Source organism: Myotis nattereri (genome assembly GCF_964212035.1).
Source record: "Myotis nattereri genome assembly, chromosome: 5".
In the NCBI taxonomy this organism is placed as follows: domain Eukaryota; kingdom Metazoa; phylum Chordata; class Mammalia; order Chiroptera; family Vespertilionidae; genus Myotis; species Myotis nattereri.
In genome coordinates this window covers 90,490,425-90,634,603 of record NC_138080.1, presented here as the reverse complement: position 1 = coordinate 90,634,603, position 144,179 = coordinate 90,490,425, and the positions used below count along the sequence as shown (strand labels likewise).

Here is a 144,179-nt window from a genome sequence, read left to right as displayed (position 1 = left end):
GGATGCCAAGCTGAACTCCAGGTCTAAGGGCAGAAGCAGGGGCTGAATGTCAGAGAACCTGGGTTCTTGCCAAGTTCTGCCAACGAGTCCCACTGGACAGGGGTGTAGGCTCTGAAGTCAGCCACCTGGGTTTTAAATCTCGGGGAAGTTTTAGCTGTGTGACCCTGGGCAAGATCCCTTCCATGAGCCCCAGTTTTCTCATTTGTCACAAGAGACCAATAATTGCCTCTACCACATGTTGAATAGTAAAGTGCTTAGCACAGTGGCTGGCACATAGTAAGTGATCAATTAGCATGATTATCTGTGACCTTGGTAAGTCCCTTGCTTTCTCTGAATCTCAACTCCCTTTCAGAAAAAGAGGGATGATGCTAAAGTCAATGAAAATGTAGTTTCTTTGGACGCTCTTAGTCTAGGATGAGGGCTGAGGGAGACACCGCTCAGTGCCCCGAAAGCCCCATGGAGAGAGCACAGCAAGCACACTGGGCCTCCTAGCACCAGCCCTCTGCCCCTGCTGATGGTTCAGACCTGACCTGCAGATCCCCGCCAAAGGGCTTGGAGAGGAAAATGGCTCTCAGAGAACCATACTCCCTCCCACCCCAGGGCCTTTGCACAAGCTGGCCCCATCGCTGGGAACACTTGTCTTTCACTTCTCACCAGTTAACTGCCACTTACGCTTCAGATCTTAGATCAAATATCACTTCCTCAGGAAAGCTCAGATCCTCAGTTACAGGTTCTCATCGTTCCTTGTGTCTGTTCCCATGTATAATATACATCTGTGTAGGTGAGCATTGGATGCTGCTTCCTTCAAGAGGGCTTCCCTTAAGCTTCCACCCCCAACCCCCAACATTGATTTTCAGAGAGAGTGGAAGGGAGAGGGACAGGGAGAGACAGAGAGAGAAACATCGTTGTGTCACATTGATTCCCACAGTGCCCTCAACCAGGGCCTGGGACTGAGCCTGCAACCGAGGTGCGTGCCTTTACTGGAATCAAATCCAGGACCTTTCAATCTGAGCCCAACCAGCGAGGGCAAGAGGGCTTCCCTTTAACCCCATCGAAGCTTAGTGCCCAACTGGTGCACTCCCAAAGTGCCCTGCACTTTACAGTTCACATTTCATCTCTGAAATGTTTGCATTGCATCTTTGAGGGATGGATGAAATGTCATCTCATCCTGGAGAACCAGATATAGGTTCCCTGCTGCATGTTCCCTCAGTGCTCCTTCCTCTCCTTTCATAAAAGGCCCTGCACTTGTCAAACTTGTCACGACTTATTCAATATCTGTCTTTCTCACCAGAACAGGAACTTCCTGAGGCAGGAACACACTTGCCGTTTCCACAGTCGGTTGTAGCCCCAGCATTTAGAACAGTACTTAGCACACGGAAAGAATTCATAGCTAAGTGCCTACTCTTTCCCCTCTGCAAACACGCACACTCACGCTCACACTCGCTCTCTCTCACAAACCTGCTTTTATCCTCGGCGCCTAAGACAGTGCCTGGCACAAGGTAACATTCCCAGCACTTGTTAGCTGTGTGAGTGAGTAAGTGAGTCTCCTCTACTAGAGCTGAAGCTCTGGGAGGCCAGGGGTCATGTCTTCCACCATGGTGTGTTCTCCCTCCTTGTGAAAATGGGATCGAGTGAGTCCCCAGAGAAATGTCCCCGTCCCAGGACCAGGCCTTCTGACTTCCCCTCCAGGCAGATACAGCAGGGCCTCCACATCCTCACGTATCAGCTGATTACAAGCCGTCCTGTTCTGCCATCCAGCCCCCATCTTTCTTTCTTTCTTTTTTTTGTTTTGTTAATCCTCACACGAGGATATTTTTCCATTGATTTTTAGGAAGAGTGGAAGAGAGAGGGAAGGACAGAGAGAAACATCGATGTGAGAGAAACACATCGATTGGTTGCCTCCTTCATTTGCCCCAACCCGGCCTGGGAGGAGCCTGCAACCAAGGCCTGTGCCCTTGACTCGAATCGAACCCGGGACCCTTTGGTCCACAGGCTGACACCCTATCCACTGAGACAAACCGGCTAGGGCCAGCCTCCATCTTTCTTGCGAATCATTTTCCATAACTTCCTTTCAACCTTGGGTATCAGCCACAGAGGTGCCCGCATGGTTCCCTGAAGCCACCTGGTTCTCTCCATTGTCCCATAGCCAGCACGGAGGGCCTCATGCAATAGGAATAAGGGCAGGAGGAGGTGCGCAGGTTCGGTGTGAGAGCAGGAAACTTCACTGAAACAGTGACGTTGAGCCTGGCCTTGAAGGTGGGTGTTATCCAGCCAGGCTGAGAAGTAGGGCAGAGCAAGGGAGGGAAGGCAAGTCAGGCAGAGAGAACGGTCAGCAAACGCTCAAAGCAGAACCAGCGGAAATTCCTGGCGTAGTGATAACTTCCTAAAAACACGGGGGCCTGGCATTTCGGGGGCACAGAAAGACGGCCAGGGCTGGAAAAGAGCCCGGGCCTGGTATCGTTTCAGTGAAAGGAAGCAGTGGTATCACCAGCAACAGGAAAACCAAGATGTGGCCTTTCCTTGTAAAGAGCCCATCGTCCGGCCACGCCCGGGCCTTGCCTTTCCTGGGCCTCAGTTTCCTGATCTACAAAGTGAAGGGTTTGGACGAGGTGATCCCGCCAACTCCTTCCAGCTGAAGTCCTGTGACTGAAACTGAAATCTCCCCTTGGCTTCTCGGTCCAGGCTTGGGCCGGCCCCAGGACTTGTGACCAGATATGAGGTCAGTCTTGCAGATTTCAAGACAAATGAGGGCTCTGTCTGTGCAGCTGGTGCCCATTTCCTGTGCCCGGGGTTCTGCCCTCGTGCTTGGTGTGGCTGGCTGTCACCATGTCCATGGCGTCACCGGCCCCTACCAGCCTGTGGTCCACCAGGCTCCTGGAACTCCCCCGCAGCTTGGCCAGGGGGAAGGTGGGACAGCAGGTCAGGGAGGACAGGTGGGCAAAAGGGAGCCTTTGGAGCCTGGCAGGGTACTGTGGGCATCCTGGCGATCCCTGGCTCGGTGGCCCAGGCTTCTGTCTTCCTTTTCTATACCCACATATGTTTCATGCAGCCAATAATTTGGGAATGAGTCAGACCTGGCTTTGAATTCCCTCCTTGACACTAGCTGTAGGCATCTGACCTAGTTAGTTTCACTTAGTTGTTTACTAGTTATTTCATTTGTTCATTAGCTCAATTTGCTCATCGATTCATCCATTCATGCATTATTCAATATGTGTTTATTGAATACCTACTATCTGCCCACACAGTTCAAGGGGTTTTGTGGTAAACGAGCCGACTTCGTCACTGCCTTCATGATATAGGAGGTAACAGGAGTGTTGGCCTGCGTGTCCAATGAGATAGTCACTAACCACCCACGGCTACCAAGCATTTAAAATCTGGTTACTATGACTGAGGATCTGAATTTCAAATTTTATTTAATTTTTACTAATTTAAATTTAAAAACAGATACTTGGTTCACTTTTAGGTATTTTTTTTTTTTTTTAAATCAAACCCTGGAATGGGAAGCTACTTTTTCAACTTGTGAAATCTATATACAGGTCAAATATTGATGATGAAAATTTAGCATTTAAGTCAAGATATGCTGAACATGTATAAAAACACATTGGATTTTAAAATGTTAGTAAGAAAAAAGAATGAAAAATATCCCACTAATAAATGTTTAAATATTGATTACATGTTGAAAATGATAATATTTTGAATATATTGAGTTAAATAAAAACATATTACCAGCATGAATCTCACCTGTTTCTTCTTACATTTTTTATTTGGCTCCTGGAAATTTAAAATCACATGTGTGACTCACATGATATTTCTATTCAACAGTGCTGTGTTAGGCAATTAAACAAGCGACTACAATGTGAACTCAAGACTGTGGTGAACTCAAGACTGAGTTACCATAAATGAGACGCTGCATGTAAAGTGCTTAGTTCAAGGTAAGTGCTCAGTCAGTATTAGCTACATCTGAACATCGGACATGGGCCCGGGTGGGCTCCTCCATCCCTCCTTGATGCCATCGTCTTCTTCCATCTTCCCCTCCTCCTCAGCAGTGCACACTCTATCCTACCTCAAAATCAGGCCCATTCTCCAGGACTTTCTAAGTCACTTTTGGATTTCATAGACTGGCAAAATTCCCCACAATTTTTGGGGCCCAATATAAGATTATTTTCTTTGTCAAATAAGGTAATTTAGTTATTGTGTTCTATTGCCTCTTTCATAAGTGAAAGAACTCTCTTAAAAGTGGGACCTAAATGCCGAAACCGGTTTGGCTCAGTGTATAGAGCGTCGGCCTGTGGACTGAAAGGTCCCAGGTTCGATTCCGGTCAAGGGCATGTACCTGGGTTGCGGGCACATTCCCAGTGGGAGATGTGCAGGAGGCAGCTGATCGATGTTTCTCGCTCATCGATGTTTCTAACTCTCTATCTCTCTCCCTTCCTCTCTGTAAAAAATCAATAAAATGTATTAAAAAAAAAAGTGGGACCTAAATATTTTTTTTTTGCAGGATTTAATAAGCTAATTCTAAAATTCATATGGAAATGCAAAGGACCCAGAAAAGCCAAAAACAATCGTGAAAAAAAAAAAGGAAAAAAATTAAAGGGCTCATACCTCCTCAATTCAAAACTTTCTACAAAGCTGTAGTAATCAGGATGGGCATATGAGTCACTGGGAGATAATGGAGAGTCCACAAATAGATCCTTACATTTATGGTCAGTTGATTTTGACAAGGGTACCAAGAAAATTCAATGTGGAAAGAAGAGTCTTTTCAACAAATGGTGCTGGGACAATTGACTATGCAATGCAAAAGGTGAATTTGGACCCCTGTATCTCATTATATACAAAACTTAGCTCAATATGGACCATAGACCTAAATTAAAGAACTATTAAATACTTAGAAAATGTAGGGATGAATCTTTACAAATGTGGATTAGACAGTGATATCCTAGATACAACACCTAAAGAATAAGCAATTTTAAAAATTGATATATTGGACATCGTCAAAATTAAAAACTTTTGTATTTGTAATGACATCATCGAGCAAATGAAATGACAACCCACAAAATGGAAAAAATATATCTGCAAATTATTTATATGATAAAGTTGTACCAGAATTATATATATGATAGTAAAGTTGTATCAGCATAAAAACTTTTATAACCTAATTTTAAAATGGGCAAAAGATTTGAATAGACATTTCTCCAAAGAAGATTCAGGAATGGTCAATAAACAAATGAAAAGATGTTCAATAGCCTCAGTCATTAGGGAAATGCAAATCAAAACCACAGTGAGGTACCATTTCACACCTACTAGGATGGCTATAATCAAGAAGACAGGTAATGACAAGTGTGGCAATGATGTAGAGAAATTGGATCTCTCATACACTGCTAGTGGGATTGCAAAATGGCTGCTTTGGAAAACAGTTTGGCAATCCTTCAAAACATTAAGGATAGAGTTACCAGATGACCCAGCCACTCTACTCCTCCATATCTACCCAGGAAAAATGAAAACACACGTTCTCAAATCCCCCTCCAAACAAACAAAGAAACAAACAAAACCCGCATACACAAATTTCATGGCAACATTATTCCTAGTGGCTAAAAAATGGAAAAAGCCCAAATGACCATCAACTGATGATTGGATAAACAAAGCAGGGTATACCCATACAGTGGAATTTATTTAGCCATAGAAAGGAATGAAATACTAATACATGCTACTGCATGAATGAACTTCAGAAAACATTATGCCCAGTGAAAGAAGCCAGTAACAAAAGAACACATACAGTATATGTAATTCCATTCATTAGAAATGTCCGGAATAGGCTAATCTATAGAGACAGAAAGTAGATTAGTGGTTGGCAGGAGCTGGAGGTAGAGGGATGGGGACTGGGCAATGACTGGTAATGGGTATGAGGATTCTTTTTGGCATGATGAAAATGTTGTACAGTTAGATTATGGTGGTCATTGGATAACTCTGAAAATAAACTGAAAGTCATTGACTCGCACACTTCAAATGGGTTGACTTTATGTTATGTAAATTATCCTATATAATAAAAGACTAATATGCTAAGTGTCTGGTAGTCCGGTCGGCCATTCAACCAATCAAAGAGTAATATGCTAATGATATGCTAAGACCGCTTAACCGCTCGCTATCATGTGCACTGACCACCAGGGGGTAGACAGTTGACTGGTAAATTAGCCTGCTGCTGGGGTCCGGTGGATTGGGACTGAGCGAGATGGGCTGCATACTCCCTGGAGCCCTCCTGCAATCCCTCCCCGGCTGGCCAACCTCCCACATCCCTCCCCGACCCCAATCCTGCACCAGGTCCCTCGGCCTGGCCTGCGACCTCCCCCGCACGAATTTTGTGTACCAGGCCTCTAGTATCTCAATAAAGCTGTTAGGACAGATAGCATATTGGTTAAGAGCGCAGAGCTCTGGTGTCCCAACGTCTGCAGTGTGAGTTCTAGCTGTGGACCTGAGACAATTAGGTGACAGTGCTGTGCCTCAGTTTCCTCAATGATATGGAGATGTTGTGGAGGTTAAACGAGAACATTGTGTAAGGTGTACGGGACATAGCGAGTGTTCAAAAATCATCAAGCATTTTTACTGTTAGATGGGTTGTCATCTCTGATTCAAGGACAATCCTTTAAATGAAATAAAATGAACTTGATGAAATCTCACTGGCTTGTCCTTTTCCTCATTTTGTAAAAACTGGCAGAAATGTCTTTACTGGCCAGCATCTCCCGGGAAGCGGGGTGCTGCCGCCCACAGCACCATCCCTCCCTTTGAGAAGGTGACACTAGGGCTGGAAGGTCTTTAGGAATCAGCTACTCCAGTTCTTCCCGAACACATTTTAGAAGTGGAATCAGTCTTCACATGAAGTGAAAATGCTAATAATCATAATAATGGCTAATGACTATTGAGCCTTTACCATCAGCCACGTACTATGTTAAGCATCTCATGTGCATTATCTCCTTCAATAACCCCTGAGGCACTCGAGGGCACAGTGTTAGTACAAAGTAGAGCCCCCATGAGCCTGTCAGTTTAATACAAAGCATCTGTACGATTAATCAAAGGAGGGTTAAAAGTGAAGATTCAGGGGCCTCACTACAAGCATTTGTATCACAGATCAGACTCTAAATAAGTTACTTAATGGCTCAGCACCTCAGTTTCCTCATCTGTAAAATTGAGATACAAGTACTTGACAGGGTTATTGCGCTAAGCATTTCATATGAATTATCACATATAATCTGCCCAGCAACGTGTGAGGGCTCAGTATTTATTTTCATTATCATTGTGCATATCACCTGCTTATGAAGAAACCCAGAGTGTGAAACAGATTCCAGTAGGGCCATTCTGGCTGAAAAGAGTGGGGTGTCACTTCTATCTATCCCATCTACCTTCTACTGCCCCTTCCCCCAAAGCAGCCCCTAAGAACCCCTCTTTGGAACTCTAAGGCTTCATCAAGCATAGTTTGAAACCACTCTTTAGCCCACCTCGTTCATTGCACAGATGAGAGAAGAGAAGTGGGGCCCAGAGTGGGGAGGAAACCTGTCCGAGGTCACACGGTCTCTCAGGAGCAGGGACAGGACTAGAACCTGGCCTCCAGGCCTCCCTGCCTCCCCGACCTGACTGTTTTCCACAGTTGGGGTCTCCCTGTTGTCTTGGAGGAGGTTGTGCTGCTGCCAGAACTCCCAGGTTGGCCTCCACCCTCCCACCCCCATCTTGGGATAATCCTTTAATGAATTAAGTGGAGCAATTATGGCAGGTAAGAGGGAGGCTTTGTTACTTTTTGGTAACCAACTGGCATCTTGCAGAGTCTCATTTACTGTCAGTTGAGTACTTAGAGGTAAACACTCTTACTTTCCACATCTTCACCAGAATTCCCTCCCCTACCATTTTCCCCCTCAATTCACATCAGCGCATGCCCAGTTGGGCAATGGGGTGGCGTGGTGAGCAAGACCCCACAGCGCCTCCTCTCTCAGAGCTTCCATCTAGTACAGCCCACGGACACCAACCGAGCGAAAACCAGAACAAAAACCAAAAAGGTAAATACCTCAAGCTCTCTTCCAGGCTGTGGTTCCCCAGGTTCAGAGTGGAGGAAGGGGTTGGGTCTTGGACGTAGCACGAAACATGGCCTGGCTGCTGCTCTTCCTTCCACCTGGACTGCTTCCTCTCTGACCGGTGTGGCCGGCTCCCTGCCACTCTGGGTGCCCTCCCGGGTCACCTCTCCGAGTGGCCTTCCCTGACCACCCTGCTGGAGCAGTTCTGAGCTGCTGCGGCCCTTTCTCTGCTCTTTTCTCTAGAGAACACAGCTTGCTCAAATCATGCAGATTGATTAGCTGGTGTGTTTGTTTTCTGTTTCCTCCCAGTGGAAGGTCAGGAAGGCAGGACGTCTGTCTGTCTTACTCACTCCTGCCTGCACCCAGGGCAGAGTTTGGCCTCTGCAAGGGGCTCCATAATATTTGCTGAGTGAGTGAGTGAAGGAAGGGATGGAAGAGTAAAGTGCAAAGAAGTGTAAGCTGGGAAAGGATTCTACTTCTATTTTTGTCACTAGCTTGCAGTGTGGGGGTCTTGTTTACCACTCCAACCCCATTGCCCAACAGGGTGTGTTGACGTGAATTGAGGGGCGAGTTTCTTACTCTCTCTGGTTAACCACATATTCTTCATTTGCAAAATTAAAAAACTAGAGCAGTGGTTCTCAACCTTGGCTGCACATTAGAATCACCTGGGAATCTTTTTTAAATCCTGATTTCTGGGCCTCATCCTCCGGAAATTCTATTTCTTTGTGATGGGGTGGACCCACAACATTAGTAACAAAGAAACAGAATTTCCGGAGGATGAGGCCCAGAAATCAGGATTTTAAAAAGATTCCCCGGTGATTCTAATGTGCAGCCAAGGTTGAGAACCACTGAAACTAGAGTCTCACCCCAAAGCTGCAAAGCTCCACAGGTGATTCCAATGAGCTGCTAGGCCCGAGCAAGCTGCTCTCAACCGGGTTCCTGTGGGCACTGAGCAGCTCGACTCCTCCTGCCTGGCCCCCAGGGCTCCACGCCTGGCACTTCAGTGTAGGCATCAGTGTGGCCTCCATCTGGGCAGCAGCCAGATGGGAGGAGGAACAAGAACCACTTATCTCCATTAGGCCTCCCTCATCCCCTGGTTTTCAACGATCCCAGCAGCAGCCCGGTGAAAGCTGGAGGGCTTAGCTCGAAATCCTCAGGCAACTGGAGTGGCTTGTGTCTGGGAGCTGCTGAGGAGTCTGAAATCCCTGAGCCTAAGGCCATGGAGAGGTCATTTGGGCCATTTCTTTGCCTCTGGGCAGGAGGCCCTGGAATAGGCAGGCAGCAGGAGAGCCAGGTTCAAGTCTCGACCCTGCCAGACTCCAACCAGTGAACCTGGGCAAGCAGCAGCAGCAGCAAAATGAGCAGGTAGTTCATGAACAATCACCGTGGGCTGTGGTCTCATCCACCTGGGCATGTCAGAGTACTCTGATTTAGGGGACAGAGGTGGGACCCCTGGACCGCATTTGTCAGGCTCTGAATACTGACCTTGAGGCTGGGATAGCACCGTGATTTTGAGGAGGGAAGCAGAGCTGAGCATTCCAGCAGAAGGTGCTCTGTTCAGGGAGGAGGGGTGTGGTTTGGATGATGAGATAAAAGTAAGCCAGACCCTGGCCTCAAACAACCCCAAACATCAGGCCCTCGGTTTGCTCACCCGTTACTCCATGGAGTAGGAGCTACTGTTGTGTAATATAAATTCCAGCTCCTACGCCTATTCCTCTGTCAGTCACTTTACACACCAGTTGTGAATCTCCTGCATTGTGCTACTGATGTGTATCTAGGGCTGAGAAGTCCTTTAGATTTGCTCCCTCTCATCTGCTAATCACTCTCATAATTTTCTGGTCATCCCTTGTTTTCAGCACAAAATCCTTATGGTCACGTGGCCAGTACGAGTCAGTAAGCAGAAGGGCCCCAAACCAAACTTGGACATCTGGCCCTAAATCCAACGATTCTGGACCAAGATTATCTGTCTGTCTCTCTGCTTGCCAATCCATTTGTCCATTATCTTCATCCATCTATCCATCCATGTGTCCATCCATCAATGTATTGCTAGCTTACTTTCATCAGCTAATTTCTATCTGTCATCTGTTTAACACACTCATCTATTTCTTTTTGTTGTTGATGTTAATTCTCACCCAAGGATATTTTTCCACTGATTTTTAGAGAGAGTGGAAGGGAGAGAGAGAGACAGAGATACATTGATCGGTTGCCTCCCACACATGCCCTGACCAGGGCCAGGGATTGAGCCTGCAACCAAGGTACGTGCCCTTGACTGGAATTGAGTCCCGGACCCTTTAGTCTATGGGTGGACACTCTATCCACTGAGGAAAACAGGCTAGGGCTCTATTTCTTGTATCCACTTATCATGATTTGGTCCCTATAATAATCTGTTTATTCACTTTAGCAAACATTTATGCAGAGCCTGCCTGTGGCACATGCTCTTCCCTGCTTCCACTCTCCACATACCCCATCTTCCCACTGACGCTTTCTCCTCTGATCTCTTTGCAGGACCCTTAATCTGTGTGACCATGACCTCCACTTGCCTCTCTCCTGATTCACACTCTTCCCTGATCACTTGTGAGTGGACCCCTTGTCTTTCTTTACGGCCTTGACCTGGCTCCGCTCCTGTCCCATGCTGAACTGCAGGGAAATATTCATCGACTGGATGACTAGACTGTTTGCAAGGAGCATGTCTTTCCCAGGGTTCTAACCCCCTCAGTTCCCAGTCTAGGGCTACGCACATGGTATGCATTTTGTTCCACTGGTTGGCCTGAATGCACAGTCCTTAGGAATTGGAAGACTTTTTAACTGTTATTCATTCTACAAATCTTGCATAGATTTGTTCACTAGATGCTCTTTCCAGGCATAGAAATGAAGGAGTGCCATCTTATTTTACAGACAGGGAGAGGAACACCCCGAGAAGGATGGGGGCTTGTCGAGGTCCCACAGCTGTGGCAGAACCTTGAGGACAGTGAAGAGCATGTCACTACTCAGGACCCAGACAGCTCCTGGGTTCCTCACAGAGCCAGAGGGTTTGTGCTTGAAGGTCCCCAGAGAGGAGGTATTAGGAAACCAGGGGCAGCATCCCCCCTCCCCCCCCAAGCCAAACCAGTCAGGCCCAGTCCAAAACCAGGGCAGCTGCCCTCGAGGTGGCAGAGAGAGCCTGAGTCAGCCTCACCTGCAGAGATGACATCAGGGTGATCAAGGGCTGGCAAGGGAGGAAGGGAGTGGCCCTGAGGGTTCTAAGGAAGGGAAGTAGGAGGCCCTAGCAGCTAGGCTGTATCCCAGGGGACCACACCCTTGATAGGGACTATCTGAGCAGTGGAGTCCAGCTTCAAGCGCCAAGGACACTCCATTTAGGTAGGACATCCTCTCATCCCTGAGAGATATCCCACTGCCCCTCCACTATCCTGTGTCAAAATCAGACTCATAAGATGTGATGTGAGAATTTATCTAGCTCAGAGGTTCTCAAACCAAACCCAGGTGAGCCCCAGAATAACCCTGGGGCTAGAAGCGTAAAGTGGATGTACGTGTACTCCATGAAAACGCTCTTGTCCAACCCTGTTGAGATACTGTTGAGAGAAAAGTTGCAGAATGACACACAAGATACTGTCTTAACAACCACCTCCCCAAAACAAACAAACCCCCAAATGCTATATACAGGGTGGGGCAAAAGTGGGTTTGCAGTTGTGAGGATGCAAAACATAGAGTTTATTCTTGTATATTGTTTATTGATTATTGCATTATTTTCTATATGAACAACTGTAGACCTATTTTTGCCCCACCCTGTATTTCATACTGGTGGTACATTTGTGTATGAAAACGATTACAGTGGTTGCCTTTGGAGAAGGCAATTGGTGGCACCGGCAAAGAGAGCTTTAGCCTTTAATGTAATGTTTTATTATTTTATAAGGAAACTATATCATGTATTACTTGTCTAAATGCAAAATTTAAATAAGAAGATTTCTCCAAAATTTTCCACCCCTCTTATCTGATTGGAAGTCTGAGAATCTGCATTTTAGCAAAGTTTCTGGGGGCTTCTGTGGAGCTGATCCATGAACTGCGCTTTGAGAAAAGCTGCTCTAGTCCACCATTGTGCAGATGAGTAACTTGAGCTCAGAGAGGGTAAGGAACTGGCCTAAGACCACCCAGCACGGCAGTGACTCAGTTGTCACTTGAGCCCAGGGTGTTTTGCTCCAAGTAGTGCTCTCTCTTGTACACAGTGATAGGAAAAGGAAAGCCGCTAGAAGAGAAGAGATGGAGGAGGGATGGATGTCCAGAGGTTGTACACAGTTGCAAGATGGTAGAGCTGTATTTGAATCCAGCTGCCGAACTTCAAGAACAACCCTCACCCCATGCTCCACACCCCTGATGAGTGCAGTCGGGGGTGGGGGGTCGGGGGAGGGAGGACCACACAGTGATATTCAGAGCCAGAGTGCGAGAGGCTGGGGCTCCATGCCCCCTGAGTTAGGCCAGTTAGCAGCCTCCGTGGGGGCGGAGGCACGGTCGGGGGAGGGGGGGTGTAGACGGGGGGGGGGGGGGGGGGAGAAGGGGCAAATACTCCCATCTTTCTAACTTTGAGCTGCTCTGCTCTCAGCCCTCCTCCCTTCCTGGATTCCTCTGCCCTTGTGCAGTTTGCCTCTGAGCCCCTCCTGTTTCCAGCAGGGCAGTGGCTCCTCGTTGCTGGGTAACTGCGGGCAATCCCTTCCCTCTCTTGACCTTAGCTTCCTCATCTATCATTTACACAGTGGACTGAATCAGCCTCTTGGAGGCTCATTTAGAAATGCAGAGTCCTGGGCCCCTCCATGGTCGGGGGGCCTAGGATGAGCATTTAGCCCCTGACCTCCACTCCCACCAGATGATTTCTACAAAGTCCGCAGTTAGGCAGCTACTGGGCTACTAGTCTATTTTCCCTGCACAACCCTCCCAGAATCTTGGGCCTTGGGTGGGCCTGAGGCCGGCCCAGTGAGGAGGGCTTGAAATGCCATGGCATCGGAGTGACCAGCAATCCCGGCTCAGCTCCTGGGCGACAAAGGCCTCTCTCCCGGGCTAGGCCAAGGTTCCGGGGTTCCCTCCCTCAGGGCCAGCCTCTTTCTAGCCTGGGCAGAATGTCTGGAATGTGCTGCCGAGGAGACAGGGCTGGTGGGGCTGCCAGAGCTGCCTCCGGAATTGGAATTCAGGCAGCAGAGAGCAGACCCTGCTCCCCAGGGCCTCTGCCCTGCTGGCCTTGAACAGACCCAGCAGGACCCAAGCACCCAGTGAGGGGGGAGAGGGAGGTCTGCGGGGCCTCAACAGGCCAGCAAATCTCACTGGGCTTCAGTTTCTTCAACTGTAAAACTAGGTCCTGTTTCTCCACACGCGTGACACTGTGGCACTTCCAAAGGAATTTCACATCTATCCATCCTCTGCACCGATCACATTTCATTAGCAGGATACAAAGAGCTGTAGGAAATTCATGGATAAATTAGGTACTAAACTGATCCAGGAAACTGCCATTTTGCCCCAGGCACTGTGTTTAGTGTTTTACTGATTCATCACCTATTTAATCCTGAGGACACCCCCACCCCTGCAAGATAAGAACCGTTCCCATCTCCATTTGGCAGATGAGAAAACTGCTTCCCAGAGGGGTTAAGTAACTGAGCCAAGGCCACATAGCTGCAAGATGGCAGAGCTGGGTTTGAATCCAGCTGCCTAACTTTAAGAACAGCCCTCACCCTGTGCTCCACACCCCCGATGAGTGCAGCCCATGGGGTGAAGAGCACACGGTGACAGCCTGTCCTGACCTCACTGTGAGACCAGAACAGAGCAACCTGTGCTCTACAAGGGCACAGACTCCCCACAGTCCCTACACTCATGGTGGGGAGATGAGGAGATGCTAACTGAGCAGTGCCAGGTAAGTGTGGGGGGACGGCGATCTGGGTAGACACCTCGCATGAGCAGATGGAGGGTTCTGGGCTGAGGCTAGGGAGCAGTAAACTGGCTGATCTGCAGTTTGACAATGTGAGAACCGTATTTAAAATTGAGATTTGCAAGGTAGAGACAACAGAGCATTGAATCAAGTGCAGGGCCTTCCAGATGCCCGTGGCCTGCTCATGGATCCCACTCCTGTGATCTGGTTGGGGCATAACACTAGGTGGAGGCTCAGAGCTCAGGTTTGGGAGCCAGAAAACCTAGTCCACATCCTGGTGCCGTTTAAGGGGAGGATGACTGTGGACCGGTCAGTGAAGTCTCGGACCCTCAGTTTCTTCCTCTGCAAAAATGAGAATGATGATAACAACAGTACTTCATTAGGACAATCTACTTGAGGATTAAATGAAATGATGTACCTAAATTATAACAAATATTAGTTATTAGCACCACAGTTGTTATTGTTGTTGCTACCATACAATAGGGAGAAATGGGAGATGATGCTGGAATGTAGCTCATGGTTGTGGAGAAGAGGAACAGGGAGGGTACTGGTTCCCTGGGCCAGGGCCACATCAAAGGCCCAAGTCTGGGGCAGGTTCAGGGTGGGGATAACATCAGAGATTCTGTTTCAAGTCCACCTTCCAGGCTTCCTGTTGGGATGGCCTAACCAAGGCCATTGAGAAGGCCTGCCTGGCTCCATTAGCTCCCACCACAGAGCCCCGCCCACCAGCACCAGCTTGGGGCAGGCTGAGGAGGGCGGGATTGGTGGCAGATGAGCTCATGCTCACCAGCCTGGCCAACAAGGCCGGACGCTTCTCCTGGCAGGAGCCTGTCAGAACTGCCAGCTGGGGGTCGGGATGAGCTGGAGGGCCCGGTGGTATCCAGATGCCCATGGCCAGCGGGTCTGCTGGGTGTTTGATTACATTCCCGGGCACCCCAGGCAACGCCAGGGCTGGCCGTTCCCACTCCTGCTGGGTCCCGTCTGTCAGCGCAGAGCTGACATCCCAGGCTCGGCCCCCACGTCCCACCTGCCTTCCACCTTCTGCCTCTCCCTCTCGGCTGCAGCCTGCAGCCCTCAAGCAGCCAGGTGGCCTCAGCCTCGATGACTTCATCCTCCTTAAAGGCATCATGTCCCTTTGACACCCAGGCCTCTGAGCCTTTTCTGTCCGCAGAGCAGACTCCAGGGTCTCTGTTCTGGACCTGTCTCCCAGCCTCACTCCCATCCTGCGGTGTGACCCTCCCCGGGGAGAACGCAGTCTGTCGGAGGAACCCCGGCCCTGGAAATGACAGTGTGCATTTCATGTTCACTGAACGCACCGTCTCAGTGTCACCAGTCCATCAGCCCACTGTTCCCAGTGAGCTGCATCTTCTCTCAAGGCCGGTCTTCCAAGATGGACCACACCCACTTGGCACCTCCGCTGGGTGTGCAACAGGTGTGGGTAATGCAGTAAGGCAGCAGGTCCTGCCTCTAGGGTCACCGACTAGTCCCTTTCCCCTGGGACCCTCCCAGTTATAGCACTGAAAGTCCCACATCCTGGGAGCCCCCTCAGTCCTGGGCCAACCAGGCCATTGGCCAACCAACTCTGCACATGCATCTGTGATGTGCTGTTTCTGATGATGGGTGTCTGAATTTCACCAAAGAAACCTGAGCCTTTTGCCTGGCCCAGAAGGACTCAAAGGGGTTCAGTCTGTTAAAAATGAAAATAATACTATCGGTGCTTGCAGACTCTATGGGCACCTCAAATTTGCCACCTGCTTAGAGTTTTCATTGCTGCTCAGGCCCCTGTGTATACTCTCCACCCCACAATGAGAGTAGGAAAACCTAGGAGGCAGGGAGGGACAGCTCGGCCAGTCCACGGGAGAGCGCGGCTTTCCTAGGCAAGCAGGGCAGTGGACGGCGACTATTTGCTAGGTCTTTCGTTAGAAGCCTACAGTATCCTTGCAGGGAACAGCGGAACTGTGGAACCTCAGAGCTAGATGTTAAAGACCAGAGTTCAATACCTGCTTCACTGAGCTCAGGAAACAGGTCCGGATGGGGCATTCAGAATCAGATGTAATTCTTTAGTGCCTGCAACATGCCTGCCCCTGCGTAGCAACCCTGATGTGGGGCCCACCCCAGAGAGTTCCATGTAATTGGTGGGGCATCAGGATTTGTTGAAGCCCCCACCCCCACCCCCACTCCCTGACTCCCAGGGGTACAGCCTTGGCTGAGAACCACGGAGTTGGACAGAGATACATTCCTGAGGAGGTGAAAATAAAGTGGGGCTGGGCTTGAAGGGAAGAGAGGAGCACACAGACATGAGACACAAAGCAGAGGGTCAAACAGGAAGTGCGGCCAGAGGGTTGCAGGTTGAAAGGAGAGACCCAGGAAGTGCAGCTCAGTGGTTAGATTCAGACAGACTAGGGTTTGAAACTCAGCTTAGTTTAGACCAGCAATGTCGGGTCAGTGGTTAAAACTTTTGTGAGCTTCAGATTCTTCATGTGAAAAATAGAGACTGATAACAGCACCTAATCCATTGTGGTGGTGTTCAGAGAAAGTAGATAATCCCCACAAAGTGCTGAGTTGAGTGCCTGACATAAAGATGGGCAATTATTAATATTACTAGAGGCCCAGTGCACAACATTCGTGCACTGGGGGAGAGGGGTTGTCCCTCAGCCCGGCCTGTACCCTCTCGCAGTCCGGGACCCCTCGGGGATGTCCGCCTGCCAGTTTAGGCCCGATTCCCCCGTCCCCCCCACCCCGAGATCAGGCCTAAGCTGGCAGTAAGACATCCCCTCTTGCAGTCTGGGGCTCTCACAGTCTGGAACCCCTCACTCCTTACTGCCTGCCTGCAGCAGAGGTGGGAGAGGTTTCTGCCACTGCCACTGCGCTCACCAGCTGTGAGCCTGGCTTCTGGCTGAACAGCACTCCCCTGTGGGAGCACACTGACCACCAGGGGGCACCTCCTGCATTGAGCATCTGCCCCCTGGTGGTCAGTGCGCATCATAGAGACCGGTCATTCCGCTGTTTGGTCGATTTGCATATTATGTGTTTATTATATAGGATTATTACTAATCAATCAGATCTGGGGCATGGTCAGGGGAGCTCACAGAGGGGAGGTGGCGTATGATTGTACCGAGACCGATAGGTACAATTTCGGATACCCAGGAGTCTGTGAGCAGGGGCCTGGGAATGAGAGGCTTCCAAGCATGATGCGGGGGGAGGGGCACTAAGGAGTCCATCTCCTGGTGCATGAGGGACTAGGGGCCAGCAGCTCCCCGAGCTGGGTCCTGGGGCCAGTAGGGAGGAGAGGGATTAGGGCCTGGGTCAGGAGAGGAGAGGAGAGGAGAGGATGAATGTCGGTAGCATTATGGGATTCTGCAACCCATCCCAACACTCACCTCCCCCTTTCCCCTGCCCCCCAGGGGGACAGTCCCTGCCCTGGGCAGGCTGGAGGCCACCCTTGGCCCAGATGGGGGCCCGAAGGAAGACAGTCGCCTGCCACTCCACACATGACTAGTCAGAGGGCTCGAGGGGCCGCTCAGCCACCCTCCCTCGGGTTAATGCCTAACCGGCCCAGACTCGGGGACTTGGGCGGCAATCAGCCAAGTGGATAATTACCCAGGGTGGCCTTCCCGCCGGAGTGCAGAGTGGATCGCAGTAGCCCCCCTCACACTGCAAACCCCTAGGATTCTCATGCAGGGCTGAGGCAGCTTGGGGGAGGGGACCTGGGAGAGTCTTCCTCGAAGGGAGCTCCTCTGGGCACCTCGGGCAGCACACCGCAGCAGCCTGCTTGACACCTGTGGTCATCCCTGCTGCTAGTGACAGGTCGGCGGGGCACAGCCCACAGAGCCGCAGCAGCTCGTGAACGAACATATTCCAAGAGCTGGGATGCAGCCAAGAGCCTCATGAACCTTAATGGTTCCACTTATCCATAGGGTCCGGCTTGAACTTCTAGGAAACCAGTCTGAGACCACAGACCCAGCTTCAGTTTCTGTCACATGGTAGAGGAAGTAGATCTGTTCTGAGTGGCCCCGGCAGTTGTGAGTCCATTTAACAAATAAGGAAACAGAGACTTTGCAAATGTAAGTCATTTGCCTTGGAACACATAGTTTATACTAACAGTAATAACATGTAGAATTCTTGAGTATTAACCGGGTTCAAGAATGGCTGCTCGCAGACATCAAGCAGAATTACTAACAATCAGAACTGACCTCTGGGAGAGGTAATGAGCTCCCTGTAATTAGAGGTGTGCAAGCAAAGACTCACTTATTTGCCAGGAAAGCGGCAGAGGGGCTGCAAGTCCGGGGGGAAGAGAGGGAATTAGACAGGATGGTTGCAGAGCCGATTTCAGCTCTGTGGGGCAGGAACTATTTCATTTCCCTCTAAGTCCCCAGTTCCTGGCCCAGTGCCTGGAAAAGGGGAGGTGTAGGGCCTTACCTGTGTGTGCACAAGAAACAAGCAAATGAATACATCTATAACAAAAAGAGTGGCAATGAGAGAGAGAGAGAGAGAGAGAGAGAGAGAGAGAGAGAGAGCGCTATTTTCTGTCTAATTCTTCTTCCCTTCCCTTAAAACATTGGTTCTCAACATGGGGAGCACATTGGAATATTTGGGAAGCCAGAGCAGAGAGGCAGCCTGTAAAATATGGCAAAACTAAGATGTCTTCGTTCCCAGCGAGATGCCAGGCTTTGTGCTTTGCCCTTTATGACCGTAGGAAGTAGAGATTCTTGTTCCCCCATTTCAGAGACAGACGGGAAGCCAGCGCTCAGAGAGGCTGTTGTTTATGGAGGGAGTCACAGCCAATAACAGGATAAGAAGAATTACCTTTTATGAGGGACTTTCTCTGCTACATGCTTTCCACCAACTTTATCTCGTCCAACCCCCACAACAACCTCGTGAGGTAGGAGTTACTGCCTCCATCTTTTCCAAAAAAGGAAACTGAGGCTCTGATAAAGTCACTCACCCAAGGTTACTGAGACAGGACATGGCAGTGCCAGGGTTTGGAACCAGGTGCTGGGCGGAGGGGTGACTGGTTGTCTCTCAGATCTGTAGCGTGGGGGAGGGCAGGGCCGGAGAGCTAGCAGCCTGGGTCCTCTCCCAGTCCTGCCATGGTCTCTGTGTGTCCTGGGGCAAGCACTACCTGTCTGGGGGCTCCCTTGATCCCTATAAAACTGAGAAGGGAGGTGGAGATGGGCCTGATTTCTCAGCAGCTTTCCAGCCGTCATTTTCCATGACTCGATTCCCCACCGTGAGTTCTGGGCCACAACCCAGTTGGCTCCCTCCCTCCCTCTCGGTGAGACAGAGAGCTGGCAGGAGGGGATGATCCGCCTCAATTCTCCCACCTCCTTTTCCCTCCTCCTCCTGGGCTGGGACACACCTACTCCAACTTTCTCAGCAGCCTCTTCAGAGTGCAGTGTGCGCCTTCCTGCTCCCTCTCCGCACCTCTCTCCGGAGCCTGTCAGCCCCTGCTGCTAGTGAATTGCTAGCAAAAGGGGCTCCAGCCCAGCAGCCCAGCCGGGCACCCTCCCCTACCTGAAGGGCACAGGTAAGAACTGCTGGCGGATGGCAAGTTGGGGGAGGGGGTGCAAAGCAAATCCGTTCTTGTGCCTTGTCCCAGAGAAGGCGGGTATTAGGGACTCTTGGCAAGTGGGGACAGAACCAGGACGTGACCGAGGCCACATGGAGGGGTAGGACAGGGACACCTGGGCCTTAGATCGCCCAGGTACACTGAATGAAGCCAGAGATGTAGAGTCTGGGGCCAGGGGATTGGGGCTCAGGAATGGACAAGGCTAGGACTTTGATCTCATGGAGGAACAAGGTCATATTTGCATGAATGGAAAGTTGGACTCCTGTCCCGGGAAGAATGGAATCCCCTGTTTGGGCTTTCTGGGGATGAGCCTTCAGGGAGATTTGAGGGCCATGTTCTCCATGGTTTTAGGAGAAATGCTGGGGCCAGGGAAAGGAGAGGTGCTGGCTGCTGTGTGTGTCCAGGGCGCACAGGGGCCCTATGACAGATAAAGCCACCTGGTAAGGCAGAGGGGGGGAGGGGGCGCGGAGGGACAGTTGAATAACCTGCCAGCCCTGGCTCTCCTGTGACTCTTTAGCTCACCCGGATTAGAACCTCAGCTTTCCTGGCTGTGAAATGGGGTGCTCACAGGGCTGTGAAAGGCTGTGAGTCTTCAAGGCACCAGAGGCGACACTGGGGTTGGGTGGGGGGAGTGGGGGCAGCTCTGTTCTCCCGTCTTGGGGGAAGCAGGAATCCGATGCATATCTTTGGAGGCAGGAGAGCTGGAGTGGAACGCTGAGCAGAGCCACCAGGCCAGAGTTCAGCCCTCTACTGGGGAGCAGGGTCGGGGGGGGGGGGGGTGCTACCGCCCCACCGTGGGGAACAGTGGGCTGTGCAAAGGTGTGTTGAGGGCTCAGAAGCCTGCCTCCGCCCCCAGCCACACTCTGGAGTTGGTGCCTGGGCTCAGGACTCCAGTGTTTCTGTGCCTCAGCTGGTTGCACAGGTGGGAAGCTGAGCCCGGGCAGGTTGGCAGTGCCCTCCACGCAGGACAGTTCTAACAGCTATTATTACAGCTGACATGCGCTGGATGCTTTCTGTGCTGGGGGCCTGGGCTGAGTATGCACAGTCATTTGAAAAATTTTGAGTTTTCAAAGCAGGCAAGGTGAAAAGAGAATTTCATTATTTGTGTCTCTGTGACTCACAGGCTCTGTGGCCTCGGACTATTTCTTTGGGCCTTTTTCCTTACTTGTAAAATAAAGGTGGTTGGATTATTAAGAGCCGGAATTAATCGATTCACCCTGACAAGCCTGTTAGGTAGGCAGAGCAGGAATGATTGCATTTTGCGGGCGAGGAACCCAAGGGGCTTAACGTCCCTAGTCAGTAGCGGCAGCTTGGGTCCCCCAGGAGCCCAGGTTACTCTCTGGCAGGAAGGAGCTGAGCGTACAATGTTGGCTAGCCCGAAGAGAGGGGCCCCTATTCCGTGAGCTCCGGGGCCTCAGTTTCCTCATCTGAAAAATGGGGGAATACCTAGAGGGAGTGAAGGCCTCTCTTGGGCTCCCCACTGATTCCATGACTCTTAGCGGCCTCCTTAGGGACGCAGGGAACCAGACCCAGAAGGACACTGATGTTCCCAGTGTGACACGCCAGCCGGGCCTGTGCTTCCTATGGGAGGGGCTGCCGGGCTGCCTCTGTTCCTGAGCTGCCTCTACACCCATCCCCTGCTCCCCTCTCTGCACACTCTGCTCTGAACTCACCTCCGCCTGGAAAGTCTCCTTCCGGCTGCCGCACGACAGGCCATGGCACCGGCATTGCTGCTGGCCACGTGGGGTCAGGCGAGAGAGAATGTGGGGCAGCTTGAGAGAAAAGCAGTGTGTGCTGGGGCAACAAGGTAGGTACACTCAGGGGTCTTCCTGAGCTCCGGACGGGCCCTGCCTTTTGGATTTCTTCAGGATCGGACGGGCAGAGCCTCTGGGAGCTCCCCTGCTTCGTGGGTCCCAGCACAAGCTCAGCTAGCCCAGAACCCCAGTGCTACTATTTCTATGACTCTTGGTATGAATGCTTCATGCATAATGGGGTTCTAGACAGGCATACAAAGAAAAGTGTGGGTCCAAATCCTGGAAAGTATTCGTGTGTGACCCGGGCCACAGCTTCTCTAATGCTCAGCCTCCTCACCTGAAAAATGAGGATAATAATAGTCCTTTTCTCAGAGAACTGGTGTGAGAATTAAATGTAGTTCTCAGGGCCTTATTCACTATGTTCGCAGTCATCGGTGAAGTCATCACGAGGCTTCCCCTGCTCCCCCAGGGGTGGAGATCACCCACAGCACCCTAAAGTTCTCCCTCAGACACATCACAGTTGGAATTTCAGTTATTTGTATATTCTTTGTTTGATATATTCTCTTCTACTAGGTGTTGCTCAGGCATGCACGTGTGTCTAGCATGCCTGGCACATACAAGAAGCTCATTGCATATCTGTTGAGAGAATGAGTGAATCTTCATTTCTAAGTCATAGATGAGAACTGTCACTTACAAGGACTAAGCATTAGTCCAACCCAATCATAGATAAGAGCTGGGAGTGGAAGGGGCCCTAGAGACAATGAAATCAGACAGATGGAGACACTGAAGTCTCACCAGAGAAGGCTGGTAATTTGACTGAAGTCACACAGCAAATGAGTGGGAGAGGCAGGCCCATTAGCCAGATCTTTTCACTTTCCTCTGCCTAATCCAGGTAATGAGATGATGCTGTTTTCTATAGGGGTGGTCAGTCTTGGAGGCCAGTCAATTGTCCCCATATACTCTGGAGACAATTAGGGATTAGCAACAAGCTTAAGCTGCCCTTCAGAGGATAGGGGACATCAATCAGTCCATTCCCCCAACACCCACCAACACCCCCTCACACATACACACACACGTGTGTGCACACACCACTCCATACCTATTGCCAGCAAGTCTGCAGGAATCTGTAACTGTACAACTGCAAGGTCCTCAGGAGTTCCCTGAAATCTGCCTTCAAGAATAACTGGCCCCATTTTACAGATGAAACATGGATTTTGAATTTTTGCCTAAAGTCACTAGGCAGTTAGTGCTGGTGTCCTGGGTGGGTGTGTCATTTCTGGGAGCCATTTCTAAGCATACGATTTAAATGTTGGAAAGAAAACCTGATTTACTCAGCCCCTCTATGCACCTGTCACCAGGTTAGACTCACAGATAGCTGCAGCCATCTGTCACTGTCCACTGCCTTTTCTTTTTGTTGTTGCTATTGTTTTCAGTGTAGAGACGAATAGACTCAGAAAAGCTAACCCACTTTCTTTCAGTCACACAGCTTCTGTTTCCTCAACAAGCAATTCGTTCAATAGACACTGAGTAAGCACTTCTGAAGTGTCAGGCTCCCAAAGATGCACATTTGGTGGAGGCAGGCCCGTAGTAGGTGGTTAAAATACCTTGAGGTAGGGGGTAAAATAGAGGCAAACTCAGGCTGGCATGGGGGCCCAGAGGAGTGAGTTAGCCCAGTTATAGAATCAAGGGAGGCTTCTGGGAGGAGCTGTCACTGACCACCCGTTTTGAAAGCTGAATAAGGCTTAAATACGGAAAAGGCAATTCAGAAAGAGAAAGTAGCATGTGCAAAGGCACAGTGGTTCAAAGGTAGCGGCAGGTGTGTGCAGGAACTATCAGCCAAGCAGGGCCAGGTCGTCATAGGCCTTGTGTGCCGGGCCAAGAAGTGTGGTTTAAAAAAAAAGTGATTTATATGTAATTCTTTATTAATGGGAAATTTTAGAAATATACAAACGTAAGCAGGATAGTATTTAAAAAAACAAACCCATCAACCAGTGTCAACAATTATGCTTTCTCTCTCTCCCCACTGATCCTTGCCTCACCAGATTATTTTGAAGCATGTCCCAGATATCTCATTGCATCTGGAAATATTTCCATGTATAGCTCTAAAACATAAGGATTTCATAAAATCATCATAGGAGCATGGCTTTTATTTTGTAAATATTGGAGGACCGTGTTGAAGGAGTTACGGCAAAGAGTACCTTGGCTGGGTGTACATGGCTATGAGTGGAGCATGCATTTAAAGAGAGGGGTTGGAATAGAAGTTTAAGATGTCCTGTCTCCCCTTGGCCAGTTACAGAGCCTGATATTCTACCATTACCCATTGATTATCAAATTATTTCCTAAAATCCATCTCGTTTTGAAAGAGGTGATGCCTTCCAGTTTGGAGCCTGCAGGAGAGAGTAACCCCTCTCTGCCCCCTCCCTGCCCCCTCCCTGCCCCCTCCCTGCTGAGTCTTCTTCCATTCCTGAGACTGGTGTGGCCCCTGCAAGGAGGAGGTGGGGACAGTGAGGTGGCAGGGCAGCTGTCTATCCCATGGCTGGGAGCCCACACTGGAGAGTTCTCCAGTTCCCAGTTCCCGTTCAGCTCCAGTGCCCACAGTAGTTGGCCTCAGAGTAAGCTGAGCAGGACTATACATGCCAGTTGTGGGGTAACGCCAGCGTGTGTGTGCGTGTTGGCCTGTGTGTGCTCACATGTCCCAGGTCAGAGCTGCTCGCTGTCTACCCCTGCAGCATCCCCTTCCCTCTGGGGTCCTCCCAGCAAATGCAAGGCTAGATGGCACAGAATGCGTCCTTTAGACATTTAGAAGTTCAGCTCTGGGAAGGGGCAGAGCTAATATTAGTATGGCTCCATGGTTGGGTTCATGAGCTCTGGAGCCAGGGGTCAGCAGTCCTGTCCTGACTGTGACCTTGGGCACATCCTTCCACCTCCCTGAGGGGTAGGGGTGCAGCATGCTCTTCACCTCACAGTGCATGTAAAGCCGATAGTCACCACGCTTTAAGAGCTCACTAAATGTTAGCTACTTTACAGATTTGGGCGCTCCTGAAATCTTGGGATTGACTCAGAAATCATAGGCTCTTGGGAAATTTAAATCCCAGAATCTCAAACTCTTGGAAGGGGACAATGAGAAGGCCCCTACTGGATTCCTAGTACAGCTCTCTACTCTGTGCAAGGACTCTGTACAGTGTCTCAGACAAGTGGTCAACCTTGATTTTTTTTCTTTTTGTAAATATTCCAAACCAGAGTGCATCCGTTTAAGTTACAGCTTGATGGATGTTTACCAGGTGAACACAAACAATGGCCCCGCCAGCCCCCTAGAGCCCTCCTGGGATCCCTGGTCAGTCACCACCCCACCCCAAGTGTAGCTATTGCCCAGCCAGCCGGGCTGTTCCCCAAAACCTTCCTGTGGGGCGTGTCCCCTCGCTAGGAGAACTCTGATGACTACAGAGGCTCAGTGAGTTAGTTAATTTGGAAGTTGCTACATTAAACTTCACCTTTAAATTGTTTTGTTTTCACTGTCATATTTCAGGGGTAGCCTCGTTAAGAACTGAGCCTCCCAATGCCTAGGACTGTTATAAAAAATACTGGTTTCTCAGACCTATCCTAAGTCTACAAAATTGAAATGTAAGGGCTGGGGTAGGGTCAGGGAACCTGTATTTCTGCAAGTTCCACGGGAACTCCAGGTGAGGTCCAACTGGGTTTGGGAGCCACTGGGCTAGTGGTTCAGGGCTCAGACTCAATTCAGACAGACTGTTCCAATCCACGCCCAACTCCCACCGGCCATCGATCTGGGACAAGGCATTGGGACTTTCTGACTCTCAGTTTTGTTGTTATTTTCATTTGTGAAACGGGGATGAGATAATAGTACCTATTTCCTTGGGTCCATCCACAGACAAGGTGCTCTCTAAGCGGCAGGTGCTACAACCAGCATGGCTATTGCTGGGAACAGCACATATGGAAGGGTGGGATCTGGAAGTTGAGCCTGGTGTTTGAGTCCTGACAGGGCGACTTGCTTAGCAGTATGACCTTGGACAAGTCTTCTGACCCCTGCCTCTGGGTCTCAGCTTCCCCACCTATAAGATGAGAATACTCCTTGCTCCCCTTATAGGGTCTCTGAGGGGATCAAACAAGAAAATGGACCAGAAAACTGCTCTTAGGACAGAAAAATGCTGCATGCAGTGAACCCCAATGACCGGGAACTCAGCGGAACCTGGGAACCTAGTGGAAGTGGGCCTGCCACGGTGCTTGCGGTTCTGCAGAGGGCGGGCCCGGTGGGGGTGGGGACAGGGAACTGCTGAGGCTTCGGTTTTCCACAGCCCTGGTGTGCCCTGGCACGCCTCCACGCTTCTTGGTTTTTGAGAACTGTCTCCTTCCTGGTTCCTGGGGCAGAAAGAGTCCAAGATCCCATAGCTATGAAATCCTGTGCAATCTGCCTGTCAGATGCTTTTATTATTTCAATGTCTTCCCTCTTTTTACAAGTCTTCTTTGAAGTCCTCTACTAGCACTTTTAGGAAACTTTCTAATCAAGTATAATATGCATACAGGAAAGTGCGCAAACCCTAAGTGTCCTTACTTGCTCAATGAACTTTCCAGAAACTAACCAGCTTCCAGATAAAGAATCAGAACATTACCACCATTCCCTACACCTCCTTTGTGCAACCCCCTTCCAGTCACCACCTGCCCCACCAAGGGTAACTTTATTCTAACGTAATCCATAGCTTTTGCCTGTATTTTAACTGTATATAGTTGGGATAGCACAGTATGTATTCTTTGTATATGTGGCTGCTTTCACCCACATTATGTGAGTGTGATGCATCTATATTGCTGCCCAGAGCAATGCCTGGTTTTCTTTGCTGTATAGCATTCCACTATATGACGACCACAGTTCGCTTATCCATGCTGCCCTGGATGACATTTGGGTTGTTTCCAATGTGGGCCATTATAAGGAGTGCTGCTCTGAACGTTCTCGTGCAAATCTTTTGGTGAATGTAGTAGGTACACACTTCCGTTGTGTGTTTAACTAGGAGTGGAATTGCTGGGTCACAAGGTATGTGGATGTGGACCGATCCCTTTTATTTTCTGGTTCAGTTCTATTCACTGCAAGTAGAACATGGTTCCTGGGGCTGGTGTCTATCTGGGAAGAGAAACAGTTGCCTCTGGGGTTTGAGATGCTGATGAACAGGGAGATTTTCAGACTCAGGGATTTCCAGGTGAAAGTCAAGTGCAAGAATCAGATCTACTTCTTTCCCTCTCCTGCATTCTTCTATTTGACCTAGAGATAACCTTGAGTCTGCTTTGCCTGAGGGCCAATGTTCCCCTAGGAGTGGTTAGTGGACCACCTACAGGGAAGCGTGCACCTGAACCCACAGTGGCCCTACGAAATCATACATCAGACTTCTCCAAGATGACGCTGTGATTTTTAACACACTGACTTTTGAGAAACACTTCTCTAGCCTATAAACGCCATGAAAATTGTGTGTTTTTTCTTAACTTCCCACCCCCTCTCCACCGGGGCCTAGGAGAGTACCACATATGGGTCTGAAGTAGGCATGGTAGAAGGTAAGATCACAGAGAAAGAGATTCCCTTTTTCAGCGGATCCCAAACACCAGACGCACCAGGAACTTGTTAAACATCTATTCCTGAGCCCCGCCCCCGAGGATTTTAATTCAGTAGATCTGGGGTGGGGCTGGGAATATGTCTTTTGAAGCCCCACCCCCACGCCCTAGGGGATTCCCAATGGTGGGAACCGCTGGTTCAGGTCAATGGCCAGCCCTGTGGGTGAGAACATAGCTTGGCTGAATTCTGTGTCTGCCTGGGGTTGGTGGAGCAGTTACCCTGGGTAAGAGGAATCGTGAGGACAGAGCCCAGGGGGCTTAAACGTGGACTTGGGTCTGGGCCTGGAGCTCACCATTCAAGGTTTGTTTGCATCTCATTAGTATGCACCTTGATGCTCCCAAATCAGCCCTAACCCCTCTAGTGCCTCTGGCCCTCAGTCAGGTTGGGCCTGCAAAACTGCAAGCCCGGGTGCCTCAGACAGTCGAATTGCCTGCCTTGCCCCACAGATACTAGCCGCTCCCACCTGCCCGGGCCTGCCCGCCTGCCGGCTTTGTGCCCCTAAACTGTTCTGCTCAGAGGGGATTGGCCTTGGATTGACAGCCAGGGAGCTGGGCTAGGCCAGACCAGAGGGAACGGGATCCAGAGGGAGGACTAGAGATGAAGTCTTTGCTGAAATGCTGTGTTTGCTGATGTTCGAGGACCCATCATTACAGGATCCTGTTGTGGGGGAGGGATCATATACCCCTCCCTCCTCCCAAGCCCTCTCTCTAACCTGAGGACACAGGAGGCGGGTGAGGAACTGTTAGACACACAGGTGATCTGAGTTTTAATCCTTGCTGGGCCACATGTTAGCTGTGTGAACTTGAAGGTTAGGTAACCTCTCTGAGACTCATTTATCCCCAAAATGAGCATAATTATAGGGTTGCTGTAAGCTAGCTTACAAGTGATAATGTGTGCCAAGCGCTTACCGCAGGCCCTGGCACATAGTAAATGTTCAATAAAGGCCAGCTGTGACCAGTGCCTGTGCCTCTGTGAGCCCTTCATAGTCCCCAGACCTCGCCTTCTTCAGGGCACCATTGACAATAGCTCCATGGCGGGTTACTCAGTAAGACAGGAGAGCAGGGACTGGTCCCAGTGCCCAGGGGTCTCCCAGTTGGTCCCCTGATGGGCCCTCTGATATGTTACTGAGGCCTCCTGGCACCAAAGGAGTAGGGCCTCCAATCCCTGCCCCTTCCTCAGCACAGCAGTTACCACTGAGGGCTCACAGGCTGGACCTTGTGCCAACTGTCATCTTAACTGATCCTCACAGCAGCCTGATGACTACCTTCCTCAGTTTATATGTCAGAAGACGGAGGCTCAGGCAGGGTCAATGATTTGCTCAAGGTCAAGCCCAGCAATGGGCCAAGACAGGACTCAAATACAGGCGGCCTTCCTCCAGAGTGTGAGCAGGTGGCCACCGTGTTATGTGGCCCTTGTCGTCTTGCACGGCTCTTATCTGGCTCTTATCGTAACCTCCCCACCCCCGGGGTGACTGAGTTACAGGCTGGCCTGGCTGGGGTGGCCGTGGGTGGCTGATGGTCTCATGCACAAGGAACTAGCAGAGGCTTTGGTCCCAGCAGCTTCTCAGCTAAGAGGAGCAGGTTCACCTCACGGGTGGCCACAGGGCCAGCGAGCTCCCTGGGAAGGAAGTGTGTTTTGTCCTGGATAGAGAGGGGACTATGCTCAATGGCTTCCTTTTACAAATCACGTTAAGATGAGGCCCAGAGCGGTCACCCCGGCGGCAGAATAAAAAGACCAGGAAACCCATGTTGTTGCAGGGTGTGCACGCCATTCTCTACCTCCTGTTTTTTCACTGCCCACCCTCCTCTCCCCTCTTCATGCCTATGACCTGCCCCCTCAGACTCGGGATGAGGTCACGTCTGTGACCTCTCTGCACCCACAGTGTGACAGGAATAGCAATTATTTTACTGCTACATAAGCTGTGGCTTGAGCTTTATTACAAATTGTTTCAAGGAGAGAAGGAATGTCACAAAACCCCACAGGTAGGGGTGTGTGTGTGTGTGTGTGTGTGTGTGTGTGTGTGTGTAGAAGGGTGCTCCTGCAAGGGGCATGGGGTGGGGGTATCAGTACACATATAGACATACAGAGAATAGTTCCCTCAGTCCACACATTTTGTGGAAACCTATTGTAATAGTTAATAACATTACTATAATTATTACAATAGCAATAGTAGTAACTAATAACAGTAATAACATTAACGATGTTTTGTGTTCCCGGCACAATGCTAAATGCTTTCCATGCATACACTCACTAACTCCTCCAGTGAGGTAAGCATTGCTAGCCTCACTTCACACATGGGGAAACTGAGGCCAAGACAGTGGAAGCAAGGCCCTTAGGTAAAAGCAGAGACAAGATGGAGGGCAGGTCTGACCCCGCAGCCTGGCTCCTTCCCATCCACCCTGGCTAATGAGTAGAAGGACCATGGAATTGTGGGCTCCCAAGGAGCCCCCAGGTTGGGAGAGGAGCTGGGTAGGGGGAAGCGGGCCCGTGCAGAGCCATGAGGATGGGAAGCCTGGGTTCCCATTCCAGTGATCCTGGGAGTCCATCTCTACCGGCACATCCCTCTCTCCTCTGTTCCTCACTAATCATCATGTAAATCCTGCAATGGGCCCCACCTCACTGCGAGTCTTTTCTTTACCTGAAAGGACCTGGGCCGCCTCCCTGATTTCCCTCCTTGCTCCTTTCTAGTCTGTCGGCATGACCTCCTTTTCCTGCCTCAGGGCCTCTGCGCTGCCTGTTTCTTCTCCCTGGAATTCTTTCTCAAGAGGGCTTTGTGGCTCTTTCCCTGCTCAGATGTCACCTTGTCAGGTGGGACTCCCCGACCACCCTTTCCAAAACAGTATTTCCCACACAGCACTCTTCAACCTTGCCCTGCATAATTTTTCTTCATCTCACTTTTCACACCTGATATAGTGATACAGTGTATACTTTTTATTCTCTCTCTCTCTCTCTCTCTCTCTCTCTCTCTCTCTCTGTCTGTCTCTCTCTCCCCCCACCCCCCCTCCCCCGCCCCCCAGAATACAATCCCTACAGGAGCAGGGACCTCATCTGTCTTGCTCTCTGTTCTAGAATGCCTGTCACAGGGCAAGCCCTCCATTAAAAAAGTACTGAATAAATGAACAAATGACTTTGGTATCGGAGGCCCAGTAACAAAATGCTTCTCATCATCTCCCTCCTACTTTATCCCTTTTCTTCCCCAAAGCTCAGGCCCCTGGAAGCTCTCTGTTTCCTTCAAATGTCCATCTCCCAGGGTCACATTGTGGCTTTCGAGGGTCCTAGGCATTTTAGCCTTTGCAGGTCCCTTCCTCCATGAAAAACAATATTAGAAATGTTTCCTGATGACATTAGTATAAAGGTGAATATATTATTATATATAAAAACATTTTCTTCAACCAAATTTTTTGTTTTCTTTCTTCTGAATTTAAGAGACATTTTCATGGACCCTCAAAGCACTGTGGGCCCTGGGGGTGCCTGCGGGATAGGGGGCCTGACTCCGCCACCGCGCCTGTGCAAGCTCGGCTCCTATGCCGGGCTCGCTAGAGCCGTGCTGGCCATGTGGTAGCCACTAGTCACATCTGGCTATAGCGTGAGTCCAAATGCAATGCGATTACAAACTCACTTCCTCAGGTGTACCAGCCATGCTTCAAATTTTGGACAGCCCTCCGTGGCCAGTGCCTCCCACCTGGACAGCCGAGCGCTAGAACACGGCCATCACTGCCAAGGGCTGTTGGAGACGCTGCTCTAGGGGTTCGCTCCAGCCCCTCCCGCCTCCTGAGTCTCTCTTCTGGGAACATGGGTTCAGTGACAATGAGTGTTGGTACAGTAACACTTGTACTGAGTGTATTCCAGCCCTGGGGGAACCTGGGCAGAACCTTCAAATGATCAGAGCCTCAGTTTCTCACTTACAAAACAAGAGCAACGATAAGCGTCATAATAGGATGACGTTGGTCCAGGAACACGTGTGCTGAGTGTACCCCAGTCCTGGGAATTTGCCATGCGCTGACTCATTCAGCCTTCTCAACCACTCCATGAGATTAGGTGCTGTTATCCTGTCCCTTTTTCTGGGACCAGAAATGTTAAACCACTGCCCACGGTCACACAGCTGGTGCGTGGTAGAGCTGGGATTTGAAATGAGGTCTATCTGACCCCAGAGTCCACTTTCTTCCTATTCATTCTATCCAGGACTGTGCCTTCTATTCAAAGGCCAAGTGAGATAATCCATGAAGACTTTTTTTGAAAACGTATAGACTACCATACTGATATAGGACAGTATAACTTTTTTTGTCACCAATAATGATAATTGGAATGCTGATAAAGAAGGGGACCCCCAGTCCCAGCTCTCTTTCGCCCATGCGTAGGCGAGGACTTCCTTTTCTTTTCCCTCTAATTCCAGGCTGTGCAGGCCTGGCTCTTACAGACACGCTCCTAAGGCAGCCTCTCCGGCTGCTGGTGGTGTGGCTGCCATGTATCAAGCCATTATTGGGCTTGATAAAGTGTATTCTGTGTCTTTCCTCCCTGTGCTCTCACCTATCATATGCCTTCCCTGCAGCCCCGGGAAGTAGGTAGGAGTAGCTATTATCTCCACTTTACAGACAGGGAAACTGAGGCTCAGAAGAGGCTCTGTGGCCTTCCTGAGGTCACATGACCCATCACAGACTCAAGGCATGGCTCTTTTCCAGTTCATATCCAGCTCTTTGACTTGTTTTGTTACATGAGAACCTAGCAGTGGCTGCTGCCTACAAACCAACAAATGACCCCAGTGTCCACCCAAGTTTCTTGGAGGGAAATCGAGCCCTCCCGTTCACAGTGAAGTCCAGTCGGCCTAAACCAGTAAAGCTGGTGTTCAAACCCGGTCCACAGCAGACTGGGAGTCTTCAGTGGGAGACTTTCCCTTTTGATCTGATGTCAGATTACTCTTCCCAGCATGTGGTTCTGTTCTGATCCTGCTTCTTCTCAAAAACCACCAATGGCTCCCTACTTCTAATGGGGAAATTTCATTTCAGTAGCTAAAGACTTCTATCTAGCAGGTACCTGGAATGTCACCATTCTATCACTTACGATTTAAATTCTGGTTCAATGGCACAATCCTTCCTAATCCCTCACCATCACTACCACCATTGCTACTTTTAAGCTTTTCTAACAAACTGAATATGTTTAGGATTCTTTCTTGACAGTCACAAAGCCAGCCCTAACACTGGATGCCTGAGGCAGATGCAGTGGTGGGAGGAGAGTAGGGTCAGAAAATATATACCGAGGTACCCAAGTCCACGGTCATTTTACCTTTAGATTTGGGGAAGGTAGAGTGTGAACATTCTCCAATCCAGAGGAATGAATCCAGTGACTCTTTATTTCATGAAAAGCTCTCCAAACTTTAAAAAATACCTTATCGCCCTGGCCGGTTTGGATCAGTGGTTACAGCGTCGACCCGCATACTGAAGGGTCCGAGTTTGATTCTGGTCAAGGGCACCCGCCTCGGTTGGAGGCTCCTCCCCAGGCCCGGGCCCTGGTTGAGGCCACCAATCCATGTGCCTCCCTCACACTGATGTTTCTCTTTGTCTCTACCCTTCCCTTCCATTCTCTCTAAAAATCAATGGAAAAAACATTCTCAGGTAAGGATTAACAAAAAATAAAAATAAAATAAAAAATCTTATCTCATGCTTCTCCCCAGAGCACCCAGGTTTAGGAAATGTGTCTGTCTTTTCAGTTCAGCCACCGCCTGCCTGGGTGGCCTTGGGTGTGCCATGCAAATCTCAGTTTCCCTTATCTTAGATATGGGAGTACAAGGGCAGAGGTGTTTCCCAGGAGTAATGTGTGGGTTATTAATTATCGTCTGTGTCATGGCTAAGAAAAGGTACGGTGTTTGGCCACGAGAGAGAATGCCGTCGCCGAGCTGTGCCTGGGTACTTCTGGGAGTGACAGGGAGGAATTTCATCCTCAGACACTAAGCCTGTTGTTTTGAACAAATCCGGAAGAAGCTTCTTTAATTCAGTTTGGTTGGGTTTCGAATTCCTCCAAGTACATGTGGTTCCTCGTGGAGGAATAGAATTAGCCGGAGTCGTAGACTTCTAGAACCAAAATGCCTGAGCGACTGCACGGGGACCAACCCTTACGAACACCGGCCATAGAGCATTAGAATCGCAGCATATCCAACCGCACGTCTTAGAACCCTCCATGACGGGACACGGAATGTTAGACTAGCAGGGCCCCAGCTTCTCAGATGGAGGGGGCTCTCACAGGTCTTTACTCCAGGTTTTTAACCTGTGCTTCCCAGGGGGTGCGCACCAGGGGGCTGAAGGTCTAGCCTGGGGGCAGAGGCCTCCAGCCCTGCTTCTAATAGTGCAGCTCTGCTTTGATCTCTTTATAGATTGTGTACGATTTCATGAGGGAAAAAAGACTCTGCCTCTGAAAGCAATAGGAGGGTTTCAAGACACTGATCCATCCCAGCCACTCCCTAACACACACATGTCATCACAGATGAGGAAAGAGGGCCTTGGTGATGAACTTGACCAAGGCTACACAGGGAAGAGTGACCTTAGATCTAGGTCTCCCCACAGCCAGGTCAGCTTGCTGGCCTGATTGAACAACCCTGATCCACAGCCACGGGAAATCCCTTCTCTGCCTTTGAGAACCCAGTTAGGGTCTAACAGAGACCGTAGGCTCGCACAGGCCAAAGAGCTATACCTGCATAAGATCGAAGGCGCTTTGGAGCTCTTCTCATCTTCCCCAAGGGCCACCTAGACTCTGCTTGGATGACCCCAGGCAAGGGGAGCTCTCCACATTCTGAGAGGACTCGTTCCAAGATTGCACCTGAGATCACTAACCAGAAAAACAGGGAAGGTCTCAGAGCCCTGCTCCTCGGAGCTCTGCTCAGATTCTCATCAATGACTTGGGTTAAGACATGGATGTTACAACCGCCAAGTTTCTGAATATCAGAATCGAGATTCTGAGGAGCGGGAGCAGTGGGCTGAAACACAGAGTGAAATTAATCAGGGTCTCACTAAAGCCCTACAGCAGTCACCTGCAAAAACCAGCCTGCACAGGAACAGAGAGGGGGTGACATGATAATACGCCTGACAGCTTTCATTACCCACAAACTCAACAGCCAATAGTATGAGCCAGCTGGCTAGAAAGTAACAGTACTTTGTATTTGTTGAAAACCATGTTGCATACTATGTTTAGCTTTTGTGTACATTAACTAATGTCCTTATCAAAATGGTATTATGAAGAAGGGAAATTTAGGATCTGAGAAGGTAAGCCATTTGCCCAAGGTCACACAGCCAGAACCTGTGTGTTGTGAACCACCTTCTGCTGTCTTCCCATCTTTGAAATGGGGTTGGAAGTGACAAGGAGGCAGAGTTTGAGTCACGCATATCCTAAAAGGGTCCATTCATAAACCCCCACCTGCACTTGCTCACACCTGTGCACACACAAGCCCCACCCTATCAATTTATTTACTCACATCATACTCATTCTGTCAAGTAGGCATGTACAACTAATGAACCCACAAAAATTATTCAAAATTTGCCTCCTAAGTGTGTGTGCCTCTTGCAAACGTGCACATTCACCCACATGCAGATCTCTCTCCGGGCCTGGGGAGCCAAAAGCGTGAGGCCCCACCCCAGACAAGCGCCTGCTCGTAGCTTCCCAGAACAGCCTGTGGCAGGGCCAGCAAGCTCAGACTCGACCAGCGACCAGCGGCTTCCTGCTCTGCCAGGGTGCAGGCTGGTCCTTCCCAGAGGGTTCAGGGGCCCCCACCATCACCCCAAACTTAGGCTTTGATTCTGCCTTGGCTTTGAAAACTAATAATAACGAAGATTTACTGAGTGCTTTCCTATGGGCCAGGCACTGTGCTAAGCACATTCAAGTGCATGGGGTCTTCCTAGCACCCCATGAATAGTCCCATCTTACAGCTGAGGAAACCAAGGGTCAGAGATGTTGAGCAACTCACCCGATGTGACGCCGTTAGCAAGAGCCCAGACAGTTACATTCATGTGACTACAGCTTCTCTTTCTGGCAGCGTGGTTGGGAGGAAAGAACCTGGCTTTAGTTCTCACCATGTGACCTTGGGCAAGTCCCTTTCTTTTAAAAAAAAAAAATTTTATTGATTTCAGAGAGGAAGGGAGAAGGCGAGGGAGATAGAAATATCAATGATGAGAGAGAATCATTGCTCGGCTGTCTCCTGCATGCCCTCCACTGGGGTCTGAGCCCACAACCTGGGCATGTGCCCTGACCAGGAATCAAATTGTGACCTCCTGGCTCATAGGTTGACGCCCAACCTCTGAGCCACACCAGCCGGACTTTCTTTCTTTCTTTCTTTCTTTCTTTCTTTCTTTCTTTCTTTCTTTCTTTCTTTCTTCCTTCCTTTCTTTCTTTTTAAAAATATATTTCTTTATTGATTTCAGAGAGGAAGGAAGAGGGAGAGAGAGATAGAAACATCAATGATGAGAGAGAATCACTGATCAGCTGCCTCCTGCACGCCCCCTACTGGGGATCGAGCCCGCAATCCAGGTATGTGCCCTTGGCCGGAATCGAACCTGGGACCCCTCAGTCCGCAGGCTGACGCTCTATCCACTGAGCCAAACAGGCCAGGGCCGGACCCTTTCTTTCTTTAGGACTATTTTCCAGCTTCAAAAAGTAAGAGATGCTTGTTAAAGGTTCTTTCCGCTTTCATTCTGTCATTGCTTTTCCTAAGTCCAAATAGTTCAATTTTTCAACTAGTTATTTTACACCAGGCACTGAGCTAGGCACTGGGAATTCATTCATGAGTAAGATACACAAAGCTCCTGTCTTCGTGGAGCCCCAATGTCTAGTGCAAGAGACAGTCATTAAACAAATAAGCAAGAACATACTGTGTGGTGATAACTGCCCTGGAGAAAAAGGAGTTATGTGATAAAGAAGGGAAGGACACTGCATCAAACGGAGGGTTAGGAGGTGACATCTGAGCTGAGAACTGGATAACAAGAAGGAGCCAGCCATGTGAGAATCTCAAGGAGAGGGGCACAGCAAGTGCAAAGGCCCTGAGGCAGATCCCAGTTTGGTATGCCTGTGGAGGAGAAAGGGCCCGTGTGGAGGCAGCGTGGTGAGCAATCACTGGAGAAGAAGGTAAGGCCCAGATAGTATGAGGCCATCCTGGATATAGTAAGGAGTTTGGATTTTAATACTATGGGAAGCTACTGGAAAATTTTAAGCAGGAAGGTGATACAAATTGACTTATGTTTTCACAAGGTGTTTCAAAACAGCGGTGCTAGGTGGTGTGGGCCAAAAGGGTGCCTCAGGGAGCCCAACGGGCCTTGCACCCTGCAAACCTGTCCACTCGCCTGGACCTGGTGCCAGGAAACTCATATCCAGACACAGGTCCTTTCCTCAGCAAACCAGTCGCCAGGTCTGCAGGTCCCACAGCTGGAATACAGCCATGGGCACCCCACCCCCACCCAAGGGTGCATTCTCTTTGCATCTCATCCCCCTCCAGGGAGACTCCGCCCCTGCTCCCTTCCCGACAGTTCACCCTAACGCCTCCCCCACTCGGCAAGCCGCCTGTGCAGCTGCTGAGCGGGGCGTCTTGTTGGGGCCTGTCTGACACGGGTGCTGACCTGGTGAACAGGAAGCTTTCCGCAAAGCAGGGCAGGTGGAGCTGGAGGCTGCGTGCACCTTGGGCTCGCTGGGCCGCGCATGGAGTGAGTGGACCTGGGAGTGGGGTAAGCACTCATTTCCCCCTGGGCTTCAACCTCCAAAGCAATGCCATCCCTGGGGAGGGGCGGGGGGGGGGGAAGCCAGGTGTCCAAATAACTCAGGGGACCCTCCTGCTTGCAGGGGACTGTATCGGGTGAAGTGAGCATGGCTTTGGCCTCAGCAGGCTCCAGGAGGGTGCAGTGGGAAGTAAGGAGCGTAGGGGCAGGAGTGGTGGAGAACAGACAATGCTTTTTTCTGTAACTGGCCTTAGGACTCCAAGTGTAGAACCTGCCTCCGTCCTGCCCTCCCTTTCCTGGGGTGCCCGGGCTTAGGGCACCACCAACAGGGTCTGAAGTGAGGAATGGTAGTGGGGAGGCCAGAGAACGGGCATATTCACATCCTTTTCTGTCACGGTTTTCAGATCCCGCATTAGGCCCTTTTTCCATTCCTGCCTCCATCCTGCCTCCCATCCTGGGATGGACCTGCAAGGTCTGAAAGAACCTGCACCGAGTTCCCTCCCTCAAAAATCTGGAAAGAGAAGGATGCAAGACTTTCCCTTTCCCCCTTGCCCTGGAAGTTTAACTCTTCCTCGCCTTTGAAGAGCAGGCAGCTGGAAAAACAAGTCGTGCCTGTTTCATCCAGGAATGCAGGGCCCATCTGTCGGCAGCCACAGCGCTCAGCTCCCATGAGCGGCAGGCACCAGCTTCTAGGAGGCCCCGTTTGGCAACCAACTCTGCCCTCCTCCCTGCCTTGTCCTGTCCTTGCCCCATGAGCCTCACATTTTGACCCAGGCTTGAGTTCAGGGACAAGCCCTGTGGGGAATGGAAGGGAGAGAATGGGGACAGCAGCAAGTGTTTGAGGGGCAGAGCATTAGGCCAGTTCCGTCTCACCTGGCCACCCGCCATGACATGGGGCAAGACCTTACCCTGTCCAGGACTCTATTTCCCCAGCCGTGCATGAGGAGCAGGATCAGAACTCCATCATCCCTAGGGTCCATGTCAGCTCTGACATCCCAGGCATTGAGGAGTTTTCTATGTTCAAGGTTATAAGGTGAGTCGGAGTCAGGTCCTCCTGTCCAGAGGGACCCATGCTGGGACAGGGACATGTGAGCTTGGGATAGGGCAAGCAGCCCTGGCCTGTGCTGCAAGGAGTTCCAGATCTGACTCTTGCTTTGCTTCTATCTTGCTGCAAGGCACTGAGCAGTTCCTCTCCCTGGGAAACTTAGTTTCCTGTTACTGATCACAACTAGTAAGTGAAAACCTACTATGTGTCAGGCACCCAATGAGGTAGATAATAATCTTATGCCCATTCTACAGAAGAGGAGATGGAGATTCACAGAGATTAAGCAACCTGCCCAGGAAGGCTCCCAGCTAGTAAGCAGCGGAGCCAGGGCTGGTGGCCAGGCAGCCTGATGCCAGGCCCGTGACCCTGGCCGCTTGGCTTTCCTGCAGCCCTACACATGCCGACGGAGTTCCGTTTGACTGGAGCTTAGCCTCTGGAAGAGACAGATTGCTGAGCTGGTTGGAACTATTTTACCATCACTGGGGAGCCACTGAAGGTTGGGGGGAAAAGCAGAGAAGGGGTCAGGACTGTTGTATCTGCCAGGTGCCCTCGAGATTTAAACTAGTCCATTATTGTTATTTCTCAAATACAGGGTTTCTCTACCTCAGCACTATTGACATTTGGGGCTGGATCATTCCTTGTTGTGTGTGTGCGTGTGTGTGTGTGGGGAGGAGGGGGGGATGTCTATGCACTGTAGGACGTTGAGCAGCAGCATACCTGGCCTCTACCCACTGAATGCCATCAGCACCCCCAACCCCAAGCTGGGATAACTGAGAATATCTTTGGACAATGTCCCCTGAGGGCCAAAATCACCCCCAGTTAGGAACTACAGCAATGGAAACCATTTTCTTCCTAATGTGCACTTTTTTTTTTTTGCTTAGGGCTTTGGGAGTTTCCACCATGATTATTGCCTCGCTGGGTTTTGTCGTCTTCTTGCTCCATTGCACAGCCTGTGACAAGCCCCTGGAAGGGATCATCTCCTCCTCCTCCTTGCGCTTCACACACACCCTTTATAATGCGACCATCTATGAGAACTCAGCTCCCAAGACCTACGTGGAGAGCTTCGTGAAAATGGGCATTTACATCGCCGAGCCCCAGTGGGCAGTGAGGTACCGGATCATCTCCGGGGACGTGGCCAGTGTGTTTAAAACAGAAGAGTATGTGGTGGGCAACTTCTGCTTTCTGAGGATCAGGACGAAGAGCAGCAATACCGCCCTTCTGAACAGGGAGGTGCGAGACAGCTACACCCTCATCGTCCAAGCCACGGAGAAGACCTTGGAGTTCGAAGCTTTGACCCGTGTGGTGGTCCACATCCTGGACCAGAATGACCTGAAGCCCCTCTTCTCCCCACCTTCATACCGAGTCACCATCTCCGAGGATATGGCCCTCAAGAGCCCCATCTGCAAGGTGACCGCCACGGATGCTGACCTGGGCCAGAACGCCGAGTTCTATTATGCCTTTAACACAAGGTCGGAGATATTTGCCATCCATCCCACCAGCGGTGTGGTCACGTTGGCTGGGAAGCTCAACGTCACCTGGCGAGGGAAGTATGACCTCCAGGTGCTGGCTGTGGACCGCATGCGGAAAATCTCAGAGGGCAATGGGTTTGGCAATTTGGCTGCACTCGTCATCCATGTAGAACCTGCCCTCAGGAAGCCCCCGGCCATCACCTCTGTGGTGGTGGCCCCACCAGACAGCAGTGAGGGTGCCACCTATGCCACTGTAGCGGTAGATGCGAACAGCTCAGGGGAAGTGGACTCACTGGAAATTGTTGATGGTGACCCCGGGAAGTACTTCAAAGCCATCAAGTCTTACGCCCGGAGCAGTGAGTTCAGCCTGGTGTCGGTCAGAGACATCGACTGGTTGGAGCACCTCCATGGCTTCAACCTCAGCCTGCGGGCCAGGAGTGGGGGCAGTCCTTCTTTCTATTCCCAGATCAGGGGCTTTCACCTACCCCCTTCCAAACTGGCTTCCCTCAAATTTGAGAAGCCCATTTACAGAGTACAGCTTAGTGAGTTCTCCCCGCCTGGCAGCCGCGTAGTGATGGTGAAAGTAACCAGGGCCTTCCCCAACCTGCAGTATGTTCTAAAGCCATCCTCAGAGGGCACAGGGTTTAAACTCGATGCTCGCACTGGGCTCATCACCACCACGAAGCTCATGGACTTCCATGACCAAGCCCACTACCAGCTACACATCAAAACCTCCCCGGGTCTGGCCTCCACCACTGTGGTCATCGACATTGTGGACTGTAACAACCATGCCCCCGTCTTCCACAGGTTGTCTTATGCTGGCACCTTTGATGAGAACGTCCCTCCGGGCACCAGTGTTTTGACTGTGACTGCCACAGACCGGGATCATGGAGAGAATGGCTATGTCACCTATTCCATTGCTCGTCCAAAAGATGTGCCCTTCTCTATCGACCCTTATCTGGGGATCATCTCCACCACCAAACCCATGGACTATGAGCTCATGAAAAGAATTTATACCTTCCAGATACGGGCATCAGATTGGGGGTCCCCATTTCGCCAAGAAAAGGAAGTATCTGTTTCTCTTATGCTCAATAACTTGAATGACAACAAGCCTATGTTTGAGGAAGTCAACTGCACTGGGTCTCTCCGGGAAGACTGGCCAGTAGGGAGACCAGTGACGGCTGTGTCAGCTATAGATGTGGATGAGCTTCAGAACCTCAAATATGAGTTTGTGTCAGGCAACGAGCTGGAGTATTTTTATCTAAATCATTCTTCTGGAGTGATATCCCTCAAACGCTCTTTTATGTATCACGCTTCTAGTCAACCCATCAGTTATTCCCTGAAAATTACAGCCTCAGATGGGAAATACTATGCCTCGCCCACAACTTTGAATCTTACTATAGTGAGGGACCCCCGTCTCGAGGTTCCTATAACATGTGAGAAAACAGGGGTACTGACACGATTCACAAAGACCATCCTCCACTCTGTTGGGCTCCCGAACCAGGACTCCGATGATGAGGACTTTACTTCCTTAAGTGCATATCAGATCAACCATCATACCCCACAGTTTGAGGACCACTTCCCGCAGTCCATTGACGTCCTTGAGCGTGTTCCTCTCAACACCACCCTGGCCCGCCTGGCAGCCACTGACCCTGATACTGGTTTTAACGGCAAACTGGTCTATGTGATTGCAGATGGCAATGAAGAGGGCTGCTTTGACATTGAGCTAGAGACAGGGCTGCTTACTGTAGCTGCCCCCTTGGACTATGAAGCCACCAGTTTCTACATCCTCAATGTCACCGTGTATGACCTGGGCACGCCCCGGAAGTCCTCCTGGAAGCTGCTGACAGTGCATGTGAAAGACTGCAATGACAATGCACCCCAATTTCCTCCTGGTGGGTACCAGATAACCATCTCAGAGGACACAGGAGTTGGAACCACAGTTGCAGAGCTGAAAGCAAAAGACGCTGACTCCGATGACAATGGGAGGGTTCGCTACACCCTGCTAAGCCCCACAGAGAAGTTCTCCCTCCATCCCCTCACTGGGGAACTGGTTGTCACAGGGCACCTGGACAGGGAATCAGAACCTCAGTATATTCTCAAGGTGGAGGCCAGGGATCAGCCCAGGAAGGGCCACCAGCTCTTCTCTGTCACTGACCTTACCATCACATTGGAAGATGTCAATGACAACTCCCCCCAGTGCGTCACAGAACTCAGCAGCCTGAAGGTCCCGGAGGACCTGCCCCCAGGAACTATCCTAACATTTCTGGATGCCTTTGACCCTGACCTGGGCCCAGCGGGAGAAGTGCGACATGTCCTGTTAAATGATGCCCATGGGACCTTCCACGTGGACCTGATGACGGGTGCCCTCACTCTGGAGAAAGAGCTGGACTTTGAGAGGAGGGCTGGGTATAACCTGAGCCTGTGGGCCAGTGACAACGGGAGGCCCCTGGCTCGCAGGACCCTTTGCCACGTGGAGGTGATAGTCCTGGATGTAAATGAGAATCTCCACCCTCCCCGCTTTGACTCCTTTGTGCACCAGGGCCAGGTACAGGAGAACAGCCCCCCGGGAACCCAGGTGATCGTAGTGACTGCCCACGATGATGACAGTGGCTTGGATGGGGAGCTCCAGTACTTCCTGCGGGACGGCACCAGTCTTACAGCCTTTAGCATCAACCAAGACACAGGTACCGGGAGTGGGGCAGGATGGGAGTGCCAGGTGCTGGGAGAGGATGGGGCTAAGGTAAACCAGGATCTGTCCTGATCCATCCAGTCAGACTGCAGGTGAAAAAGAAAAGCTATAAATAGGAACTCTCCTTCCTGTCCCTTTCATTTGATGTTTAATCTATTTTTATCATAGTGGGGCTACATATATACATGCATTTGTGTGTGCATCCATTTAAGTTGAATTAACCATATCACTAGCATCTGTATATGTAAGTATATATATACACACACATACATACAAACATACATTACATATATTTGCTTATAAAAGGAATATATCATGATTACACATCTTATATATAATTTAAAAATGAATGTTTCTCTGTGACCCACCTCCCCAGATAGAATATTTATTAACAATTTGGTCTATAATCTTCTAAAGTTTTGTTCTTTGTATCTGGGATATTATCACTATTCATGTCATTATTATGAAAACATAATAGACACTAATTCTGGAACTTATTTTTTTTTTCACGTAACATAACTCCAGGATATCTTATATGTCAGTACATATAAATCTTGTCATTCCTTTGGAATGGCTGCATTTTATCCTATCATATAGGTGTTACATCCTTGTTCATATACTTTTACTCATATGCATTAGTGTCTATAGGAAAATCCACTAAAAATGCAGTTGTTGGGGCAAAAGATAATGCATATTTTCAATGTGAATAGATATTTCCAAATTGCCCTCCACAAAATGTGGAACCAACTTATTTATCCCTTTCAAGCTTCATAGAAAATAAGTGCTATTCAGCAAACATTTACTGAGCACCCTCAACTTGTGAGGCCCTGCATAGACACTTTTGGGAGAGATCCCTGGTGAATAAAGGTAGGTCACTGCCCTCAAGGACTTTACAATCTGATGGGTGATGTATCTCCAGGGTAAAGGGCAGGGTGATGTGGTGGAAAGAGCATTAGACTGAGAGTCAGTTCAAACCCAGCTCTCCCACCTATTGCTACATAATCTTGGTCAAGTCATGTTCCTTCTTTGGGCCTTAGTTTCCCCATCCGTCAAAGGAATAGGTTCCTTTATCTCTGACATGCTATGACTGTGAACAGGGATGGGGAGCTCCCTCATACTGGCCCTTCCAGCTGAGTGTGAGCCATGAGAACTTAGGGTGCAAGCCTCTTTTGCTCACTAGTGGACTCCCAACTCCTAGAACAGTGCAGGCCCAGAGCAAGCAATTTGTGGAGCTAAGTCTTTAAAATCATGAAGATACTGCAAAGGGGAACAGCATTTATTTATCAACGTCCTAACCCTTAAATTGTATCTATAATACTTGAAGCTTGAAGGAACCAGTTTGAGGACAACTGTAAGGAAATCCCTTCGAGAATGAGAAATAAAGCAAACAATAGGCCTTGGGTTGAAGTGGCCAGGAGAAAGTAGGTCAACTACCACCGTTTTCTGGAAACCTGCAGATGCCCATGTGCCAGAGTCTTGGGCTATTTTAGCAGAGAAAGGCCCTGAGAGGTTCAACAGTAAGGATATGGATTTCCCCGTGTTTAACTCAGCAGCTCCTACACCATATTGCCAACAGTTTCCTTTTCTCATGGAATATCTCTCAGTTTCCTTTCCAGAGAACTGTTTGGGGAGTGTCAGGTAAGATGATTTCTCAAGCTACTTTGAGCTCTAAAATATTTTGGGGTTTGGCAATCGACTGTCCCTAGGAATGATTCAGACCCTGGCAACCCTGGACCGAGAATTCGTGCCCTGCTACTGGCTGGCGGTGCTGGCAGTGGATCGGGGTTCCGTGCCCCTCTCTGCTGTAACTGAAGTCTACATCGAGGTTACGGATGTCAACGACAACCCACCCCGGATGTCCAGACCCGTGTTCTACCCCTCCGTCCAGGAGGATGCGCCCTTGCACACTTCTGTGCTTCAGCTGGATGCCTGGGACCCCGACTCCAGCTCCAAAGGGAAGCTGACCTTCAACATCACCAGTGGGAACCACATGGGATTCTTTGCTATTCACCCTCTTACAGGTAAGGACCTCAGAAATCTGGTGAATGGGATTCCTTAACACAGTGCTTCCCAAAGTGTGGTCCCGGACCAGCATAGTCAGCATCAACTATGAACTTGTTAGAAATTCACATTCTCAGGTCCCATCTTAGACTTACTGAATCAGAACTCAGGGTGGGGCCCAGGAATCTGTATTGTAACAAGATATCCAGGGGATTCCGATGGGTGGTAAAATTGAGAACCACTGCTCTACAAAGTCCGTCTCTATGGGAAAATAAGATATGAAAGCTTTCTTTCTTTGGGGCCTAGGAATGTTAGCAGGTTGCCTGGTGACTCCAGACTTCCAAGTCCTCCCAACTGACCACTCCTCTGAGTCACAAGCCACAGGTTGAATTTCCTAACCCTAGTTCCAAACCGATCTCGAGCCTGCCCACAGAGTGGTGGCAATAGAGACCCACTTCAGCAGAGTCAACCATCTCACAAATACCTATCCTAAGCCCAAGGCCCTCTGGGGCAAGGATGGTGTGAGGTTTAGGGGATGCAGAGGTCACCAGCTTGCAGCAGGGAGCCAGATGGAGCCCACGCAGGGGTTTTGTGTGGCTTGCACAAGCTTTAAACAATGATTTTTCAAATTGTTTCGAAAATTGGGAAATTCCACAAAACATTCCAGGTTTCTGGTTGTCACTAAAAGATCTGGTAACACTGTCCCCCCTTGTCCCCCATTGCTCAGGACCACAGTTGCCTAGAGGTGTCAGTAGCTCCCTAGGTAGAGCAGGTGCATGTCCTCTGGTCCCCACAGTCCCTTCATTCCCCATTGCGTTATTGCCAGCCTGCTTCCCACATTTCTGCTACCTGCCTGGCTCCAGTTGGAATCTGAGAGCCAGCCCCCACTGCAGATACTTCTCCAGGGCCACATCTTCCTCTTGGAGGATGAACAACAACCTGATTGCAGAGAAGGCTGACATTCCCTCCTCTGAACCGAGGATTCTATTCTCCAGCGCTAACAACTCACCCTGGCAAGACTGGAGGAGGGGGAAAGAGAGAAAGTTAGCAGACAGCCTCCCCATCCTTAAGACACGGAAACCAGGAAAAGCATGAACCTGGGGGTCCTGGGGCAGACAGTGGGTGGGGGATACACGTGTCTACTTGCACAGTGGCATTTGCTGGAACCTTTCCTGTTAACCTTTGACCTCGGGGAATGGATTCGTCTTCGTAGAAAGATGCTTTCAGCCTAGAAAACAGGCCTAGCTGGCTCTCTACCTGGTTCTACCCTTCCCTCCCTTTTCAGAAGAGGGAAGAGATCTCTCACCTAAGGCATTAGCTTCTCAGTGTCTCCAAATCCCTATTCTGTTTACTGTCAATAGTTCCCTGGCATGGGGTCTGGCAAAATGCCTCCGAGGGCAGAGAGGTTCTTAGTCTTCCTGCAGTTGAGGAAGACATTATTACCAGAATAAACATCTAGAAATAAAATAATCAGCAATGAGCTCCCAACCCAGCTTTCTTACCACCACCATGTATTGTTCTGCTTCCCTGCTTGGATCCCATGGATGGTGTCCCTATGCCCTTAAGTTAAAGCCAGATCCTGCTGTGTCCCACAAACTGGTGCCTGACATGGCCCCTGCACACCTTTCTGGCTCTGTCTGGCCTCTCTCACCCTGCCACTCTCTGAATCGAGCCACATGGCCAGCTTCAGTCCATACCCTTTCCTGGCACCCAGCCTTTGCCCATGCTGTTCCAAGCCACGAGTCTCTTCCTCTCCTTTTTGTTTTGTTTTTTTTTAAATATATTTTTATTGAGTTTATTTATTTTAGAGAGGAAGGGAGAGGGAGAGAGAGATAGAAACATCAATGATGAGAGAGAATCATTGATCAGCTGCCTCCTGCATGCCTCACACTGAGGATCGAGCCTGCAACCCAGGCATGTGCCCTGACCGGGAATTGAACCCGTGACCTCCAGGTTCATAGTTCAATGCTCAACCACTGAGCCACGCTGGCAGGGCTCTTCCTCTCCTTTTGTCTGGCTAACTCCTGCTCTTCTTTCAGGTCCCAGCCCAGCTGTGCCTTCCTTAGAGAAGTTTTTCCTGACACTATAATATACCTCTCAGCACCATCTACTTGCCTCCTTTTTAAAAGCATTTATCACATAGAACATTATATTCATTTGTGTGATTATTCCATTAATTTATTCATGTCTTTTACTAGACTTCAAAGGCTTTCTAGAAAAGGAATGTTGATTGTTTTTGCCCACTATACCATCTTCAGTGCCTGGCACACAGTAAAACCTCAATAAATAACTGAGAAGTGAATGAATGAACGTCTGCCAGTATCCACAATCTTTTGTTAAGCCCAAGATTCATTCATTTATTTGGCAAAGGTTAAAGATGTTTGCCCTCACAAGGCATTTAAACCATGTGCTGTGGCGAGATGTGAAGAAAAACACAACATAATTTTAGGCCTTGAGAAATTCAGTCCATCAGAAGTCTGAAGATCACATATAAAAAACTATAGAGCCAGTGCAAATGAGCACATGCTAGTGTATGTGTAGGCATGATGCTTTGACTGCTCGGAGGAGAGGGTCATGGGAAGAGCTGAATAATATAATAGGAACAGAGGAGTAAAAAGCTACCACTTTGAATAGCTGGTAAGGGAGGTCTCTTTTAAATCAAAGCAGACCTACTTGTTGGAGTCAGTGGATCAGCCGAAAACGTTCAGGAGATCCTTGTAACTCCCGACAAGCTGCCTTTTTTACGCAACAAAATATTGTGCACAGCAGCCTCCTCATGGTGAAAGGGGGATGTCGGTGTATTCTCCCGCTTCCTCCCTTGCCCTTCTCTTCCTCTAGAGTTCTATTTCCTCTTAAAGTTCTCATTCTCCAAATATCAGAATTCTGATCAAGGATTTGAATGTAACCCTCCAACTTACCCCCAGTGAAGTGGCCCTAGGAGCCCTGGGAGCTCAGGTCTCCCTCCTACCATCTCTCCCCCAGGTCTGCTGTCCACGGCCCGGCAGCTGGACCGAGAGACCAAGGATGAATACATCCTGGAGGTGAGTAATGGTGGTGAACCCACTCGCTGGATTTGAAACCTCCTGAAGGATGCCAGGCTGGAGCCCAGCCAGGCCTTGGGGCATGTGCAGATCTCCAAGCACTGTGGCTGAGAAGGGTGCTAGGCTCAGGGAGGAGTTGCTACTCAAGCTGGATCTTGCTGTGGTTGGTGGTGAAGACTCTGAGAGTCTCTGCTGGTTCGTTAGCACTGTAAAGGGAAAGAACCTGAAACCATGTCCAGGCTGGACAGGAAGCACTGATTGATTAGTAATGCCTGTCGTGAGTGCAGGAAGAGGGAGCAGTTGCACATGTGCTATGCACATTAGTCTGGTTTCCAGCGGGTCCCTATGATCCAGAGAGAGGGTCACCCAAGGTTAAACACCAGGTCAGTAACAGGGCCAGGATAAAAACCAGACCTTTCTAAAATCCCATGAATGTCACTGCCTGGTGCCCATTTCAACTAGAGAGGTCGATCTTGACCTAGTCAGAATTCAATCAAAGGACTCCAGCTATGCCCCTCCTGAGCTATCCATACCAATGAACAGGCACCTCTCTGCTAGTTTTAAAGACATCAGTTGTGAGGGACACATACTCCTCAACAAAACCAAAATAAACTTGCCTCTGTGCTCCCAGGCTCTGCACATACGTTTGTAAGAAACAGGTGTTAGCAGCAGCTAACTGGCCTTCTAGAGACTGGAGCACTCTCCAGAGTCCAGAAAAGGCATTTATCTTTAAACAGCAATGTATTTTTAAAAATGGGAACCATTTAGAGTAGAAATGTCCTGTCTCATACCCTCGGGGTCACTGATACAAGGGACCATCTGCCCCTTCAGGAAATACTCCCTGGTTCTAAAATTGCCTGTCTTTTCTCTAATTCTGGATTTCATTTCATGCATCGAGCTGCCTGTCTGACTCAAAAGGTACCACCCCCTCCTTCATAAACATCTTCTCATTTGTTTCTTCTATCCTCTAGTAGCTTGAAGACACTGGAGAACAAAGCTTATGAGAATTATGAGCAAATAAAAAGTCAGTGGACTCTGAGAAATGGCCCACAGGCCTCCTGAGAAAGGGCACCGTCTATTTTTTTAGAGCCTCTGTGACTTTGTCTTCTTCCAGTTCTTTCTGGTTCTTTCTCGGTTCCTGCTGGCTTCCCTGTGGGTGAGGTTGCCAGAGAGCTGGGTTCCAAGTAGGTGAGGTTGGGATAATAAAAGTCACATGCATACTCCGAAGAACAGACTGATGTTTCCAGGCTGTTGAAAGCAGGGGTAGTGGTTGCAGTGGGTGGCAACACATATTTCCTGCTTTGTATTTGGCAACTCATGCTGGATTCTGTCCCCAGGTGACTGTGTTGGACAACGGGGAGCCCTCCCTAAGGTCCACCTCCAGGGTGGTGGTATGCATCTCGGACGTCAATGACAACGCCCCTGTGTTCTCCCATAAGCTCTTCAATGTCCGCCTTCCAGAGAGGCTGAGCCCGGTGACCCCTGGGCCTGTGTACAGGCTCGTGGCTTCAGACCTGGATGAGGGTCTCAATGGCAGGGTCACCTACAGTATTGAGGAGAGTGACAAGGAGGGCTTCAGCATCCACCCGGTCACGGGCATGGTGTCATCCAGCAACACCTTCGCTGCCGGAGAATACAACATCCTAACGGTGAGGGGGCACGGAGGCCTTGGAGGGGTGTGACATAGCCCAGCCGTGGGCAAACTACGGCCCACGGGCCGGATCCGGCCCGTTTGAAATGAATAAAACTAAAAAAAAAAAAAGACCATACCCTTTTATGTAATGATGTTTACTTTGAATTTATATTAGTTCACACAAACACTCCATCCATGCTTTTGTTCCGGCCCTCCGGTCCAGTTTAAGAACCCATTGTGGCCCTCGAGTCAAAAAGTTTGCCCACCCCTGGACATAGTCGGTTAGGGATTTTCTCGGATATAGGAGGAGGGAGGCAGCCACCAGGCCTGATGAAGGTGTTACTCCCAGAGAGACTGGGAACCCCAACATCAGCCAAAGGGTCAGAATTCTGGGCCTTTCTCTTCGAGGGCAATAAGGTCCTATTCTTAGAGATAGAGATTTTGGTGAGAGTAGCAGGGGCTTTAGAATCAAGATAAGCCTGAGTTCTAATCCTAGCTCTTCCATTTTACACCTCTGTGGCCTTGTACAAGTCATTTAACCCCTTTGAGCTTTTGTTTTATCATCTGTAAAATGGGCCTTGTAGGAAGCCAATATAGCAAGTAGTTAGGGCATGGGATCTCATGTCAGACAGCCTAAATCCACCCCAGCCTCATTGCCGGCCAGGCAGAAAACCCCAGGCTATAATATTCACCATGCTGAACCCGTTTCCTCCTGCAAAAGTGAGGTGATAATGGTGCCTCTCTCAGGGCTGTCGTGTGTATTAAATTAGATATGGCACATATGGCTGTTAGAGCAGGGCCTGACAATCGTGAAAGCTCATAAATTCTAGTTCATTATGTTTACAGTTGATGGGAGGGTAAAGGGTCCATGTGCGGAAAGTCTGGTTTGGAACCAGCACATAGTAAGTGTTATTTTGTCACTACTCATGAGGTTCTTGAACACAGGTTCTATGTTCTGTTCACCACTGTGCCTGCAACCACTAGCATGTACCTGCTTACAGTAAGCCCTCCACTGTGTGTTGAATGAGTAGACGAGAGGCCAGCTCAGCCAGTCACAGGGCACCCTGTGTCTTGGATGGTCACCTGGATCTTCTTGTTTCTTGGATCTTCTGGCCCTACAGACAAAGCCTCACTCTCATTTGTGGCCTCTTTTCAGATCCAGGCAACAGACAGTGGGCAGCCACCACTCTCGGCCAGTGTCCGGCTACACATCGAGTGGATCCCCCAGCCCCGGCCCTCCTCCATCCCACTGGCCTTTGACGAGCCCCACTACAGCTTTACAGTCATGGAGACAGACCCCGTGAATCACATGGTGGGGGTCATCAGTGTCGAGGGCCGGCCGGGCCTCTTCTGGTTCAACATCTCAGGTGAGGCCCCCCCTTCCTTATAGACTATCCCTAGTTCTCAAAGTATGATCCTTCTGAGTCCTCTCAAGGTCATGCTCCGTGGAAGCCCCTTTTGGGGCCACAGGTGGTTCTCTGAGGCAGTGAGTAGTAGGGGCACCACTTGTGCCAAACTTCCACACCAGGTAGTTCTCAGGTAGAACCTCCTAGTCTCACTGGTAAACACAGCCAGAGTTGGACAGTGCCTCAGCTACCCCAAGTGCCTGGGAGATCTACAAGGGTGGTCCAGAGAGACCCAGCGGAGAAAGCACAAGTTTTATGTTTCTTCTTCTGCCTCCATGTGAAAAGCAGCGCTAACTTCATTGACCATGAGCCTGAGGCCAGCTATATGTTCTGGTCCCAGCTATAAGTTCTATCCTCAAGATCAGGGCAAAGTGTCCATTCTTTTTTTTTTTTTTTTTTTTAAATATATATATTTTATTGATTTTTTACAGAGAGTAAGGGAGAGAGATAGAGAGTTAGAAACATCGATGAGAGAGAAACATCGATCAGCTGCCTCCTGCACATCTCCCACTGGGGATGTGCCCGCAACCCAGGTACATGCCCTTGACCGGAATCGAACCTGGGACCTTTCAGTCCGCAAGCCGACGCTCTATCCACTGAGCCAAACCGGTTTTGGCCAAAGTGTCCATTCTTATTGTAGGAGGTACTTGGGTCCAAGCTCTGATGGCCTGCTCTGAAACTCCTTTCTATCCTTAATCCAAGATTTTAAAAAAACATCAGTGGTAGACACTAGGGGGTAGGGGAAGCTGGGAGAATGTCAAGGGGGGAAAAAAAGGAGACATATGTAATACTCTTTGTAATACTTTAAGCAATAAAACAAAATTAAAAAGACACACACACACACAAAAAAACATCAGTGGGGCGGGGGCGGGGGGCACAGACCCCTTTGGGCACCTGATGAATGCTTGGGACCCTCTTCCCAGAAAGTTGCACACACAAACATAGATTTACATACAAATTTCGTGGTTTCATAGATTCTCTGAAACCCAGCTGGGGATTCCAGGTTAAGAACCTTTAACCTAAGAGTTTCAGCACAGCACAAACCATGGATTCCTATTACAGTTTCCCGGCCTGGTTCAGAGGTTGGATGTGCACTTGTCTTAAGCTTTTGGCCTCCTGCAATTACTTCCAGTTCTGATTCACTGCTCTTTTTCATTGTTTGGTTTTCTTTCTTTTATACAAAATGAATACATGTACTCTAAAGACCACTGAGAAAATACAAATGAATGCAGAGCAGAGAATAAAAATCACCTAAACCCTTACCAATCAGAAGCTAATCCACTGTTACAATTTTGATGTGTTTTGTTCTGGTCATTTTTCTACACACACACACACACACACACACACACACACACACACATGCACACACACTCAGGGTTATATTAAAATACTGCTTTCTAAGTTTAAAAAATGTAGGATGAACATATTTCCGTGTCACTAAACAGATCTCTATTTAGTAGACATTTAAATAGCCGCATGCTAATTCTATAGATTCTTAGAATTAATTGAATCAGTTTCCTCCTGATGACTAGAGTTATTTTCATTTTTTCCTGGGCATAGGCATCTTTAGGCCATGCAAACTGCCTGGAAGCCACGAAATAGAGCTCCATTACTCTTGCATGTGTCAATCCTAGTTGCAGAATATGTTCTGTGAATAATTTTGGTCTTCCTCTGGGACTCTTCAGTTCACATAATTTTACCTTTTTCCATATCATTACTTGGATCTTAATAAAAATTTGACAATAATTTAACAAGATAAATGACAGCTTTTTGGACTCCTGGGGAATAAACTCCAGCCTGTCACCCAGATATAGCACTGTTTCTGAACAGTCTTACACCTCTGGTACAGTTTCTTCCTTGAATACCTACAGTCCCTCCAGCCAAGGTTGGCACCTACTCCCAACTCCTCTAAATCTGCCAGTCAAATCCCATGTTGTGCTTCTGCTGCCTAAGTCACTGAGGTTGTGTGCTTCCCACCCACTCGCACTCCAGGTGGGGACAGAGACATGGACTTTGACATTGAGAAGACCACAGGCAGCATCATCATCGCCAAGCCTCTCGACACAAGGAAGAGGTCGAGCTATAATTTGACTGTGGAGGTGACCGATGGGTTCCACACCATTGCCACCCAGGTTAGAAGCTTCAGTTGGGAACTCTCAAGTTGAGAGGAGATAGGAGTCCTTCTTAGTTGGGATGAAACTACAAATGGCTTTACCTCAAAGAATGCTAAATTGGAGTCAAGGTTCTGCATCCCAGTCTTATCTGACACACATCCTACTTCTCTGTGTGAAGGATCTTGAAAGGATCCTTCTTCCCACTGTGGATCTCTGTATGTTAAGGGGTTTGTCTAAATTAGTAGTTTTTGTTGTTATTGTTGTTTCTTTAATATATACTTTTTTTAAAAAAAATTTTATTTCAGAAAGGAAGGGAGAGGGAGAGATAGAAACATCAGTGATGAGAGAGAATCACTGATTGGCTGCCTCCTGCACACTGCCTACTAGGGATCAAGCCCACAACCCAGGCATGTGCCCTGACCCAGAATTGAATCGTGACCTCCTGGTTCATAGGTAGATGCTCAACCACAGAGCCACACCGCCGGGCTAAATTAGTAGTTTTTAATTAAAGATAGAGGGCCATGGGGCTACCATGGGCATGAGGAATGATAGCCAAGTAAGTGGGGCTCTGGATTTCTACTTTGGCTTCAGCCAGAATTTTATCTGTTTCATATATTGAGATTGCACACGAAATTTCATTTAAAGAAAAGACCCTGTAAAAAAAAATTTGTTTTTGAAAAACCACTAGATTGCATGTTACCTGAAAGATTTATGACTTTGAAATGTTATCATTCATTCAACACATTCTTAAGTACTGTGTACCAGACATGGTGCTGGGCACAGATGATATGGTGGGGAACCAGGCAGATAAGGCCCCTGACTTTAGGGATCTTACAGTCTATCTTCTGTCTCACTCTCCTCCCTAGGTCTACATTGTCATGATTGCCAACATTAACCACCACAGGCCCCAGTTTCTGGAAGCTCATTATGAGGTCAGAGTTCCCCAAGACACACTGCCTGGGGTTGAGCTCCTCCGAGTCCAGGCCACAGATCAAGACAAAGGCAAGGGCCTCATCTACACCATTCATGGCAGCCAAGACCCAGAGAGTGCCAGCCTCTTCCAGCTGGACCCAAGCAGTGGTGTCCTGGTAACTGTGGGGAAATTGGACCTGAGCTCAGGGCCCTCCCAGCACATGCTGACAGTTATGGTGAGTTAACTGAAAAATCAGGTAAAAAATCTACTTGCATAAAGATGTGTGGGGGTGGAGGCTTGGGGGCATGCTGAAAGTTCCCTTTCCCCCTGATGGGCCAGGTGTACTGATGCTCATAATGATAATCCATGAGATGAGTTGTGACATTTCACAGCCTGCCAGAAGTACCTTCCATAAAGGATGCCTGGGAGTGAAGAAAGAGATGGGACAACTGCCAAGAAAACTCCTGCAATCTTAGACTTGCTCCAAATATCCCCTGACAGTTCTCTCCCTGTTCCATGAACTACATGACCGCAATGTGGATTTATATAGTGTCAGAGCTGGGAGGGACCCAGAGACCCTCTCACCCAGAGCAAACACTAGGGTGAGGTGATCCAGTTATACAGGGCACAAAACTTAAGGAGGACTCACTCTCAGGGTCTTTTGTCCGCCCTTTTATGACCCTGAGAGTCAGTGTCTCCTTATATTTATGCCCTACTTGTCTCACTTGCCTCACTCTGGTCCAAACCCTGATCCTACCATTTCTCTTATATCTGAGGTCCACAGAGGAAGAGAGATGTGCTCACCATCATATAGTTCTTTCTGATGGAACCAAAACTAGATTCCAACCTTCCTGATTTGAGGTTCAGGGTTCTTATATGTTAGTATATCATTCTCTGGGCATATTAATATATATTAAAGGCTCTGAGAAGTCCTGCAGTAAAGAAAACTTTAACTTCATTTAATTTAGTGCTCCCTAAATTTACTTAACCATAGATTTTTTTTCACCCCTGCACAACATGTTAACAACTTGAAAAACTAATATTATCTGAAACCTAATTTGGCAAATACTGTTTCTCTGTTAATTTCTGCCTTTCTCCTAAAGTAAGATTATCCATTAAAATGTCTAAGCCTAATAATCAATAATCAATAACTAATAAACTTATTTTAAAAGAAAAAAGAGCATAAATAGGAACAAATTGAAAGGAACAGAGCTACAATTGGATGTATTTTTCATTGGCATTCTACTTTATTGACCTTAATCTAACCAAGCCTCTTCCCATTCCATTTGCTACTCACCCCATTACCTCCTCGGGCCCATAGGTCCGAGACCAGGAGATGCCAATCAGGAGGAACTTTGTGTGGGTGTCTATTCACGTGGAAGATGGAAACCGCCACCCACCCCGCTTCACCCAGCTCCACTATGAGGCAAGTGTTCCTGACACCACAGTCCCAGGCACAGAGCTGCTCCAAGTCCGAGCCATGGATGGTGACAGGGGAGCCAACGCTGAGGTCCACTACACCCTTCTGAAAGGTGAGAGGCCTGGCTGTAAGTCCAGAAGGGGGCAGGGTTTTGGTAATAAGGAGAAGCACCACAGGCATGAATTTGGAATTTACTCAAGGGCCAAGCTCTCTAAATTTTGGCAAGCTATCACTCTAGAGCAGGGGTGGGAATATCCGGCCTGCAGGCCATATAAAGCCTGCAAGATGATTTGTTCTGGCCCTGTGAAGGCAACCCAGGCAAGATGTGAAATTCAATAAATCTAGGAGCTTTTTTCATAGCAACATAAATTTATGTTAAGTGAATTATATTAAGTGAATGATGTCATAAATATCCAAATGGCCCTTGGCAGAAAATAAGTTCCCCACCCCTGCTCTAGAGCAGCAGTCACCAACTGGTGGTCTGCAGACCACTGGTGGTCCATGAGGTCGAAAAGGTTGGCGACCGCTGCTCTAGAGCATTCCCTAGAACTATAGTGACCTAAGATAATGTACTTTCAAAAATGGTAAGAACAACAACTAAGGGACTACTGGTGTTACAAGAGAATTTGCACATCCTATATATGCAAATTGACCGAATGGCAGAACCACCAGTCGCTATGATGCGCACTGACCACCAGGGGGCAGACGCTCAATGCGGGAGCTGCCCCTTGGTGGTCAGTGCACTCCCACAGGGGGAGCTCCACTCACCCAGAAGCCGGGCTCACGGCTGACGAGCATAGCGGTGGTGGTGAGAGCCTCTCCTGCCTCCTTAGCAGCCCTAAGGACCCCTCAGGGGATGTCCGCCTGCCGGCTTAGGCCCGCTCCCCATCTCAGGGAGCGGGCCTAAGCCGGCAGGCGGACATCCCCTGAGGGATCCTGGACTGCAAGTGGGCACAGGCCGGGCTGAGGGACCCTTCCCCCACCCCCCACACAAATGTCATGCACTGGGCCTCTAGTATGTTATATAAACATACCAATGACTATAGAGGATGCTTATAAGTGTATGCAACATTTAAAAATAGAATATCTTTGTGCCTATATAATAGAAGGGACCTATAATACTTTATAGGGTGTATGGCATAGTTTTAGGAGTGATTTTCATTTCCTGCTAAGGCCACATCATGATTTTGTATCTGTATCTCTTAGGTAGTTTTCTTCATCTCAAAAATTGGATAATATTACCTATGCCAGAAGGCCTTTGTAAAGATTGAAAGAGAAAATGTATGTTAATATATATTGTAAATTGTAGAATACTCTACAAATGCCAGTGATTATTGCTATCACTGATAAGTGTTAATTATAGGTAATTAATGTAACAAAAATGATAACATCTAGTATCTAATTGTAATGATAATTTGTAATGTTTAATAATTCATAATTAATGATATTTAATAATAATTACCTTTCATAATAATTAATACTTTAGCGAGCTGGATGCTGTGGAGGAACAGAGATGACATGACTTGCTGTCTTCCCTCATAGAGCATAATGTTCATTTATTATTATATATGTATATGTTTACACATATATAATAAAATTCACACATATATTATATATATATATACCCCCTATACATTATATCATAACTAAATCCAGGTGACACGGGATGTGAATTTTGCCCTGTCCAAGTTTTGTGTGATAGTCTCTTTACCAATGTAGAAAGCTTAGTTTGTACGTCTTGAGGGCATAATTAACTTCAATTTGTCTTATCTTTTGTTTTAGGGAACAGCGAGGGTTTCTTCAACATCAATGCCCTCCTAGGCATCATCACTCTAGCCCAGAAACTTAATCAGACAAATCATGCCCGCTATACTCTGACAGTGAAGGCAGAAGACCAAGGCTCCCCACGGTGGCATGACCTGGCTACGGTGATCATTCATGTCCACCCTTCAGAAAGCAGCGCCCCCATCTTTTCAAAAGCCGAGTACTTTGTAGAGATTCCTGAATCAATCCCTGTTGGTTCCCCAATCCTCCTTGTCTCAGCTACAAGCTCCTCAGAAGTTACCTATGAGTTAAGAGAGGGCAACAAGGATGGTGTATTCTCCCTGAACTCATATTCCGGCCTCATTTCCACCCAGAAGAACTTGGATCATGAGAAAATTTCATCTTACCAGCTGAAAATCCGAGGCTGCAATATGGCGGGAGCATTTACTGACATCCTGGTTGTTGTTTACATCATTGATGAAAATGACAATGCTCCCATGTTCTTAAGGCCGACTTTTGTGGGCCAAATTAGTGAAGCAGCTCCATTGTACAGCATGATCATGGATGAAGACAATAGCCCCTTTGTAATTCGTGCCTCCGACAGTGACAAAGAAGCTAATTCCTTGTTGGTCTATGAAATTTTGGAGCAAGAGGCCTTGAAGTTTGTCAAAATTGATCCCAGCATGGGAACGCTAACCATCATTTCAGAGATGGATTATGAGAGCATGCCCTCTTTGCAATTCAGCATCTATGTCCATGACCAAGGAAGCCCTATCTTATTTGCACCCAGGCCTGCTCAGGTCATCATCTATATCAGAGATGTAAATGACTCTCCTCCCAGGTTCTCAGACCAGATATATGAGGTAACAACAGTGATGCCTGTCCATCGAGGTATGGAGCTCCTCACAGTGTGGGCCAGCGATGATGACTCAGAAGTCAGTTATAGCATCAAAACTGGCAATGCCGATGAAGCTATTGCTATCCATCCTATCGATGGTCGAATATCTGTGTTGAATCCTGTTCTCCTGGGACACTCCCGGGAGCTCACCATTGGGGCTTCTGATGGCCTGTATCAGGATACTGCACTGGTAAAAATTTCTTTGACACACGCTCTTAACACAAGCTTACAGTTTGATCGGAATGTCTACAGGGCAACAGTCAAGGAGAATTTGCAAGACAGAAAGGCACTGGTGATTCTTGGCGTCCAGGGCAATCATTTGAATGATACCCTTTACTACTCCCTCTTAAATGGCACCAATATGTTTTGTATGGTCAAGTCAGCAGGCGTGTTGCAGACAAGAGGTGTGGCCTTTGACCGAGAACAACAGGACATACATAAGTTGGCAGTGGAACTGAGGGACAATCGGACCCCTCAACGGGTGGCTCAGGCTCTGGTCATAGTTTCTGTTGACGATGTCAATGATAATCACCCTTTATTTAAGCATCTGCCTTATTACACAATCATCCAAGATGGCACAGAGCCAGGGGATGTCATCTTTCAGGTATCTGCCAGTGACCCAGACTTGGGGGTAAATGGTGCTGTCACATATGCATTTGCAGAAGAGTACACATATTTTAGAATTGACCCCTATCTTGGGGACATATCACTGAAGAAACCTTTTGATTATCAAGCTTTAAATAAGTATCACCTCAAAGTCATTGCTCAGGATGGAGGAACCCCATCCCTCCAGACTACAGAAGAGGTACTTGTCATTGTAAGAAATAAATCCAACCCACTGTTTCAGAGTCCTTACTATAAAGTCAGAGTGCCTGAAAATATCACACTATATACCCCAATTCTCCACACCCAAGCCCGGAGTCCAGAGGGACTTAGACTCATCTACAACATTGTGGAGGAAGAGCCCTTGATGCTGTTCACCATTGACTTTAAGACTGGTGTGCTAACAGTAACAGGCCCTTTGGACTATGAGTCTAAGACCAAACACGTGTTCACAGTCAGAGCCACAGACACAGCTCAGGGGTCATTTTCTGAAGCCACTGTGGAAGTCCTGGTGGAGGATGTCAATGATAATCCTCCCACTTTCTCCCAATTGGTCTACACCACTTCGATCTCAGAAGGCTTGCCAGCGCAGACACCTGTGATCCAACTGTTGGCTTCTGACCAGGACTCAGGGCAGAACCATGATGTCTCCTATCAGATTGTAGAGGATGGCTCGGATGTTTCCAAATTCTTCCAGATCAATGGGAGCACAGGGGAGATGTCCACAGTTCAAGAGCTGGATTATGAATCCCAACAGCACTTTCATGTGAAGGTTAGGGCCATGGACAGAGGAAACCCTCCACTCACCGGGGAAACCCTTGTGGTTGTCGGTGTGTCTGACATCAATGACAACCCTCCAGAGTTCAGGCAACCTCAGTATGAAGCCACTGTCAGTGAGCTGGCAACCTGTGGACACCTGGCTCTCAAAGTCCAAGCTCTTGACCCTGACAGCAGGGACACCTCTCGTCTAGAGTACCTGATTCTCTCTGGCAATCAGGACCGGCAGTTCTCCATTAACGGCTCCTCAGGAATAATTTCTATGCCAAACCTTTGCAAAAAGCACCTGGGCCCTTTTTACAATTTGAGGGTAGGTGCTTCTGATGGGGTCTTCCAAACAACTGTGCCCGTGTATATCAACACCACAAATGCCAATAAGTTCAGCCCAGAGTTCCAGCAGCATGTTTATGAAGCAGAGTTAGCAGAGAATGCAAAGGTAGGAACTAAGGTGATTGAGTTGCTAGCCATAGATAAAGATAGTGGTCCCTATGGCACTGTAGATTATACCATCATCAATAAACTAGCAGATGAGAAGTTCTCCATAAACCCCCGTGGCCAGATCACCACTCTGAAGAAACTGGATCGAGAAAATTCAACAGAAAGAGTCATTGCTATTAAAGTCAGGGCTCAGGATAGAGGAGGAAAAGTGGGCTTCTGTACTGTGAAGATCATCCTCACAGATGAAAATGACAATGCCCCACAGTTCAAAGCCTCTGAGTACACAGTGTCCATTCAATCCAATGTCAGTAAAGACTCCCCAGTTATTCAGGTGCTGGCCTATGACGCAGATGAGGGTCGAAATGCAGATGTCACCTACTCAGTGGACTCAATAGAGGATTTGCATGAACAGATCATTGACATTAACCCAACCACTGGTGTTGTCAAGGTGAAAGAGAGCCTGGTGGGCTTGGAAAATCAGGTCTTTGACTTAAAAATCAAAGCCCAAGATGGGGGACCTCCTCACTGGAACTCTCTGGTGCTGTTACGACTTCAGGTGGTTGATAACGAAGTATCCTTGCCCAAATTTTCTGAACCTCTGTATACTTTCACTGCATCTGAAGACCTTCCAGAAGGGTCTGAAATTGGTTCTGTCAAGGCAGTAGCAGCTCAAGACCCAGTTATCTATAGTCTAGTGCAGGGCACCACACCAGAGAGCAACAGGGATGGTGTCTTCTCCTTGGACCAAAACACAGGAGCTCTAAAGGTGAGGAAGGCCATGGACTATGAGTCCACTAAATGGTACCAGATTGACTTGATGGCACATTGCCCCCACAATGACACTAACTTGATTTCCTTGGTGTCTGTCAACATCCAAGTGAAGGATGTCAATGACAATAGGCCTATATTTGAGGCTGATCCATATAAGGCGATCCTCACTGAGAATATGCCAGTGGGGACTGCAGTCATTCAAGTGACAGCCAATGACCAGGACACTGGGAAGGATGGCCAAGTGAGTTACAGACTGCCCATGGACCCTGATAGTAATATCCATGAGCTCTTTGCCATTGACAGTGAGACTGGCTGGATCACCACACTCCAGGAACTTGACTGTGAGACCCGCCAGACCTACCACTTTTATGTGGTAGCCTATGATCATGGCCGGACCATCCAGCTATCTTCTCAGGTCCTGGTCGAAGTCTTCATTACAGATGAGAATGACAATGCTCCAAAATTTGCTTCTGAAGACTACCGAGGATCTGTGATTGAGAACAGTGAACCTGGAGAACCTGTGGCCACTCTTAAAACCTTTGATGCCGATATCTCTGAGCAGAACAGACAGGTTACCTGCTATATCACAGGTAAGAATACCTAACTTGGAATGGAGGCACTGGGGTGCACTGAAGTCCAGTAAGAGTTGCCCTAAGACATGGGTTTAAGTCTTTGCTCTGCCACTTATTAACAGTGCGATTGGTAAATCACTGACCCTCCCAGAAGCTCAGTTGCTCCATCTACAGACTTGGCATGCCTGTTTTCATTCACATGACAGGGATGCAAGTAAAATGTAACTTGAAAAAATTCTGAGAGCCCCTTATAAGTTGGAAAAGGCTTTGCAAAGAGGATCTTTTATTACTTTACGTGGCATAGATAGCGTAGAAATGAGATACTGTAACTGTTCTCAGCTTCTGGGAGATGGAGAAGGCATCAACAGTTAAGTAATCCACGAGAACTCTCTCACATCATGACTGTTCTTGTAAAATAGTCTTTTGCCTAGAGCAAGTTGTGGATAGTAGAAAATGCCTCTTAGTCAATCACAAGACCTAAGTGTTGCAATAAAAACAGCCCAATCCCTTCATTTCACATATAGGAGAACCAAAGTCCGGATAGAGGGAGAAACTGGACCAAGGTCATACTCCAAGCTTCCGTCTGGGATTAAAACCACCCTCTACAAACTGCTCTCCTCAGTGGATAACTATTGCAAACTTAAATTACCCCAATTCATGTCCAAGGGCTAAAGCAGTCAACTAATGACCAAAAGAGTTTCTTTACTTCTCAATGTCCCTTCCACCCTCTTCCAGGTGTCATGTCATTCCATTCCCATAGATATGTTTCCTTCAGCTATCACAGCTTTTGGAGGAGTGTCTGAAGTCCCAATCAAGAATCATAGATTCCTGGAGACAGATCCTAGATAAGAACTGTTTGAAATATGGAGTCTTAGGGAATAAAATGTTGTCATCTTATGTGAGACTCTTAAAAACACAAAAGTCTTTAAAGCTCTGATAATAGAATGTTATCAACTCTTAGAATAGTTGAATCTTTGAACTCTGGAATCTTAGAACCTCAGAAACCCATCTCTTCTACCAGTGGATGGTGTCAAGGGAAGATGACTCAGAAGCAAACCTAGTAATCACCTGACCCTCAACTTAGTCTGTGTCCTCAGCTGTAAAATAAGACCTCAGAGAGTTTAGTATTGTTGGTCGCTCTCCACCCCCCCCCCCCCCTACTGTTCAACAGATACTAGAAGGTTCTTGTATAGAATTAAAATGCCTTCCCTTTAACTTCCTCCAATTCCTTCCAAAACAAAAAATAAGAAACCTGCCTTAGGCACATATTTTGGAGTGGTGTTTCTGGCACTAATAATTCTATTACACATGTGGCCCTTGAAGTTGGAAGACATGGTTATGCTTCATAACAATAAATAACTGACTTAATGTAGAATTGTGAATCCCTAGTTAAGGGCCAGAAATTCTAAAAGTGTCAGGTGGGCAGCCACCTGTGGCACAGAGCTTGGTTCATTTGAATTGCTCAGCTTCTGGAATCTCTGTCTCATCTTTTTAGAGGGAGACCCCTTGGGCCAGTTTGGCATCAGCCAAGTGGGAGATGAATGGAGTATTTTCTCAAGGAAAACCCTGGACCGTGAGCACATAGCCAAGTACTTGCTCAGAATCACAGCTTCTGATGGCAAGTTCCAGGCTTCAGTCATTGTGGAGATCTTTGTCTTGGACATCAATGATAACAGCCCTCAGTGCTCACAGGTGAGAGCCTGGTAAAGGGTTGGGTGGGTGGGAAGCTGGAGTGAAGCGCAAGAGGAAGGAGAAGGACTCAGGAGACCGTCTCTGAGACAGGCCATCACTGACTACACCAGTCCTTGCTTTTCCCTGGCTGGCCTCAAACTAGTGCCTTGAGCAGGGATCATTCTAAGTAATTCCTTGGTCTTCCCATAGGGATGTCATCAAGCTCTTTAGGATCCATGGTCTATGCCTCCGCCCCTACATGCCCTACAAAGGACTATTTCTCTGCAAAACATGCCCAGAAATAAAGTAACTTCTTCACTCTCCAAGCACAACCTGCAATGCCAAATGGGAAACCCCTTCCATGGCTCAGTTTGTTAGCATGGATTCTTATTATCAAATGCATCCATAAAGAAAAGACCTGCCTCCCAAGAAACACTGCACTGCCCCCACATGCTCATATATGCATATATGCCCACTTCTGCATGGGTAATACATGCCAACACAGATAACTTCCTCCTGGTTAAAGGTATTCACAAACATGCAGACCGGGCAGTTACTTTTCTTTTTTAAAAAAAATCTCACCAGAGGATATATTTTCCCATAGATTTTTAGAGAGAGTGGAAGAGAGAGGGAAAGATAGAGAGAAATATCAATGTGAGAGAAACACGTCGATTGGTTGCCTCCTGCACATGCCGCGACCAGGGCCCGGGCCCAGGCCAGGGAGGAGCCTGCAACCTAAGTACTTGCCCTTAACTGGGATCAAACCCGGGATCCTTCGGTCCGCAGGCCAATGCTCTATCCACTGAGCAAAACTGGCTAGGGCAAGGGCAGTTACATTTTTGGTAAGGGATATTTCCCTAAGGCCCTCATATAATTAAACCCTAAACTCTCTCTGTGTGTGTTTCTCTCTCTCTCTGTATCACCCTGCCTCTCTCTAGATCTAAATGAATCTCCCACAATTCCCCTCTTCTTTGTCTTCCATCTCCAGCTTCTCTACACTGGCAAAGTCAGTGAAGATATATCTCCAGGACACTTCATTTTGCAAGTTTCTGCAACAGACTTGGACTCTGATACCAATGCTCAGATCACATACACTCTGCATGGTCCTGGAGCAGATGAATTTAAACTAGATCCTCATACAGGTGGGTTTCCTGAGCTACAGCATTGAACCATTTATTTATTGAATACCAAATGCCCAGTATTATGGTAGGCTCCTTGGGGAAAGAAACAGGAATTAATTTATCCATCCATCCATTTATTCAGCAAACATGTATACTGGCACAATGTGCTGAGCATTGAACTAGATGCTGGGGACATAATGAATAAACTAGTAAGACAAAGATCTAGGCTTTGTAATCTAATAGGAAAGGCAGTCATTGAATCAGTGGTTTGAAATGTGCTGAGTTAAGAAAAAAAAATGCAGGGTTTTAAGGAGAATTTTGATAGGAGAACTTGACTTAGGCAATTAAGTAAAAGCTCTCTGAAGAAAGGCCATTTTATGTGAGACTTGACATAGAGGAATTAGCCAGGGGATAAAAGAGTAGTAAGTAGTAGGGACAAACAAGACAGAAGGAGAATTTACACAAAGACCTAGTTTTTGCAAAGAGCGTGCACATCAGGACCTTATAGAGGGCCAGAAACTGGTGTACTGAAGGAGAGGAGACAGGGCAAAGGATAAGACCCTCAGGAGAGGGGCGCCAAAACCACCTTTAGAGCCACTGAAGGATTTAGGCAGGTGAGCGTCAAGGTCAAAGATCTGCAGACTGGGAATAAAACCTGTATTATTGTAAGGATCAGAGATAAAGTATGTGGAAGCCTAGCCCAGGTCTGGCGCATAATAAGAATTCAACAGATGTGGCTGCCATTGTCATTATCATTAGTTAGGGGACAAAGCAGAGAGCAGGAAGCTGAAAGTCCTGAAGGACAGACTGGGAATCCCTGGGAGAGGCTGGGCTGTGAGAGTTTGGTAAAGACAGGATGGGGTCTGCTTCCTTTGGAAGAGCAGCCCACAAAGGTAGGATCCCTGTTCTGATGTAGGGGAGAGTGTGGGGATGGGCAGCACAGAGGGGCCGGTCACGATGGGCCAGCTGCCAACACTTGGCTTGGAACCAGTAGCTTTGGAGATTCCTGAGCAGGGAGGTGGCGGTGAGAGTGGTGTCCCAGGAAGCTGGCTGAATAGACAGGAGACAACATTGTCCTTCCTGACTCCAGAATGGGAATGCTGAGTCACCCCAGGTGGGATACCTGATCTCTTTCTGCTGTTGTTTGTTCAGCTGCAGGATGATTAGCGGGGTAAAAAAAAAAAAAGGGGGGGGGCTGGTTTTTCTCAATATGGAAATAATACATGTTTATTGTACAAAAATTCAAACAATGTAGGCGTATATTATGCAGAAATTGGAAAGCCTACGTAATAATTAGCCTCTCCCCCAAAGATAAGCACTCTTGGTGTAGTCTATTAGATTGGTTTTCCATGCATCTCCAAAATCTCTATACAGAATTCTATTTTGTGACTTGCTTTTTTTTCACATAACAATATCTTGGAGAAATTAGCAAGACAGTATGTAAAGCTCTATTATAATTCCTTTTTGGTTGCACAGTATTTTACTATATGGCTAAATCATAATATATTTAACCAGTCTTTTCTGAAAAACATATAGGATATTTTCAGTATGTTGCTATTATAAACAATATCTTTATTGGGTTGAATATTCTAGAGGATATATTCCTAGAAATGAAATTGTGGGCTAAAGGGTAAACACAGTTTATGTGTTGTTAGAAATTGTCTAATTGCTCTTTTGAAATGTTATGCCTCTTTGCAGCTTGTTGGTGTGGATGTCAAGTTGGTGATGTGGTGGTAGAGTGTGTTTGGGAGGATTAGGGAAGTGAGCAGGTACTGGGGGAGGGGAGTGGCTATAGGCTGGCCTTCTTTTCTCCCCAGAGAAAGCTTACCTGCTGCCATTTCTCTGGACAGGGGTGCTGACCACACTCACAGCCCTAGATCGAGAGAGGAAGGATGTGTACAGCCTTGTTGCTAAGGCGACGGATGGAGGCGGCCAATCTTGCCAGGCAGATGTGACCCTCCAGGTGGAGGACGTGAATGACAACGCCCCCCGCTTCTTCCCCAGCCACTGTGCTGTGGCTGTCTTTGACAACACCACCATTAAGACCCCCGTGGCCGTGGTACTGGCTCGGGATCCAGACCAAGGTGAGAACAGGAAGGCTTGGAAGCCATTTGCTCGTGGGGTCACCTTGAGTGAGGGTTTGGCTCTGTGTGTTGCTCTGGGATTGGGAAGGACTGTGCCTCCTCACTGAGTTTATAGACACTTACAAGTGGAAAATATTCACAAACTGTATACCTCAGTGCTATATGACAAAAGATTTTGGCAATTTTTTGAGGCTAGTACAGAGCATTTCAGCCTCATTGTTTCTCATTGCCACTTAGACCTGGAGCCCTTTTAATCCTGCCTCAAGGACATTTTGAATGTCCCTTATTGGGTTGATTATTCTAGAGGATATATTCCTAAAAGTGAAATCTTAAGTATACTAATTTAATCTGAAGTATACCAATCAGAATTATTTAACTCTGATTAATTTGCTATAAGAAAGGAGTTTGGGGCACAGACTTCATTAAGCCTACTAAATTCCTTGATCAATTTTCTATAGAATAATGTGGAATCCTTTTCAATATCTTACATTTTCATTTTAATGACATCATTTTCATTAGATTTAATTCTTTTCCTTTTAAAATTTACAAGGGCATATTGGAATCATCAGGGAGTATTTGTTCCATATTGTTCCAATTATAGCTTCTGCCATCAAGTGTTTTATTGTGATTCTACACACACACATACATATACATTGGGTGTCATGTATGTGTGTATGTATGTATGTGTGTATGTGTGTGTCTCCAATTTTTCTTGAGTCAAATTTTATAATTGAGGTAGGGTAAAAAAACGCCCTGGGGTCAAACGTAGTCAGATCAACATAGGATATGATAATGATGATGATGATGATAAAAGTGGGTCAAAATATTCTCTTTGGTTTGACCCCAGAGAAGTAAATTGAAGACTTCCTAGAGGAAGTGAGCTTTAGCTTGGCGATGAAGGAGGTGAGAGATTTCGGGGGGACACAGGGGTACTAGGAAGGGCAAATAGTGCAAACGCAGCGAATGGCTACAAGGCACTGCAAATGCTCAATTAGCCAGTGCTTGCTCACCTCCAGGGGCAGGAAGCTCCCTACTTCCTAGGCAGCCCTTCCTTCCATGGTGCCCCAGATAATGATCAAGTGCTACCTATTTGGAGCTGACAATCATGAGTCCTGGTCCTGCCTCTGTGGCCACACAGATCTCCCAGATCCTAGCCTACGACAGCCCTTCCAAGACTAGGAGGTGGCGACTTCAGCCCCTACCTGCTTCAGCCCCAGCCTCCCCTTTCAGGGGGGAGGAGCCCTAGTGTCTCCAAACCCACCACCCTCACAGGACACATCCTCTGACCTTGCACCCGTTTACCATGAACTGTCCAAATGCCTTTGGTCTCCCCCACAGGTGCCAACGCCCAGGTGGTTTACTCCCTGCCGGACTCTGCCGAAGGCCACTTTTCCATCGAAGCCACCACGGGTGTGATCCGACTGGAGAAGCCCCTGCGGGTCGGGCCGCAGGCAGCACTGCAGCTCACCGTCCGTGCCTCCGACCTGGGCGCCCCGATCCCGCTGTCCACACTGGGCACCGTCACGGTGTCCGTGGTGGGCCTCGAAGACTACCTGCCCGTGTTCCTGAACACGGAGCACAGCGTGCAGGTGCCCGAGGACGCCCTGCTTGGCATGGAGGTGCTGCAGCTGGCCACCCTCACCCGCCCGGGGTCTGAGAAGACTGGCTACCGCATGGTCAGCGGGAATGAGCAGGGGCGGTTCCGCCTGGATGCCCGCACAGGTGAGAGAGCGCTGGAGGCAGTCTGGCCCTGGTCTCGGGGAACTTTGGATTCCTCACATACAGGGTGTATCTGCCCCACGCAGCTCCTCCCAGTCCAAACTCCTTTGGCCCTTACTTCACTCTGCATCTCTCCAGGTACCAGGTCCCTTCTGCACCCCAGGGCCAGCTTATGTGGCAACTTCCCTTATTCCCCACATCCCCACCCAGCACCCTAAGCAATCCACTCGCCTCCCAGTTTTCAGCTTCAAGATTTCAGCTCACACCCAGCCATAGGAGGCTGAGGCCACCCTCCATTCTTGGCTGCAGAGGTATAAGCATTTAGTGAAATGTGGGGCTTAACAGCCCAGGACAAGGCTGCCAGCTTCTCTCCTGGAGCCCTCCCCAAATATCCTGGCACCCCTGATTTCTCCTTATTCTAATGAAGAGAGAGAGAGAGAGAGAGAGAGAGAGAGAGAGAGAGAGAGAGAGAGAGAGAGAACTAGGAAACGGTCTCCCCTCTTTGCTCCTAGCCATTGAAGAGTCTAAATCAGGCTCACAGAACCTCATGGAAGGGCCTGAGAGGTTCCCAGGGCAACCCACACCCATGCGAGTCCTCCCAATAGTACCCCTGTAGTAATGTGATCTGCCTCCTAAAGCAGCCCCTTATTGTTGAGCAATATTTTCTTTTTTAAAAAAACATATTTTTTTATTGATTTCAGAGAGAGGAAGGGAAAGGGAGAGAGAGAGAAACATCAATGATGAGAATCATTGATCGGCTACCTCCTGCATGCCCCACACTGGGGATTGAGTCCGAACCCGGGCATGTGCCCTGACCAGGAATCAAACCATGACCAACTGGTTTATAGGTCGACACTCAACCACTGAGCCACGCCAGCCGAACTTGAACAATATTTTCTTAAAGATTGTATTATGAAGACTTTAAACAAATACAAAATAGAAAACAGTATAAACCAGTGGTCACCAACCTTTCGGACCTCACGGACCATGAGTAGTCCGCGGACCTCTGGTTGGCGACTGCTGGTATAAACTACCTGTTCCCATCACCCAGCTTCAGGAATTTAACACACACCAGCTGGTTTCATCTTCACCCATCACCCTCCCACGTCTACCCATAGCTGAGTTATTTTAAAGTAAATCCCAGACATCATATCATTTAGATACTTCGGTGTGTATCTCTAAATGATAAGAGCTCCTTTTATAAACACAACCACAATACCATTATCACACCTAAAAGGTAATTCCTTAATATAGTCTAATACCTAGCCAGATAATTTTTTAGATTATCTTATAAATGTCTTTTGAAGTTGGTGTGTCTGTCAACAGCCCCCAAATGTTCACATGCATTTCATTTATATATAAAATCTTAAGTCTCTTTTAATATCTGATGTTTTCCTTTCTATCTTTATTTCCCCCTGCCATTATTTAATGAAAAACTTGGGTTATGTGTTGGCCAGAAGTTTTTATATTTTGGGCTGTACCCTTATTATGTAATAATCTAACACGTCCCTCTAGCCCTTATAGGTCTTATAAATGACATTTGGATCAATGATCTTCATCAGGTTCAAGCTCAATTTTTTGGCAACAACTCTTTGTAGACAATGTTGGGCTCTCTTTTCACTGTGTCTGGAGGCTGACTGGTTCTTTTTTCTGAGGTTAAGATTGACCATGGGCTTGAGGTTGTCAGCCTGATTCATCCAATATAGAGTTCTTCATCAGTTCTTCCTCTAAGGGTTTAGCATGCTTTGATGATTATTTCCTAGGTACATTATTCCATTTGGAGCTGCAAAATGGTGATTTTTCTAACCCAATCATTCCTCATTCATGTACTAATTGGAATTCTTTTATAAAGAAGAGTTTTCCACCATTAACTATTTGCTTATCTAGGAATGGCAGGAAAACCTTGTTCTTTTATTTTCTGATTTTTCAGAATAATACGTCTATGCCCTAACAATTTATTGAACAACTTTGGGTATTATATGGCTCTTTATAATTTAACTTCTGTTGTTCACTAGCTGAGTGAGTTTGAACAGGCCACTTAGCTGTTGGGAGAATCAGTTAACTCACCTACAAAATGGGAATCACTCTTTTATGTTCCATTGGGTTCTTATAGATATAATATAGGTAGATTTAATACTTCAGAGTTAATGAGGTCTCAATGAAATATTACAGAAAGAAATGAGGGAAACACTGCCATTGAGAACAATAATAGGAAAAATGAGAGAAGATGGAGGGAGAGAGGAAGGTAATGAGGGAGGGTAAATAAAGAGGGAGGTGAAGGAGGGGATGAGAGATGATGGAGGGACTGAAGGAGGAGCGGAAGAAGGAGACGATGAAGGAGGTGATGGAGGAGATCTGTCTCTCCTAACCTACTGAGCTGCCTCTCCTAGGGTTTGGCTCAAGGCCTCTCAGCCCTCTGCCTTTATGTTCCTAACTGCCTCGGCGCTCATCACCTTCTCCCTCCGCCCCATCCCCCCCACCAGGGATCCTGTACGTCAACAAAAGCCTGGACTTTGAGACAAACCCCAAGTACTTCCTGTCCATCGAGTGCAGCCGGAAAGGTTCTTCTTCCCTCGGTGACATGACCACAATTGTGGTCAACATCACTGATATCAATGAACACCGACCGAGATTCCCCCAGGATCTGTACAGCACGAGGGTCTTAGAGAATGCCATCGTGGGTGACACTGTGCTCACAGTAAGGATCTACAATTTTGTTGTTTGGGGTACCTAGACTCTGGGGTAACTCTTATCTCTCTCTCTCTCTCCTGGTCATTCATGAGCATGAATTACTTTATCAATTAATATACTACAGACTTGACTCTGACTTGCAGCCACTCAGTCAAACTGTTTCTCATGACAAAATGTCTCAGGGACATGTTTAATAAGATCTAGATCAAGTACTGGTGGAAGGGGGCTCGGGAGAGGTCCCAGAAGACTATTAGAGGGTCCAAAGCCTGAGAACGGCCTGGTCACAGTGCATGACAGGGAGTGTTAGTATAGGAGGGGAAGGAGTGGACATCAAATAACACCTCTTCACATCTAAGCGTGTAATTGTTCCCAATGCACAAGTGAAAATTCTTTATGCCCATAGTCAAGGTTCTCTATGATCCCTCTTCATTCTGCCTTCCAGTCTTATTTCCTTCTACTCCCTGACATGAACCCTATGCTCCAACCACCTTGGAGGATGTACCTTTTCCCACACACCCTCTGCACTTTCACACCTCTGGGCTCACATTGTTTCCTCTGCTTGGAATGAGGGCTCCACTCCCAGAAGCCATCCTTTCTTTAAGGCTTCATGAATCCTCTAATCTCTCCAGGTGGAATTTATCACTGTGTTTTCTAAGCTGATCAGCTTTCTAAAGTTGATCATATCTTGCCCACAAGTTAGAATTATCCATAAAATTAGGTATTAAGCTTTTTGTGAGCATATTTCTTTTGCCATATTCCTCACCTCCTAGCACAGGACCTAGGAACCTATTGGTATGGGTCAATGAATAAATGAATTAATGAATGGATAGATGAATGAACCATGGCATGCTGAAGTCCATACCAAGATATAAATAATGAATTCCTTTGGCAAGGATGACTGTGGTCCAGTCATTGGGGAGGGGACATATCTGTTCCCCCTGTACTCCCAGAGGCCAAGATTCCTTTCTGGTCCCTCTTGTCCCTCAATTCACAACCATCACCCCCTTCCACTGCAGGTGTCAGCTACTGATGAAGATGGACCCCTAAATAGTGCCATCACCTACAGCCTGGTAGGAGGGAACCAGCTGGGGCACTTTGCCATTGACCCCAAGAAGGGGGAGCTACAGGTGGCCAAGGCCTTGGATTGGGAACAGGTGAGTCATGTGGGAGGGGCCCAATCTGAGCTCATCAAAGCAGATTATAGCCCTGCTACAGGTCCAGAGTATGAATTGTGGTCAACACCCCATCCTGACACTTCTCCAGACCCGCCCTCACTTGTTTTCTCAGTGGGGCCTCTATGGCCTTTGAGGCCAGAGGCAGGAGAGGGACTGAATGACCCTTAACCTTCCCTGGAGAAGCTCAGGCCAGCTTCTCACCACTGGCCAGGGGTCATCAGATCATTATAACAAGTTATCATTTATCAAGCACCTGCGCTGTGCCAGGAACTTTGCTAAGTGCTTTACATTCATTGTGCCATTTGATTCTTAAGATAATCCAAGGAGGTGGATCCTGATATCATCCTCACAGAAGTCTGGTCACTTTCCCAAGGTTTCATAGCTAGTAAAGGGTTGAATTGGAAATTAATGTCTGCCTAATTCCAGAACCTAGGCCCTAAAATGTTATGGTTGGGCAATGGAGGATGGACATAGGAAGTGTCTCTATCTTATTTTTCTGAAAACGTGAATGGTAAATCAGGGGGTGGAATTGAGGGATCTCATTGCTAGCTCTTCACTGGGCATCCTGCTATGTAGACTTCTAGCTATTCCCTGAGGCTCCGAGCCACAGACAGCGGGCGGCCTCCACTGCATGAGGACACAGACGTCGCCATCCAAGTGGTTGATGTCAATGACAACCCACCAAGGTTCTTCCAGCTCAACTACAGCACCTCTGTTCAGGTACGCACGGCCTTCCAGAGGCACACGGAACCCACCTTCCCCTCACTTCCCTCCTGGAGGAGAGCACGCACCACTGGTATCAGTCTCCCCGAACAATGGCTGTGACTGTGCACTGGTCTAGATCGACACAGTCAGCAACTAACTCACAAGCAGGCAGAATGCATGAATGACAGCTCAGGGTGCAGGCATGGCCTGGGAGCACCAGAGTGCTGAGGACACATCCCAGAAAAGGGGATGCAGAAAGCTGTGAGAGGAAGAACTGGGGCTCATCTTGCTCTTTGATTTCCTGTTACTCTCGGTCTAGGAGAATTGCCCCATCGGCAGCAAAGTCCTGCAGCTGATCCTGAGTGACCCAGACTCCCCAGAGAATGGGCCCCCCTACTCATTTCAAATCACCAAGGGGAATGACGGCTCTGCCTTCCGAGTGACCCCAGATGGATGGCTGATGACCACCACATACCTCAGCAGGAGAGTCCAGGAATGGTATCAGCTTCAGATCGAGGTGAGGGGTGTGTTGGGCCGGTGGTGGTGATCATAGGGACAATAAATGTGCTGGCAAAATCACTACCAGGCTTCAATTATTAGAAAAAAACGAAGAGCTCTTATTATGTGCCAAGCACTGGGCTAAGTGCTAAACATGCGTCATTGCAATAAGTCTTCACAACATGCTTTAGGGCAGGTATTGTTATAACCCCACTTTATAGATGTGATAACTGAGGTGCACAGAGGTTAACTGCCTGGCTCAGAGTAATACTACCTGTAAGTGGCAGAGGTGGATTGCTTCTGACCCAAAGACCCAAGCTCTTAATTTCTGCTCTTCTCCCAGGCAGAACACCCTCAACCTGGCTCTCACTCCTTAAGGTTGGTCAGGACAGCTCTCTGAACCTCAAGTCTTGTTAAAGACCTACCCCAGAGGATTGGTGTGGGGTCAAATGAGAGAACATATATACATGTGTAGGAGATTTTGGTGTTATTGCTATGGGTTGTATGAGAATTACCCAGTGATAGTGGCCAAGATGGTGGTCAAACACTACTCTCTCATTTCATTCCCCCCAAATCCTTTTCCTAAATCTCAAGTCTAGTGGACCCTGATATTCTGTGAACTTCTCTAGGTTCAGGATGATGTATTCATCCATTCAGCCAGTCAACTAGTCATTCATGCATTCAGTCTTTCAACAAATATTTATTGAGCACCTATCATATGCTGAACCCTATGCTAGCTTCTAGTAATACAGCAGGGGAAAGAAGTGAATGGTTCCTGCCCTTGTGGGCTTTTGATTCTAATTGTGGAGATAAACAATTAGTAGATGAAGAAAGAACGTGATGAGAGGCTCCTAAGGCACAGGAAGATACATATTCAGAGGGTGGCTGCCCTCATGAAGAAGGGACATTTTGAGCTGAGACCTGAGGAGCCAGCGATGTAAAAAGTGGGCAGGAAAGTGTCACAGAAGGAAGGTCCTGAGTTGGAAAAGAGCTTGCAGTGACCTGAGATGTGGCAATGTGGTCAGAGCATTGTGAGCAATGGAGGGAATAATCCTGAGGAGATGCGCTGGGCAGGTGATAGAGGCCTCATAGCTTGAGTGACTGTATTATTTAAGATCCAAACCAGGATGCTCTTGAGAGTGAGAGAGGCACTAAAAATAATTAACTGGTGATAACCGATTGACACCAGGTGAAAAATCAAACTGTCCTGGGCAAACAAGGAAGTATAATCATCCTAATTACAACCCTTGACAATACTTTTAGATTCCAATCTAAGTTCAGTGAGAAGTGGTTGAGGGTCTCAAACAGGGAAGTGACCCATCTTGTGTCTCAGGAGTTCTTTTTGCAGCTCTAGAACAGCGGCGGGGAACATCTGGACCATGAGCCGTATAAGGCCCAAGAAATCATTTGGTCTGGCCCTGCCAAGACATTAGGGGTGAGTTATTAAATGCTTGACCAAATCGAGCAGGCTAATTTTTAAGTTGATAATTTTGTATGGCCTGAGGGTGATGTTATAAATATCCAAATGGCCCTTTGGCAGAAAAAAAGATTACCCACCCCTGCTCTAGAAAGAGCAAATGAAGAGGGCAAGAGTGGTTGAAGGATAACAATGAGAAGTCATTGTTATAGTGGAGCTAGTGGTGCTGAGACCTTGAGATGATGATGAAGTGGATAGATTTGGGACAAGTTTTGCATGGAAATAAACATGAGTTGGTGAAGGGCTGGATGTGGGGAGAGAAAGAAAAGAGAAGCATCAGGGATGAGTTCCAGGTTCTTGGCTCCATGAAGACTGGATGGTTGGGCCACTTCTGAGACGGGAGAGTCTGTGGGGGATGGGAGAAGTATGTGTCAATGGGGTAAAATGAGGGCTCTGTTTTGTGCATGTTACTTTTTAGGTGTCCAGGAGACATCTAAATGGAGGTGTGCAAAAGGTAGTTGGGAGTTGGAGTCTGTAGATCAGAGGACAGGTGTGGGCTAATGTAGAGGATGCTCAAAGCCAAGGGCATGGACGTGATTGACCTCTGTATCTTGGCCCAGATAAATCTCTCAGTAACGATTGGCAGCATCACTATTTCTTTGACTTGTCCTGCATCTCCACTCCATTCACTGGGAGGCACTATAGCCAGCAAAGAAGCAGGCTGTGGACACAGGCAGGAGTTCAGATTCTGTTCTGGCCTTATCTGCTGTAAGGCTTTATATATTATACTTGGTAGTAGTATTGTTGTTGCTAGCATTGGAGTGCAAGTGGACAAGATATTACTGTAGGGAAAATTGGAGAACCTTGTTGACAATTGAGAAAAATGATAATGTTGCTGAGGAGAGGAAGGAAAATTTCATCTTTGCTAAGTCTGGGTAAAAAGTTGCAGGGACAGCTTGGTAACGTGTGAAAGGAAAATGCATTTTTTATTTACATTCTTTTCCTTGAGGTCATGTCACCGCCTTGCTTAAAACCTTCAATAGTTTTTCATGGCTCTGACAAAAAATGCCACCTTGTGCTCCTCTGCCCATCAGCGACCGGGTCCCTGCTTTTCTCTCTCTCACCTCATCTTTTGCTCTGCCCACTCCTCTGGCAACAGTGGCCCCTTGCTGTTTTGATAAGCACACCACATTCTTTCCTACCGGAGAGTTGTTCCCTGTCTGTCGCCTCTTGTCCTCCCCTCTTCTCATCCCTCAGGATTCAGCTCAAGTTTCACCTCTTCCAAGAAGAGACACCTTGTCTTCCACATGGTCTTTCAATCTTCAGATGTCTCTGTCACTTCGCTCTGTTTATTTCCTCCATAGTACTTTATCCAAGAGTGACATCCTCTGGTTTATTTGGCAACTTACTTATTGCTCTTTTCTCCTCATCACAGCAGAGGGCCTGGCCCATAGAAGGCACTCAACAATTGCTCGCCCCAACCCTGAGCCCAATCACAGAGTAAAACAGAATCCCAGAGAAAACCTCCTGAGGCTGATGGGGGCCATGAGGGATGCACACTGGAATCGCTAAGAGACCTTTGATGACTCACTTAGACAATGAGAGAAGTTCAAGAGGGAGGAGGTGGATCATGTGGCTGGAAGGGTTGAGGGAGAGGCTCAGAGCAGTGTCCAATGAGGAATTCGGGTTTAGTTTTACTGTGTGGTGCAGGATGTAACTCCCTCCACAAAACCTTCAGTGCTAGTATTTTCTTACTCAGATGCGACAGCGTGCTGAGGCTGCCTCAAGCAGAGAGACATGATTCCCTATGGAGGCAGGCAGCCTGTTGGGGCCACAGTCCTATGGTAATGCCGTGCTTCCCTCGCCCACAGGTATCAGACAGTGGCATCCCGCCCCTTTCATCTTCCACATCTGTGAGAGTCCACGTCACGGAGCAGAGCTACTACCCACCCTCCGCCCTCCCATTGGAGATCTTCATCACCATCGGGGAGGAGGAGTTCCAGGGCGGCATGGTGGGCAAAATCCATGCCACAGACCGAGACCCGCAGGACACGCTGACGTACAGCCTGGCAGAAGAGGAGACCCTGGGCAGGCGCTTCTCAGTGGGTGCGACCGATGGCAAGATCATCGCTGCCCAGGGACTGCCTCAGGGTCGCTACGCATTCAATGTCACAGTCAGTGATGGGACCTTCACCACCACTGCTGGGGTCCACGTCCACGTGTGGCACGTGGGGCAGGTGGCTCTGCAGCAGAGCATGTGGATGGGCTTCTACCAGGTCACCCCAGAGGAGCTGGTGAGCGACCACTGGAGGAACCTGCAGAGGTTCCTCAGCAACAAGCTGGACATCAAAAAAGCCAACATCCACCTGGCCAGCCTTCAGCCTGCAGAGGCCACGGCCGGGGTGGATGTGCTTCTGGTCTTTGAGGGGCATTCTGGAGCCTTCCACAAGCTGCAGGAACTGGCAACTGTCATCGCTCACTCAGCCAAGGAGTTGGAGCACTCAGTGGGAATTCAGATGAGGTCAGCCATGCCTGTGGTGCCCTGCCAGGGGCCAAGCTGCCAGCGTCCAATCTGCCAAGAGACAGTGCACCTGGACCCCAGGGTGGGGCCCACGTACAGCACAGCCAGGCTCAGCATCCTAACCCCACGGCACCGCCTGGAGGGGAACTGCGCCTGCAATGGTAAGGAACGGGCCTTCCCCAGGGCAGCCAGCACTGCGGGCTCCACCAGCCTGATGCCAGGGCTGGAGAGCCCAGGGAGGGTCTGTGGGATACCCAGAGGGGAGCTTTAACAGGGCTAAAGACCAGGGACCACCAGAAGGCAGGCATGGCCTCACAAACTCTAATCACAGGATAGCACCCTATTCCTGGCCACTTTTTGGAATTTTGAAAATAATGGTAATACAAGAGGCAGTTTAGCATCATGGTTAAGAGCATAGACTAGGGGCCCTAACCAGTTTGGCTCAGTGGATAGAGCGTCGGCCTGTGGACTGAAGGGTCCCAGGTTCGATTCTGGTCAAGGGCATGTACCTTGGTTGCAAGCACATCCCCAGTAAGGGGTGTGCAAGAGGCAGCTGATCGATGTTTCTCTCTCATTGATGGTTCTAACTCTATCCCTCTCCTCTCCTCTCTGTAAAAAAATCAATAAAATACATTTTTTTTAAAAAAAGATCATAGACTAGGGTATCAAGCTCCCTGGGTTCAAATCTCAACTCTGCCACTTGCTAGCCACGTGACTGTAGGAAAATTACTTAACCTCTCTGTGCCTTAGAGCTGTTATAGAAATTAAATAGCAAGTGTTTGCTTAGAAAAGCGCCTGATACAGAAAGTGGTCAATAAACAACAGTTCCTAATACTACTACTGTTATTACTGTAGCCTGATGGTTACAACTTCAAGGTTTAGACTAGATGGCTCAGGTTCAAGCCCCAGCTCTATCACTTACTAGCTGTATAAACTTGGGGGTTTATTAATATCCTCTGGGCTTTAGTTTCTCATCCATAAAATAATGAAAATATCACCTGCCTCCTTGAGTTGGTTTGGGGAATAAATTACTTATGAATATAAAAGCACTTAAACCCTGGCTGCCCATTATGAGCACCGCATGAATGGCAGCTGTCATTCAGTGTAGCAGTTGTTGCTATAAGTCAGCGGTTCTCAACCTGTGGGTCGCGACCCCTTTGGCGGTCGAACGACCCTTTCACAGGGGTTGCCTAAGACCATCCTGCATATCAGATATTTACATGACGATTCATAACAGTAGCAACATTACAGTTATGAAGTAGCAACGAAAATAATTTTATGGTTGGGTCACAACATGAGGAACTGTATTTAAAGGGCCAGAAGGTTGAGAACCACTGCTATAAGTATTCTGCTATGTGCCAGGCTCTTTGTAGGTTACCCAAACTCAGTATCACCACAACCCTACGAAGTGGGGTCATAGCTCCATCTACAGTTGGAACTGAAGGATGGGGATTATATTATACTAGAGGCCCGATGCATGAAACTCGTGCAAGAGTAGGCCTTCCTTCCCCTGGCTGCTGGCACCCCAGATCCAGGCTTCCCTCGCAGCTCTGGCTTCGTCCAGAAAGATGTCCGGTCTAATTAGCATATTATGCTTTTATTACTATAGATTGGTTTGCCTGAAACTGTAGCCTTCAACAGACTGGTTATTCAAGTACCTGTGCATCCCACTCTAAAGCCTGAGCTCTTTGCCCAGCTCTTCGGGAACTCAGTTTTCTGATGGGCTTCACCCAGTGCCCTGGCATTAAGACCAATGCACGTGAGCACTAGCAGCAAGAGAATGACCCTGCCCCAGCTCACATCGCCCCCTGCCTGGCATGGCCTACCCTCCATGGGTCTACCTGGTTTGCACTAGGGAATTCTTTCTCAGATGTGTGCACTTTCTCTGGGCCCACTGGATTTAGGCTAGGTGAGCTACTCTCGGGGTGGGGGGGTTCCCTTCTGTGTCCCTTGCCCCAGAGTGGGTTGCAGGGAAAGTGAAGGCTAAAGCTTCTCTCTGGACCATCTGGCATCAGACAGCAGAGGTTCTAAAAGTAAAGATTGTGCAAGTTCACCCAGAAAGTGTGTTTTTAAAGAGACCTGCTCCTGGTGTCACCTCCAGACTCTTATTTAGAAAGTCTTGGGTGAGGCCTGGCATGGGCATTTTGTGTGTGTGTGTGTTTTTGTTGCTGTTGTTGTTTTTTGGTCATCGTTTTTGTTTTTCATGGCATTGCCATTTTTAACCTGCACCTCAGTCGATGCCGAAGCCAGTGGTCCAAGGGCTGCGCTTAAAGAAATACTAGATGGGCTGGCTCACACATCACCAGAATCACTTGGACAGAAGCTTTAGGTGATTAAAAAAAAATCTTATGGAAATAGGGCATACAGAGAGATCCTTGTGTCATAAGTGTACAGCTCAGCAAGTTTTCACAAGCCAAATACACTGGTGTAACCAGAACCTAGATTAAGAGTCAGAATATGACCAGCACAGAAACCTGCCCTGGCCTCTCTTCCAGTCGCTACAGCCATCCTGGGGAGAGGTTGAAAATACAGACTCCCACGTGCCAGCAGCACCACTGCGCGTACTCTCCGAGGGGGGGGGGGGGCTGGCATTCCATGTTTTAAAAGACTCCAGTTGAGGCTGATTTTCAGCCAGGTTTGGGAATTCCTGACCTAGATTACCTTCAATATCCCATCCAATAATGAGCTACCACAATGGAACTGCCAGCATCAGAGAGGATTAGACCTACAGTATGATGGCCTCTTAGGATTTTACAATCCCGCATGCCTCAGGCTTTTGGGTTCTTCCTTCTCCTTTTGGCCTGTTCCCTCTCCAACAATTCCTCTTCCCTAAGTCTGTACCACTAACCCCTTCCCCTGACAACGATAAGCTTATTCACAGGGAATTGGTATCTGAACCCAGTTCTGGGGAGGGTGGAGTTTAAAAAGTCTCAGGAGGGCAGTGCTTAAGATTGCACAGCATTTCCCAAAGGGGGTTCCACAGAATGTAGCTGCCAAGGGCTATGGAGAGGTGGTCCACATAAGAGGGTCCCATGGCCAGATGAGCTTGAGAAATCAAGTGTGGGTGAAAGTTCAGGCTCCTGTGCAACTGCATATCAGCAATTCTGCAGGGTTTGGAGTATGCAAGACTTCACAGAAGTTCTAGCCACGTGATCTATCACTTCCTTTATCACAGTGTCTCCTGGCCTCACAGTGGCATTTCATTTGGGAAGTGCCTACCCAAATGGTTACACTCCTAATGGGGGAGATCTCTTCAGGCAAAAAAGAAACAAAACCAAAAACACCATATGGTGTTCCTGAAATCACACAGATATGCAAAGTCCTCTCCAATTCTACTTCCTTCTTCCGCAAGTGGTATAGAAATGACACAGAAACTATATAGAATAGAAATTTTTATTTCCACACATTTGAGTGATTATATTTCTGCCTTGATTCCTGCTTTGTTAATGGTTTGAGCTCACAGTTTCTGACCCAGGCTGGCACCCAGGCAAATGTTCCTGGCGCCAAAGGAGGGTGTGCAGGGTGATGGCCCTTATCTTGCTGTGTGACCCAGGACAAGTAACCCCCAGCCTCATTTCTCCATCTATTAAATGAGCAATGACTCTGCTGGCCACCCAAGGGTTGGATGAGGCAATCAGTGCCAGGGCTCCACGGGGACCATTTTACATGGAGGTGACACCTCTGGTTGCTTTCACAGGTACTGCTGCAAGGTTCAGCGGTCAGAGCTTCGGGCGGTACAGTCTCCCAGAGGCTCAGAACTGGCACATCCGTTTCCGTCTGAAAACACACCAGTCACAGGCCATTCTCCTGTTCAGCAATGGCACAGTGTATGTCTCCCTGAAGGTAAGGCACCGACGTCATGGGAATGTGCCAGGCTGGGAGGTGGGGGCAGCATGAGCATGGCGAAGAGGGCCAATTTCTGCAAAGAAATCCCTGACTATTGTGTCAGGACACGAGACTTTCCAGTCATGATGGCCAAAGCCACCCCACCTAGATATATGTCCAAGTACAACAACAGAGGTCGGGCTGTTCTAGGGGTTAACAGAGAGTCTCTGAAGATAGAGAGATGGGTGTGGCCACCTAGCCCTGGTGCTTTTATCACCTTTGCTGAGTAATAGAACAGTGTTTACCACTGGGGTGCTCAAGATGGCAAACACAGATTACATTACATGGGAGAAAATGAGTTTCCTTTCTGATGGTCTTTCAGTCCTTCTGCTTATGTCATCTAGAACGTCTCAGTTTACCTTCCTGATTTTAACACCTCTAGCACACATTTCAGTCTCCCACGCTGACAAAGAGAAACAGATTTGGGCTAGTTAGAATTTAATTCATCCAATAAATATTGACTGAGCATCTGCTATGTGACAGGCTCTGTTCTAGGTGTTTGAGTCTCATCGGCAAATAAGACCAAAAAGAAAAAATCAACAACAAAAAACAAACCCTTAGAACTTTCATTCTACAGGACAGACTGACAATAACCATAATAACTCAGAAAATTATAGAGTTTGTCCAAATGTGATAAGTGCTTTGGGTTAAAGGGGGGAAAAGGTGAAGGGAAATCGGGAGTATGGGGAGTTACAATTTTAAATAAAGTGGTTAGGAAAGGCTTCATTGAGGTGGTAATTGAACAATAATTTGAAGGGGGTGAGGGAGTTAGCTTAGACAGCTGGGGGAACAGCATTCTAAATCGAAGGAATAGTAATTGGCAGGACATTCCTTACATGCTTAAGGCACAAGCCCGAGATCTGTACAGCTTGATGGAAGTGAGCAAATGGGACAGTAGTAGAAGTTGAGGTCAGCAATGTAATGAAATGGGGGCAGATCTATAAAGATTGCACAGGCCATTGAAGGACTTTGGCTTTTATTCTGAGCAAGATGGAGGACCTCAGAAGGTTTTGAGCAGAGAATTAACATATGCAGAAAGGATCCTCATGGCTATTGGGCTAAGAATAGACCTTGGAAGGACAAGGCCAGAAGCAGAGAGACCCAGCCAAAGAAACAATAATTCAGGTGAGAGACGGCGGCGGTTTAGATCAGGGCAATGACAGTGGAACTGGGAAGAAGAGGTCAGACTCTGGATAGATTTTGAAGGTAAAGCCAACAGGATTTCCAGATGAATTGAATAAGGGCTGGGAGAGGAAGCAAGGAGTAAGATTTTGGCCTGAGCAACTAGAAGGGATAGAGTTGCCGCCAACAGACCCAGGGAAGAATATTGGTAAAACAGGTTTGGGGGAAGATCCAGAGTTCAGTTTTGGACATGTAAGTTTGAAATGCCTGTTAGACCTCCAAGTGGAGCTGGATAAACAAGTCTAGTGCTTGTGAGAAAGGTCTGGGCTGGAGATGAAGATCACTAAGGAGTGTAGATTAAAAAGAGAGTAGACCAGAGACACTCTAACACTGAGACGTAGGGGAAAGAGGAGCATCCAACAAAGGAGACTGAAAAGGAGCAACCAATGATGGGGAAGGAAAACCAAGACAGAATTGTATCCAGGAAACCAAATGAAGACCATGTATCAAGAAGGAAGGAGTGATCAGCTGGGTGATATGCTGCTGAGAGGTCAGCTAAGATGGGAAGTGATATTAATCACTGGATTTGGCAACACAGAGGTCACTGAATACCCTGACAGCAGTAGTTTCAGTGTTGACGTGGGTGAGGGTGGAATTTTGCTGCAAAAGAGAAGCAAAGAAAAAAAAAATCATATTTGGCAAGAGAAGTGGGTTCAAGCCAACTTTAAAAAAATAACATTAGAGCAATAATGTTTGTATGACAAGTGGGATGATCCAGCAGAGAGTGAACAAAGATCTAGGAAAGAGAAAGGAGAGTCAGTGAAATCTTGTCCTTGAAGAAGTAAGGGAGGGGGGAGATCTAGTACATGAATGGAGAGATTTGCTTTCACCAAAGTGGATCCATGTGATTCTGAGTGTCTTCAAGTCCCCATCTGATTTGTAGAATAAGAATGGGGAGGGAGGCATTAGGGATCTGAGGAGAGAGAAGTTGTAAAAACAGGCACATGGGAGAGTAAATGGACTAAGGAAGATAGTACAACTGTTGAGCAGCATGAAGGGCTCATTGGAGACTCATGGTCATGAAATTAAAGGGAGACCAATAAGTAAGCCTGTGTGTTTCTCTCCAACCAAATTCAGCTCCATGATGATCATACAGAATAAGGGAAGAGTTGAGTTTTACCAATTTGTGGGTTTGCCAATCGAGTTCTACCACGTGAGAGAGGGACAGGACAGCTGGATGAGGAGAGGAATGATGGCTTTGCTGAGGAGAAGAGAGAGACAGTGAAAAGATGGTGGGATCAATGGATTTGTGGTCCTGAGTAAAGTCAAAGGAGTGATTTAAGGACAGGGTTTTGAGTTGTACTTATTTTGTCATTCTATTTTTCTATTTACCGTATATAAGTTTCCTTTTTAAGGAAATAATGGTATAGGCAGTGTTGAATCAGGGAAAAAATCAGGAAGGTGATGTATAAATGGATAACTCCTGAAAACACTGGGTTGTAGCTTTAAATTTCACCCAGAAAAAGCACTCCCTACCCTACAGTGACCAGAAAAAGATTTGACCACAAATCAATCAACTTCGTAGGATGAGGTGAACTAAAATGTTTTAATCCAGTGGGATTTCAGATTTTTTGATTTTGGGACTTTTCACTCTCTTTAAAATGACTGAAGATCTTAAAGAAGTTTTGTTTATATGGGTTATATGTAGCCATCGATGTTTCCAATATTAGAAATTAAAACTGACAAATGTTAAAATCTTTATTTGCTAATTCATTTAAAACCAATGAAGTCATTACATGTTCACATAAAAAACCATATATTTAAAAAATAATTACATTTTCCAAAAAAATAAAAAAGGAGCAGTGTTTTATAATTCTCTCTGATGCCTGGCTTAATAGAAGACAGCTGGCTTTTCATATTTACTTCTGCTTTCGTCTGCTGTGATAGCACATATCAGAAATCTCCACTATATATTTGTGAGAGTAAAAAGGGCAAATAATGTCTTAGGATTATTATTAAAGTAGTTTCCATTTGCAGAGCTCCTGAATAGATCTTGGAGACACTTCAAGAACTGCTGAACTGTTGTGTAAGGCAGTGGGAGTGAGAGGGGGGTTTGGTATCCTTGAAGGCCAATGTTTAGGAATGCAGAACACTGCAGAGGCCTGTGAACAAGAATCCAAAAGACAGCAAGGCATCTCTGGGTCTCAGTTTCCTCATCTGTGAAGTAGAGATGTTGTCCCTGCCCAGGCCATCCCATGGAGTGCAGTGAGGGAAAAATAAAACCAGAGTCAGAAGAGCATTTTGAAGGTTTTTATTCTCTACAAACACAAAACTAAAACTGCCTTAAAAATCACCAAACACTACCCCTCCCACCCATGAAAATACAACTAGCATGCTTTGCCCGGCAGCCTGTTGCAGGGCTTTCTATAAGGACTCCTTGGCTTTGCTGATGGCCATCTGGGTTTCCTTTGCAGCTGGTCCATGGAGTGCTCCAGCTGGAATACAGTTGCCCACGTGGTTTCAATGGAACGCTTTCCTCCTGGCCCCATGTGAATGACGGCAAGTGGCACTCAGTTCTGGTGAAGGAGACGGACACTTCCACTCGGCTGTTGGTTGACAGCTCTGGCAACGGCTCCCTTGTGCTCCCAGAGAACTGCCAGGGCCTGAGGCCCAAAAGAGACCTTTTTCTAGGCGGCTTTGTCCTCTCTCACTCTCCCCCGAACGTCTCCCAGGGCTTTGAAGGCTGCCTAGATGAGGTCATGATCAATGGACAGGCACTGGAGCTGATGGCCGATGGCAAGAAGACGGCAGGCTTGCTGGAGAGGCAGGACCTCACCCAGTGCTGCGCCCACAGCAAAGACTGCAGCCAGAACCCGTGTCTCAACGGCGGGAAGTGCTCACAGGCCCTCGGGACAGGTAAGCACTTTGTATTTTCTGGCTTATTCACCAATAGTTAAAACAGGTATTTTCAATAACTTTTTGCTGATTGAGTAGCTAAGGCCCATGAAGACACAGTATCCTGTTCTAACTCACCCAACTATTCAGTAGCAGGGACACAGCTGCAGATCTGAGCACTTCACTTTTTTGCTTGGAGCCTTGCAATGTCTTCCCCCTGCTGTTCGATAGAGTCCCAATTCCTAATTCCTGCATATGGCTCATACCTCCCATGCCCTGACCCCTCCCACTCCCCCTTTTTCAGCAGGCTTGCCCACCCTAGCATCATTTTAATTCCTGGGACTTGCCACACCCTCCGCTCTAAGCCTTTACACACTTTCTCCTCTGCCTGAAACACCTTCTGCTTTGCCCCTCTATCTTTCTGCCTGGCTAATCTTTACTCATCCTCCAGGTCTCGAATGAAATAGTGTCTGCTCCAGGAAACCTCTCCCAACACTTCCCTTCAATAAACTAATTTTTATGATAATTACTATTAGTATTGATCCCAATTTTGCCACTTACTGGCTGTGTGGCCTTAAGCAAATGCCATACATTCTCTGTGCCTCACATTTCCTCACCTGCCATCCGCTTGTACCTTCCCCTGATGAGGAGGATAACAGAAACCAATCTTGGAGATGTCATGAGGGTCAAATAAGCTCGTCCATGAAGAGTCTGACTTAGAATCAGTGTTGTCTGGGTAAATGAGGAGGATAGGCAGTATTCCTGAGATGCCCACTCTCTGCAGGACTATAAGCTGTTTGAGGGCCAGAATCAAGTCTCCTTGACTAGCAGAGCATCAGTGGTCAAGATGGTGTTTGCCCTCAATAAATAAATGTGCACACAGGTGCCTGCAGACATGCTGAGGCCTCCCCTCGTCCCAGAGGGCCTCTCCACCTGGAGGCCTGACTGCCAGGCCAGTGCACTCTCTCACCTCCCTTCCCTTCCTCCCAGGCTATTTCTGCGAGTGTCCCCCACAGTTCTCTGGGAAACACTGTGAACAGAGAAAGAACTGCACTTTGACACCTTGCCCGGAGAACGGAAACTGCAGCTCCTCCCCTGAAGGAGACAGGTAAGCATGGGAGAGGCCTCCTGCCCTTGGCTCCTCACCCAGGAATTGGCGCCATTAGGGAGTGAGCTCTGCTCTCTGAACTCTAGGGAGGCCGATGGGAGGCAAGAGGCTGAGTGCTCCGGGACCTGGCTTCTCCCTCCGACCACCTGCAGCAGAGCCTCTGGGAGAGGGAGGTGCTTGTTAATATTTCCCAGGCCCTATCTGAACCTGCTGAATCAGACTCCCCAGGCTGGGGCCCAGGAACCTGCCCTCCTAACCAGCTCCTCAGGCGGCTCTATCTTTGATAAAGTCTGAAAATAGCTCAAGCTCTTAGTCTTTTGCTCTGGACTGTGACTTCCCAGAAGCGACCTGGAGACAATGACCACTTGGTAGAGGTACTGCTGTGATCTCAAACCCCACTGCCAGCCACCTATACCTCGTATTATGCTGGCTTGGGGGAGAAGGTAGAGGGGTTGCAAGAGAAGGCGAATCAGCTAAGAATCCTAGAGGCCAGAGGCTTTGGCAATGTGGTTTTATGGCTTCCCAACTTTTGAGCCTTTAAGAAAAATCCTGAGCGCGACTGATGAAAAATGTACATTCCTAGACCAATTAAATCAGAATCTCTAAGGAATGAAACCTGGGATTCTACTTTTTTCTTTTTTTTTTTACAAACTCCCACGGGAGCCCCTGCTGTCAGCCTGTGCATAAGGGAGCCACTAATTTTACAGATGGGGAAACTGAGGCCCAGAGAAAGAAAGGGCTTACCCAAGATTCTCCTGTGTGTTTATAACCCAAGTCCTCTTTCTTGGCAACTGACAATTCCAACCCCACTTCACTTGCTGCTCTGCAGTACACAGTGCTCTCCAGCCGGCAGGTGTGTTGGGAGAACACTCCCTGGCTGACAGTGGTGTTTGCATTTTAACAGAGGAACTTGGGGAGGACAACATTAAACCCCAAAGGGTAGTTTCAGGTACTGGGGGATGTTCGGGATCAGGTGGAATGGAGGGAGCCTCTCCCAATATCCCTTCAAAAGTGGACAAAGCCAGCCATAGACGTCTCCTAAGAGCCTTCCACCATGGAATACTAAGCTGAAGGTGACCTGAGGGGTCGTATAGTTCCAGGTGCTCTCTCTGAGAAGCTGCCCAGTGTAAGGTCTGTGCAGAGCCACGCTGGGTCCCTGTGACCTGCTGGTGATGCCCGGCTGGCATTGCTGGGTAACTGCTGACTTGATTTGGGACCCTGATATTATTGCTGGAGGACAGCTAGGTATGTTGGCTGCCTCTATCGCCATACATGGTTGGAAATTGGACCATATTGGTGAAGAGTATATCCAATGTCGAGATCTCGTGGGTGAAAATAATGGATGTGCTCAGAGTCCAGATCCAACCGGTCATAAATGAGGGTGTAGCTGAGTCCTATGTGTTACTGGTAGAGGATGGAAAGTTCTGAAGTTGATTTGTTGGTATGTTTGATAATTATCTTTTTAAAAAAATATTTTAAAATTGATTTTTAGATAGAGTGAAAGGGAGAGGAAGAGAGAGAGAGAGAGAGAGAGAGAGAGAGAGAGAGAGAGAGAGAGAGAGAGAGAGACAGGAACATTGCTGACAGAAACATCGATTGGCTGCCTTCTGCATAGACCCAACAGGAATTGAGCCTTACAACCGTGTATGTGCCCTGACCGGGAATTGAACCAGCGACCTCTTGGTGCATGGGTCGACACTCAACCACTGAGCCACACTCAACCACACAGCCAGAGCCCTTAGCCTTGGGGACTGGTGGAATGGAGTAGCAGACTTAAGCACTTCACTACTTCAGGCACAGGGGTTTTGACCACCATTCAGTTCATGCTCTAGGAATGGGGTGTGAAGGGGTGTGTTTTTTTGGTGGAAAATTGAAGAGGATAGGCTTGAGTGCAGGGTTTCCATCCACTGATCTTTGTAAGAGGGGAGAGGGAAAGGGCAGTGTCTCAGCCCCTTCCTACTTTTCTGTCTCTACAGGTGTGAACAGAAGGAAAGGGCCTGCTCAGAAGGAGAATGCCTAATCACCCCGAAGATCAAAACGGGGGGCTGGGGTCAGCAGGAGCTTCTGATCATCACAGGGGCCCTATTGATCACTATTGCTACCATCATTGGGCTTTTCTTCTACCGCCACCGTCGCAAGTCTCACAAGCCCGTGGCCATGGAAGACCCAGACCTTTTGGCTAGGAGTGTTGGTGTTGACACCCAAGCCATGCCTGCCATCGAGCTCAACCCCCTGAGCACCAACTCCTGCAACAACGTGAACCAACTAGAGCCCAGCAAGACCTCAGGTCCAAATGAATTCGTCACTTTTGGACCCAGCTCTAAGCAGCAGCCAATAGTCTGCAGCGTGCCTCCCAGGCTCCCACCAGCTGCAGTCCCTCCCCGCTCTGACAACGAGTCCATCATTAAGAGGACCTGGTCAGGCGAGGAGATGGGTCAGTATAGCCAGAGCCCTTAGCCTTGGGAACTGGTGGAATGGAGTAGCAGACCTAAGCACTTCACTACCTCAGGCACAGGGGTTTTGGCCACCATTCAGTTCATGCTCTAGGAATGGGGTGTGAAGGGGTGTGTTCAAGGTCACAGTGAACTAATGAACAGGAACAGAAGCCAGGTCTCTGGACTCAGAGCCCATGGCTCATTCTGCTGCACCATGATCCACTCCTCTAAATTACAAGACACTCCATAGGCTCGATGTCCATGGCAGAAACCTATAGACTCCGGAAAGGAGTGGGTAGGATCCCTGGGTGAAAGGGGGCTTCTGCACATCTGTGCTCTTCTGGGAAGTGAAAGAGAAGCAGTCACCCAACCTTCTGACTGCCCAATCTTAAGCCAGACCTAGCTGTCTGTGGGGAGCCATCTTTACCCCTTTCTTATCTTTTACTCAAAAGGAGGTGAATATGTAAGCACTTTATTCTTTCCTGGCTTATTCACCAATAGTTAAAACAGGTATTTTCACTAACTTTTTGCCAATTGAGTAGCTAGGACCCATAAAGGTGCAGTTCTAATGCACACAACTATTCAGTAGCAGGGACACAGCTGGGACCAAAGACGCCTGGTCTCCAATCTTCCAGGGCACATCTCACTTAATCACCCTCTGTGATGTATGCCTCACATGTACTCCGAACTATGTGTCTGTTTCCTTCAAATGAGGAGACGAAACCTACCAGTAAGACTTGGCAGGGAGCTCCTGCCTCTAGCACTGGGCGTGGGCTGCATGGAGCCATCCATGTTCTTCCCTTTTCCATTGACCCTTTGATCAGTGGCACAGATTTGCAAAACAGGCTGGCTTTGGGTTAAGCCTCTGGCCTTAACCTTGGCCCCATTGGATTCTAGATATCAACCTAAGCTGCAAGAGACAACATGTGGATGGGCCACATATCTTAACCACATAACTTAACCACATGCTAAGTTATCAGTAGCAGCTGTCAGGCCAGCTGGAACCTTCACCGGGGAAATTCACTCTATCTTACTGTTCTCTTACAGTGTATCCAGCCGGAGCCACGGTCTGGCCGCCTACTTACTCCAGGAAGGAACACTGGGAATACCCCAACTCTGAAGTGACCCCGAGCCCTCTGCCACCGTCACCTCAGCACCACCAGAACCCAGCTGTGATGCAGGAGCCCAATGGCCTCTATGGGGGTTTCCCCTTCCCACTGGAGGTGGAAAACAAGCGGGCACCCCTCCCACCCCGCTATAGCAACCAGAACCTGGAAGATCTGATGCCCCCGCGGCCCCCCAGTCCCCGGGAGCGCCTGCTGGCCCCCTGTCTCAATGAGTACACAGCCATCAGTTACTACCATTCGCAGCTCCGGCAGGGAGGGGGAGGGCCCTGCCTGGCAGAGGGGGGCTACAAGGGGGTAAGGATGCGCCTCAGCCGCGCCGGGCCCTCTTATGCCGACTGTGAGGTGGTGGGTGGGCTTCCCGCAGGCCGGGGCCAGCCCGAGGCACCCCCCAACTATGAGGGCTCTGACATGGTAGAGAGTGATTATGGGAGCTGTGAGGAGGTCATGTTCTAGCTGTCCTCAGAGGAAGGAAGGCGGGAGGCCAAGGACTTGGCACCTTCTTCCTGTCATAGAGAGTGAGTACAGCGTGGCTGGGAAAGTGGGAGGGAAGCCCCCATACCCATTCCAGGCTGCCATACATTGAAATGTGCTCTTCCAGACCCCCAGCTAGTCCCTGAGGATGGAGGGAAGCTGAGGGTAGGACTCGATAAACAGCACCAGGGCCCCAGCAGAAAGGGGATGCACAGGGCAGCTACGCCGGAAAACCAGGAGAAGCCAACTCCTGAGATGGGCAAGAGGCAGGCAGTCTCCCAGCGCCCAGGGAGGCAGGGCCTGAACTACTGGGTCAGCCCTGTTGGGCACATCCTTACACCTGCCCACAGCTCCATTCTGGAGGCAGAGGCAGGCTCATGCCCCACAGGCTACCACTACATCCACTAGAGAGATGAGGTCCCAGGGTCTCTGACCCTGGAGGGCCACAGGGTGTCCTCCTAGGGGCTGACAGGTGAGCAGAAGGCGAGCAGTTACCAAAAGTCACCTATGCACCCTGCCTCATGCATATGTCCATTGCAGCATCTGCTCCGTGTCAGGTGCTGTGCGAGGCATTGGGGATAAGATGGTGAATGAGGGCAACAAGGGTACCTGAGGAGCATCACTATGACCTCAGTCTCCTGGAGGTCCCACTCCTCTAATCCAGATTCCAACTAGGCAACTTGCCCTGCCCCTTTAAGTCACGTGACTTTCTACCAGCCAGGGCCAGTCAGGATGCCTGCAGCCCTGGACTTTCTTTGTTAAAGAATTCAGACCTCATGGAACTCTGGGTTCTTCATCCCAAGTTTCTCAAGCACTTTGGGCCAAAGGCAGGAAGGCTATCATTCATCATTTTTTAAAAATTTTAGGCACTTTTCAACCTTGCTGTCTGGATGAGGGATTTTTCTTCCATAGACACAAGGAACTCAGAATGTCCATTCAGGGGAGGGTGGAGGCAGGGAGCCAGAAAGCAGGACACCCTGCCCTTGCCCCGCCATCTGAGAAGCCTGCCAATGTAAGTGTTACCTGCAGTGACTCAACCCTATGCATGGAGGGTCAATGTGGGCACATGTCTGCACATGTGGGCACTCATGTCTAGTACGTTTGTACACATGTGTAGAGTGTATGTAGCCAGGAGTGGCAGCGACCAGAGAATTCTGGTGGTCTTGCTATTCCGCCCACCCCCCGTCCCTTTCTCGGGTCCACTATGTTTTCATGTGTTGTTTCTGGAGACAAAAGTCAAAAGGAAGAGCAACAGAGACTCTCGCCCCCAGAGTTGCTGCTTACAGCGAGACGGAGGCTGTGTGGGTGAGAGCGTGTTTGTGTGAGCGGTTCGTGACTGTGAGTGTGAATGATGGTATGAATGGCCTTTTTTTTTTTTTTAACAATAAAGTGTCTTTTTTACTGTTATTTTCTGTGTCATAAGGGTCTACAGGCCTTTCCAAGTTGAGCTTCACAGAATTTGGGAGCTGGAAGGGACCCTAGAAGTCATTAAACACTGTGATCCCCAAATCTAGCAAAATGGCCAAAATAAAGAACCCTGAGCCCTAACTCAGACTTGCACAACTAGAACCTCTGGGGATGGGACCCAGGACAATACTTGGGGGAAAATGGCTCTAATGCTGAATCAGTGGTCCACAGTGGACAAGTTCACTAACCAGCTGGTTAGTGAAAGGCCGGGACCTGGCTCAGGACTGCCGACCCAGCCAGCACCCTCTGCACCACACGCACTGGTTGGGGAGAGGGGCTTACTGTCCTGGGTCTTGGGAAGCCAGGCACGGCCTGTCCCTCCTTTCCCCCGCCTGAGTCAGCCTGTGGCCCCTGAGGCCCGCTGGATGTGAATGTCACCAGGCGACCGTGGTCCACACAAGCATTGTAGGTAACACTGAGATTGGAAAGCCCAGTCCCTGTCCTCAGGCTCCCTCTGCAGACGGTGGCTCTGGGGGCAGACGGGCTCAGTTCCAAACCTGTTCTGCCACATCCTAACGGGCAGGTATGACTTGCCTCTCGTTTTTCAGTAAAACTAAGATAATAAATAATAGTTACATCATAATACTATCCTGAGAAATAAAAGTAAAAAGTTTATAGCTGCATAAACCATAAATGGTGATTATTATGCTAAGATATAATACCAAGTAATACACAGGTAGAAGTAACTTCTCAGAACTGTGCAGGAAATCACAAATAACCTAGTCCAGTGTTGCCTAAACTGTTGTTGTGCTTACCACTTTTATGATTTTTGCCCTGACAGAATACCACCTGTACTATTATTTACTTAATATTTTTATTTTAGATTTAGATTTTTAAATTTTTTACTCACTTTAAAACGATAATACCCATAAGCTAAAGGATTTGAAAGTTACTATTTCTACTAGCACACATGAAAATACACAACGATTCAGATTTTTAAAAAATGATTGTCCAGGGAGCCCCTAAATCATCGTTGGGAAACACTGATCTCGTCCATTTCCATTCCCAATATTCCTCTCCCCAAGGCCACAGAGGAGGAGGGGCTTGTCCGAGGTCTCACAGCTAGAACTTCACAGGGATGAGACCCACATTCAGGTCCAACACCCAACCTTGAGACCTCCCTACAAAACCACTCCCTCAGCCTCTGTTCACCCAGCCCACCTCTCCAGGAACCAGGCCCCTAGACGCCGGAGCCTGCACCTTCATGAATCAGCCACCAGGGGGCTCTCTGAGATCAAGACCTAGCCCAACAGGCTGTGGAAGACCCAGAGATTTTCAGGGAAACCCTCCCAGTCAGGCCACTGGGGCTCTAAACCTGAGAACGACAGCGCTTAACAGTGGCAGAGAAAAACAGCGACCTGGGTCTCCTGACTTCCAGGCTGGGTGGTTTTGTAGTTCACCATATTCATCCTCACGACCACCTCTGATTGACACTGGCTATATGTCAGGCACCGTGCAAGCACTTGGCACATCTTGTCTTATCTAATCCTCACAAAAACCCCCATGAGGTAAGTACTGTCACCTCCATTTTACAGACGGAGGTGCAGTGCACACAGAAATTCAATAGCTTACAGCTTCCATGGGTAACGGAAAGTGAGGCCACCCAGTGGATGAGTGACGGAGCCAGGATTCAATTCAGGGCTGCCTGACTCCAGACCCGTGCCTTACATTTGGGTTCATAAAACGAATGATAAGTACGGACGTTGAGGGATTGAGGGATAGAAGCAAGGACTGAGAGGGCTTAGAGCAGTGGTCCAAGAACGCCACTATAATTCTAGGTGGTATTACCCAGTGTCTGGATTTGGGAAGGTGGAGTCTGCTCAAACCTGGGGCTCAACCCCAGGCCACTCCTATAATCCTGGTTCAGTTCTGAGGCTGGACCTTAAGAGGGTCGCCAGGAAGGTGTAGGGGTCGGGGCAGGACTTACAACCAAGTCCTGTGAGGAAGGGCAGCTGGAATTCACCAGGACAGACAGCAAAGGGACAGAAGACGGCTCCTCCAGGTGACGGTGGAGTGAGGGTGGGACAGCACAACTGTGCCATCACACAGGGTTTCCCAAAGCCTTGTACAGAAGGCAACTGTATCTTCCAGAAACCGGAGCAGTGCTGGAGGGAGACATGTGAGGTCGCGGTGGGGAGACTGAAGCCATGGCTAGAACCTCAAAAAAATCAGTATCTGGAGCATAAGAAGGGCAGAGACAAGACCTTGGGAAGAAAACCACTCTCTTTTGGATGAAGATTATGGAGATTATAAAAGGTAGAGGCGGGTAGGGAGAAAGACATAGTTTATACAATTTTCAGATACAGAATGACTTGCTGTGGGCCCACAACTAATTCAATATAGAACAGTGGGCCCGGCCCGTCTTCCTGACTTCCTTCACCACATGAGGAACTGGTGAAATGCCACCTCTGAGGACACCGGGCCCAGGTGCTCAGCAATAACCCACATTGCAGTACCCACGGACAGGCTTTGGAAGTCCTCAGACGTCCTCTGCCAGCTCCATCTTGAGGAGAGGCACAGGCTATCTCACCAAAGGAAGAACAGGAACTTTCTCACGGACCAGGCTGGAGAAAGACGAGCTTTAGAATCTTCTCAAGATTCCTCAACAAATCTATAGGTTGCACCGAAGCAAAGTGCTTAGACTGGCACAAAACTCAAAATGAATATAGTGATGTCAACTCCTTGCAGGCCATGCCACCACACTCCCTACTGAAACTACGCTGAATTTGGTAACCAACCAATTCCAGATACATGAGTATTCAGAGCAGCTTTATTTGCAATTGCCAGACCTAAAAACTATGTAAATCTCTTTCGATTGTGACTGGTTAAGCAAATTGTGGTACCTCCATGTCATGGGATACAACTCAGCAATAAAAAGGAACAAATAATTGATACAGACAATAACTTGGATAATCCTCAAGGAAATTGTATCTACTGAAAGAAGCCAATGTAAAGGAAACATACAGCATAATTCGATTTATATAACATTTGTGAAATAACCTAAGAGATGAAGAATAGATTAGTGGTTCTGGGAGTTAGGGATGTGGGAGAGTGCAGAAGGTGTGTGTGTCTATAAAAGTGTAGAATGAGGAGTCTTGTGGGGATGAGAGTTAATCATCTTGATTGTAGGGGAGGAAGCTACACATGTGATAAATTGCTTAGAGCTACACACACATACATGCACACACACAAATGAGTGCATATATAACTGGAAAAATCTGAATGAGCTCTATGGATTTCGCCAGTGTCCGTTTCCTGGTTTGGATAATGTACTACAGAAGGGGTGGGGGACCTTTTTTCTGTCAATGGCCATCTGGATATTTATAACACCATTCATGGGCTATAAAAAATTATCAACTTAAAAACTAGCCTGTTATAGCCCTAGCCGGTTCCTCAGTGATTAGCAGCCGTGGGCAAACTACGGCCCGCGGGCCGGATCCGGCCCATTTGAAATGAATAAAACTATTGAAAAAAAAATACCGTACCCTTTTATGTAATGATGTTTACTTTGAATTTATATTAGTTCACACAAACACTCCATCCATGTTTTTGTTCCGGCCCTCCGGTCCAGTTTAAGAACCCATTGTGGCCCTCGAGTCAAAAAGTTTGCCCACCCCTGGATTAGAGGATCAGCCCATGGACCAAAGGCTCATGGATTCAGTTGCAGGTTCAATCTAATCCTGGGCGGGAGGCAAACAATTTCTCTCCCTTCTTTCTCTTTCTCTTTCTCTCTCTCTCTCTCTCTCTCTCTCTCTCTCTCTCTCTCTCCTCTCTCTCTCGCCCCCCCCCCCAATAAGGGTTTAGAAATAAAAAGTAAAAACAGTTTATTTGTACACGTGTGTTAATAGGCTGACTCTAAGGAAGCCAGCCCACCTAGCAAAGAGCCCCATGTGTAGCTATGGTCCAAATTCAGTCCACTGTCACTCTAGTTTATGCCTCCAGCAGTGCAGTGGGCTTACCAGGATGGCCCTGGTTACCCAGAGGGAGGGATCACAACCAGAATGTGAGCAGAAATAAAAATGTAAAGAGGTAAACAATCTAAGGTTGAATGCTCTATCCAAAGGAAGTGAGCAAAACATGACAAACACACACACACACACACACACACACACACGCGCGCGCGCCTAAGTAAAATTGCTCTAGTCTTGGTTTTCTTCAATTCAGCTAGGCACTTTATAACATTTAATCCTCACAACAATCCCTAAGGAGACCTCCCTGCTAAGGCTGCAAGAGGGGGAGGCAGCCAGGACCCTGGGAAGCACTAGGGCTCTGTAATCACAGGACTTGCATGTGCACCAGTTCTGCCACTTACTAGGCAGTGACCTCGAACAGTCACTGAATCTCTTTGACCCTCCAGTTCCAGTAATGATACTGATAAGTGAAAATGGTCATAACACATGCTCTACCTTCCTCTCTTGGGAAAGTGTTACACTTAACAGGGCTCTGCTTTTTGAACAAATCTAACTCAGTAGCCAACAAAGATCAGTTTTCAGATCCTCTAAGGGTCCATGAGATGGTCTTTTTTCTTAAATGTGACAAAAAGACAAGGGAAGTCATCTCTTCCACTGTCTTGAAATCAGTCCCCCAATTTTTAAAAATATATTTTATTGATTTTTTACAGAGAGGAAGGGAGAGGGACAGAGTCAGAAACATCTATCAGAGAGAAACATCAATCAGCTGCCTCCCACACACTCCCCACTGGGAATGTGCCCACAACCAAGGCACATGCCCTTGACCGGAACTGAACCTGGGACCCTCCAGTCCGCAGGCCGACGCTCGATCCACTGAGCCAAACCAGCCAGGGCCAGTCCCCCAATTTTAAGAAAATTGGGTGTTACCTCTCATATCAGTCAGGGTTCTTCAGAGAAACAGAGCCAGTAAGATATATATATATATATATATATATATATACAGAGAGAGAGAGAGAGAGAGAGAGAGAGAGAGAGATTTTCAAGGAATTGACTTATGTGATTGTTGAGGCTGCTAAGTCAAAAGTTCATAGGGTAGGTTAGCAAGTTGAAAACTCTTGAGCAAAAACTGATGCTGTAGTCTTGAAGCAAATTTCTTCTACCTTAGTGAAATCTGTTTTGCCGTAAAGGTCCTTCAACTGATTAAAGGAGGCCCACCCACATTTTGAGGATAATATCTTTTCTTTAAAGGTGACTGATTGTAGATTTTAGCCACATCTACAAAATATCTTCACAGAAACACCTAGGTTAGTGTTTGAATGAATAACTGGGATTATTGAACGCTATAGCCTCACCACACTGATGCATACAACTAACTAAGTAAAATTGCTCTAGTCTTGGTTTTCTTCAATTCACCCTGGTTCGTGTGATCCTCTGATATGCAGACGGGGGTTGAGAATTCCTACTCAAGTTTTTGGGAGAAGCAGGAGCAGACAGGAAGGGCAGGACTGTCTAACAGGAAAATGACTACCTGGCCCCTTTTTGGGGAACTCTCAATTCCATAGATGGTTCTATTGTTCACACTACTCCCCAGATGAACTCCATGAAATACACCAGAAACATTGTGACCTAGGATCAAGGGGATCTGAGTGACTTTTTTTTAAGTGAAAACAAAAACACAGACTACAACCTTCAAAAATAAAAAATAAAATTCATTTATTGAACAGGAAAAGTTTAACACATGATCTGTATGCAGAACCCCAAACAAGATCTTCTATTAGCTCCTGCATGATCCTCATCTCTATACATACCATGTGGGAACACACATTCATGTAGACACACAACATACACAGTACTGTGTGGTTATCAAGATCTGCTGGACGGTAGTTTTTCATACTCCTCCTATTCACACATCCACTGACACGTTTTACAATAGTCACATAATTTTATCATTTACTAAAATAAAATAGCTTCCCCAGTATCACCTTGATTTAAATAAAAGAACACAGACACTCTCCACCTTATCCCCCCCCCCCCCCCCGCCCTCCTACCCCCGACCCTACACACACACTCTGATAACATTGTATCAGCACCATTTATGTCCCCTGGCCAGGGAATGACCCAGTGGTACAAAGAACAGGGAAGAAATGCAACGAACATGCTGTCAGAGCAAACAACCTTGCAGCCAGCAAGGCCAATTGCCTCAAAGTATCGACCATGATTTCAAAGACAAACCACACCATCTCTTTTTCCCCTAACAGTCTTGGAGATTTGTAATGTACTTTGGAAATTTTAATTCAAAGGCAGACTTGGAGTTGCCTAATTACCAAGTCGCGCCTCTTGTACTTTGTGTCTCCACTGTGAGGAACCAGCTTCACGTTCTGACCAGGGCCAATGCTGGGGCCCGCTGATTAGCTATGAAATAAAGCCCACCGATACAAACCCCCTTGCTGTGATGGTGAACTGAGAGAGCTGTAAACAGACATTGAGATTTTGCACTTCAAAAAAACATGAGGCGAACATGTAGTGTTAGACAGAAGTGATATTCTACAATTTGGGGAGAAAATGGCAAGACAGGAATATGGGAGTAGGGGGAAGATTTTCCTAACATTTCTGTTTGGTGGGATCATCACTTTAAGACAACTGCTAATATTACAAATTTTACCTTTCGTGAAGGTAGAGAGTGAATAGTGAGCATCAGCCAGTGAAGGTGGCTGGGGAGGTGAGTGACAGAGAAGGAGGGCGGGCATAAGCTGCAGATTCTCAGCTATGACCTGCCATACATTCGCAGATATCTGGCCAGGGTTTGTGCAGATGAAGGAAGGGCTCCTAGTAGCCGGACAGCAGCACACTATAAGTAATGCCACTTGTGAATAATGACAACTCTAGGCAAATTGAATAGAAGATGCCAGGTCATGCGCTTCCCAGCAAGCACCTACATTTAAGGGGAGGTACACTGCCGACAGGGAGCTGGAAACATGCTCCCAATAGTGGCGTTTGCAGGACAGAACAAGGGGCTCTGAGCAGCTACCTCTGAGCTAATAAAAATCTGGGACTGCACTGGGGGAGGGGCACAGAGCCTAACAGTATTGGGCCAGAAAATCCAGGATTCGCCTTTGGTTTGGCAGATGCGGCCTCACACTCCAGAAGCCTTAGCTCTGCTGCTCCTGATCAGACTGCTACTTATGCTGGAGCTTTTTACCAGCAAGGCACGGGAAGAGGCTGGGCAGCTGTTCCTATAGGAGGCCCACAGGCAGCAGAAGAGGAAGCTTCCCTCAGCTGGCCCAGAGGGCTGGTTCCAGAAGACGAGGAGGGGTCCCTCCCCCTGCCATCCTCTGGCTGACCCTTTTACTCAACACCTAATTGCAGTGCAAGTACACAACCGGAAAGGCCCACTGACGGGTTCGCCTTGCCTGGTCTTCTGAAGCAGCCATTCGACCAGGCTGTCAAAGCAGGAGCCAGGAAAGAGATCCCAGAAAAGAGATCAAACACGGTGAAGGCCATGCCACAAAGCTTACAGAAGCCCCAAAGCTGGAGCCGCCTCTCCTATACACCACGTTCTCTAGGTCAGGGACCCTAAGGCAATAGCCTGCACTGTGCTAAGACCAGGGGCCAGGGGGCCTCAGTATTGTGCTATCCAGTCCTCGTGTCCCAGCATCACAGTCCCAGTGTCACTGCCCACCTGGACAGGGCTGCTTCCCGCAGCTCCCTGCATGCACAGAAGCCTCCACAGCAGCTGTGGGCAGGACACTCTCCTGGTACGCACCTTCTCACTGAAAACAGCTCTCAGGCCCACGGTGGGGAGACTGCTGGAGCCCAGGCTTGCAAACAGGATATGGCGATTCTTGAACCCACTTTGATAACCTCTAAGCCTGAAGCTTCAGAGGGCAGGGCCGCTGCCACCTCCAGTTAGAATCTTGGTCACGAGCACCTGTTAGTGATCACCAAAGAGCAGGAACAGTGGATGAAAAGTGTCATTACCCTAAGGGAGACCAAGACACCACTGATCTCATCTTCCTAAGTTAGGTAGCACAGGAGTCACTGCAATGAGAGTTTGGCTTTGGAAGAGAAAAGAAAGAAAAAACTGGGGCTGTAAAGGTGGGTCATAGCCCTTACGAGCTTTGGTGAAACACAAAAACAAGAACCCTGATAAAATTGTGCTGCTCTCCCAACTTTCAGGGTGAACGGTAGCTCCAAGTAAGGAAGCAAGAGCCTGGTGACAGGAGTGGACAGCAGGATCCTACCACATATGCATGAACACACACATACACAGACACAGCTCAAGAAGTGGCGTTAATGACCAATGCCCCCCGAGAGACTTCTCACACCAAGAGGGAAGGGGCAGCCAAAAGCCAGGCCTTCTCTGCGGTTTGTTCCCAAATCTGAAGGCTGACCTTGAGGTGCGCCAACCCTGAGGCCATTTCTGATACTCAGGGGGAGGGACAGGAGTCACAATTAGTGTTTAGAACACAGGAGACCAAAATCCCAAGCAAGTGGTTCCTTTAGAGTCCAGGTCAAAAAGGCAGCCAGGACGGGACAGCATCTGCCCTATCCCCCGCTGATTGTAAACAACCAAGCACCACACTTAGTGTCAGACCAGCTGCTCTCAATTCTCTGAACTTAATTTCACACTCTCTGTGCACAATGACCTCATCGTCTCATCCATGGCAACAGTGTGGGTGTCTTCCCAGCACGACAGCAACTGAATGCTGCCATGCTGTTTGCATGGCAGGAGCTGAGGCTCAAAAACAGGCCTGAATGCACAAAGCAACCATTTTATAAGCCTCCGTGGGCAGAAACATACCCCACTTGGCTGTCCTTAACCTTGGCCTCGTGCATTGGCAAATATTTCCCCGAGTCCTTCATGTCTTCTCAGTATGAAGTCAGGCTGGCCGATGGGAGGCAAAGTCCATGCCTCCCACAGAGGTTCACATTCAGATGATCCTGATTAAAACCTTTGGAGTGCTCAGCCACGTGTGCTGAGGACCTAAGCAGACATTTCCTGCAGCAAGTTTCTTTTCAGCAGGAAAAGCTCAGTACCAGTGTACTGAGGAAGGAACGAGTCACAATAACCCCTGATATAGAGTCTAAGAAAAAAAAGCTAATTTTAAATAAAATATAAATATCTTCCATTGAGGCAGCACTTGATATTTTTCGGGAGCTAAAGCAACTAAGAACATAGTACTGTGACCCACACAAGGAATTAGAGAGGAGGTGTTGCCAGTCATAGCAAGCCAGAGAGAGTAAAAATTAAAAACTCCAGCTTTGGGGGCTGGTTTTAAACTACTAGGGACATCCAGACACCTGCTGGAGACTTGAATAGGTAGGTGAATATTGAGGTAAAATATTGGGGAGAGAGATGAGAAAGAGATAGGCCCGGCTTTCTAAAGAGGGGGAGTTCTCACTTATTTCATCAATGCCTGGACCAGGAAAGGAGACGCTAAAATTTTTAAATAAAGTGAGCTGTGCAACAAGAATAATTTGGGGGAGGTGGGTCAGAAGAGAGTGCAAGTAAGGGAGGAGGCATGATGAGGGAAAAGAGTTGTAAAGTTCTGGGTTAAAATAAGTACAAATGAACAATGATGGCACTGCCACTAAAGGTACCTCCTGCATATCTGCTACCCACTCTCCACCTTGCCCTCAGGTCTGGCCCAGAGCACCTAGGTGCCAGGTAGCAGGGTTTCTGAACAGCAACCTTGATTTTCCCCAGAGCCTGGACCCTCCCTGAGGCTCTGGAGCCAGGTGCTAGGGAACACACAGAGGTGGGGTGGGCAGGTGCAGGAAATGCACCCAGAAGGCTATGCAAAGGCACTGGTGGAGTTGATAAAACTGGGAGCAGGACTTGGCTGGATCAGCTCGTAGAGAGCCTCATACGTCCCCACCACAAAGCCCACGAAGCCCAGGATGCTGATCAGGGCGTCCTTGGCGATGGTGAGGGGGCTCAGGCCCTCTGAGTAGTAGGTGGTGATCTCCAGGAGGGGTGGGATGATGAGGGCCAGGGCACTGCTGCTCACGGAGCCCACTAGCGAGATGACCAGGTCCAGGCGGGGGATGAGGATGGCCAAGATGCCTGTGGGAGAGAGGACAGGGATATTCAAGACTGCCCAGAGCTGGAAAAGACCTCACTATTCTGCTATTTTTAGCAAGTGTCCTTCTCATAAAATGGAGAACTTAGGGAAACTTAGACATTATCCAGCCCAATCTCTTAATCCACAGATGAGAAATAAATGCCCAGAGAGGTGGAGTAACCTGGGTCTCAGTGCAAGATCAGCAAAACTGGGACTGGAACCCATATCTCCTGGCTCTAGTCACCCGGCTTTCAGCTTTCCTATCACCGTGCATCACTTCCATCAAATGATATTACAGGGCAATCTGGTCCTACCAAGGGAGAGGCAGTGTAGAGCAAAAAGGAAGTGGACCATATCTGAGTGACTGCTCCCTCGCTTACCACTGAGGATACCTCAACACAAACATCTCTACTTGACTGACAAGAAACAAAATAGGGAAAAGCCCTCCTTCTTCTGGAATGATACTATGATAAACCCCATTTCACAGAGCATGTCCATACATGGAAATTAGAAGTACAGTCAAGCCTCAGTTCTCAAACATCTCCGATCTTAAACTATTTGGTTCTTGACCAAATTATTCATGAAAAAAGGGTCTCCAGCCCTGGCCAGTTTTGGTCAGTGGTTAGAGTGTTGGCCCATAACAGAAGGATCATGGGTTTAATTCCAGTCAAGGGCTCCAGTTGGGGTAATGGGGAAGGCAGCCAATCAATGCCTCTCTCACATTGATTGATATCTCTCTCTCTCTCTCTCTCTCTCTCTCTCTCTCTCTCTCTCTCTCTCTCTGCCCCACCCCCTCCCCGCTCCCCCTCTCCCTCTCTGCCCTTTCACGCTGATACCTAAACATGACAAAAAGCGTCTCTCAGGCACACAGGAAGGGGTAGGTGCAGGGGATGCACCCAGATGGCTATGCAAAGGCACTGGTGGGGTTGCTAAAAGCATGTTGCTAAGGGTGTGAAAGTGCTCACAAAACAACAATCACAGGCAACTAAAGAGGTAGAAAAATTGTTGATTTGAATAGAAGTAAAGCAGTTAGCTGGTGATAGCATTTTGGAGGGAATGATACGTGAAAAAGCAAAGATGTTGCATACTGACCTCCTGAAAGACACCCCTGAAATGAGTGCTGAAAGAGATTTGTTTAAGGCTAGATGGGGGTTGTTTGACACATTTAAGAAAAGAAGTGTTTATTAGACATATACTGTATATAAGAAAGGTTAAAACAGGAAATCATTTGTGAGCCTGAAACAGATTAATTTAATTTATATTATTTCTAATGGGGAAAAAATAATTCCGTTTTCAAACAAATAACTTTTCAAACAGTCTTCCACAATGAATTAAGCTTGAGAACCGAGGTTCCACTGTAGTTCTGTGTGCAGGCTGACTGCATACACAATGACCACGTCCCTGTGCCAGCACAAGCTAGTACTGGGCTCCCACACCTGAAACGTAGGCCCACGTGTATGTGAGGAAGGTGGAACTGATGAGGATGAATGGGGGCTGCATTAGGAAATGCCATCAGGTTCACTACCACACCAATGACTGGACCACTGCTAAGCTGGTCAGACAGTGCTGTTTAAAACCAAGGGGAGGAGGCTTCACTGACCACACTGACCCAGTGCCCAGGGACCTCACTATTCCCATCTAACTCAGCTTTCCATTGGAGGGGAAGGCCAATGTTTCACGAGGCTATGCAGTGGTTCTCAACCTTCTGGCCCTTTAAATACAATTCCTCATGTTGTGACCCAACCATAAAATTATTTTCGTTGCTACGTCACAACTGTAATGTTGCTACTGTTATGAATCGTAATGTAAATATCTGATATGCAGGATGGTCTTAGGCGACCCCTGTGAAAGGGTCGTTCGACCACCAAAGGGGTCACAACCCACAGGTTGAGAACCGCTGCAGAGGATTATGGGCTCTGGAATTAGGCTCTTGTGTGTGAACCCTGGCTCTACTGAGTGACATTGAGGAAGTTATGGCTCCTTTCTATTCTCCAGTTTTCTTGTGGGAAAAATGAAAATACTAATAGCTCCTAAGTCACAAAGATGTCATGATGACCAAGGAGGTTGATTACACATGCACCTAACAAAAGGCCTGTTGTACAACAGGCATGCAATATAGTTAATATTATCATTAGCTTATATTTTGCTGCCTATGAAAAATGTATCTTTAACTCATTAGTAATCAAATGTATTTTCATGGATTGTCTTCCCCGTTGCTGGCCTCCAACTGACAGCGATCGAGGGCACATCTATTATCTCCCTGAGCCCTGAGGGGTACCTTTGCCATGGGGGATTTAGTTCTAACTTCATAAAGCAACAATACAATCAAATTGCCCTAAGAGAGGTGTCACACAGGTGAGATTGTCAGAACATCTCAGTTCAATGCAGCCAATTTTACCCTTCAGGTGGACTGTCTAAGTCAATCAATTCATCGCTGCCTCTTTGGCTGAGCATCAGATGAAAGTCCTGGGTTTTATTTACTGGCTAGGTTTTGTGAGAAACACTTTTAAACTGGAATACCATTCCCTGCAGTAAGAGGAGAGGCCCATAGGAACTGAGATTTATCAGGGGAGAGGCGGATTCACATCTCCTGTCTCATATGTACTCTGCAGCTGTGGGGTCCCATACGTAGTCGCCAACTATTTAAATTTAAATGAATTCAGTTCCTCATTCACACTGGCCACATTTCAAGGACTTACCAGCCACCTGTGTGCCTAGTGACTACTGTCCTGGACAGCACAGACCGGAATACTTCCAACACAGCCGAATGTCTAGTGCAGTGATTTTCAACCTTTTTCATCTTATGGTACTCATAAACTAAAATTCTGCAGTACACCAAAAAATATACTTTTTGCCACTCTGACAAAAAAATAGGTATGATTTTAATTTATTCACACTGGACAGCTATTGTTGTGTTGGCTCTCCTCACTTTTTTCTATTAATCCTCACCCAAAGATATTTTTTCTAGTGTTTTTTTAGAGAAAGTGGAAGTTGGGGGGGGGGGTGGAGACATCAATGTGAGAGACATATCGACTGGTTGCCTCCCACATGCAGGGGATCGAGCCTACAACCAAGGTATATGCCCTTGACCCGAATTGAACATGGGACCCTTCAGTCTGTGGGCAGACGCTCGAAACACTGGCTAGAGCTATTGTCATTTTTTTATTTGACGATCTAAGGAAAAAGAGGTCAGAGACCCTGACTAAATAGTTAGCTATTGTATGTTTTAAAAGTTCTTATGACACACAGGTTGAAAATCACTGGTCTACTGTAGTGTCTAGCAGACAGCACAGCAAAGCATCTACTCATTAAGCTGAATTTGCCTCGGCTCCATGGGTATGATTACTGTTCCCATGGAAAGAGAGGCCCAGAGAAGTCACATGATATAAAGTGACAGAGCTGGAACTAAATCCTGGACCTCAAGGTCCTGGTACAGTCACATCATAGACCTTAAGAGTAAGAAAATACAGACTAACATACAGACCCACAGAAGGATGGAGAACAGGGGACCTGGATGATCAGCAGAAAGCTCCTGTCTGGGAAGAACTGGGGGAGTCAGATGTTGAGTTAGCTTTGCCAGGGAGGCACCACAATGGTTTGGCAGAGAATCTAGCACATAGTCAGCCCTGACCTCTCTGCTTTGTAAAGGGTCTTGGGGCCTGATAACAAGAATAGTGCAGGGGTTCTGAGTCTTAGATCTGGCCCTCCATGGTTTCATAGCTTTGGGACAATCCTGTTCTCTTTCCTTCTTCCAGCAATCAACCACAGAGGCAATTATCCATCCATACCTTCACTGTTCTGAAGCCTTCAGAAAGTCTACCAAAAATGTAGGCTTTTAACAATAGTCTGTTTTGGCCCTTAGCTATTTTCAAATAAACAGAGTTGGTGATATTCCTCATATCTTCAGGGTTAAATTTGGAGGCAAAATGTCTTTAGGCTGATGACAAAATGGCTTTCTCATCATGGATAACCTAATGCTCAGTAAGAGTTGATCTGCTGTGTGCCATAGAATAAGACACTTGCCCTCTCTGGCATCTGGGTCTCCATCTGCGCATACAGGTATGTGGTTGAGAGTTCAGGCTCTGGACTGAGAACCTAGGCTCCAATCTCAGGTCTACCACAAACCAATTATTTAACCTCTTTAAGACTCATTTCCCCTACTGCTAAATAGGGATGGTCAAATGTAAAGATCTTAGAGGACTAAGCACATAATGAATGCTGCATAAATGGTACCTAATTTAATTACCAGTCCCTGCTTAACAACATACTGTGATCCAGGGTAAATCGGCTCATCATTCTAAGACTCAGTTTACCCATGAATAGGTGACTGTAGGAATACTGAATGACTGCTGAAGTCTCAACCAACTCTGAATTTTAATGAACTGTTCAATGCAGATTCAGTAACTTGGGAATGTGTTCTGGGAGATGTACCTCAACTCACTGTCAACCGAGAAGCACGGTGTGCTGCTCAAGAGCAGCACAGCAGTGAGGGATGGGACGCCTCTCCTCGAACACACGGTTGTGCCAAAACAGCTTCTAGCCCTGGTTTTGTACCATTAAAGGGAGTGTGTTATTCCTCTGGTGCCAGTTCCTGTTTCCATGGCTGCTCCAGCTTGCTTAAGAGAAGGGAGGCTTTTATCAGGGACAGTGAGTCCCAGGAGGAGACAAGACAGATGACCTGCCTGGCCCTTTCCCAGCTCCGAGTCTGTCATTTCCTCTCCATTGCTCACATTAACCTGAAGGACAGATGGACATTCATGATATGAGTGTGAAGTGAAGTCAGATGTGCTCCATCCACTCTGAGATAAGAATTAAGCGGAAACAGAAACAGAAGCTTATGTGATCAGAATCTTTCCTCAGATTGGACAGAGATGTTACACTTCATCATGACATTTTTAAAAGCAATCTAAAAATTTGTTCTTGTTTTTACTGCAAAGGATATATAAGATAAGTATACTTAACACAGATATCCTTAACAGGGATTTTTTTAAACAGGCAAAATTTTTTCTTAACGCCAGGACCACAGGGCTGCAAAAGACTCTCTTCCTGTCCTAGATAAACCAGATACCATAACTGAACCCTAAATAAAGCCTGGCATTGGGGAAAGATAACGGGGGGAGAAGGCAAGAAGAATGAGCCTCCCACTCATATGAGGGAAGAGAAAAAGAAGAGGACCCAAAGTAGCATAAAAGCCCCAAGGGTTCAACAGCAAGGATATCTGTTTTGTCACCATACAAAATGTGGCAAACTAGTTTTAACTAATTCCAGAGGTAGGAATCAGGTACTTGGCAAATATATGGGAGCAACTAAAACTTTTAAATGTTCTTATGAGTTAAAGCTCTCTAGAAAGAGAAACTCAAGAAGGTAGAGATCTCAGGAAACAGCCAACTGGAACCACCCTCTCCCACTCTGCACTTTCCCACAAAAGAACACCCCATAAAAGAGGAAGATAGCACACTCCCAACTGCAGGTCCATAGCCCTCTGCAGCAGCAATAGAAAGCGAGGCTGAGGACAACTCAGCTAGGCCACCTGATAAGTCAAGAGGCTCCAATGGTATTACAACACATCTTCCCTTTGGGTTAAAAAGACTACAGATGTGATCTTTTAACAGCTGAAGCAACATGAGGCAAATGGCCATGTTCAGAGAAGGAACTGATTGGGATTCTGGAGTCTGTGGTTTTAGGCCAGCAATGGAAAGAGCTGACTAATGCACAAGAGAAGAGAAAGAACTTAAAAGAATAAACACACACTTACAGAAATATGATCTAAAATCATATCCCAATTGGACACTTACAGCTCCTGGGTCTGGAAGCTCTTTCTGCCATTTTATTACGATTGATGGTGGGAAAGCCCACCCGTGTTACTCTTAATCTAGAAATTTAAATTAATTAATTTAAATCTACCTTTAAATTAATTATAGTCTTAGATAGAATATATAATTTCATTTAGTTGAAATACAAATTTTAAAAAGTACAAAAGCAAGGGAAACAACCTACATGTCTAACACTAAAGGAGTAGTTTAGTAAATATGATCCAGTAATATAATAGAATATCATGCAGTCATGAAAATATTTATGAAGGATATGTATATTTATGATATAATATTCAATAAAATGCAACAAAGTTATGTGTATACTATGACTGAAACTATTTTTTAAATTCACCCATGAGGATTCACGCAGAAAATGCAAAAGAAAATTAAAATTATTCTGTTAGTCAGTAGGATATTGGGAATTTCTTCCTCAATAATCTCAGATATAGACATTCTCCAAATATCTTTACATTAACTTTATTTTTTCAAGCAATATTTTGGTCAAAATCTAAAATCAGGCTTAAAGTAGTTGTGCAGAATCACAGAATTTTAAACTTGAGAGAAACCTTAGTGATCGATGCCCTTCATATCTTTAATTGAGGCCTAATGAGGGTTCCTGGAGCTGGGACCCAGGCACAGCTAATTTATGCTGCTTCCTTCTTCATTTAGCTGCAAGGCCAAGAAGTGTGAAAGGCCAAAAGTTGCTGAGAAGCCACTACGGATTTGGAAGCTTTATGCTCTAATCGGTCTGGCTTCTGGAATGTTTTACAAGTATGCACTGTAGACTGAACAGGCCTCTCAGTTGATATGGTTTTATGTTATTACACTTCAACAATAGGTTTCTGAAATTCTCATAGCTAACTGAAGAGAAATGTTTCACATGGCAAATGCCACAGACAATTAGTACCAACCACTGAAGGACAGGTTAGTGCCTCATGGAATCCTAAAAAAGTATTCTTCCTGCACCTCTCAGCTCCCCAGATGGTGCCAGCCTCTTCCAGCCTCTCCTTCTACAAAAGCCCTGGACATAAGGTGACATGCAGAGTTGACATTTCTAAACATATGGGCTGGAAGTAAATACTGAAGTCATAGCAAAATGAGCACCATCCCCTGGCATGCATATTTTCCCAGCCCCTCCTTCCCAGAAGTTTAAAACTTAACATCAAAAAGTAGACAGAGCACCCAGCAGGGGTTGCTCATTGGTTCAGCGTGAACCAGGAGGTTGTGGTTTGATTCTGGTCAGGGTACATGCCCAAGTTGTGGGCTCAGTCCCAACGGCGAGTGTGCAGGAGGAAACCAATCAATGATTCTCTCACATCATTGATGTTTCTATCTCTCTCCCCCTTCATCTCTCTGAAATCAATAAAAACTCTCTCTCTCTCTCTCTCTCTCTCTCTCTCTCTATATATATATATATATATATATATATATATATATGTATATTTATATATATAAAGTAAAGCAATCTTTGGGGGATAAAGGAGAGTGATGAGAAGTTTAATTTCAGTTGGATAAAAAATATGAGGCTGGACCAAACTGCCCTGCTCCCCTTGAGGAAGAAGAGGAAAAATTGGGGGAAAGACAAGAAAACACCAAAAATAAAAATTAAAAAGTTGCCATTAAAATGTATGGGTATAACTGAAAATAATGAGTTACATCAAAGCTCTAAAATCACATACCAATCAACCTTATGCAAAAACATCTGAAAGTACAAAGAAACAAAAACAAAATGAACTCACATAAATACATTTAAATTGGTGCTACAGTGAAAGGCCTCTCCTGAATCCCACAATTACTTCAGAGTCTCCAGGGAAGGCTAGGGAAGCCAGAGTGCTCAGAGATGAAGGGGCTTCATCCCTTAATAGGATGACAATGCAATGCTAAGTCACAAGAGATCACAGAAGGGAAAAAACAACTGAACGCGCTTAAAGATCAAAAGCAACTTGAGTCCTTTGAGCATCATCCTGTAGAAGAAAGGTGAGAACCCACAGACAGCCAGGAAAAGTGAAACAAAAACCAAAGGCATCTAAGGACAGCATGAGGTCTGTGAATCAGAGACTGGTGACTCCTACAGGGAGGAGCAGAAAGAAATCTGGCAGGAAGCAAGACATATGCTACTGAAGGCTAAAGCCAGACTTGAGAAGGAAATGAGGCCGCGAGAGGAATCAGGCCCAGCATCACTGCCCAGCTCTTCGGTCAGAGAGAGCTACTATCTATGCAGTTACAGCACATTTCACCTAGACAGACCTAGTTTTCCTAGAGGAACCACTTTGAAACAAAGCAAATCACATGAATTATCCCCACCCTTTCTCCCAATGCCCTTTGGATCAAAGAATTGGGGCCCTGAGAGTTGACATTATAAACGCCTGCATGTGGAATCAGTCTCCTCGATGCTTAAGGCTAATCCATTCACAGAAAAAAATATACGTATCTGAATCAAAGCATCTGCAATTGCTGGCAGAAAACGGGTAAAATCTAGAGTCCAAGAATCCTATCAAGCACACATTAAGGCAATTTACTGCCTTAAGAAGCAAAATATATCACCTTCCCTCCTTTGCAGTAGCTCTGAGCCAGCAGTGACCTGTGGACTGCCCTGGATTAGCTGCTGAGTGTGCTGTTTCTACTGAGCTGGACTAGAGAGAGACTGAAGGTCTACCAAGTAAAGGCTATAAGGAGAATTCAGATTCGTGGTTGCCATCAGCTCTCTGGGCCTGGAAAAATCAAGGTGTCCATTCTCTGCCCAGTTCCTTTCCAGCTCCACCCAGATATAAATCCTCCGAGTGCTGCCCGAGATTAAATCAGAAAGCATAAGGAAAGGCCTTTACTTCCTTACTCCAGTGAGTTCTTTCCACACAGATATCCAGAATGATAAGCTTCTACCCACTATCCTTGAAGAACATAAAGAACTGCAGGTGGCTTGAGGAGGTCCATCCTACAATATCACTAGTGACTAGGCTATTCTCTTGAAGAGGTCTAGCCTCAGGTAGGCACTAGTCCAGTGATGGCGAACCTTTTGAGCTCGGCGTGTCAGCATTTTGAAACACCCTAACTTAGCTCTGGTGCCATGTCACATATAGAAATTTTTTTATAAACAAAGACTTATATTTTTGATATTTATTTTATATATTTAAATGCCATTTAACAAAAAAAATCAACCAAAAAAATGAGTTCGCGTGTCACCTCTGACACGCGTGTCATAGGTTCGCCATCACTGCACTAGTCTGTTCCGTTGAAGGGCCCTATCCTGTGATAGGCATTTATTTGTTCCCTAGTCTGTTCCCCTGACAAGGTCCATTCTGTGATAGGCACTTGTCTATTCCCTTGACGAGGTCTATTCTTGGACAGGCACTAGGCTATCCCCCTGAGGAGTCCATTCTGAGATAGGCACTAGGCTGTTCACAATATTTTGCTTGGGTGGTCGAAGAGCATGGATAATCTCCTGCCTACCCTTCTCTTCCTAACAGGCAACCAATAAAATAATTTCTGATTTTCCATATTATGAATGAAAGCCAGACAACATCCACATAGTTCATCCCTAAACATTCAATTCTGGTTCAATTAAAAAATCATAGAGACCTATATTTATTCCAAAGACAAAATAAATAATAATAAAATTTCTGGGGAAGTCTCAATGTATTATGAAAAACATCTTGTCCCAAAAGAATAAAAATTTTTAAAGTAAAATAAACAGCCAATATAGCCTAAAGAGAAATATGATTTAAGAATTTCAATCTGAAAAGCAATTGCAAATCTCCTAGTAATTTAAATTAAATGGCACAGATCAATTCATTTGGGGTTCTCTATTGTATCAACTCACATAATCTGAAAAAAAATAGAAATAACTTTTGTTTTAAATTTATATCAGTTTCAACCAACAGCAAAAAGGATGAAATTTTATCTCTTAATTCACACCCCTGGATGTGTGGTCCAGAGAAGAGGAATAAAACACAAAGTGATCAAACACCTGGTTAAACGACAGAAAAATTTCTAAGAAACATTTATGTAGACCAACATCCAAAAATGTCTAGAGTATCATTCAGCTGAAAGGAAATCTAAGGACAGACTGTCACACTGCAAAAGTGATCATTTGAAAAAACAAGTAAACATGTACCGACTATCACAGTAACCTGTACTCACTCATTATGAATATGGTGAAATGGCTCTCTTTTAGGCTTTTACTGTATTTTATATGGAATAGTAATTATACATCTTTACTATGACTTTTGACCACCTCTGTAGCATTTCACACCATATTGATAAATGTCAGTCCCCATTCCCATGTTCTGTATAGTACATATGTCATTAATTCATCTAACATCTGGACACACCTCAACTCTGAAACAGGCCTCCCGTTCACCCACACTGGCAATTTCACTACAACGTAAACTCTCCCTCATGAAAGCTCTGGAGGCTGGGTGCCCTTGGGAAAAAACAAACAAGGCAATTCTCCCATGTTCTACTCACATGTCAGGCAAACCAGCATGGTGCGCACCAACAGGTCCACCGCCAGCTCCCAATGCTCAGGGACGCGGGACACGAAGAAGGGGATGATGATCTCGGCTGGGACAAAGAACTGGATGGCATAGGTGAAGAAGATGCCAATGGAGTACAGCAGCTTCACCGACTGGTACAGCCTGCAGAGAGAGCCCAGATACATTCAAAAGCCGTTCCGCCACTCATATACTAGTAGGAATAGTGCAAAATTGTCTGGTCCCATTGTGATTTGACCATATCTATCCAAGCTACAAATGCATGTGTTTTTTGGACCCAGCAATTTCATATCTAGCAATTTATCTGGCAGATATATTTGCACATATACACAAAAACTTACATTCAAAATATATCATTGCAGCGTTATTTAAGTACAAAAGACTGAAAACGGTTTAAATGTTAATCAGTGGAGAACTGGTTAAATACATCATGGTGTCCCCATATAGCAGTTAAAAAGTGTGAGGCAGGACTCACATGGGATTAGCTTTATGACATACTATTAAGAGAAAAAATCATGAAGCAGTACAGTGTCTACAGTGTGCTACAATTCGTTTTAAAAAGAGAAAAACCATTCCCCCTCACATACACACATATGTGACACTCTTACATACATGAAACATCTCCAGAAGGAAACACAAGAAACTGGCTGATACGGTTGCCTTTGAAATGGGAAGTTGTAGAACTGGGGACTAAAGGAGGTGAGTGGAAACTTAACCTTTTCTGTATACCTTTGAACATTTGGAATCTTTACCAGGGGCATATATCCTTTCAAACATAAAAGCAATTAAAAATACAAATAAATGTAACAAGCCTGTTTATTTATATCCTCCCCATACAATACAGAGTTCCCTAGAAACAGATGGTGACCGGCAGGATCAAGAGGCAGGAGCAGAATCCATCTTTCCACCCCAGTGCAGCCATCTTCCTACCTCTGCTTCATGTGCAGCTTCTCAAGAAGACCATTAACTCGTCAGGAGATACCTCTGTCTACCCCATGCTTATGCAGAGTAGAATGAAAGCCTTACAAGCACTTATAGATCTCACATGACCATTAAATGGAAGACCACTCTGTCCCTAAGCAAAACTCCATGTCAAACAAGACCCTCATGGGTTGAGGAGCGAGAAACACTGGTATCCCTCTCTTTTTGGAAATCTATTTATAAGTGATGATTATATTGTATATAACATGTACTAAATTTCTCTGTGGTTGAACTTAATACCTGGAACATGTTCTATGCTAGAAGCAGAATACCCCAGGAGAGACTGAGTTTGACAAAAGGTCTTACTTGCTCTAAGAATAGATGATAAAAACTCTTTGGAAAAATCAGCTGGTGGCTCTATAATTAAACTCGGGGGCAGCACCAAAGCTTGCTGGAGTTCAGGGAAGTCTGGAATCAGGATACCCACCTGCAGGCCAAATAAATTGCGCCTGAATTGAGGCAGAAAGATTAGAATAGCTGGGTTTAAGATCTCAGAGGAAAGAAGACAGATGCTCATCTATGGCTTTAGATTACACACATATATAATGTGGGCTGCTTCTGCTGCTCCTGATCCACTTATCTTGTTATGCCGAGCTACCACCTGATTCTTGATCGGGCAAGGACATTTGGAAATGTAAAAGCAGGCATCAGAGGGAAAGATAGAGTTTCTAAAAACAGTGACCCATTTCAGGTCTACCAGTTGGCTGGCCACATAACAAACTTAGCCCCCAGACCCCTGCTGACTAGGGTATCCTTTGCTAAACACAGACAACACTATTGAATAAACATTTTTATCAATTTTCTCAAGCTGCCCTTGCACAATGCCTCACCAATCAGAGCTCTAAAAAACACATAGGCAGATCAATGGGCCAGCTCGAAAGGTTATTCTGATCCCCAGGGCACTCAGCAAGCGTCTGTGTCTGTTGCAGCTGCTCTCCATAATGAAATTTTAATCTTCAAAAACAGAACTGTTGCTTAGGATACACCCTGTGACATCTACCTTTTTAGGAAGCATTTCAATATGTCTGTTTCCCTATAATTCAGCAACCAAGAGTTAAGGAAAGTGAAATATAGAAGGGCCCTAACAAGCCTTGGTCCAAGGTTAGTGGCCTCCATGTGCATATCAAGTCAGTGACTGCACGGGAGAGGCGCAGCTGAGGCTGGGACTAAGCAGGGTGCCCTCTCTCCCCTCTGTTTGGACTGCTTTAAGGGGAATGGACTAGATACTTGACCCTTCTAGGCTCATATTTCCAAGGGAGAAATATATCAATCAGCTGATCAACCAATCCATTCAGGATATGCCTCCATAGGAATTACTCATCCAAACAAAGAATAAAGCTAGGGCAAAATCCTACTTGTCCATGACACCAGCATACTATTACAAAGCTCTTTCTCACGCATATAATTTGATATTCATGGAAATCCTGGCAGGAAGAAATGACTATTCCTCATTCTCAAAAGAGGGAAGTGAGGCAGCGAGAAGCTGTGATTTGTCCAAGGCCACAGAGCTAGGACATGGCAGATCACCTCTGTCCTCTATGCCCCAGCTGCTTCATGATAACATCTCCTCATGTAGAAAATGCTTCGGTCGCAGCATTTATTCCTCCTTTTTGTTCAAAATCATTCCCTGGGTGATGATCATACCAAGTGCTGGGATAAAATGGAGAAATAGACGGTTGCTGCCCTCATACAGCTTAGAGTGCAAGGAGATCACAGTACAGGTAAACGAACCATTACAACACAAAGGATAAAAAGCCTAATGGGAACTTATGGGAGCAGAGAGAAGGGGCATCTCACTGAGATTTGAAGTTGTGGTCAGTGAGACATCAGAGAATTTCTCAAAAAGAGCAACTCCTAGACCAAGTACTCCTGACTGAATGGGAATTGGCCAGGGGTGGGCCCAGAGCCTGAAGGGCCCTGAGGCACATTAAGGAAGGCAAGGGGAAGCCTTTGAGGAGTTCTCCACATGGTATGATTGGACTGAGTGTTCTCTCCAATGCATGATTGCACTGAATGTTAGGCAGCTCACACAGGTAGCAAGGAGGAGCCCTGATGTGGAGAAAGATTAAGACACAGGCAGTGTACGATGGGTCTCCTCCTCCAATCTAGCTAAAAGCAATGGAAAAATATCTCAAGTGAAGATTCACACACACACACCAAAAAAAAATTAAAGTGAAGCAGGCTGACTTAAGAGATAAGCAGGAGAAAGAATCTACATTCTGACCTATTACAGTGATTTAAAAAAATACTAGTGTTCCCAGGCTTCCATCCTCACCCACTTACCAGCAGTTAGGCAGGTTGAGAGTTATGCTGCCTTGGATATCAGCTCCAAATTGCAGGTACCCCAGACATCCCAGGCTGATGTAGAGGGTAGTGACAATGCCCATTCCCACATACAGGATGACTGGAAATTTCCGGGGATCCTTCATTTTGTTTTCAAGAGGCAGAACCTATGAGAGTAGTGAGAGAGAAGAGAAAACACAGCAAAGAGCAATATTAATAGCCAAGAAGAAAATGTAATATTTTCAGAAAAAAGTAATTTCTTTATCGTTAGAATTCCCCAAAAGCAAATCCATCCTTTATTAGACAAACAAATAAATGCAAGTTGTTTCCTCAGAAGCTCTCCTCTCAGAGCTTGAGACATAGAGCCCATAATCTCAACAGAGAAGTCCTGAGAGGTTAGGGTGGCAAGACTGGAACCCAGGACTAACACTCTGCCTCCTGCTCTGAGATCACTGTTGGCTGGGAGTTCTCTTTGTCCCTTGAATGCAGCCACCTGGCAATTAACAGACCCTTGTGTATCATGCCCACCTGGAACAGATGCTGGTGGTGGCACAGGTCAGCTGTAGTTCACCTGAGATCATAGCTTTTCTAATCTGTCTAAAGAATACAACACACAGGTCAGGGAAAATGGCCATTCTACTCCACAGAAATGATTTCCTTACCTCAAAAGGGGTAGACACCAGCAGTGACAAGTTAAACCTCCAAGTTAGAGGAAACTGCGGTGCTGGGGGTAGCATGACTTAATAGATGTTGGGTATTAAGCATCTTGAAGATATATAACAAAACCCAGGTTCTAGACTCCTATTTCAAACCACTGACCCTTGCCATCCCCTCCCTCACAGCACAGAACATTCTTTAACCTTCGCTAAAGGAAAAATGAGGTAGACTGGTTCACTTAGGAACAGGGAAGACAGCATGTATGACTGTGACAATCTTCACAATCTGCCATCAACTGCTTCTGGCATGACTGACAAGGAAAAGCAACACAATGCAATGAATACAAACTTTGACCTTGTCATTACACTGATTTGCCTCCAGTGCCTGTGGCCATGAGGCAGAGCAGGTCTGTGCCAGACACACCCCAGCAGACACCAGGAGCCAAAGCCTGGTGTTCTGAGGGGAGCAACAGCTCTGCATTTCCAACTGGCTTTCAGCAACCCCATCCTACCAGCTCAAGGGTCTCAAGCTACAATTGATCCATACACAGTAAGAGTCAGTTTCTAAGCTTTCCTTCAGCTTCCTCCTATGGAGAGTCGAAAGAGACAGAGGGCAGGGAACCCTCTCCTCCATGTCCGCCAGGCCTGGGCCTGCGGTGCACAGAGAGCGCACAGTGAGCAGTGGCACTTTACCCAGATATGCTCAACAGTCCTCAAATCCAAACTAACAGTCAAAATAGCAGTGTTCTCTCTATTGTAAAAAATAGAAACATCTTGAAGTAACAGATGATCATGATTACAGAATGACTTCATATTCAAGTCTTGGCTAATGAAATGAAGCAAAGAATAACTTCTGCGCTGTACTGTTAAGGAAAACTGATAAACTCAGTACAATGCTCCTTGAGAACCCAGGATCTCCATGCATCCTTCCACATTAACTCAACCTCTTCTTCCCCGTCCTGAGTACTTGGGCCACTTTCTCACTGCTGCAATACGGGGCCCTTCAGGCCTCTGCCCCAGCAGCAGGAAAACTACTGGTACTTGTGAATCAAGGTGAGACACAAACTGAATACTGAGAAGGAACACAGGAGAAGTTTAAAACCTCAGGAAAACCTCTACACAATCACTCAGAAAGCCTCCCCCCATAATGTTAGAGCCTTCACCCAGTCCATCAACACTACAGGGACAATTCCTCTCTATTTTGACAAAAATTTGTCATGCTCCTAGGTTTTCCCAGAAGCATACAGAACATGATTGGGAAATCAAATGGGGACAAAAATAAATTCTATGAAAGGACAAGTGCCTTCTCATTTCCTAAGCCCTTGGCCAGGGAAGCTAATAATTTTTTTCGGAGAATTCTGTACCTTTATTATGAAAAATCAAAATCAAATTAGGTACAACTGACTGGCAGACTTCTCTCTTTAGGAGAAGAATTTGGTGAAATCACAGCAATAATGAGAGGAAACTAAGCTAGGAGTGAAGGCTACTCATTCATACAAAGAAAATATGGCACACCCATGATCCAGGGCAGAGAAAGTATTCACATGTTTATTGATTTAATAATAAAATCGATATAATTAATAAAAAAAATTATTCAATGCCCATCATATGTCAGGGACTGTGTGAAGCACTTTACATATATCTCACTTAATCCTAATAATTACTAATCATTAAAATCACTTTTCAGAGGCAGACAGTGAAGGTCAGATAGATTAAGTCCTTGCACCAGGTCACACAGCTACTCTCTGGCAGGAAGACTCTACATTCCAGACCCTACATTCCTAATTGCCATGTACTGTTGCTTAGTGCACATACAGAAGATGGGTGTGCAAAAGAGATGGCTTGAATATAAACATTCTCAAATTACATACAATTTATTTTCAAAAGTTGGAGCTGAGGAACTTCAGTGGAATCCCTGAAATGCTGTTCACAAACTGGCCATTAAGTCTCAGAAGATTATTTCCAATAACATTTCCTCAGCATTGCTTAAAGCAGACCTCAAGGACACCAGAGAATCATAGTGCAGCTCTTACCATCCCGATGCCTTCAAATGCAAAAATGGCTGTGCCAAAGAACAGAGGGTAGGTCTTCCAGGGTGCCACCAAGGGAAGGCGGCTGGGGTCTGGGATCCCCTGAAAGAGAGAAAATAAAACAAAGCAAAAGCTATATAAACAGAGCTTTGAGATTTGAATCCCAACATCAGACAGGTCACACCTTTCCTAAATCCTAGATTCTCTGAAGGTAGAAAGTCTGACACCTGACAGATGATTGGGGAACATTTCGTCTGTGTATATTTTTCCCTCCAGGCTGAGAAAACCCACTTTGTTAGGGGGAAGACTAGCCCAATGTACCCTACAAAACTCAAATGTGAAAAAAAACACACTCAAATGTTGAAGCCTACATAAAAAATCACATTCTTTTCATAGGTACTCCCATCCCTAGAAATTTAATCTGAGTAGGAAGAAAAAAGCAAAGTATAGGAAAGTTGAACTAAAAACGACCTACATGTTCCCAAACAAGTGAACATTTAGTTTACTCAGATCAACTATGCCATAAATGTCACACTATTTAAAAAGTAAAATCTAAGATAACTAAGTAGCACATGAAAAACTGTTTATGAAATAATAGTAATTTTTTTTAATTTCTATATTCGCTATGATACAACTACATAAATACTTCACACAGATATGGAGGGAAGATGGTAAATTTTTAGATGCGTTCTTTTTCCTTTTTTTCTACATTTCTTTCTTTTTAAAAAAAATTCTTATGAATAAGTTTGAGTACTTGGAAAATACTGACAGGCACATGACAAGAGTATTGAAACATTTGCGGGGAAAAGAGCAAAAAGAGCATTTAAAAAATAGGCAAATAAAAACCAAGGCAACTGGCAACTGCAGGTGTAATGTAAGGATGTATAAGCAAGGAGGTGCAGACACAGAAACCTGCCAGCTCACGACTGGACAACAGTGCTCAATAATAGCATCGAAGGAGCAGAATGCAGTGGGGTAGAAGCTGCCTCACCGAAGTGCACGTTGCACTACGCACAATGCTCCAGACTTACTGCATGCAGTTGGGACTGAGATGTTATCACAACTCAGATTCCCATCCCAGCCCTTTGGTCGTGGCATCGACCACAGTCCAACTACCTACACTGGTTTATAATTAAATGTGGTATGTATGTCACTCACCTCATCTTTAATGTCCACTGCAGTGTTTCCTAGGCAGTGATTGAGATCTCTAATTACTAAGTTAAATCAAGAATTTATCTACCCTTCTCTGCTTTAACGTAATTTGCCAGAGGTGGGGCAGGGGAACGCTCTGGAAACGATCCATCGTGCATTCACAGGCCCTTCTTCCAGTCTCATAATAAAATAGGACATGGAGAGATGTTTATGCTTTAAATAGTAATTCTGCAAAAGAGTTAGCATCTGCCATTCTTTTGACTTACTAGGACAAGGAAAAAACAGTCAATACTCATTAAGTCCAATCTAAATTCACTGTCATTTCTTCAGTACCGGAAGTCCCTCCTTTTTATGACCCACTGTTTTCCTAGAAACCACATCAGTAGGTAACTGTTTGAAAATGAGGCAAAGTTCACCTGTCAAATTATCCAAATTAAAACAATTGATATATCCAGTGTTGGCTAGAATAGGAAACTTAAATACCATGGAAGGGAGTCAATATGAAATCAGTAAATAGTGCTTAGAAAAAGCAACTTGGCAATATAAAAACTTCAAAAGTGCAAACTCTTCAGCAATTGCTCTTCTGGATAAATATCTTGGAGATGTACTTATACATGCCCACAAAAAGGAAGGCGTAATAAAATGCACTGTCATAATACTGAAAAAATACTAAAAACTATAAATGACCTGACAGCCCGCTGACTGAGGACTGGTCAAATAAACTAAGGCAGCATCTAGTTTCTGAGATACTATGTAGCAATTTTAAAAAATGAGGTAAAATCAGGGTGATATGGAAAGCTCTCTGTGGCACTATTGAGGGAAACATACCAAAGTAGAAGAAAACTACATATAATAATCTTTGTAAGTACGTTTAAAAAATAACAAAAGTATATTTTTGTTTTATATATATCTGTACATACTTACATAGTGTGTAATGCGCTCTTAGGACCTAGAAGGAGACAGACAATAACACCAAGGGTGCCTGAGTGGAGGAGACTCAGGGTGAGCATGTGGTGTTCAACAAGCACTTGTGTTGTCTGCATTTTAATGAGTATTGATGAGTTATTGGGGGAATTAAAAAAATTTTTAAGAACAGTTTATTGATTTTTTTCGAGAAAGGAATAAAGAAGAAAGAAACATCAATGTTAGAGCAAAACATCGATTAGCTGCCTCCTGCATGCCCCCTAATCAAGCCCACAACCCGGGCATGTGCCCTGACCAGGAATGGAACCAGCAACCTCTCGGTGAAGGGGACGATGCCCAACCAACTGAGCCACACCGGCCAGGGAAGGGGAATTAAATTTAAATACTTTTGAAAAAGTTATGCTTTTATTCCCCTGCTGTCACTCTTTTCCTTTTCTCAAGTTTTGGCAAAATGCAATGTATTGCCCACAAACAGCCACAGTGTTTAAGGGCACATTTTTCTCAGCATGATGGGCTACCCATCTATATACAGATGTCCTCTTGTGTATTACCCTGCCCACAAGGGCTGTGCGAGGAGGAACAATTACTGGATTTATAATTTTGACAAATAAATATAAAACTGGAGTGGTAAGGAATTATGTTATTTAATAACATAATTTGGTTTTTATTTTTCTCTTAATATTTTTCTCTATTTTCCAATCTTACAAAATGATCCATGTAGTAACTATCTAATTAGGGAAAAGTTTAAATCAGTGATCTCAAGGGGAGTGACTTTACTCCTCCCCTCCCTGATGTTGGGCAATATCTGGAGATATTTTTGTTGTCACAGCTGGGGAGGTGGGGTTGCTAGTAGCACCTAGCAGGTAGAGACGAGGGAGGCTGCTAAATGTCCCATAAGACACAGGACAGCCCCCCATGACAAAAAGTTATCTGGCCCAAAATGACAATAGTGCTGCAGTTGAGAACCCCTAATCTAATGTAAACATATCACACATAAGTAACATATCCCTATTGATGCTCCACTTACTTTGTTTGTTTGTTTCTTTGATTAGTTAATAGGTGGAAGGAGAGAGCCTGAGCTCATACCTGAACAATGAACTGGTAGATCATGAACAGGCTGACAAGCATGGTGATGTTGGCCAATAGGGAGAAGATGGACAGGACTCGAAGGTTCCTAACGAAAACCAGCAGCACCAGGAATGGCAGGAAGGTGAGCATGTAGAGTCTCGAGTCCATGGTGGGCATCAGAATCACCGTCTCATTGTTGTGGCAGTTGTTGGTGGTTCCATTGGCTGCTTCTATCACCTAGAATGAGGGGAAGACAAGGAACAGAAAAAGCCTTTCAAGTGACAAAAGCCTGATTAACGGTTCAGTGTGTGAAAAAGGCCATACAGAAGTCTGTGGTTGGTGAACTATCTTTGGAAATCTTCATAATTATCATAACTGGGTTTGATCATATCTTAACAAAAGATAGGAAGACGCACAAGGCATTTTGAGTTTCTTGATACCCTAGGTCGTTATATGAAATAAAACAAAAGACGCTGTTCTATGTAAAGAATCTTAATTCTTTTGTTGATCAAAACTGGTTTTAATAAAAAGAAATGGTTTTTAAAAAATCCTGAACAGAAAGTTCACTTATCTCTTGCCATTCTCTCCCCCCACCCCCTCTCTATCCGTCTTCCTCTCCCAGCCCTACCTGTTTAAAGTTGTCAGCCAGAAAAACAAAATAGACACAGCAGAACCCCAGCTGCGTGACAATCAGGAAGAAGTCCACAGTGTGCCTGAAGGTGGAGAAGGAAGAAATACGAAGATCATGATAAAAAGCAAGACTCCCTGAGAGACGTTTGAACACACTTTTGCCCCAGTCATCACAGACCCTTCCGATCAGGTGACAAGGATGAGTGCGCCTGGTGAAAAGAGACACTACGCTAAATGCCGCCAGTCTAGAGCTTTGGAGGAAGGTGAAGCAGGCGCTGCTTTGTGTGGTTTCCAAGGTCCCCTTCCTGGCTTCTTGTTGGGATTGCTGCACAAGGCCAGGCGAGCCTGAGACTGGAGTGGCCTAGCAGAACACATCAGGACCACTGCCAGCCCTTGGCCTCCCCTCCCATTGGCCCACCTGTCCCCTCTCATACCATTTGTTCTACAGTGACAGGGAATCCTTAACGTAACAGCCAGGAAGTGTGGACCCCTTCACTCTCTGTCTATAACTTGAATCCAAGAACCAATCTACTCTCACATAAGTACACAGAAATAGATGTAACCAACAGACTGCTGGTTGAATCACTGTTACAACAACAGCTGGTAACAACTCAAAGGGTCGTCAAAAGAAAAAGGGTTAAATTATAGACCATTCTTAAATGGAACAGTATACAGCAGGTAAAAAGCATGTTAAATCTATATGGGCTGACAGAGAAATGACTAACACCCTTTAAGGGAAAAAATAAGTTTCCAAAGATGTTTGAGAACATGTACATGTTTGTATATATACAGATATTCCAAAAGATACCCATGCAACTGTGACCAGTATATATACCTTCACTTTTCACTTTATGTCCTTTTATCTTGTTCAAAATTTTTTTTTTTTTAATTTTGTTAAAGCAAGGAAGGAAGGGAGTAAGAGGGTGAGTAAGGAAGGGGGCAGGATGAGCCATGGGAAGAGAGGGGAAGAGGGCAATAAACAGAGAAGAAAGAAAAGAAAGAAGAGAAAGGAAGGAAGGAAGGAAGGAAGGAAGGAAGGGAGGGAGGGAGGGAGGGAGGGAGGGAGGGAGGGAGGAAGGGAGGGAGAAAGAAAGAGAGAAGGAGAGGGAAAGAGGTGTGGAGGGAGGGAAGGAAGGAGGGAAGAATTAATCAACAACCAACCAATCAACCAACAGTGGTCACTTGGCAATCTGGGTTCTCCCAAACACAGAAAATGATTCTGCTGAAAGAATTACATAAACCTGCATCACAGGAGGAAGTTAATAATGAATGCGTGAAGGTGAAAGTCTCCCTATAATCACAAAAAGGAGTTTTTCTGAAGAATATAGTTTTAATGTGGTTCAATTTTTTTTTAAAGGACTCAGTCCTTGATGGTATCAATTCTCTACATCTAAATGCACCGTTTCCTCAAACAGAAAACAAAAAGTAGGATATTTCCCTTCAGGCATCTGACAAATTACCATAAGGAAACATTTCCAAAATACTCCCCACCTCCTGAAATGTCTCTTTCCTTCATAAATCCATTTGTTCTAGGTGACCTCACCAGGTCACCTCACCAGGTCACCTCACCTCCTCCTTGAAGCCTTTCTTCTCCTGCCCAGTGCCCTGCCCTTAAAGCACCTACCATGTACACTTCTCATCTGGCACAGTGGACAAGAGAATCTGGAAAGCCTCTCCCCTCTGAGTGCCTAGGATGTATTTATAGCTCAGGACACTCTTCCTGCTGGTTTATACTTATTCCTGATCTCTTGGGCACAAGCTTCTCACGCACCTTGTTCCTTAGAAAAACTGTAAGCCCCTGGAGTGCCGGGACCACATAGTTTACCTCAGAGAATCCCCCTACCTACACCTAGAATTGTTTTGTACCATTTACGAGAGAGCACTTATATATATTTGTTGAATAATGAGAAAATGAATTAATATAATCCCTGCTCATAGACTGTCAAAGCTGGAACAACCTATAAAGCTCTTTAAGACCAGGACCCTTGTTTTACCAATGAGCAAAGTGAGGCGCAGAGAAGGGAGGGTTCACACAGCCCAAGGTCACAGAGATTACCTCTAAAAGGCTGAACTGGAACTCAAGCTCCTGACCCAAATAATGGTCTTTCTACTACCGTCTCCTACCTCTCACACCCATATCTGAAGGCCTTACCACTGGGCAGCCACACCCACAATAAGAGAGGAAATCCGTTACCTTCCCCAGTGTGCATGGTTCCGGAGCCAGGAGATAGGGCTGGATTCCAGTCCATACATCACTGTCTCCCCATAGTCCACAAAAGGCTTGTTCAGTCTGGGAGGAGGCAGGGAGAGCGGAGGGCAGAGTGTGTGAGTTAGACAATGACAGAACAAATGCAGCCCCTTGAGACGTAGGCCAGTTTCCCATTTTTCACCCTGGAGATATTACTGAGTCCTGGGCCAAATACTTTCAAGGATCAGAAGTAGCAAGTCAATGGAACAGTTACTTTCATTATAATTAACAACCATCTGGCAAAATCATTTCAATGGGTAAATATAAAATTATAATTTACTTCTGTCCATTGCATATAAGTAAATTTAACAGATGACACATGATGAAAAAGAGGACACAAAAATAACAGGGCAATGTTAATCAGCTAGCATAAAAAATTTAGAGTGATCTGTGTAAGTGCTCACTTTCAGGTAATGAGACCTAAAAGGACAATCTGTCACTCAAGAGGCAGCTCATGCCCTGGCCAGTTTGGCTCGGTGAATAGAGCATCAGCCTTTGGACTGAAGGGTCGGGTTCGATTCTGGTCAAGAGCACATGCTAGGGTTGCGGGCTTGATCCCCAGTGGGGTGCATGCAGGAGGTGGCCAATCAATGATTTCCTCTCATCACTGATGTTTCTATCTCTCTCTCCCTCTCCCTTCCTCTCTGAAACCAATAAAAATATATTTAAAAGAAAAAAAAAAAAGGCAACTCAGAAGGCTCTCACCTGTGGCAGAAGTGGTGAGCACATTTCACCAGGATACCCATGCAGTGCACGGCCACGATGCCTATCACCAGCAGGCTAAGGGGACCCATCTGGGGCCAAGTGTTGCGGGCAAGAGAGGGAGAGACAAGCAGAGACAATTAGGAGTGAGCCAACAGAGACTGGATTTGCAAATGATCACAACGCTACTCTACTAAGGTACTTTTCAATGACAGAAGTTCTGACACAGCACTGGAAACAGAAATGTGAGCATGGAGATTAGCTCAGTGAGATGAACATCATCAGAAAGTTAGCATGCCTTCCAGAGAATTAATCTTGTGGAGAATGACACAAGATAAGGCGGTTTCAAGACTGTGGCCAATCAGCAAAACAGAAGGCTCCTGTGACTGTTCGGGGGGGGGGGGGGGGGGGAAGAGATGGGTGTAGGAGTGTGGGAGGAAGGTGAAAGTTCTTTTAAGAGCAGTATCAGATCAAGAAAGGATAGCCTTTAGCTAAGGACAACCTACATCTCTGAGCTATCTCCAACTCTAACAAAAACCAGAATGTCTTTGGACACTCAGTCTATAGGGAGTGAATCATAAAAGAAAAATATTCTCAGAGTTGGCCATCTAGAGATGGAGTATAGAAGAACTGTGTAGAAAATGGACAGACTTCTGTTACTAATTCATTAGTTAACATTATTGATAAAAACTGACTGAGACATTTTAAGTACATCCTTCTCACCAGAAAGTAAGCTCCCTGAGGGCAGGAATCTTTGTCTGTTTTATTCACTGATAGCATCCTAAGAGCCTAGAACAGTGCCTGGCACACTAAAGGCCCTCAATAAATATCTTTAGATAAATGGACATCTGAATTTTGTTTTTTCTCAGCTGATATTTTTTAAAGCTTCCCATTACAATGTTTTAAATAAAGTAAAAATATTTTTTAAAGATCCATTATATTCTAAGATTGTCATGAAACTTCCCTCCACCGATGCAGACCCTTACCAAGATGCCTGCATTTTTCACTGCCAGGGGAAGCCCCAGGAGTCCTGTGCCAATGTTGCCTTTTAACAGGTGGATCAAGGTCTGGAACCATCTGAAGTGGGAAGAAGGTAGACAAGCACATGTTAACAACAAGAGCTAACATTTATTAGGCATTTAGCACTGTGTTAAGTGCCTTCATATAGTATTACCTCATTCAATTCCCACAACAACCCTATGAGACATATTTTAACTTCATTTTATGGTTGAGGAAATACCTTGCCCAAGGTCACACACCTGGTAAATAATTGAACCAGGTTTCACACTCAGGGAGCGTGATCCCCAAGCGGACTCTCCTAGCCACTGGGCTATAAGGTCCACTCTCTGTGGCATCTCTGAGAATCCTCTTTCTTGGAGATTAGACCAGAGGGATGGTAGGGATCTCTCTAGGCACTGTATCCTTTCCTAGTGTATCTGGGCCTGGTTTTCACCACAGACCTGTCCACTGTAAAGAATCAGAACCCACACTGTAACAGGATGACAAGCTTAACTGTGAAGGACAGACACTAGTATCGGAGAACAGAAAAAATAAAAAAAGAGAAGCCCAAAACCCTTAACAGAAAGTTTTATGGAGGGAATTTTCATGCTTAAATGAATTTTCCTTGTGCATGTATTAAAGTTTTTCTCCTGTTTAAAAAAAAAAATTGTCCTGGCCCACGAAACAGTGGTTAGAGCATTGCCCTATGAACCAGAGGGTCTCAGGTTCAATTTCCAGTCAAGGGCACATACCTGAGGTGCAGGTTTGATCCCCCACCCCAGTCGGGGGCATGTGCAGGAGATAGCTAATCAATGTCTCTGTCTCTCTCTCTCCCTCCCTTCCTCCTTCCTTCCAATCTCTCTAAAAATCAACGGAAAAAATATCCTCGGGTGAGAATTAATAAAACAAAACAAAAAGTTTATGGAAAGTGAACAGAGTAAAAGTCATGCAGTACCTCAACAGGCCAGAAGTCCCTGGCATACTTTACTTTAAAAAACAAACAAATAAAGATAGTCAAATGCCATAGAGACGTGGTCAGCAAACCGAGGCTCGCGAGCCACATGCGGCTCTTTGGCCCCTTGAGTGTGGCTCTTCCACAAAATACCACATGCGGGCACGCATGTACAGTGCGATTGAAACTTCGTGGCCCATGCGCAGAAGTCGGTATTCTGTGGAAGAGCCACACTCAAGGGGTCAAAGAGCCACATGTGGCTCGCGAGCTACGGTTTGCTGACCACTGCCATAGAGCAACGGTTGCCAACCGGTGGTCTGTGGACCACTAGTGGTCCGTGAGGTCCGAAAGGTTGGCGACCTCTGGTTTAAGGGAACCTTTGGAGCAGTAGTCACCAATCAGTGGTCCACGGACCACTGGTGGTCGGTGAGGTCCGAAAGGTTGGTGACCGCTGCCATAGAGTCCTAGGGTTGGAGAAGCCCTCTTTTGTCACCTAGTTTATCCTTCTGCCTTGAGGGCAGTTTTTCCTCACCTATTATACAGACTGTTCCCCTTAAGGTGCAATTGTAAAACCTCTTACATCCTCATTTATCTTTTCACTCAGCAAATTGCTATCATGTGTAAAACACTGTGTTAATACAGTGATGGAAATAAGAATCAGATATGGATCTCAGTCTCTAGAAACTAATAATGTCTCAAGGTAGAAAGATCCCGATCTGAAGAAGAGCCAGGAACAATGCCCAGGGAGGGGAGGCAGGTGAGGTCTCAGAAGGGAGAGACCTGAGCAGAGTCCAGCAAGACAGGCAGGGTCTGTACGTGCCAATAAGAAAGGCCTGGGAACACGAGCCTAGAGAGAAGCACAGGGCACCAACATGAAAGGATGCCTTGGTTCTGAGGCCCCTCAGGTCGGGGTGAGGATGGGCAAGGGATTTCTACAAATCCCTTTTTGACGCTTTCCCTAGGGAATGGGAACTCGTCAAAGGATTGACAGCAGAGGCCTCATCTTCAGCATTTTCTATTCTTCTGTTACTTCCAGAAGGACCAGGTCATATATGGTATGGCTTTCACCCAAATCACAGACTCACTCAAGATTTAGCCCCTGGCACTGTCTTAAAACTCTTCTGTACAAATAACCTAAATCCCTCCTAAATGCTGCTTACACACATGTCTTCAAATGTGCAATTCAGGAGAAACAGAAAGCAAACAACACGTTATTTGACCATATTAGACTGATCTTTACCCTCCAGAAAGGAAATTTTATTTTTTGTAACCTTTCTCCTCCTACCTCCAGGAAGAAAACCTCTCCAATGTCCTACTGTCCCCTAGCTTTTCAGGAAAAACCAAGGATCCTGCTTCGAGTCTAAAAACAAGAGGCTGAGTGCTCTTCTGGGCGATTGTGCGGAAACAGCTTAAGGACCAGACTGCAAGGTTCCAGGAGTGACTCTACCATCAACAGCCAGTTACCAGGAGATTATGGACAGGATGATGGGCCAATCAAATTTCTATCTTGACAAAATAACCACCTGCCTCCCAGAGCCCTCCCCTAAATGACTAAGCTGGGTTTTATGGGAGATCAGGTCCCTCTAGCCCTGGCTCTGCCACTAACTCCATATGACAATTCCCTTCTCCTTCTCCTAGCCTGTTTCCTCGTCTGTAGAGTGAGGAGACTGGACTAGGACAACACACTCTCCAAGGTCCCTTCAGCTGTGAAACACCAGGATTCGAAGCAACTGACCAAAATTACTCATTACTCAATGACCCCAAGCTGGGATTACTCAAAACCATATCACAAAATCAACTGTAGGGGCTGCAAAGCCTTAACTATGGGGGTGGGGCGACAAGGAGGCAAATAACATCTTAATAAGCCTTACAAATCTTTATGGTTCTGTTTATGCTCCAAATCAGTAGTTCTTATACTTTTTGGTCTCAGGATCCCTTAATATACTTATAAACTATTGAAGATCACAAATAGCTTTTGCTTAATTGGATTATGTCTGCTGGTATCTACTATATTACAAATTAAAGCCAAGAAATTATACTACTTATCAAATTAAAATAACAATAAATCTATTACATGTTAATATAAAAAAATACAGATTTTTAATGAAAAGTAACTATTTTCCAAAAAATACAATGTGAGAAATCTCTTTCATGTCTTGCTTAATAGAAGATAGCTGGATTATCTACTTCTGCATTCACTCTGCTGCAATATGTTTTGGGGGGTTTTTTTGGTTGAAGTATACAGAAAGTCTATCCTCACACAGACATGTAGTTGGAAAATGAAGGAGTATTTTAATTACCTCTTCAGAAAATTGTGGCGATTTTTCTTTGATACTACACCACAACTCAACATGTGGTCATTTCTTGGAAGTTGTAAGTGGAATCTGAACTTTTCATCCTCTATTGCATTAAAACCCACTGGTGATTTCGCTCTTTGAATGATCTTTTACCTATGCAAAATGTTCTAACATCACACTTCGGTCATTTGGAAGATACTGGTTCTCTGGGTTATACAGACCTTTCAAATGCTGACATATTACCTTATATAATGTTTAAAAAAATCACATGTATTAATATCATCACTGATCTCATCAGAAAATCTTTAAGTAGAGAGAAACTGTCCAGGTCATAGTGTTGGAGACAAGTTTTTTTCTAATTTTGAAAGCTCAAATTTTATTGTGGGCAACAAATACTACTGACTGTTTTTCTTGAGGTGACAGTCTCCTTGAGATGGGACTGTGATACTTGCCATCACTTACAGATGGGCTTTTGGATCACCTACCTTGTATCACAATATGAGGGCAGGATGCCCCTCAGAACAAAGTATACCCCAGAAAATGTCCCAATAAAAAACCCAAGGAAAGTATCTCCTGATTTGCTCAATTTCCAATAATCAAGGGTAAATAATGTGAGGTTGATTACCAGCTATAACCCAATGTGAATAAAAGAGATATTCAGAATAGCTAACAGGCATGCATTAGCTTCAATACATATAAAACCTATCAGCTACCATCCTGAAGTGGCTAGCTAGTTGGTGTTGAACGTCAGAGACATCCCTTTAAAAATGAAAATCTAGACCATCTGGCAAGCATTGCATGGACAACAATTGAGCACAAGGAGCAAAAACTGGAAGGGAAACTATAGAGAGAGAAGCTTGGAAGAAATATTTCACAATAATGAGTGTGATCTCTGAAGGGAAGCTATCACATGTCATTGGCTGCATTTGGAGCTCTTCTGCCTGGGGGAAGCCAACTGGGTGGAAAAGGTTAGGGAGAAAGAGAACAATGGTCTTCACTGCTCCAAGTTGTGCTCTAAGTATCTTTTCCATCACCTAACAATGTGAAGAGAGAGAGAGAGAGAGAGAGAGAGAGAGAGAGAGAGAGAGAGAGAGAGAATGGGAATGTATTACATTAAAGAAGCTGTAGAAACTGAAGCTTCCTGAGCTGAAATCAGCTAGTGATGGAGATCCTCTAGTTCTATCCAGTTCGCTGCGGAAAGAGCCCTACACCAGGAAAGACTGCAGCCAGAGGGCTTCACTAGTAATGGCTTCCGAGAGAAACTTCTATGGTCTCCTTGGGCAGTCACAGGAGATAGAATAAATCTAGGATACAAAGGCTGCCTCAGTAAGTCATACTTAATCCACAAAGGAACACAAAAAGGGTGATGGCTAAGCTTGAGGATAAACGGAAGGCGGCAAAAGATGGGATGCTGGGATCCCAAGAAAATGTCAGGGGTCTGCTGAGGTTGAGGATCTAGTTGGAGAATTTAATGAAATAGATGCTCCTCTGAATTTTCTAATTGGAGTGGAGAACACCAAAAAGTGAGCATAGCTTCACAGTGAGGTCCTCAATTTTATCTTACATTTGGGGGAACTGAGGCCCAAAGAGGACCAAACTCAGCCCAGATGAGATGGGATTCAGTTTCCAAGGATGAAACCTAAGCCCTTCTTAGAAATGAAAAGCAGATCTCCTCTTCTCTACAAACCCCTTGATTTTTTTTAAGTGCAGGAGAAGTTATTCTTCCCTTTTCCTACTTCTTCAGCCAGATGAATTGGCTGTTTGGTGACAGGGACAGAAGTCTGGAGGAGACTTTGCAAAGGAGGCTTCCAATTGGGCTCGGAGGTACTTGAGGTTCTAGCACAGAAGACCCATAGTTCTAAATTAAGAGAATGTTCTTTCTACAAATTTTTCTTATGTTTATGCTCTTAGTCTTCTAGGACCAATACAGCTGTAATGAACAAAGAATAAGAAATAGACTACAGAGTGACAGTTAACTGCCCAACTTCTTATTTTCATCTATAAAGTGGGGGAACTGGTAAGATGGGAAGCAAAAATAACTCCAAGGGAGACTATATTACTGATACAGAACTGAGGGCCGTGAATCTCCCCCAGGAAGATAGAAGGAACAGTTACTTACGTTGTGCTGCTGCTTTCCCCAAAGCGCTGGTAGGAGCCTGAGGAAGAGAAGTTGTTCAGACCTTCAGATGGGCTCTCATCCGGACTCACGTCAGTGGAGCTGTAGTCAGCATAGTCCTCATTCCGAAGTCTCTGTGTGGACATGGTAGCTGTGGGGACAGAGTCAGTGCTAAGACCTCCAGTGGCTGGGGTCTTTAGCTCCATGCCTGGGGTGGGCTCTGGGGCAGAAGCAGCCATCGTCATAGTAGCTCAATGCGGCTGCACTATATATTAAGTGCAATGCAAGTGCTTGTACTTATGAAAATGAAAAAGGTGCAAAGTTCACATGGGGAGGCTGAGCTGACTCAGCTTTTACCTCTCAACCTTCCCAGTTGGTGCCACACTCCTGTTTCTAAATTTGTCGCAGCACACCTGGACGGCAGAGGTGAGGCATACTTGGGAGAGGTAGGGGAAGGGGCAAACAGATTCCAGGAAGCCTTCCCTATTCCTTGGGTCCAGATGAACCATCCTTTCCTTTGAGCTAATTTCTTGGACCTTGAACAACAGTTAAATTGTATCTATTTCCATCTTCCCCAAGAGCAAGCTCTCAGAGGACAGGAACCTGAATATTCTTAACTGTATTCTATTTTTCCTCTGCATTCATTAGAGAAAGAACCTTGCTGCCTTCAAAAAATGCCCTCCAGATCATCCAGTTCTGCTCAAACTCACCAGATCCCAGAGCCACAAATGACTTTCTCTTTCTCTTTGCCACGACCTTTGGCATATCCTATACTCTTTGGAGGTCATCAGTGACTCTCATCCCCTGAACCTAGGCCTCTTTGCTTGCAACCAAACCTGAATACTAAGAAATGGCAGCTAAAAGCAGCACAGAAGAAAACCAGGCGCATGAGAGGTGCTCACCACTGGCCTTTGTCTCAATAGCTGCCCTCCACGATGCTTCTTCCTTTTTATTTTACAGATTTGCCAATTTTTTGAAGATGGTGAAAGAAGAAACCCTTCCTATTGTGCTGGGAAAGGATGTTGAGGGTGGTGTTCCCTGGGTGGACTTTCCCAGTAATGCTACTACCAAAAAGAGAACAATGACTTCTCTAAGATACATAATGAGGATACATTTTGAGAGTCGTATAGACTCTAGAATCCTAGAGACTGTTGTTAAAAGAGCCTTCACTCCAACTGCTTCTTTTACAGATGAAGAATCAACTCCCCCCTCACCCCCCAAAAAGATGAAGGGGCCTGCTCTGCTAAAGCCAGGGAGCAGCAAAGCAGTAAACCTATCTCCTGATACTCTGCCTGAATCTGAAAACACCTACTGAATACAGTGCCAGTTGCAGTAAGGGAATATTATAATGAAAAAGATTCAACTTCCTGCCCTCCAAGAATTGCGATCAAGTGATAAAAGAAAGGTACATGGATATTAAAATTACAAATAAAAATCCTTCTGACGCTTTGCAGACTGGCACAACTGCCTGCCCATAAGGGGCTCCCCCCAGCATGTGGCTGGATGCTCACCCTGAGTCTGATGTGCTATCTCAGACACAGGACCTCTGACGGCCATCACAACATGCCTTCCACCTGACGCCCAACACTAGCTGCCAAAGGATAGCTCTGTGAGGAGTGCTCCCACAGGTCCAGTCCCAGGAGACGTTTCAGAAGACTATCCCCACCCCGGCACCTGAGTGATCCAGGGTGGCCTCATTTTCCCCACCAACTGTAATTACATGGAGATGGGATCCCATGTAATCTCACAAGGAAAGTGCTTGGTAGAAAGCCAGTAAAGGGCTTGGAAGTCCCAGAGAGCATCGAGCCTCGCTTCACCACCAGAGCAACTTTGCCAAGTATCTAAGAGGATGTCCTTCATTCACAGGCTGGAAGAATTCAAGAAAGTCATCTAGCTCTGGGGCAGTTAAGCTCATAAAGGCGGGGGGGGGGGGGATTATTAAGTAGTTGAAAGCTACTATTCAGGCAAAAGTAAATAAGCTAGTTTCTATGTAATTTATAAGACCTGGGTTCTAACCCTGCCTCTATCACCAACTTGCTTAGTAATTTGGAATAATTCTCTTTATGTCTGTGGTCTTTTTTCCAAATATGCAAAAAGGGGAAGGGGTGAACTAAAATCTCTCTCAGGAACTCTCTAGTTCTAATATTGTAGGAATCAACTAGTCTAATTATTTATGCAAACAACAGCTAATTTCCAGTCTCCTCCAATATACCAAAAGTGTCTGAGGAACAGGGCTTTCCAAGCGAATCCTGCATGTTACTGAGGGAGAAGAGACAGTATACAAACCTTCTCCCTCGGGTTCCCCAATCCTTCCCCATCAACCAAGAAACCACTCTGTTGCTTACTTGGTAGATGCACATTTCAAACACTGTAAAGGTGACTTTTCATATTGTGTATAAAAACTGCAGTTATCACCCACCGCAGATTATTGTTAAGAAGCTGCTCAAAAAGAGGGTGACCTCTACAGATCTAAAGTCCAAGCAACATCGGCGGGATGTGGGAGATGTGGCTTGGCAATTGTGTGAATGTTGAAAAGGGGAAAAAAAACTGCTACTTATGTTTTAGTTGATCAGCTTCACAGAAGTCGGTGATATAATAATAAGGCAATGTAATTCTAGGTTGCACTAGGAAACCCCATGTAGATGCTATATATAGCACTGTTCAGTTTTGCCATGCATGGTATTTCAGGTAGCAAACTATAAAAGGCAACAATGGCAAACTGTGGTGCAGCCAGGAGTCAGCAGGAGGATAGGAATGGAAGCCAACTCAGTGAGGAATGGTTGGAAACACAGAGAAGGTTCAACCTGGAGGACTGGCAACGTGGGAGGCATAAAAACTGCCACTAGAAGCTGTCCTATGGATAAGACTTGTTCTTCGGGGCCTCAAAGGCCAGTCAGAAATACAATCAGTAGGTGGAATGTACTGGACAGGTGTCTGGCTAGACATAAGGAAGAACCTCCTATTAAAAGGAGTTGTCAAGATGGAATGGTTCACTCTGGGAGACAGCACGTTTCCAATCCCTGGCAAAGTCCAAGCAGAAACGCTTCTCAGAGATGTTAAGTAGGGATTTAAGCACCGTAGAGGGTGGGTGCAGTCACTCCCTGAAGTTCCTCAGGCAACTAAGTACTCCTCCTCTTGCTTTCTAGCTCTCCCCACTGAGTACTAGCCTGCAAGGTCACCCTGCCCCTGGGCTCCCTTTGATGAAACCTGGTTTCCAAGTCTACCGGTGCAATTGCCAGTTCCTGTTAGGTGGGAAGTTTTAACAAGAGAACCTGTTGACTGTCAAAATGAGGGGTTGTAGTGAGCGTTCAAGACAAGCTTGTCCTTCACATCCTTGAGGACAGTGAACATTATGTGTGGCCCATCAATGCAAAGTCAAAATCTCCTTAAGATATTTAGGTCCAAAAGAGTGAACTACTAAGTAAGAAAAGGCTAGGTGTTAGTGGTTAGTCAATCACCTACTTCTGGAAGGTGTTATCAGGACCATGCTAGCAAAAACAGACCCCAAAGTCTATTCACTCGACTCAGTTCTAGGATCTTGCTTCAGGTCAAGGTGTGAAGAAATGTATTATTAACAGCAACAACTCCTCAGCACCTGACCCTCAAAGACACAAGCATTTAAAAAAAGAGGTACTCACTGGGAGGGGGTTGGAGGGGTTGAAAAGAAAAGAAAAAGCAGGAGTACTTACCTGTGAGAACAGTTATCTGAAGCAAGGGGGTAAATAAAGCCTTCCCAAAGGTGGACATCTATCTATTCTATTTCACATCCCACATGCTAACAAGTCCAGGCCTAGAACTGCACAGAACCTCTGAATTGGACGAAAACTTAAAACTTTCTCCAGTCCGACCCTCTACCCAACACAATCTTCTGATCTACAACATCCCCAAAACTAACTGCCCGTGACAATGAGCTTTGGCGACAGGGATCTCCACGCTGTGCTGCAACGTGAGAGAGCACTAATTCTGTGGGCATTCTTATGCTCACTCACAAACCACTTCCCTTACAGCACTTCCATCCACTGGTCCTCGTAACCTCGGACGATTGCAAAAGAAATGGAACCCACCTCCTATCCACTGGTCCTCGTAACCTCCGGACGATTGCAAAAGAAATGGAACCCACCTCCTTACACCGCCCGTAAAATGGACAAGGACAGCTCTGAGCACTTCAAATTGCCACAAGGATGAGGCCGAATGAACAGTTGAGGGAAAATAAGAACCCAAGAGCAGGCAGTTATAAATGGCATCATTGGGAAACAAAGGGAGAAAAACTTAATGCCATCATCAGAGCAGCCTCTGCAGCTCACAGCCTTCATCCCAGGCAATGGGTCTCGGGCACAGAGCAGGGGCCCGTACTTCCTGACTTCAAGAACATCTTTAAAGAAAATGTGTCCTGGCCCTGGCCGGTGGTTCTCTTCCCACACACCAAAAGGCTGCAGGTCCAATTGCCGGTCCCGGCACATACCCAGGTTTTGGATCTGATCCCGAGTGGGGATGCGCACGGGAGGCAACCAATGGGTGTTTCTCTCTCATATCAATGTTCCTCTCTCTCTCCCTTCCTTTCTCTCTAAAATCAATAAACATATCCTCGGTGAGGATTTTAAAAAAGAATAAGAAAGAAAATGTGCTGTAAATGTACAAGTTGATTACTGTTGACTAGACTCTTGAGAAGGGTCAAAGAGGGCCTTGATCATATTTAAAGAAAACAAGACCGTCCAACTCATTTTCTGCTGTCATCACTGAGCGTGGCCATCACAGAGGCAGGAAGAACGAGAAGCATTTCATGGCAACTGAGAAAGACGCGTTAAGTAGGGAAACTGCTTCCTGGACGGCTGGGTTAAGTCTTCTTGCAATGCAGATGCTGATGGGGGGGCGGGGGGGGGTGCGGGGTTGGTCTCTGATTAGGAAACAGAGACTGTCAGAGCCCTGGACGGCTGGGTTAAGTCTTCTTGCAATGCAGATGCTGATGGGGGGGGGGGGGGGGGTGCGGGGTTGGTCTCTGATTAGGAAACAGAGACTGTCAGAGCCCAGGAGGCCCTTAGGGACTTTACTCCATCCCTGTGCAGCCTGGGAACCTAAACCCACCGAGGCCGCTGCAAGTGTCAGGGCTAGCACAGACCTCCCATTCCCAATCTCGGTTCTTCCCATCACACCGCGTTGCTTCTTATTTCAGCAAGCCTCACATAACTGCGAAACGCCCCCCAAATAACCACTATTCCCCCGAATCTGAGCAGCTACAGGAAAACAAAACAACACCACCACACACACAACAACAACAACAACGATCTCTCCAAGTTCATGCCAGGGCTCTCCACGGCCCCGCTGGGAGTCGCCTCCCTCCCTCCGAGCCTCGCTTTGTCTGACTTTACACAAAACTGCAGAGCGGCGAGAAACAAACCCACAGAACGATGAGTTTGCAGGAAAGCAGCCCGAACCCCAGGCAGGGAACCACGCCCAGAGCCGACCCCACGGGTGCTGGAGGATGCGGCGCGGAAGGGGGCGAGGAACCAGAGACGGGGCCGGGCACGGGCGCCTGCCCGCGACAAGTTTCTGCGGGCGGCGGCGGCGGGCAGCGAGCAGCTGTCGGAGCCCCGGGCGGCGGACTCCAGTCGCGGCGCGGCGCCCTCAGCCAGCCCCTCCCCCTCCCGGCCTCGATTTCCCCGACGCTCCGGGGGGAGGGGCCGGGGGCTGCACCAGATGATTCCCAAGGTCCCTGCGGTTTGGGGTTCTGTGACCCACGGACCCGCTCTCGGCCAGTGCCCCCCGCGCGGCTCCCACAGAGGGCGGTGACTCGCGGGACCCGGCTGGGCTCCCCTGGGAAGCGTGGCAGAGCCCCGGCTGGTCGTCAGGGTGTTGTTCCCCGTCTCCCGGCCTCAGTCTCTCCACCTGTCAAATGGGACAGGCAGGTCACGTGAGGCAGCGTGAGGGGCAGGGAGTCTCCAGGTCGCCTCATCCCAGGAGGGGTGCCCGCGGGTACCACAGCTGCGGCCCGGGAGCCCGGGAGGCTCGGACCCGCATCCCAGGCCGGGCGGCGCCTGACCCTGAGCATCCATCCGCGGCGCCCCGGAGGAAGGCGGGTCCTGAGAAAGGCGCTGCCTGGCCGCCACCCACAGCCTGTCAGCGCGCGGACTCACCGCGTCGGGATCCGGTTCTGGTTCCGGCTCTGGTTCCGCTTCTGGCTCCGGTTCTGGCTCGGCTCCGGCCGGGGCTCCCGCCTCGGTGAAGTGCGTCCCACCCCACCTCAGCGCGGAGGTCTCGCCATCCCCTGGGCGGCCCGGCAGCCGCTTCCGGGCCTCGTCACGTGATGCAGGCGCCCGAGCCTGAAGCCCTGGTCACAAACTCCCGCGAGCCGCAGCTCCTCCCGTCTCGCGGTGCTCCAGAGCGCGGCTGCGCAGCACCCCCTGGCGACCCAGTGCTGCCACTGCAGGCAAGACCGCGCTCCTGGGGCTGGGACTGCAAGAGGGAACTGCGGGGCGGGGCGAGGCGGGGACGGGATAGGGGGTGGAGGGGCGGCTCGAGCATGCGCAGTGAGTCCCGAGTCTAAGCGCGCTGTACCGAGTGTGGGCTTGTGAAAGGTCATTTTTACTGTCGCTATATTTTCTTTAACACGTCCCAGTGAGCACACATTGCCTTTATAATCAAGAGATAATACATCTTTTAAAAAACCATCTGGCCATAATTTTAGAAGTTAACACAAACTCATTTGTAGTTGCTACTGGAAATGGGACTGTGAGGTAAGGCAACGTTATCTTTTTAATATATTTAAAAGTGTTCAGCTGAAACCGGTTTGGCTCAGTGGATAGAGCGTCGGCCTGCGGACTGAAAGGTCCTAGGCTCGATTCCGGTCAAGGGCATGTACCTGGGTTGCGGGCACATCCCCAGTAGGAGATGTGCAGGAGGCGGCTGATCGATGTTTCTCTCTCATCGATGTTTCTAACTCTCTATCTCTCTCCCTTCCTCTCTGTAAAAAATCAATAAAATATATTTTTAAAAAAATAAATAAAAGTGTTCAGCAACATTTTTCTTTTTTTATCTCTTTTTATTATTATTATTATTAGTTAAGGTATTACAACTGTGTCCTCATCCCCCCCATTAACCCCCAACCTCCCCCCACACACACACACAAAGCAACATTTTTCAATGAATGGCAACATGTCAGTATGTTTGAGGTTTGTGTGTTATCTGTGCTTCTCTTTCCTCCTTTTCCTCCACAGATTTTACTTTTAAAAATTATGAAACTATTGAGCCAAAAAAACTATTTGGAAAATAGACAAAAAAACTATTTGTAAAATAGACAAATAGGAAAATAATGATGCTGAGTGAGAGAAAGCAGAGAAAACACATTCCATTTATATAATGTCCTAGAAAACTTAAAATAATCTATGGTGACAAAGAGCACCTCAGTGGTAGTTTGGCAAGGAGATTAGAGTGATTATAAAGGGGCATAACGAAACTTTCCAGGCAAGAAATATGTTCACTATCTTGATTGTGGTGATGGTTTCACAGGTAAATATATATGTTGAAACTTATCCAATTTATACACTTTACATATGTGCAATTTATTATATACAGTGTCCCCCAGAAATGTATACATACTTTACAGCTGATAGCTCAACTGATGTTTCTTTCTTTTCAGATGTAACCCATTGGAATTAATAATTATTCAAATTTTGTATACATTTTTCGGGATACCCTGTTTAAATTATATTCAATAGGCTTTTTAAGTATCTAGCAAAATTATATAAGCAATACATGACATAGTCTTATTAGAAACATTAGACAATATATAAGTATATTAATAGTGGAAATTCCCCTTCTCCCAAATTCACTCTCCTCTCCAAAGATAAAGTTACTACCATGTGAGTATTGTTCACCAAACCTTCCACTGTGTATTGATGGAAATACCTATATATTGTTTTGCTTAGGACTTGTACTCTTCACTGTCTATACTGTTTAAATTCTTTCATAAACATATATTACTTTATATATGCTTAAAACCTAGTTGACTTTTAAAAAAAATAAATCTACTCCAGTTGGTTCATCTTTCCAAGGAGAGAGAAAAAAAATGGAGATCCATGCTCAAATCAAAATGTGAAGGCCAATGAGTTTATCCCATCCTTGGAAGAATCCACCTGATAATTGACTGCTCGGTACCAGGGGTAACTCTTGGAATACTGCTGAGCCGAGTCAATGAATGCATCCTTTACATTTTCCCCAGGCCTCGAATATCACTGATGCTATGGCTCTTCCTAACATCTTACCCAAAGAAGCCAGATCTTGTGAGAACCACACAGTTAGACTTACTGATGCAAGTGGGAGTTTGCCTCCTTTAATCCATTCCTGGGATGCATTGACTATAAATAAGGATTCTTCCATGTATCTGACCATCATACCCTGATTAGAGAGACCCTGGGAAAAAAGTTGCAGCATTTTCAGGTGCTGTTAGGATTCTTACCAGCCTTGTCAGTATGCAGTCCTAATTAACATTCAATAACATCTTATGGTTCCTCCATAACATGTCCCAAATACCCAGATCTCCACCTCTGCTCCCATCATTTACTCAGAAATAGAAATAAAAATTCCAGTTCAAAATGGATGCATGCATAAGCATTTTGACTCTTTTACTCCTGGAAACTATGCAAAAGCAAAAAGGAAAAAACTCTGCAAATTCTATATTCAGCAAAGTCAGGAGATAAATAGAATACCAAAATATGTGTTAGGCCAACAGAAGCATCTGAGATCAGACAGAAGCTGTGAAGGAGAATGAGAAAGAAATCCAGGGAATAGTTATGCGACCCAGTGGAGGCAGATCACAGAAAAGCACCAGTTAAAGACTTCCTGAGGTGAAGAGCTCACCCAGAGTTGCACAGCTATATCCCTTTTATTTGCAACAATGGGCGTGGAAACAGTTCAGCAAGACCAGCAACAAAAGCTCTCCTGAGTCTGGTTTGGATTAGGGAAGCCAAACTAGATGACAGAGGGGAAAAATCACACAGACAACCCATATTTACAGGAAGCAGTCCGTCGGTGGCAACAGAGAAGAAAAGACTGGAAATACACATGTTGGTGAAAATGTGGAACAACTGGAAGTTTCATCCATTGATATTGGGAGGATACCAATGATACAACCACTTTGGAAAATTGGCAGGTTTTGTTTTGCTTTTATAAAGTTACACGCATAATTATTCTATGATCCAGCAATTCCACTCCTAGGTATTTACCCAAGAAAAATCAAAACATGTATTCATACCAGGGCCTGGACTAGGATAAGGACCCAGGTGCAAAGCTTAAGGAGGTGCTCACTCTTGGGGTTGTGCAAGTGCAGGATTGGCACTAATATGAACAAGAGAGTGGGTGCCTCCTTAAATTCTGTGACCTGAGCTTCCTAGCTTGCCTCGCCCTAGTCCTGCCTATAGTCCACAAAGGGAATTGTTCTCAGAAGACAGGTTAATAAAGACAAACTAGCAACCTGGACTTTGGGGTTGACATAGGCATTGGCAGGGAGGCCAGCTGGGAGGCAGTTGCAGTCCAGAATCCAGGGTAAGATTATGAGACTTACACAAGAGTGATGGCAGTGAAGGTGACAAGAAGGGATCAGTTTCTGAAAATAGATTTATGGTAGATTGGAAAGTTTCAGCCCTGCCCTCCCTGAATCTGGTCACAGCTTCCACCCCACCCCCAGACCCTCCTTTAACTGCTTACTCGGCCAACAGCTTCCTTGCTCTCAGCCTTGGCACAAGACAGGACCAACTCGTAGATCCCCTGAAAGGAGGCAGAAGAATGCACCATTGAATGAGGAATATTCCCAGAACTGGGTCCAGGCACTTCATGCGATCTGGAGCAAGCCCACAAAGGCCATCTGTAGGGAAGGCAGGCCTTGGGGTTACCTCACAATGCTAACAAAGGGCCTGGGAGCGCTTTAAAGAGAGAAGGGGCTCCTGTTGCCACTGAAAAAGCCCTGAGCAGGCACCTAGAGGTAAGGGCTGTAGCCAGCTCTGCCGCTTACTAGCAAGTCCTCTTTAATGTGCACTTCAGCTTCTCGCCCATGAAGGAGGCAAGGACTCGGGGGAGGAAATTCATCTCTCAAATCTTTTAGCACCGAGTCCTTCTTTTTCCCACTTCTGCTACATTCCTGCTTCCAAGGATGACTGGGTGGGTCCTAGGTCAGCCAGAGAATCATTGTAGCTCACACTTTAGAGCAGCGGTTCTCAACCTGTGGGTCTCGACCCCTTTGGGGTTCAAACGACCCTTTCACAGGGGTCCCCTAAAACCATCGGAAAACATATGTAATTACATATTGTTTTTGTGATTAATCACTATGCTTTAATTATGTTCAATTTGTAGCAATGAAAATATATCCTGCATATCAGATATTTACATTATGATTCATAACAGTAGCAAAATTACAGTTATGAAGTAGCAACGAAAATAATTTTATGGTTGGGGGTCACCACAACAGGAGGAACTGTATTAAAGGGTCGCGGCATTAGGAAGGTTGAGAACCACTGCTTTAGAGCTTCTTTGAGATGATCTGCTGCAACCCATTCCTTTTACACATGGGAAACTGAGCCTCAGAGAGACAAAGGTTTTTGTTCAAGGTCACACTTGGTAACAAATGTGAGAACCTTTGGGTTCTCCTCTGAGGCCTCCCTTAGACCCCAGTGGTCACAATTTTCCATATGAAGGTACAGAGTGGTACCTGTTTAATATGTAAATAAGTTGTGTCTGAGTTTTCAAAAAATATAAGATGCTGTTGTGGAAAAAAACATTATAGGCACCATATAAAAAAGATGAGTGATTATATTAGGTTTATATTGCAGTGTAATAAGTTGCTACACACTTAATGGCTTAAAATGGCATGCATTTATTGTCTCCCAGTTCCTGTGGGTTAGGAGTTCAGGCTTGGCTTAACTGGGTCCTCTGCTTCGAGTTGGCCAACTAGTAGATGTGGGATGGACCAATAGGAGTTGACGAGCCACCCAGAGAATGGGATGCATGAAATAGAGATTGAAAGTGCTGCCATTTGGGGTAATGACAAGGTCTAGGCCTAGGGTATGATGGTGGGAATGGGTCACTCAGGTAGGGTGGAGGACAAACTATTTGAAAGCAAAGGTGATCAAGGGTATAAGAGGCTGGAGTACAGATGACTCATTTATGGTGGCTGAAATCATCGTCAATGATCATAGTGAAATGGTGGAGGGAGGGAAAGAGAGACAGGGTGCCAAAGGAGCCAGCATTTTTAGAGAGGAGGGAGTAAAGCAACAAGGAACAAGGGGTCCTAGCCATGTGGTATGAGAGGTATGGGGAAAACAGCCCCCTCTTAGAGGTCTGCAGAGGAAGCAGTGGCCTCAGAAGGAACCACATTTAGTCAGACAAGAAGGTGAAGCAAACATGGCCATTCAGGAAGTTTCCCTCTTCCTGGAGGAAAACCTTTGCTGGCCCCCTTCGCAAGAGTAACTGCTTTTGCTATACACATGCAAGCCTCTTTTCATTCTCCTTCAGAGCGATTATCACAGTTGAAATTTTTTACTTATGTTTGGGAAACTCTGAATAACATCCATGGCTTCCAGCCAAGCTCCTGGAGGGCAGGGGCTGCACTGTCTGCCACCAGTGGGTCCCCAGCACCCAGCAGAATGCCAGCATAAAGCTATTCAATCAGTATTTGTGGCAAGAAGGAAGAGGGGGAAAAAGAACAGATGGTTAGAGCAACTGTGAGGAGTCTGTGTGGGTGGAGAAGCCCATATTTCCACCCATTCATGTTTTTGGCCATTTATTCTTCTTACCCTCCAGGTGAGGGAGGTAGAACTATATTTTAACTCCTGAGCCATTAGGACTCAAGCAGCTGCGAGCTGTGTCTTGCAGCTCCTCCTGCCAAAGTCATTTCTGCTCACGTTCCTGCCAAAGCCATGGCCACTCCCAACCCCTCATCCACCCAGTGCATGGAGCTGAAGAGCAAGGTATCTCCCTACCTAGAGCTGGGGCACCTCCATCAGCTACTAGTCCCTGGATGGTGCACCCCAAGGAATGCCCCAGACGCCCCCAGGAAGGGCCAGCAACTCCTCCACCTGGGCTTCTGCTGCCTGGGGCAGGCTGGTGGGATCTTGTAAATGTCCTTTCCTCCCAAGAGCTCCTAGGCCTGACATCTTGTACTTGGACACTGTTGTAGAAGTTTTTTCCTTCTTCCTTCCAATAACTCAAGGAGATAAATCTGTGCTCTCCTCAATTCTGGACAAACAGGCAAAGAGAGGTGTAGAGAAGTTGTGTTAGTGGCAAAGATAATGCTCCCTGAAGACACTGCTTTGAATCTTTTTTTTTTTAATATACTTTATTGATTTTTTACAGAGAGGAAGGGAGAGAGATAGTTAGAAACATCGATGAGAGAGAAACATCGATCAGCTGCCTCCTGCACATCTCCTGGAGATGTGCCCGCAACCCAGGTACATGCCCTTGACCGGAATCGAACCTGGGACCTCTCAGTCCGCAGGCCGACGCTCTATCCACTGAGCCAAACCGGTTTCGGCTACTGCTTTGAATCTTACGTGTAACTCTTTAGGAGTGCATTCATTCCATTACCGAATGCCTGGACATTGTGAGGCCATAGCAATGAACACGAGGCACCATTATGTCCTGGCCTCCAAGGGTCAGCCTAGAGCGGGAGAGATGTACACATATAACTAAAGTTCCATAAGGAACGGCACCAGTGCCAGGTGTTCTAGATGGTTCAGAAGAGGAAGGTGTTCTTCCTAGGTGGTGACGACAGGGAAGGCTTGTGTTAGAGGTGGCACCTGAGCTAGTCCTTGGAGAAATGATGTTGCTAGCAAGAACATCCATAAAGTATTTTCTGCCTCCACTCAAGAAGGTAGATCAAAGTTTCACCAGCAAAATCAAAGAATCCAGGTTTCACATTGGCCCAGTTCAGTCAAACACTGTAGAAATGAGCACTGGTCTTGGAATGAGTCAGAATTGAGCTCAAATCCCAGCTCTGTCACTTTCTAGCTATGTAACCTGGGACAAGTTACTGGACCTGTCTTATTTTCCATTTTCTCCTCTGTAAATGGAGATAATAATAGCACCTACCTCTGACATTGTTAAGAATCAGTTGAGCCCAGCTGGTATGGCTCAGTGGTTGAGCATTAACCTATGAACCAGGAGGTCACGGTTTAATTCCCGATTAGGGCACATGCTTGGGTTGTGGGCTCAATCCCCAGTGGGGGACATGTGGGGGGCATGTAGGAGGCAGCTGATCAATGATTCTCTCTCATTTTGATGCTTCTATTCCCCCTCTCTCTTCCTTTCTGAAATCAATAAAAATATTTTTTTATTTCAAAAAAAGAATCAATTGAGATAATCCATGCAAAGCACTTAAAACAATGCCTAGCATATAATAATTGTTCAGTAAAAGGTCAACTAATTCTAGCATGGAACAATCTAGCTGCTCAGACTGTGAGCAACCTGAGGTCAATGGCCAGGCCTCATTTACTTCCATATCCTCCCAAACTTAGCACAGAGCCTGGGCACAAGGAGCTCAGTAAGGTTTGCAAAATGAAGAACGGAGAAATCCTCTTTATCAACCTCTCAAATGTACCAGGGAAGATTGGGGCGGGGGGGGCATGAGTTTGATCGAATCTTGAAGGAGGGGTTCTAAAGAAGGCCAAAGGTCTTTTTAGAAGGTAAACTATCATCTGTCCTTAAAGGTTTAAGGGGCCAGTCTGCTTGAGGTTTATCTCTAGAAGTGTTGGAACACTGTCTGTAGTAAGAAAAATTCAAGCATTTTATAGGAGGAAAGGCAATGTTGAACTTAATAGCTTCTGGGTTTTCAGGACAACCTGTGGTTAAGACCCCAGAGAAACACATTCATTCCCATCCCAAATTGACTACTCCCATAGGTGACCTTAGGCAAAGCTCTCCCATCTCTGAGCCATAGGTAAAATAGTGAGAATAAACCCTATTGCTTAGAGTTGTTGAGAGGGTTAAAAGAGGTGTGGGTATTAAGACTCATGCAGGCAGCACTTCCATCCAGCATTTCTCCCCAGATCCTGTGCAGGGCAGGGTCTGAGTCTGCTGTTGGCATCCATGGGTTTTTTGTCACAACTTTATCCATTCCACTCTGCAGCTTTCCCCTTAAGAGCTCACAAGGCAGCGAAGGGAGGAAATGTTTGTTCTTTACCATTTGTCCCCAGAACACCCCCAAGATAAGGTCAGGCCTGCTGTTCTGGAACCCTGAGTACAACTGAATCCAGAGTTGGTGTCAGTGCCAAGGGAACAAGAAAGAACAATGGATCTTGAAGAACCACTATGACATGTCAAACTCAATTCTGCTCCAGCCAGCCAGGGCCTGGAGACACAGCCGGGGGGGGGGGGGGGATGGGAGCTGGGCCACCCCTTGCTCCTCCCAACACCCCCTCTTCTCCCAGTAAAAACACCCAGTTTTTGTGGACTACTTTTCTGCTGTGGGACAGTATCATGCAGTCATAGAAATTGAGAGTAGGAAACCGCTGTGGAGGTCATCTTGTCCTATTCATCCCTGCCCTCTCTCAGTCAGGGTTTAGGGTACAAAACTTAGTGTTTTAGACCAAAAAATATATACCAGAAATATATTTCATAGATTTAGGGG

The 144,179-nt window shown here is 46.8% G+C and overlaps 2 protein-coding genes across 2 annotated transcripts; one reads left to right on the top strand and one right to left on the bottom strand.

Moving 5' to 3' along the window:
- Positions 1-34,927: 34,927 nt before the first annotated feature.
- On the top strand, positions 34,928-88,766 carry FAT2 (FAT atypical cadherin 2; the record flags this gene model as incomplete). The annotated part of the gene is given in 24 exon segments (XM_081091054.1): positions 34,928-41,783; positions 43,495-43,809; positions 46,772-46,830; positions 48,168-48,479; positions 49,620-49,830; positions 51,862-52,001; positions 52,850-53,131; positions 54,218-54,428; positions 56,099-60,157; positions 61,635-61,831; positions 62,799-62,952; positions 64,782-65,015; positions 66,354-66,737; positions 69,218-69,432; positions 70,442-70,579; positions 71,177-71,320; positions 71,625-71,822; positions 75,092-75,902; positions 79,439-79,584; positions 83,223-83,664; positions 84,634-84,751; positions 86,693-86,723; positions 86,726-87,185; positions 88,234-88,766. Coding segments are annotated over 24 exon segments (13,161 nt in total). The 5' UTR covers positions 34,928-38,416.
- LOC308519099 (proton-coupled amino acid transporter 1) lies at positions 82,145-129,729 on the bottom strand. Its single transcript, XM_081091055.1, has 10 exons — positions 129,572-129,729; positions 124,191-124,281; positions 123,208-123,296; positions 122,449-122,544; positions 120,253-120,337; positions 119,643-119,861; positions 116,484-116,582; positions 113,795-113,961; positions 110,505-110,674; positions 82,145-82,987 (listed from the first exon to the last, which is right to left on the bottom strand). The coding sequence occupies exons 1-10, from the start codon at positions 129,712-129,714 to the stop codon at positions 82,962-82,964; spliced, it is 1,185 nt and encodes a 394-aa protein (XP_080947181.1). The 5' UTR covers positions 129,715-129,729; the 3' UTR covers positions 82,145-82,961.
- Between the last annotated feature and the right edge of the window lie 14,450 nt (positions 129,730-144,179).

Coding starts and splice junctions, on each gene's coding strand:
- LOC308519099 (XM_081091055.1), bottom strand. CDS start 129,714: ATGTCCACACAGAGACTTCGGAATGAGGACTATGCTGACTACAGCTCC. Junction 123,297..124,190: donor TGAAAAATGCAGGCATCTTG/GTAAGGGTCTGC, acceptor ACTTGGCCCCAG/ATGGGTCCCCTTAGCCTGCT. Junction 120,338..122,448: donor AACCATGCACACTGGGGAAG/GTAACGGATTTC, acceptor CTCCACCTTCAG/GCACACTGTGGACTTCTTCC.